This window comes from Lates calcarifer, linkage group LG12 (assembly GCF_001640805.2).
Source record: "Lates calcarifer isolate ASB-BC8 linkage group LG12, TLL_Latcal_v3, whole genome shotgun sequence".
NCBI lineage: Eukaryota > Metazoa > Chordata > Actinopteri > Centropomidae > Lates > Lates calcarifer.
In genome coordinates this window covers 7,245,282-7,364,533 of record NC_066844.1, presented here as the reverse complement: position 1 = coordinate 7,364,533, position 119,252 = coordinate 7,245,282, and the positions used below count along the sequence as shown (strand labels likewise).

The 119,252-nt window shown below is 40.0% G+C and overlaps 6 protein-coding genes, 2 long non-coding RNA genes and 1 pseudogene across 21 annotated transcripts in view; 5 read left to right on the top strand and 4 right to left on the bottom strand.

Moving 5' to 3' along the window:
- Window positions 1-14,821: 14,821 nt before the first annotated feature.
- On the bottom strand, window positions 14,822-22,027 carry LOC108873597 (uncharacterized). Its single transcript, XR_007814283.1, has 4 exons — window positions 18,989-22,027; window positions 18,479-18,608; window positions 16,356-16,401; window positions 14,822-14,966 (listed from the first exon to the last, which is right to left on the bottom strand). It is a non-coding gene; the product is annotated as an uncharacterized LOC108873597 (long non-coding RNA).
- On the top strand, window positions 14,850-31,706 carry tead3b (TEA domain family member 3 b). Of its 12 annotated transcripts, none has more exons than XM_018661873.2 (14): window positions 14,850-14,991; window positions 22,060-22,124; window positions 22,952-23,014; window positions 23,157-23,219; window positions 25,196-25,207; window positions 26,257-26,382; window positions 26,517-26,560; window positions 26,753-26,809; window positions 27,265-27,329; window positions 27,456-27,592; window positions 27,835-28,008; window positions 28,586-28,729; window positions 28,872-29,024; window positions 29,418-31,706. In XM_018661873.2, the coding sequence occupies exons 1-14, from the start codon at window positions 14,868-14,870 to the stop codon at window positions 29,529-29,531; spliced, it is 1,341 nt and encodes a 446-aa protein (XP_018517389.1). In that variant the 5' UTR covers window positions 14,850-14,867; the 3' UTR covers window positions 29,532-31,706. The 12 variants fall into 12 exon arrangements, with proteins under 12 accessions (XP_018517389.1, XP_050930383.1, XP_050930387.1 ...); XM_051074426.1 differs by having other exon boundaries at window positions 27,265-27,330; window positions 27,448-27,592; XM_051074430.1 differs by lacking the exon at window positions 22,952-23,014 and having other exon boundaries at window positions 27,265-27,330; window positions 27,448-27,592.
- A 530-nt stretch (window positions 31,707-32,236) lies between these two features.
- smpd2b (sphingomyelin phosphodiesterase 2b) lies at window positions 32,237-40,150 on the top strand. 2 transcript variants are annotated; one of them, XM_018661888.2, is made up of 11 exons: window positions 32,237-32,380; window positions 34,688-34,806; window positions 34,899-34,996; window positions 35,170-35,246; window positions 35,718-35,811; window positions 36,285-36,374; window positions 36,472-36,554; window positions 36,763-36,895; window positions 37,414-37,518; window positions 37,656-37,830; window positions 38,621-40,150. In XM_018661888.2, the coding sequence occupies exons 2-11, from the start codon at window positions 34,758-34,760 to the stop codon at window positions 39,025-39,027; spliced, it is 1,311 nt and encodes a 436-aa protein (XP_018517404.1). In that variant the 5' UTR covers window positions 32,237-32,380; window positions 34,688-34,757; the 3' UTR covers window positions 39,028-40,150. The 2 variants fall into 2 exon arrangements, with proteins under 2 accessions (XP_018517404.1, XP_018517403.1); XM_018661887.2 differs by having other exon boundaries at window positions 32,315-32,575.
- Window positions 40,151-42,400: 2,250 nt separating this feature from the next.
- pkp1b (plakophilin 1b) lies at window positions 42,401-52,842 on the top strand. Its single transcript, XM_018661885.2, has 13 exons — window positions 42,401-42,705; window positions 43,910-44,004; window positions 44,823-45,271; window positions 45,377-45,527; window positions 46,197-46,404; window positions 46,782-46,941; window positions 48,538-48,655; window positions 49,688-49,864; window positions 50,533-50,703; window positions 50,821-50,974; window positions 51,236-51,422; window positions 51,577-51,661; window positions 52,113-52,842. Exons 1-13 carry the CDS (start codon window positions 42,516-42,518, stop codon window positions 52,185-52,187), a joined length of 2,220 nt encoding a protein of 739 aa, XP_018517401.1. The 5' UTR covers window positions 42,401-42,515; the 3' UTR covers window positions 52,188-52,842.
- A 644-nt stretch (window positions 52,843-53,486) lies between these two features.
- On the bottom strand, window positions 53,487-60,848 carry tnnt2b (troponin T type 2b (cardiac)). 2 transcript variants are annotated; one of them, XM_018661853.2, is made up of 11 exons: window positions 60,752-60,848; window positions 58,080-58,103; window positions 57,929-57,950; window positions 57,762-57,825; window positions 57,555-57,671; window positions 57,357-57,434; window positions 57,004-57,105; window positions 56,787-56,896; window positions 56,615-56,705; window positions 55,831-55,871; window positions 53,487-53,952 (listed from the first exon to the last, which is right to left on the bottom strand). In XM_018661853.2, the coding sequence occupies exons 1-11, from the start codon at window positions 60,831-60,833 to the stop codon at window positions 53,862-53,864; spliced, it is 822 nt and encodes a 273-aa protein (XP_018517369.2). In that variant the 5' UTR covers window positions 60,834-60,848; the 3' UTR covers window positions 53,487-53,861. The 2 variants fall into 2 exon arrangements, with proteins under 2 accessions (XP_018517369.2, XP_050930266.1); XM_051074309.1 differs by having other exon boundaries at window positions 56,787-56,893.
- Window positions 60,849-63,942: 3,094 nt separating this feature from the next.
- On the top strand, window positions 63,943-72,552 carry LOC127143082 (uncharacterized). The gene is made up of 2 exons (XR_007814260.1): window positions 63,943-64,314; window positions 67,087-72,552. It is a non-coding gene; the product is annotated as an uncharacterized LOC127143082 (long non-coding RNA).
- Window positions 64,827-66,582, bottom strand: LOC108873583 (troponin I, slow skeletal muscle-like; annotated as a pseudogene).
- Window positions 71,998-75,840, bottom strand: LOC108873584 (cysteine and glycine-rich protein 1). The gene is made up of 6 exons (XM_018661857.2): window positions 75,684-75,840; window positions 74,479-74,588; window positions 73,837-74,005; window positions 73,566-73,695; window positions 73,372-73,465; window positions 71,998-72,709 (listed from the first exon to the last, which is right to left on the bottom strand). The coding sequence occupies exons 2-6, from the start codon at window positions 74,585-74,587 to the stop codon at window positions 72,633-72,635; spliced, it is 579 nt and encodes a 192-aa protein (XP_018517373.1). The 5' UTR covers window position 74,588; window positions 75,684-75,840; the 3' UTR covers window positions 71,998-72,632.
- Window positions 75,841-92,840: 17,000 nt separating this feature from the next.
- LOC108873581 (neuron navigator 1-like) overlaps window positions 92,841-119,252 on the top strand; it is a 54,547-nt gene continuing 28,135 nt past the window's right edge. Inside the window, 7 exon segments of the mRNA XM_051074308.1 lie at window positions 92,841-93,034; window positions 95,080-95,733; window positions 95,735-95,895; window positions 96,142-96,230; window positions 102,219-102,953; window positions 108,819-108,921; window positions 111,307-111,666. Of these exon segments, the coding sequence (XP_050930265.1) occupies window positions 95,107-95,733; window positions 95,735-95,895; window positions 96,142-96,230; window positions 102,219-102,953; window positions 108,819-108,921; window positions 111,307-111,666 (2,075 nt within the window). The 5' untranslated portion in view covers window positions 92,841-93,034; window positions 95,080-95,106.

Genomic DNA, 119,252 nt, shown 5'->3' with positions numbered 1-119,252 from the left:
ATGTGTGTCTGTGTATGACAACAGTCAACATACTTTGCAGTTAATACTGCACACTGCCTAGATAGGGCAGTTTCGGAGGGCCAGAGAGAGGGATAAACTCAGGATATGTATTGTTTATTTTTTTTTCAAACAAAATCTTTCACAAATCTTTATTTCTCATAGGACTGTAGGAAGTGAGATCCTATCCCAGCTTCTCTCTTATGACAGAGTAAACACAGCTTGGCCTCCCAGGCATCATTATCAAGTAAAGACAAAAGAAGAAAAAAAATGAATGCATAGATTTTGCAGACAGTCAGTAAGTCACCCCAAGTCCCTCTTTAAATTTGTTAGACAGTATGTTTTTGACATCATGGTCTGCTGTGAACAGACAGCTGGCAGATAATCAGAAAGATTTCTACCAGTTGCAAGTTTTGAAAGACACCCACGCTTTTCTCCAGGAGTTGCCTTACATGTCAAGAGAAGCCTCACTTGGGATGAAAAACCTGTTTGAGCCGAGGGCCCTGAGAGCAACTGAGAGGTGTGTATTCTGCCTGAACCTGCTCAGGCAGTTGTCCAAACTCGCAGATTAAATGAAGCCTGAAGCTGGCGGCTCTTCTGGACAGATGCTGTAAGGTGAGTTCCTCTTCCCCCATTGTCTTTTCACTGTTACGTGATTACCAGTTAAACAACTGCCAAGATTACTGTTGTCATTCTTGAATGCTAATACAACTGGTGCTAGTCATTCTGACACACTGTATATACAGAGCCTCTGTTTATGTGTCTCAGCGGTGGATGAATACATATTGTTAAAATGTTGCAACCATGTTGTTGACCAACAGAAGGAGCTGTTGCTGGGTGGAGATGTGTTCAAGGACTAAATTTACTTTACAGAGATGTACACATTTTCAATCGTTGAGAGGTTTTGTTCGTTTCTTTTTTTTAACTGTATCCCCTGAATGGTTTGAAGAGTGTTTGGCTACACTGACGTCAGGCATCAATTTATACAATTTTAAATTCTGCACATGTTGCATTATTACAAATCCACATGACGTGCTAGGTAGAGATGTCTCTTATTCAGTAGTATATTTGATCTCATCTCAGACATTGTGGGGGCCAATTAGGAGTTAATGTATCAAGCATTAAAGATCTTCTTAGGCCAGTCTATAGACATAGATATTTTAAACATTGCCTCACTGTATTTCTGCTGGGGGTGGGGGGGTGGAAAAGTAAGGAGGTACCTAACCTTGGGAAGTGACTTGTAGATCCCTATAGATAATGCAGAAAAAAGGAAAGGCTTGGATTTATATGGTAATCACTGAATATGTGGGTTTGATGTTTTGTTTTAGAGTTAGGACAAGTCTCTAGGTGGGGGATTAGTGGAGAATTAGAGGAGAGGGAGCATGTATATAGATGTTAGTGTTAGATTTGCATCCTATTTATTTCATATGGATTATTTGTCCCATGCCATATTATTAAACTATGTTTTATTTGTGGTGTTTGCTTACTTTTACTAGATACAACATAACTAGATTCTGCATTTCTTAAAGTCTTAAAGTCTGTATGTAATAATTTATGCTGTATGATTTGTGTTGTTCTGTTGAAATACTTCACTTTGTTTACCTGGTGAAAACTCTGGGAGTATACGATACATCATGAAAAGTATCAGTATTGATGCTTTTAAATATTAGTTGTAGCCCCTTTTATTCTTTTTTAAATCTAACAGAAACATATTGGTGTATGTGTATTGTCAGGCACTGATTTTCAGGGCAGGAAGCTGCAGGCGCTGTTGAGGGTTAGGGTGGGGGCGGGGCCTGCGGTAAAGTCACTGCCCCCCAAGCTTGTTGATTGACGCGCACCAGTGGCTCCTCCTTGAAAGTCTTTTTTTTTCTCCCTCCCCCTTCGTTTTCCAGTGTAGTGCGTTGATTTCATACCAAAGTCATACTTAACATTCCACTTATACTGTCAAACCTCTGAGAAATATTACGGAAAACAACAAGGCGCCAAATTATAACAAAGTTACTAAATTGACCAGCTGCTTTCACTGAACAGAGGAAGGTGACTGCCAGAATAAAAAGGTAAGTTCTCCACAAATGTTCCCTCTTTCTGTTTAGAGCCTTTTTTCTGGGGAGTTTTTTTCATGCCGCTTGTCTCGGTGAAGTTTTCAGATCATTGTCATTTTTTACATTTTTCCGCGGAGCTCCCTGCGTTGGGAGGGAAGAAAACATTTGCAGATTGATAGTCCTATTGTGTTTGACTTTCCCAGTGTGCGGGGATATCTTTGACAGGCTCTGTACAATCATATTTCCACCGGTAGCCCGCTCATTGACACACACTATGACAAAAAAGCTTCTCTTTTGACAGCAGAGAAGTGGGCCAATATGTTTGTTTTTTGTCTCGCACAGTTCCTACCTGGATCCCAACACTTCCAGCCTTGTTCCTTAGGAGGAATCCGACAGTTATACATCTACAGGCATAGAGAGAGAGAGAAACAAAAACGATTTGGAGGAATACACAACTTCAGTCTGGTTTTGATCTCGGCATCCCAAAGGTAAGACAAGTTCTTGATTTGTCAGGACAGTTAATGAAGGCGAGATCTTCTGGTCGTCCACTAGCAGATTGAGTTTATCAGAAATACAAAGCAATTTACTTGGTTATAACAAGAAAGAAAAATTTCCCATGGTAAAAACAAACAAACAAACAAACAAACAAAAAAACTTGTGAAATAATCTCAGTTTTAACGGAGACAGACAGTTGCAGCCACTTTCTCTTTTTGTCTGGCAACGATTAGAGATTTAAATTAATAAGTTAAAGGTAAACTATTGTTGTCACCGCACTTTGTTTTCTTTTAAAGGCAGACATTTAAAGGGGGTTTATCAAGATGCATAAAAGAATCCTAATTGTAATATTAAACCTGCATTATTATTGTTGCAGTTTGAGATTGGAAAACAAAATTTTCACACACCACTTTTTTGAAAAACAGACTTTATTTATGAGCACAGAGCAACAATACACTATAAAGAGTTTAGACCATAGGTTAGCAATCAAACAAACAAATGACAAACACAAAGTAAAGCCAGGGTGTATGCTTCACAGGATTTTACCAACCTAGAACTAAACTCCTGCATACTAAATAATATTTCTGTTACTTCAGTAGGTTTTATTTAAAAAAAAAAAAAAAAAAAAAAAAAAGCAGAACGTCCCTCTGTAATAGTACTAGTAGTAGTTTCATGAAAAAAAATCAATCTACCTACTTTGGTCAATGTAGATGCAATTCTGATCCCATATGAAATACGTATAACAGCCTGAAAAGTGCCAGAAAAACACATTTATGTTTAAGTGGGCTTCTGTGGGAGCTCGCCACGAAACTACGGCACAATGGAATAGTGACATCATGTCCCATGTGTTGATAAATTATGTCCTAATTCGTTTTTTCATTTCTAATGACTTTAACTTGGCATTTGATTACTTAATTATATCTTGTCATTGTTTAAATATAAGTGAATATTCACCATTTAATTGACTATAGACAGTATCTGTCTGAAATAGAAATGGACTTTCTTGCATTCTTTCTTTTCTTTCTTTTTTTATTTGTTGTTCTTTCTCTCGTGCCAACAAACAGAGCATGTGTGATGATACTCTGCAAAGTCGCACTAAGCACATAATTCATAGGTGAGGATTTGAGATGCATGGATATGTATGAGAGCTAATTGTATAATTATGTGAGTACCACCCCAGGCTACACCTGCTCTCAGTCTGCGCTGTTAATCCAGACGCTGGTAAACCTTTTTTTTTTCCCCCAACAGAGCCAAATGTTTTAGCTGATCAGAGAATTTAAAAACGACATGTTAGCACCTCCTTCATCCTCATCCTAAATTTGTACAGTCATATGAGCTGCCGAGTTAAATCACTGCCAGTCAACAGGTTTGACTAAACAACAGAATGCAGTCTGTCTGGTTAGTGACAGTAAGCAGAATAACCTGTTAACTTTGCTGTCTGCCTTTTACTGTCTGTTTTTACTGCAGCGACATTCCTTAAAGTTCTAGTGTCTCAATATGTATTTAACATATTTTAAAAATATTTTCACCAAGTGTGTAGGGGAAACAGTTTTTACTGCTCTTTCTTTAATCCATATGGCTGTAAATTTAAATATGACAGGCTTTTGGTAAGGTCTTTGAAGCCTGTTTGAGCTATGGTCTTTTGATGCAACACTGTGATAAAGAGGATGATCAGATATCTTGTGTCAGGTATTTTTTTCACCCCAGTTGGTCATATTAGGTCATGGTTGAGAGGTTAAAATCTACAGTTGGAGCCCTACTTTATATTGACATGTGGAAATAATGTTCTGAAATGAAACGACCAAGCAGTACAACCAAACAATGTGTCCTTGGTAGATGAGACACGCCAAGATGCCTAATAATAGATTTCGATGCTGATGGGTAAATCTGGAAAGGATTAAGCATTCTGCTGCTCCGACAGATTCCCCCTTCATTGTTTTTTATGCAGCATGAATGCATCAGGCCTCCCAGTGTACAATGTGGTCTTTTCTTTTTTTCCTTGAATGTACTTTATGTTTCTCAGCCGTTGTGGATTTAGCATGTACGCTCTGTACTTGTGTGAAAGTTAAATGCGAGGGGAACGTTTTACAACTTTGCCCATGGCACGGAGGTCAATTAGATTACTCGGGGTAATATCCCCTCAAAGTGGCCGTTTTCTCTCTTTTTGCTCCCCAGCTGTGTTCCTTCAGGTCGTTTATCACAAGGAAGAGTTAATGAGCATGTGTTCTCTTCATGAGGGTAAAAAAAAAAGAAAATCTGTAATCCTCTGATGTTTTTGATTTTAAAACATATGCTTAATCAGAAACTGTAGAGAGAGTGTAGGTATTTAAGATAATTTGTGGTGTTCTGCTGACTCCGCAGCTGAGGTGCATCCTTTCTCTGCAGCCGCAGGGTGTTTATTTTGGATGCAGGTCTGTTGACCGTTTGTCACCGGCAGCTTCACCCGTTTGTGTTAAACCCACAGAAGAGTGGCTAATGAGCTTTTGCCCATTTGTGCAGACCCCGGTCGCTTTTTAGCACCATCCCCAGAAGTGCTCGTCCAAATGGTGGACACTTACCCCCTCTGTCAACCCAGATCTGAACAAATACCACTTATGTCTGCATGGTGAGCACACAGAAGGCCTCAGAGAAAAAGCCCGCAGCTCTCAGCAGTAGGGCATTAATGGTAATCTGGAATACAATATGCAGTTTGACCCTAACTAGCAGTGGCTGGGTTAAAGAGTGCAGTTGTGTTGATGAAGAGCATACTGATGCTTTGAGCTATTTATTACAGTGATACAACCAGTGAAGAAAAAAAGATTTCAAGTGTTGCATGCTCAACTGAATTTAATCAAATATATCTTTAAACACAGGACCAGTTATTTCATTCTCAAAGTACCCACACAGCACAATTTATTAACATTGTATTCACCTTAATGCACTGCACATGTTTACATATCCTCCAAACCATGAGGTTTTAACAGATAAGCTTTCTGGCCTCCTGTTCAGACCACTCAGGGGAGGAGCCAGGGAGTGGCCTAGAACAGTGTAGTCTTTGTGTCAGTTGTCCCCAAGTTGCTAAACGTTTTAGTTGTTCTTTCTCTGGCGAGCAACTGTTACGAGTGATGTTCCACATAAATGTATCTCTAAAGAGATTGTCTGTGAAGGTTAGCAGTTATGCGTGCCAGCGTCTATGGCACCCTCAGCCTCCATTATAGATAACAGGAGGCTCACTCTTGCACTGCAGTGGGCCCGTCTGGTGTTTCAGAGACGTGTGTGTGTGGCCTGTGCGTCGCACTGGAGCTCCAGTGACCCAAGGGCACTCATGTGAAACCCCTTTAATCCCTGTGCTCAGAGTGTTTTGGGTTGGGGGATGATCTCCTTCTTCAGCACAGAGTTAGATCGGTAATATAAAACAACACAGGTGTCTGAGTGATTTTGAGCACGATCCGACCTTTATGAGTAAATGTACATACTTTAAACGAGCAAAAGTGCAACAAGCTGTGTCTCTGGCTCAGTTTTTTAAATGTCTAATCATAGTTTTTCCTTGTGAAAAGCTCCTCTATATGGCCCTGATCAAAGCCATGGCTGCTTTTAATGCCTTGTTCCACAATTTATACGGTTAGATGAGTTATTGGCTGGTGCATTCTGCTGCAAAGTTATGCATGTCTTAAAGGTTTCACAGATTATGGCTTCAAACCGCTCCCCTCACCACAAAATGACCAATTCAGGCTAGAATGGCTTCTCTGCTACGTTCCCTGGAAAATTTCCGATTAAAATGCTGATTCAGGATGTAAGAGAAAAAAAAGCACTCTGGCGCATTCGCCCCGCTTTGTGTCAGTCTTTCCCCTCTTCAGCTGGATTAAGGCTTAATTCTCTCAAAGTGTGACAATTTGAAGGTAGACCACATAGCCAGCAGCATGCAGTGTTTAAAATAGAACAATGAATGAATGAATCAGGCCTTATGTTCATGCTCTGGCTTGACGTGTGATACTCATTTATCCGCCTGAGTCTCGCAGTGACTCATTTAGGAAACAGTAACCTCTTCTTACCTCAGAGTGAGTTAGCTTCTTTTCCACTCTGTGTGATTTGTTTACAAGAAAACAACAAGTAAGAGTCACTTGTGGTGATTTTTATGGTGTAACTGTTTAAAAATGTATGTCAGACTCCTCCAGCTCGGTCTGTTTTCACACAGAAAATGCGGCTGTTCATTCTTGTGTGCAAGACATTACCCTGAGCGTTATTATTTTCACTGGGCAGCTGGTATCAAACTGCAAATGTTTGACTTGACAAGGGGTGCATGTGGCATGTGTGTTCGTGTGTGCGTGTTTGTCTCAACTTTTCCCTCTGCCTCTTTTTCTCTGCCTCTTGCCGTGTGAGCTGTTGGCTGTCCAGCCCTCCTCTCACTCTCAGCTCTGATTGTTTCCTGAGCGCCGTGCCAGATAGGAAGTAGGAGGAAGTTATTGGAGGAGCTGGAGAGAATTTATTAGGGCCAAACACAGACACAGGAGGGAGAGGGGAGGGTGGTGACTCTGATTTTTTGGAGATGGGGCTCGTGCTTTCATGAGTTTTGAGGAAGGCAATAGTGTCAGCAGCAAACGTGGAGCTGATGGGCCAACGCTCAAACCCCAAGCTCATCACCACCTCAATTTATCCCCTAAATTAAAGAGCAATAATACTGTGAAACATGTGCATCCGCTGTAGATGCATCTGTGTGCATTTGTGTGTGTCAGGAGGAATAAGGTGGCGTTTCCAGTTCTTGTCAGAGAGCAGCTTTCCTGGCCTGAAACCTAAAATGTTTTCTTTATCTGTAATCTGACCTTAGAGAGCAGCTGCTCCTTCTGCCGCCAAGTCCTGTTGTTTCCCCTGTCAAGTGTGTTTGTGTGGCTGTTGGTGTGTGCGGAGGGGGTCTCACTGTGACAGGGAATGCTCACTCTACATCTGTGAGCGCCCTTCAACCTTAACAAGACGTGTGGGTTTTTGTGTGGAGGAGTTTTAGGCCGCAAATTTGTTACTGTGCATTAATGTTAAGTTCTGTGTGGAGGTGTGTTTAACTCTCAGCTGAGCGGGGGGTGGGGGTGGGGCTGAGGAAGGTGGGGGGCGGGGGGCTTTTGGCTACCAGCAGGGGTCTGTTCTCTGCCAACAAGTGTCCCAACTCTAGCAGCAAGTTAACAAAGGCTGCATTTTTAAAGACAGGAATAAATCTTGTAGTGTACTGGTTAGCAAACAGATGGAGGTATATGCAGTACATTCTGCCAGTGGGTGTTGATGGAGAGACATGCAAACACAACAGGCTTGATGGATCAACAGTGGAAGAGACAGATTTGATGGAAATCTGTTAACAATCTGCTCTGGGACATGAGTCAGTAGAATTGAGTCATGGTGGTGGGGGGTGTGCAGAGTTGTGGATAGAAGAGGGAAGCTGATTTGCACTGTAGTGTCTTTGTGTGGTATGACCAAAAATGAGCATTTATCTGGATAACAAGAGAAAATTCACCTTACTCTACAGTTGCCCTTTTAGCTTCTTTCAGGTCATTGTTTTGGTTTTACAGCCAGCAATTTTCCTGCTTTGGTTCAATGGTTTGGTTGAACGCTCTCATCAGGACTGTTTTCGGCAAAAAGCTCTTGTAAACCAACAGTACACTACCTGTTCAGCAACAAACAGAAGACAGCCTAAGTTAGCAACTAGCTGGTGAACATAGTGTAGCATTTAGCAGCTAAAGACCCAGATATTTCCATCAGGAGTTGGTGGAGACTCAAAACAGAGCTAAAAGGAGAGCAAGTATTGGTCTTACATTCTTTGGTTTGCCAAAAACATGACCCCAAATGAATACTAGCGCTCATCGGATGCATGCTGCTTTGTTTTGATGAGATATAGAGCTAGGAAGAGATACTGGATGGCAACTGAGTGCACTGTTTATATCATGAATATGCCTAATGTTTGTATCTGAGATCAAAGTGTATCTCCTCAATCCTACAGACCAGGTGCATAAAGATGCTGGGCCTCTAGCTGTTGCCAGTTGATGATTCTCTTCCAACAGCACAAAAAGAACTAGTCAGTTTCTGCACCGACCCCTCTGTCTGAACTGGTCTGAGAACGCACACATATCTGTTTGTTGTGTTGCTGTCTGGTATTTACAGCATTTTTAACGAGTAACATCAAAAAGGTTGTGATTTTATGCATCTAGCCCGGGCCGTCTTGACATCATTAAAATAAAAGTTTCTCTGATTGTTGTGTTGCTAACGAGAAGGAGCCAGTTTCTGTTGAAATTCAGCTGCTTCTAGAAACCACAGCTGAAGTTGGGAAACACTTAACCTAAAGGACTTCACAATCACGTAAACAATGTACATGTGTGTAAAATTAACAGCGGAAGCCCAAAAAAAATGGTTGAACTCAGAAGTCACTCACTGTACACACAATGTGCCTAACTGTTGTTTTTGGTACTACTGTCCTAGCTCAATGGGTTCGCATGGCTCTCATGGTGGGATGTTTTGTCTTTGGCTCAGTATAGTTCTCTGATCCACCCTGTTTGTCCTTAAATGTCGGTAGGTTCAACAACTGTATTCTTTCCCACCAGTGGACTGGAGAAGAGATGTTGCCATCGGCCCATAAAAATCAGAGACATGACAGAGTAATTTTGACTCTCAAGGTCTTGCCTCACTGTAGTCTTTGAATTCCACTGCGTAAGTAGAAATCCATCTGGTTGGTCCATCTGAGAGCACCACGATGATCTCATGTTCAGTGGAAGATAGAATTGAGGAATAAAAACTTGAAAAAAAAAGTGATTGAGTAAGGGTTCTTGTGCCAACTGCTGAATGTCAGGCCTTCCATTTGTTGCTGAAACACACAGACTCTTGTTTGTTTTCCTGCCCGTAGGTGTTTGTAAGGGATTTCTGTGGCACACTTAAACAAAAGTTCATGATACAGATGTCTGTGATGGAATCCCCTCCTTGATTTAGGCTGTACCGACAGCTTTCCTCCATGTGACCCAGCAGCTTGAGAGTGACTCAGTAGAATTACTGGAATTCACTGGGACATTTTACCGCACAAAATCCTGTCTAGGAATAGGGGAAACACAGTATGGGTGCCAATAAACTCTGGTTGGTTTTCATAGATGGAGCCGGAGCAGAGATAAGCCGATTGCTGAAAACAGACTGCAATGTGATCGCTCCGTTCAGGGCTGGGAAAATGGGAAGAGGGATTCTGCTGCATGAATGGTGCCGTTTGAATGAACGTGCAAGCCGCATAGCTTCGCGGCGTTATTTACATTCCTGCTGCACATTGGAATTCTGTAGCATGTTGGTCTCAGAGTCCCATGGCCCGAATCCCAGAAAGTGGGAGGGGAGGTGTGTCCTTGATTTTTGTGTTAAATGTGAGAGCAGCATGTCATTCAATCAACATCCGTAATAAAACCCTGCCATCTGGCAAACGCCGGAAGAAGTCACACACGCACACACACACACACACACACACACACACACACACACACACACACAGGTTTGTGCATGGAACCACGGCAGCAGCCAATGATCATTATGATTAGCTATGAGCTATGAATCTGCATATTATTGACTAATCAATTACTTATTTGGTTTATAAAATACTCTAAAATGATTATCATAGTTTCCTAAAGGCCAGGTTGTGTCATCAAATGTCCTTTTTTGTTTGACCATCACCCTTAAACTTAAAAATATTTGATTTATCATCACATAACACAACAAATGCTCACAACTGTAAAGCTGGTATTTGGGATTATTTTGCTTGCAAAACGACAAATGATCAACCAATAATCAAAATAACTGTAGATTACTTTCTTGTTGATTGTCTAGTCAATTAATAGTGACAGTGTACATGGGACTATTTGTATTTTAAGTTATCTGTAAGTGATTTTATGTATTGTATGCATTCATGTGTGCAACCTCATGTAGCTGCAGTTTATTTTGTTGTGTTGAGTCATTACTATGTCGTGGAGTTTCTCACCCAAACTTGGCTCAGAAGGACATTACAGTGTGCTGGTAACAGAAGTTTTAATATAATCAATATGTTAATTACCACAGTTTTTCTTTTCAAATGACGTGCCGGGAGTAAATCATTTTGGAAACCAAATCCTAAAGGTCGTCATCTTGAATCCATTTATCTGAGCTCTCTGCAATTGTCAAACTAGCTGTTGCGTTCAGTTCCATAAAACTGTGACTTTATGTGCATCTCACTTTTTATCATGAAGTCGTGACTATTGTCCTGATTTAAATCCTGTGACTCCACCAGAGGATGTATTGAAAAATGGCTCCACTGACAATGCCCTCCCTCTAGTCTGAGCTCTGAGCGTCACGAAGCGGGAGCGTGTTCACTGCTGATGTTGCATTCCAGCTGGAACAATCCCACTGTTTTCCAGACCCCAAAGTGGACGCCTAAATTGGACAACACCCCCCACCCCCACCGCTGCCCCCAATATCCCCCCCGCCCCCCATGCACACCCCCTCTCCCTCTCTGCTCTCCAACCAACCAACCAACCCACCCACCACCCACTCCTCCCATACACGCATCCCCTGGTCTCCTGTCCTTATTTGGGTAGAGACGTTCTGAGCGCTGGGTGGGGGGAGGCGAAGGGAGGGAGGGAAGGAGGGCGTTGGGTTGACACAAGGGAGGCAGGAGGAGAAACAGTGAGCACTCGCAGCCCTTTCTTAATAAGGACATGTCTGGAATTCAGGCCCCTCTCTCGGTGAAGAGCCTCTCTTTCGTAGCACCTCACTTGAACACACTCTTGTGAGCACTCGGAGCTCCATCGAGGTCGTCAGATCCGCGTGTTACACTGAGCACCCCTTGCCGCTCTTCACAGCTCGTGGTGCGAAAGAGGTTTGCTGTGTTTTCTCTGTTATAATTGGAGATAAACAATAGAGTGGCTGCCCCTCCTTCCCTGCCTGACTGTACCACCAGTCTTTGATTATTGCCCCAGCCTCACTGAAGCTGTTGCCCCACAGCACCTGTGCATTCATTAATGAAATACTTGGGGCTGCCTGAAAGACATTCTCACACCAGACCACACAAACAGCATCTGCCATACTTGGGGCTGAGACAGAAACATGTGTTTAAAGGTTACACAAGTATTGATGTCGATGGCTCTTTTAGCCTACAGTTTTTAATTTGTACCAACAAACAGACAAGACAATGAAATAAGCAAAATCATTACAGCTAATATAATGGCTGTCATAAATGTTGCAATGGCTATTAAGTAGGCTACTTAATTTCTTTTGCATTTTTTAAATTGATTGATTATATTTAAGGTTGCAGCTATGATTATTTTCATTATTGCTTGATAATTTTCTTGATTAATTGTTATGGTAGTAAATGCCATCACTGTTTTCCATAATTGACATATTGGCTGCTATTAGTTGATGTATCAATCAGTTAAACTCAATATCTTTGGATTTTGGACTGTTGGTTGAAGAAAACGAGACATTTGAAAACATAACCTTGGGCTGTTGTTAAGTGTACCGAGCCTTTTTCACAATGTTCTGACATTTTATAGATAAAAGGATTGATGATTAAAATAATTGTTCGTTACGGACCTAATTGAAACAATTTGTTTGTCTGACAGTGCAGTCCAAAACACAAAAGATATTCAGTTTACTATAATACAAGACAAAGAAAATCAAAAAGTCCTCACATTTTAGGAGCTGGAACCAGAAAACACATTTCTGTGTGGTTTTTGTCATTGTCCTTTGGATGCAGATTTTTGTAAAGTATCGTGCATTTATTGACAGATTGGCACGACAGAATATGATTAAACTAACCCAAACTCTGGTCGTATTTAGACAGCAGTCATTGGTGGGGATCCAGCCGTGTGATCTGTGAGGACTGAGACGGATCACTTGAGCTGCTGATGAGCGCTCAGTTTTCAGTGTTGAGCTTTAACACTGTGACCCTCTTCCAAAGTGTCTGCCATAACCAATACCCTCTCAGCTAAAATTAGTAGCTTGACTTGAGGATATTTATCAAACTCTCGTTTGGGTTCTGTCACATCCATAAATTTCATGTTGCATGTTATGTGTGGCAGAATATCACCACAGGAACAGTGGAATTGGCCTGCTCCTCTCTGATGGGGAGAGAAAGGAAACATTACTAATCCTCCACCTCCGCCTTTTCACTAGTTTGTTCTCGGAGGACTTGCTATATCTGCAGCAGTTACAAAACCTGTGCCCTTCTAAATATTGAGACATAAACAGAGACGACAGACAAAGACGAGACTAAAAGAGATTTCTAGGCTCTTATGAATTTCTGTGTTTTATTTAATATAGAATTTGTATATTATATTGTTGACTTTCTTTCCATGGCCACACAGTTTTGGTATCATTGCATTATGAAACATCACAAGAGCAGAAACTGAAACTTAAGACTGAAACTTCTTGGTAGATTTTTATGTTACAAGAACCACAGTGTTAATATTTTCTCTAACTGTGAAAAAAACTTCTGAAGAAGTTCAAATATATATATAGTTTCTAATGGAAAAAAAACTGTTGAAAACAGAAAATCTACAATAGTTCTTAACATTTTATCATGTAAACTCTAAATATTCGTATAATTTGATCATTGTAGTTTTTCCCACAGGAACACTCATTTTTGTACTCTCTGTATTTATCCATTAAACTTTATTTTTGTCGGCATCTGCAAAAATGCTAAAGCAGAAACACAAGCATCCTTGGAGGATCATGGTTACCTCATAGACTTCCATTTCAGAAACAATACAATGCTGAAAAGGCAGCTTGAAAAATACTTAAGATCTTTGCCTGCAGTCAGCCATAAGCCAACCACATTGGGACACAGTTCCCAGACCACAAGAATTCTTTGAGGCCAGTGCTGATTAGTGAGGTCTTTAAACTTCGTTTTATGGAATATCTTGAATTCATTTGGCCATTTCAGAGAAATAAAATTGAGGAAATTATAGTAATAATTACAGTTAACATTGTTTATTCATAGAAATTTAACGACTGCAATAAAGAAGATGTCAAAGGAAGCCAGAACTGTGACCTATAGATGAATAACATTCCTTATTCAAGCTGAGCATTCATTATGCTTTACATGAACTCTCACACAGTATGGGTCTTTCTTTGCAACTACACAAATAATTTAATATATGTAGATTTCTAAAGAAAAAAAGAGCAGACAAACTTGGCAGATTAAGTTCACACTGTATGGGAGCTGTAAATTTAAATTGTAGACATAATTCAGTTGAATTTTATCAAATCCCTGATCCATGTTCTCCTGTATTTTACTGATCCTGCTGGTGACCTGTACGATATTGTAAACCTCGTTCATCGTGCGGACCTCTTTGCCTGTAGGTTAGCACAGTTCAGTGTGTTGTGATGTCTACAGTGCAGCCACGGATGTATTCCGAGAACACTGGTCCAGGATTTGTGAAACTTGCTCAACCAGCACAAATACTGAAAGGCCTTTCAGGCTTCCTCATTCTTTGCCAATTGGCTAATTACCTCCAGACATGAAGGTGACAAAAATAATATGTTGATGAGACAAATAGTGATGTATAATTATAGCACAGACCCAGTCAAAAAGTCAGTTTCACACTGTGCATCATACATTTTCCTCATAGTTAATTACAGCAGTCGGTTGTAATTGATATATCTGCAAGATGGAATCATATGACCTGCAGTGCAAAATTTATACAGTTTATGCTTTTTTTTTTTTTTTTTTTTTTTTGGATAATGTGGAGTAATACTGGAAAAAGAAGTTGCATGGAATTCAGTATATAATGTCTGGTTCCTGCTGAAAACAACCTTTTTATGACTGACTTCTCTAGTACTGCAACACCTATAATATCCGGCAGCTGTACTCATTGTGTAGTTTAAGTGGTAGTAGTAAATTTGTTGGGGACTATTTTCCATGTCAGTTTGCTACTATTTGGTGTTTACGGTTTGGTAGTATTTGGTGTTTACGGCATCAGGACAATGTTTGTAGCAGTTATCGATTCAAGTAACTCCAGTGCCGACATTCCTTACCATGATTTAGCACGTCACCCAGTGCAAGGTTCGTGGCTGGAGAAATAAGGTTTGGTCTTGGTCTTCTCATGGGATTTGTTCTCAAAAGGAAAAAATACAGAATATCCCCAGACTTCCTTTATATTGCTATCTGGGTAAAGAAGTTGAAAAGTCCAACCATTATTGAATAACGATTTATTCATACTAAGTTAATTGTTTTTGTTTTCCACAGATCTCCTACAGATCCTTTGATATTGGGGCTCGGGGTCGGGCCCTGGGGGAGCCGCCACCATTGCGTCCAACGAGTGGAGCGCCAACGGTAGCCCAGAAGATGGGCTGGACGGGGACAACGAGGACAAGACCATGGACGGGGACGCCGAGGGCGTGTGGAGCCCGGATATCGAGCAGAGCTTCCAGGAGGCCCTTGCCATCTACCCTCCCTGTGGCAGGAGGAAAATCATCCTGTCAGATGAGGGAAAGATGTATGGTGAGTACACACTGGATAACAGCCAGGGAAACAAAAGAACAACAATTACATGGAAATCAGTCCCATAATGAATGCACAAAAATGAGAAACCATCCATTCCACAGAGATTTGTGGTTGAAAGAAAACAAACATCAACCATAGTGCCCTAGAAAAAAGAAATGAGAAAAATACTTTTCTTCCTCTTGTACTCATGTCACATCTTCAACAAGGAGGTGAATGTTTTCTTTCCACGTAGAACTCTTTAACAAGTCTGTACCTGTTGTGCTGTGACCCAGGGGCAGGTTCTTCCAGTCGCACCAGCGCTGTTGGAGCTGGTTATTGCTGTCCTGAGAGCATCTTAGCTCCTCTCCCCTTGATTTACACCTGTCTTTTTTTTTTTGAGTGTTTTTCTTTACAGCCTGTTTTTTATGCCTCCTGTTTATGGCTCCTTCTCTTCCTTGCTATGTTTTCACCCACAAAATCTGCTTTTTGTTTTTTATCACTCAACGTCATGCGCTTGTTTCTCCCCACACCGGTATCGCTGGGAGAGTTTTGCCTGTAGGTGACTGGCTGTAGCTGGTTTCTGGAGAAGTGTTGTGTTTGATGCTGGATGGCTCGGTTAAATTAGCGATAATTACCGCAGCGTGAATCGAGACTAAGGAACGAAAACATCCCATTGGCATGCTGTTCTGTCGAAGATTTTAAACATCCATATGGTTTGAGAATAGTTATGCTGTTTCCTGCTGCGTGTTCATTAAATTGCAGGTGTTGAGCCCTTAATGTCCTGAAAAACTCCAGATGGATATGTTGGCAAGTCCTTTGGTAGAATCACTGACATCCAGGTGTAGGAAGTTGAACGCATTTGTCTTTCATTATTTTGATCCCACTTTCCCATTCCTGTTGTTGAGACAGTGCACGCTTTCCTAATTAGATTTACCATTTGATCTTAGAAATTTTGCTGAGCAGCAGTAAACATTGATTGACAGGAATTGTGCTGCTTCTTTTACTGTTTTACTTGGCCTTGTCCTCAACAAACCCCTCTCTGGTTTTGTGAAATTATGTTCTTTTCACCATCGTAATTCAACTCCCTCAAGCCATGCTTTGTAAGACTTTCCTGCCCTTTAATTATTGTCCATCATGTCTCAAGAACTTGAAATTGATTCCGGCTTCAATGAAACCATAAAAACCATAAATCATTGCCACCAAAGTCTCAGACAGACTGTGTATTTTAGAAGCATTAGTGTTTGTTTTCAAAGTACTGGTTTTTTGGGTGGCTTTTTCTGCGCTTGACGTCAGATGGGATTCTTTTGGCGTGATTCACCCAAGATGGAATCTCATCCTCTCATTTGTCAGGCAGATTTTGATATTCAGGGACAAGCACATACCTGAGATAACTCAGCCATGGTTGCAGCTTCTGTTGTTACTCTGAACCTGTCTCAAAGAGAATAGCAGTGAGGAAACAAATAGTGAGTCATCGTTCAATCCATATCTGTTAATCAACAGAATATTAATCATTCATAACTTTTTCTGGTTCATTCAGCACAAGTCATTTGTCAAATAGAAATGCTGGACATTTGTTGGGTGCAACTTCTCAAATGTGAGGTTTCTCTTCTTATCTCTTTTTTATCATTTTAAGTTGAATATTTTTGGGTTTGAACTCCTAGTCAAACAAAACAAGACATTCTTTGGCCCTAGGATCTCATGATGGACATTTTTCACAATTTTTTGGAATTTTGTGGATTAAACAAGTTAATTGATTGTAAAAAGGACTGACAGACAAATAATCACAAACTGTTAGAAAAAGATATTTACAGATGTAAATAAATAAGAAGATGTAAAAAGATCTGAGAAGATGGACTAATTCTAACAAGTTCAGTCTGTCTACAGACTTAGGAATTTCTGATGTTATTAAAGTGCATATGCTTTAACATAACAGCACGTTAGTAAACTTATTCTGTAATGACACAGGTAGTTTACAGCATACTTTTAATTTGAGCTCTATATAAAGACTTTAAGCAGAAACCTCTGCAGCCATCTTTTGATTTAAACCTAAATAACTCTTCAGTCCCGTGTAGCAGAGCAGTGTTGTGTCCCAGGGCTCCATACATTTGTCACGAGAACGTCAACAAAGAGGCAGGCCGTGCACAGACCTGCCCCCTTAGCAGCTAACTCTCGGGACCCCTTTTAGAGGCCTGTTTTTTTCTAGGGCACTAAACACCCTCTCCATTTACAATAAGTCATCTGAGGCTCTGCTGGCAGAGCCAAGGCATGCCCCAGAAGAAGCCTTCTCACAAGGTGATTACCTCAGACATCTAAAAGTTGCCCTGACGTGAGGTTAGGGGAATGTTAACGATTGCACTGTATGTAATACTGTCTACCTTGCAGTCTCAGACTCTCAGTGGCCTCCAAATGCAGGCAAGTCATCCCTCCCGTTGGGAATTCCACTTTTTCTGCCAGGATTTTTTTTTTTTTTTCAGTTGGTGGGAAACCTTTGCAAATTTCCATTAGCAAGTGGACTGTTTTATACATGTGTATTCTTTGCTCTACAAACCTGTCTAGACTTCCCAGCAGCATTGCCAGTCATTTATGCAGCTCAGGGTTGACAAAGAGTTCAAAGGAGAATAACACTCAATTTTAATAACTCCCACATGTTAATAATCACTCCAATTGTTTTCGAACATGAACAACACTTTAAGAAGCTAAACGTTGTCTTATGATGTAATAACAGTTGAAATACATCTGTGACCGTTACGGTTACCTGTTCCAGAAAATGTGCATTAGATTAAACTATTGTATCTTTTATCTGTATCTTGTATCTGTAAGTGTTAACTCTACCAAACTTATAGGAATTTATCTGAGTTAGTAGCATGATCACCTATTCCATCTTTGTTTTTAAACAACTGTGACATCTGTAGGGTAAACATAAGGCTACAGCCAGAAGCCGGTTAGCTTAGCTTAGCATAAAGACCTGAAACAGGAGGAAACAGCTAGCCTAGCTCTGTCCAAAATCCACTTACCAGCACCTCTTCAATTTATGTACAGATTAAAGAAACAAGATCTAACATGATAATTATAGAGCTTTAGTGCTGCTGGTAGGCAGATTTTGCTACTTCTGAACAAGCTAACTAGCTGCATGCTGTAGCCACATATTTGACATGACATGTATGAGTGTGGTATCAATTTTCTCATCTTAGTCTTGGCAAGAAAACAAATTTACTTACTTCAAAATATCAAACCTTTGTTTCCTTAAGAAAGTAATGAACACTCAGTGCCCCAGTTAAAATTTTATAGTACAGCAGGTGACTATCTGCTATCTGTCTTTTTAAGCTTCACAAACTAAAAGCAAAAGAGTAGCTGTGGCTCTGAGTTGTTTGTTCTTTGTAGAATTAAATAGTTGGCACATTTTACACCCCAAGTTCAGAGGAAGTATCTTCAGAAGATGAGCGTGTGTCAAAAAAAATGTGGCCTGTCTTGTTTTGCTGTGGGGCTGTGCTGACATGTTGTTCACCTGCGTTTTCTGGCCTCGACAGGTGTGTCAAACCCCAAGCACACACCTCTCTCTCTCTCTTTCTCTCTCTCTCTCTCTCTCTCTCTCTCTCTCTCTCTCAGCCCTGCAGCTGTCGCTGCTGCAAAGCATTCTGGGTACAAAGAACAGAAAGATTTGTGTTAGAAGTGCTAGACGGAGGCCTCTGCCTGTTCTGACCTTTGAAAGCCACATTAAGAATTAACAGCAGGTTCAGTGCATGTGCAAAGTTGTGACAAAACGTGTACATCAAGGTACGTGAGGGGGGCTGAGAGGCCTGTAATGATGACTGAGCAGGCCCAGTGCTTCCCTGTCAGCCCCCTCACTGAGATGTTAGGAATGTTTTCAGTCATGGCTGAGCAGTATGTTAGCAATTTAGGATTACCTCAATGTTATGAAAAGGGAGGAGGGTAGAGAATAAGGGTGGAGAAAGGGTTCAGGGGAGAAACAGAGCAGGAGGTGGGTGGGGAGGCACCAAGAGTGAAGAGAGATTACCTTTTTGCTCGCTATCTTAGCGTGGAAGTGGAAAATTCCAGCGGTCGTGTAGTAAAAGAAAAAGATAGGCGTGTCCTGTCAGAGAAGAGGTTAAGAGTGGAAGCCTGCAGCGATCTGAGTGGGTGTTGAGCAATCAACAAGGGAATCATAAGCAGCTCAGAAAGAGGGTAGAGAGATGGAAAGACAGCGAGTGTGGGGAAATTAGAGGCAGAGGACAAGTGAGGCCGTGCATGCGATTGTACTAGCGTTTCTGTTTGTATGCACCTGTCATGATCCCCTGCTGTGTTGGCCAGCCTTTTCACTGTCTCTCTGACCGCCCCCACAGACACACACACACACACACACCATTTCAAGTCTGAGCAAATCTTGGCTGCCACGGCTGCAGACAGACGACACAGAGATCATATCCTTGATATTTTATCTGTTGGGTTCTGAGAGAGCAGTGTGTCTAAAATATGATCAACTAAAATAACCAGTTAGACTGGATCACCACTCTAAGAAAAAGCAGAAGTGCTAATTATCCATAAAGTGTGCATGTGCATACCATGCAGCTGCTGCTTTGAAGTCTCAGGACATTTTTTTTAATATTCTATGTCAGGTTGTGATTTTATTTTTTACCCTAAGGGAATGCTGTCCAGCTGCAGGTTTTGTTTTTGTAGGCATCAACTCACCCTCCTGATTTTAGTGATCCAGAGCAGTTTGCGCCTGCAGTTAAACAGGTCTCCTGAGCGATTTTACTGTTTTCCATGAAGTTGTGCTATATATCATTTAGGAATGTAATAGTTGATACAAATCATTTTCCTGTTCAATGTTGCAGTGGTACAGTATCATAATCCAGTTTGTCTTTTTCCACTGAGCAGAAAAAGTAGTGCCTGAGAATGTGAGTTCAGTTTCCAAGTCATTATAACATTCAACTTTATAAATGTTTATTATAGACTTTGAAATCAAACACCAGAGGTTTTTTTTTTTTTTGCCTGTCTCAGCAGCAAACTGTATATCACTTAAAACAAAACCAAGGATTTTAAAATATCACAAAACCAACCAGATGTTGTGGTAAAACTGGAGATACTGTATCTTCTCAGCTCACAACCACAGAACTTCACTGTTCAACAAATGAACAAAACACGTTTTTGATTTACCATGCAATACCAAGTCATTACTGTGCTCCACGCTGTTATAATAAATGTTACAGAAAAAGTATATGGTCTGCTATTTTAAAATCCTTTATATAATCACTTTGATTGTACTTGGTTTTCCCCAGCCTCAGCCTGAAGGTCTGATCATACTTACAGTATGATCAGCTCTGTGCAGTGCTGAGTCCACCTCACCTTTCTAAGAGAAGTCTTTATCTTTCTTAGTCAAACCTGTAGAACCTAGTTCATACTGTATATCAGTGTACAGAACTTTGCAATGGGATATCTGTGAAATTTATAGCAGAACTCTGTGGTTGGGAGGGCGTAATGTTTTTTCCCTCTTTGCCCCTCAGCTGAAGAGATTGAGAGTGACAGTTGGGTGGGGGTTGAACTGGCATTGTTCTTTCTCTGCCATCCTCTGCTGGGATGGTCGGCAGCAGGTGCTGCTGTCCGTTGAATGCAGGGTCACACAGTGGTGTTGTTTTGGGAAAAGGGGCTGCTTTGCTGCCAGGTGGCAGTTGTTGGCAGAGACAGTTATGGCTTTGTGTTTCTTCCAAGAGTTACTGCATCAGCTGCCCCTTTTGCCCCTCTTAACTGACGACCCCACCACCCCCACCCCAAACCTAATAGCCCCCAGCCCGGCTTGAACCCCTGCTTCTCCCAGAGCTGGAAGTGCATATGAGCATGTGTGTGTTGGCCCGAGCTCTGGCTGTGTTCGCAGGCCCAGGCCAATCAGACTGGCTAGCACAGATGTGACAGGCTTAGAGGAATGCTAGGAATGCGGAGGCGCTGGAGCGGGCGTGTCCATCCTTGGCCCAGGGCAGGAGGGGAGGGGCTACCTCAGTATCGGCAGACAGTTCAGCTCTGCTTTGCTGGCCGACCGCCGGGCTGACTGGTTGGAGAGTACGGCGAGTGCTGCAAGCCTGCTGGAGATGGCCTGCAGTACTTTTATGGTAATTGCACTAACCAGGGCCTTCTGGAGGCCAAATGCTAAAGAGTGTGTGAAAAAACAGGACTTGTTTCTCCTGTCATTATGTGTCTGGATATTCTGAAAGCTGTTAAACTCTAGACTTCCTAGACACACAGTCTATTTTGTGTGTCTGCGTGTGTTTAAGAAAGCACATCTTGACCAATTTTTGTTGGTGAAAATTTCTGTCAGCAAGTTTAGAGGAGTTTAGGTCATTATTCATAATGATACAGTGGTTCAACCTCTCCCTTTGGCCCAATTTTCAGCCGCAGAAACTCAGTAAGCATGACTTGGCAACAGAAAGAAGCGAAAAAGACTGATGGACTGATTTTCCCTCAAGACAACATAATAATGCTTTTTGCACTCCTCATACCCTAAAGATGATTTTTGCTTGATCCCAGCTGCACTTTGCTAAAATGGCAGAGCCTGTTAAAGCACATGCTCAGCACTGAAAGAGGTAAAGAGGACCATGAAAGCCCAGAATAGAAGCCTGTTCTCTGCACAACCTGTTTGTGCAGAATGTCGAGAGTAGATGTTATGTCATGAAAAACATGGTTCTGTTTTCTAAGCACTCTCTGTAATTAGGCTACAGGGCCATGTGAGCAGACAGTGAGGAGGTGTGAAACGAGATAATGAAACTTAGGGGTAAAACGAGAAAATCAACCTTCTAATACCCGCTTTATTTTAAATAAGAGCTGAAACTTTAAAAGCACTCCCTCCTATAGGAAATAAAGGTGTTATTGTGGCCTGTGACCCATGACACAAATGTGTTTGCCCTGGGTCTGAGAAGCTCTGGGAAAGGTCACACTGCTGTTCTTCTGACATGAAGCATGTATTCAAGGTACAACTAGAGTGCCACCTTCTGTCCACTTCAGGGTATTATCACTGATCTACAAGGGTTAATTCTCCTTTCATGCATTTGTGTATTCTAGATTTGTCTGTGACCTTGTTTTCTGTTTTTTTGGCTGTAGGTCGCAATGAATTAATAGCAAGGTACATCAAGCTGAGGACAGGCAAAACCCGCACAAGAAAACAGGTAAACAAGTTTTACTGACTTTGATGATTGAAGTAGAATAAGCATGCATGGGTTTGGCTTAAGTCAGGGATCAATGGGTGAACATTATTCATTATACAAACTTATACCACCAACAACAGCAACTTAGAAACAGATTTATAATTCCTGATGGTTATAAAATTAATGAGGATTACAAGTCTTATTCAAAAGATAAGACTGGTCTTATTATATAAATATATATCTCTTATTGTCAACAAATCCCTTTTAAGGCCTAAACCAACAATGTGATTGTCTCTTGGTATTTTCTGATTTACCTACCATGTCTGTGGCAGTCAACCAAAAACCCAGTGGTTCTTACTGAGTACTTAAATCTTTAGAAAAGCATCACTGATATATTGTTTCATTTTTCAAAAGAGCTCTGCAATTTCTTTAGCAAATGTTACATGAACAAGAGTAAATTGGTTGAGGACTATTTTCTCCTGTGGATTAATTCACATTTTGTTCTTTAGTGAGTTGGGAGCGAGGGGGGGTTGGTCTATGGAACAGAGGACTAAAATGTATCAAGCTAAACATCTTAGTAGTATCAAGTCATTGTTGGTTTTGGTCTTTTCATAGGATCTGATACCAAGAGAAATGTAGACTATTACCATCTCGAATGAGCTACTGAATCAGATTTTTTACTTTGCATGTACTATTTTTAATTTATAACTCCTACCTTGTGTGTTATTACTGTGATTGTGCGTGTTTGTGTGTGTGTACATGTTTGCACTTGAAGGCATGTGTATGTGTGTGCATGTACCTGAGTGAGTGCTGTTTTTATGCTCAAAAACTGTTTCACACCCCTTTAGGTGTCTAGTCACATACAGGTGTTAGCACGGAAGAAAGTTCGCGAATACCAGGCGGGTATAAAGGTAGGTGCTGCCAGCCTGCCACCCGGCAACACTGACTGAGCATCTCTTTCCTCTTTGGTTACGGCTTCTCTCTTTCTTCCCTTGTCTTTTCTCTCCCTGTCTCCTTTTCCTCTTCCCTCCTCTTGGCTATTCTTCTGTGCAGGTTTCTAGCCACTTGCAGGTTCTCGCCCGGAGAAAATCTCGCGAGATCCAGTCAAAGCTAAAGGTATGCGCTTCACCGCGGGCTCGGCGGGGCTGGTAAAAAGCTTGGCTTTGCACTAACCAGTTAATCTGTGCATATTATCAATCCTTGCTTTGATGCAAGGCCAGTTCCTGCTAGACAAGTGGATGCAAGCTTGGCAATTGTTTAACGATTAGGAGTTAATGCTCTGGAAAGAAAATAACCACAGTCCTGCTTCCGTATCATGCATGCAGTGCACAAAGAGACAGAGCTTTTTAACTTCTACCATAGGCCCAAGCTGCAATAAGTATGGACCTGATCTCTTTCTTAAAATTAAAGTGTAATAGGTGATTCTAAAGCCCCTGCTTTAAAGGAATGCTACACAAGCTGTTATGATGAGCCCAGTGAGTGAGTTGTTTAGCTGCATGATGCTCCAGCTCTGTATCTCTCCTCTGTGCCAGGCATGCTTCTGCAGCATACTGTACTTCTCTGAGACTTCTCCTTCCCCTAAAACTCTCTCTACTTTACTTTAGTTGCTACCTTAAGTTCCTCTAATGTGTCTGTTTGTAATGTCTTTTGTAAAACTGAACATAAATTAAGATTAATCTGATTGTTATCGGCATTTTGACTTGTCTTATACTTCTTCCAATCCCTCTGGTCTCTTCATGCTTTTTATAGTTTTTGCATATTTAGATACAGTCCATAATGCAGATACAAGTAAATACTAAGAACACTGTGTCATTCTGTAATGCTAACTTCAACTTAAATTAACCCCTTTGTGCAGACTAATGCCCTAGTATACTGTACATCAGCACAGTTGTCAATTGTCAGTTGTCATGCAGTTATAACCATCTTTTCAGTAATGTCGTGTGTAGCTCATCCACCCAGCTATAGCTGGTGTGATATCTGCATCAACCTCCTTTCTTCCTTACATCACATACAAGTAATTCTATTGTATACAGAAGCAAGAATCAGCTCATTCATCCACTGATTCAAGTTTCTGAGCTCTCCATAAATGTCAAGTTAATCTTGAATACAAAGTACAAGACTGTTCATAGTGAGCCATAGCTTTCCTCTCTTCCCCTTCCCTGGGGCTCAGTTGATCAGCACTCTTCATCTTACATATTTTGATGAAAGCAAAGCTCTAAAACATGAAGCAATGCAGTATTATGTTCTAAAATCAGGTCTTAGGTTCTTCAAGTTTCAAGGTTTAAAACAAACTTTTATCCTCTCTGCTTGAAGGGGTTAATTGTGATTTATTCTATTCTTTCTTTTTTTGCACAAACAGCCATCCCTGTTTTGACTCCTTCACACAACTCAAAATATTACATTAGAGACATTTTTGTAGCAAAATGAACATGAAAAAAATCACTTCATACTCATGTACCTCTTGAAGTCACCTTTAATTTAGTCATTTGACTGTAATGGCTCATCAGTTCACCTTAGTCTGATGCTGTAACTGTAACTGCAACATTTTTTTGTAATTATTTAATATCAGCTCATGAATGATCAGCTGAACAGACATATAAAAAGTGTAGTATAATGTGTAACTGCTGAAATGGCTACACATTGTATGTACCAACTGTTTATCTGACGAAGCACACTGAAGGCTTGTGCAGTAATAAGCCTCCAAGGATTTGACTTTTTCTTATTTGCATCATGTTTCCCTTCTGTTGAATTACTCACGCTCACAGATTATATAGAGATTTTTTTTTTAGATTCATTAAAATTATGTCCTTATCCTTTGCTTTATATTTTGCAAAGACTTGAAATGTTCCCTATTGTTTCATTTTCCTGTTGTCCAATATGCCACCTACAGTTGCTACATATAACATAGACACCCCACTGAACTTAATAACTGCTAAACCATGATGAATTGTCATTCGTGGTGTAAATTTTTGAAAACCACATTTATAGTATGGAAAAAAAAGAGAAGCAGTTCAGTTCTTAATCTCAAACAAACTCTTAACACATTATATAGAGCCGTACAGCACTAATGGTTTCTCTCTTTTTTGATTCAGGCGATGAATTTGGTAAGTGAATCTGATTTGTGCAATATGCTTCCCTCCTCCCCTTTGTTTGGCAGCACCAGTGCACTGTCCCCTTGCTATGGCCCTCTGCTGGCATGGCGTCCCACCCCATTGCTATCCCATAATGAAGCAATGCTTAGGAAAACAGCCACGCTATGAACACAGCACTGCTGCACATCCTGCCTGATGTAGCGTAGTCCCCCCCACCCCACCCCCAGCCTCTGCTAAAAGCCCAAAGTCTCGCTTGCTTTGCACAAGGTGTCACTCTTTGATTCGGGGTCTCGCTTCTTAGGCATCTTTCCTTTAATCGCAAAATGATATCTGAATAAGCTGAGATGCATTCTTTTGAAAACATGAAAAAAAGAACAGAGGATGCATTTTTCATTAAGTTTGAAATATTCATATGAAAGTAAACAAGCTTTGAGTTTGTTTTTATGTGCCACGCACAGTGGAAATGAATTGGTTGGCTTTGTTTTTCTTTTGTGCTACATTGAATGGCTTTCATCCGCATAATAAAAAGCTGAATTTGTTAGTGTTTACTCTCAGATGCAACATGAAGACAAAACTGCATTCCAAGCTGATGCACTCTTTTTATTTTCTTTTTCTTGTGGTGATCCTGATAACACACCTTCAGACCTAACAGACCTTCAATTTGTCTTGTGACCCAAGCTTAAATACCTGTTGGGCAATGCTGCTTCATCTTCTCTGTTCTTCTCCTTGCTTCATTCTCTCCAGCTGCTCTTTCAAAAATTGTTGTTCCTTCACATTTTTTAAGATGATTAAAACAATAGTGTTAGCACACAGTTATTGTTTTTATTCCATGTTAAGCTAAACTCCTGTAAAGCTCATTATAACTGTTGGAGGTTATCCACAATATTGTAAAATGTATTGATTTTAGAATTCAGATGTTGTTCAATAGCTACAAATACCTTACACAACCACTGCCACTGTTACTTGTGAGCATTTAGGATCGCATACAGCAGTAGATAGATGTTTACGTTGTGGTGCCACCTTGTGGTTTACTCCCCTCATGTCTGTGTGTCAATCTGTAGGATCAGGCCTCTAAAGACAAAGCCCTGCAGAACATGGCAGCACTATCATCTGCACAGATCGTCTCACCAAGCATGATAAAGAATCATCTTCCACCGTTGCCTCCTGCCCCCTACCAACCTGCCAGAGTGAGACCTCCATTCATTTTCTGTGCATTTACAGCACATAAACACATTCTGTCGTTGTCACTTGTGAAATGTTACATTAGATTTTGCAACATTTAATTTGAAGCAGCAATTGACTGTTTTTATTAATTCTTCAGTTCTGGCCTGCTCCAATCCCAGGACAGCCTGGACCCTCTCAGGAGTAAGTAAACCCCTCTACTGATCCCACAAGACATCTGCTGGGAGGCACCATGGCGTGTATAGTTTGTTAAGAGAGATGTTGTCATTGGAGATCAGTAAATGCAGAAATGAGAGAGTCAGTGAGGGGGTTAGGTTTAAATAATCAGGTGGGTATTGCAAGGCATGATTAACGAATCACATTTTCGCACACCAGGCTGGTTCTAGATCTCAACCCGGGAAGGACTCCTGGGCTTGGCCGCACCAGCCATGCGTAAGTTCCCCATAGCCAAGGTCCAACAGTGAGCACAAAGCAGCACTAACTCTTATTCTGCACTGTATTTTACTGTATGTTTCCTGCACTGATGTAAACCACCGCCGGGCAAATTAACTGCTTCATATTTGATGGAGACTAAAAAATGAATAGGGTGGATAAATCGTCATAGTGTTCAAGAGGACCAAAGTCTATAAATGTTTTATTAAATTTTATTTCATTTGTCAGTAAAATCATAATGAATTGATGCTATTTTTGCATCATTAAGAAGCAATGAAGCAGGTGGACTTACGCCTAGCTGGTGCAGCAACACATGCTAACACCATGACACTAACATAAGGAGTTCTGTCAAAAATACAAATAAGACCCATGTGCCACAAAAATCAGATGTTCTTATTTATGTTGTTATAGGGTTTATATGTCCTTGTCTCATTACATCATTCATTGTCTTTCAGTATCAAACCTTTTGCACAGCCACCATACCCAAGCCTATCAGGTCCTGTACCGCAATCCATACCAAGTGAGTGTGAAGGAAAAAATCTGTGAGAAATTAAAATAGTAAATGATCTGGAAATGGCATCTCACTGTCACTGTGGCTGTTTTTAAAATAAATTTGCGTGTGTGTTTGTGTGTGTGGGCTGTCCAGGTTATGAGCCCTTGGCGCCTCCCCCTGCACCAACTGCAACCGCAGTACCAGTGTGGCAGGACCGGACCATCGCCTCCTCTAAGCTGCGGATGCTGGAGTACTCAGCCTTCATGGAGGTGCAGAGAGACCCAGACAACGTAAGTTAAAGCTTCCTATATATGGGAACCAAACAAATTCTATAAAGCTTATTAGTCACTGGAAATTGTTCAAAAGATGATTTTGGTGATGGACGGCATCTCGGACCCCATCTGGATCATTGTACTCTCTTCACTCTCAAAAGTCAACAGAATGTCACATGATCTTTGCAGCTAATGGTCATGAGGTTTAACCATGCCCCACCCCACCCCACCCTCGTCTCTTTTGTCTCTGTCCACTGCAGTACAGCAAACATCTGTTTGTCCACATTGGACAGACCAACCCCTCCTACAGCGACCCTCTCCTCGAGGCTGTGGACATCCGGCAGATCTACGACAAGTTCCCTGAGAAGAAGGGCGGGCTCAAAGAGCTTTATGAGAAAGGCCCTCAGAACGCTTTCTTCCTAGTTAAATTCTGGGTGGGTCGTCGTCATCATCATCATCATTTGCCAGTTATTAGTTGTGGAGCATTTTTTCTTTGTTCCAGTTTATGTTGGAATCTTCTTTAGTTTATTACTCATAGTGGGAGGCAATAAAAGAATCTGTTCATACACCCATCTTCAAAATCACATAACTTGCCTCACTTTAGGCAACTTGCTCATTAGCAAGTTTGCCACTATAGACTTCAACTATTACTTCACATTTTCATGGTAACACATGGTAGCAAATTACAGCTTATGCAAACTGCTTCCTTTTCCTGTGACACCATGGTGATTGTATCAGTGAAGGACTTCAGATCCTAAGATTATAGACAAGACATTTCACAGAGCATTGCTTCATCATGTACACAGCATTTCTCTTTCTGTTTGTTAACTGTCAGTGCACACATTATGTTTGTCCCCAAACATCTAGTCTCAAGAATTTTGTAAAGTAACTTAAAATGTTCTTGTGACTTGACGATTCGTGTGCTATCAGCTGCCTTTTTATAGGATGTGTCAAAACATGCAATGCCGATGCATTAATATGAATATGATATGAAATCTGTGCCCTCTGCAGGCGGACCTGAACAGCAGTGGCATGCAGGACGGCCCTGGTTCTTTCTACGGCGTCAGCAGCCAGTATGGCAGCATTGAGAACATGACGATCACCGTTTCAACCAAAGTCTGCTCGTTTGGCAAGCAGGTTGTCGAGAAAGTAGAGGTAAAACATGAGCTGATGACTACTCTCCTTTCAAACACAGTTGATATAGGACCTATCAGATTGTAGTAGATGGCCGCCCTCACTCCAACTTCACTTTTAACTCACTATCCTGTGTGTGTGTGTGTGTGTGTGTGTGTTTTAGACAGAGTACGCCCGCCTGGAGGGAGGAAAGTGTGTTTACAGGATCCACCGTTCTCCTATGTGCGAGTACATGATCAACTTTATCCACAAACTCAAACACTTGCCTGAAAAATACATGATGAACAGTGTTCTTGAAAACTTCACTATCCTACAGGTAACATGCAGTCGATTATATGGGATTGTTATTGTTTGACATTTTGGGGCATTTTATTGCCTACAAGTTATATGGGAGGATTGATACCATTCTGAGTCTGCAGAATAAATATGAAGCTATAGCTGGCAGCCAGTTAGCTTAGCTTAGAATAAAGGCTGCAAACAGCAAGCCCCGCACCACTGTAAAACCATAGTGTGTGGTTTTTACATCTTGGTTTTTGTATAGATTGCACTAACCATGATCCATAAGAGGGATATCAATCCTCTCATCTGACTCTCAGCCTCAAAGCCAATAATCATATTTCCCAAATTGTCAAACTTTAACAGGTTTAGAAATTGATTGTCACTGCACTTCTTTGTTTCCTCCATTGACATTTTCCTTTCGCCCCTTCAGGTGGTGACGAACCGCGACACCCAGGAGACCTTGCTCTGTATAGCATTTGTTTTTGAGGTTTCCACAAGTGAACACGGAGCTCAGTATCACGTCTACAGACTTGTCAAAGACTAACAGCTCTTCAGGGAGGTTTTGGAAAAGCCAGACGAAAAGCGTGATACAATCTCTCTTCGACCAGCTCAACCATCCAGGAAAAACTAAAAAGCAAACAAACATTCAAACAATGCTAGACCTTACTAACAAGGACAGATATTTCATGCTTTAACAACAAAAAAAAGTATCATACGCAAGGAAAAAAAAGAATGAATCTCAACTGGCCGACACGCAAAGAAATTTTGAAGAATTACAGATTTTTCGAACAACCAGCTATTTTCCATGTGTTTAAACATGCTTTAGATGAAGTGGGTCACTTTTGCCAAGGTAATTGATGGAACTTGAAATGTTTTATTGAGGGAACGAGAATGTGTTTAGGGTTGAGAAGACTCTCACGGTTTCCAAGGGAACACACTCTAAGCAATAAGAGGCGTGTATATAAGATTGATAAAGAAGAGAGAACAGGACCACGGAAGGGGGAAAACCAGAGCCAAGTGGTGTTGTTGCAGTAGGTTTGTTAGGAAAGTGCCTTTTCTCCAAAGATTATATCATTGCCTGCCACTTTGGATTGCCTTTTTTTTACTACCTCTTGTTTTTAAATGAACAGAATGAACAGAAAATAGTCAGACAGGTGTATTTTGTCAAAAAAAAAAAAAAGAATTGAATGAAACCTCTCAGATTCACGTCTTTTGAGGCAGTTTTTGTATTTGGGCACAAAGAGGAATGGTATGGGATAACTAATTTTCATGTAGCCTGTTACTTTGAAAAAAAAAAATCGTCCCAAGTTTTACAGTCCAAGTGTACAGGGAGAAGGTTTATTGTGTTACCATATTATTAAGGTTCTGCTTTTTTTAATGTTTTATTACACAGTTTTAAAAAAAATCAGGTCTTACAAGCATCTATCTATAACAGACTTTTGACACTAAGGATGCCTTGTATCATTGCTAGCCTGACATAAAGCCAAGGCTTTACCATCCTTACGAGATCCCCCATTATTTCTCGCTGTATGAAGACGTGTGCTTGGTTGCACTTAAAAGATCAAGAAGAGGGGTGAAGCAACAGCAGTGCTTATTTTCTGCCTTGAGTTATGTAGCCTAATTGAAAAAAAAAAAAAGAATTGTTTCTGTACTGTGAGTCAGTGGATGCTAAAGGAATATGTGTTACATAGGAGTATTTTTTTGGAGGGCAGGGTGGGGCAGGGGGGAGCCTTAATGTTCATATTTGTGATCAGTTAACTCAGCACTCAACTCAGACCGTGGCTAAAGTGGAGAGAAGTTAATCACTGTTTCTTTTGTTTAAAAAAGAGATTGTATGCTGTGAAGTCGGCTCATTTGCTTCACCCTTCTCTGTGTAATGTGTGGAGAAGCTGCATTCATTGATAAAAGTTCAGTTTTGATATTTAAGACTTTTTTTTTTACTGACATTACAAATGAAATCATTTTGAAATCAAACTAAATAATTGTCTTGAATGAGAGCTATTGTCTCTGTGCTGTGGAGTATGACCATTGATTGTTATTTATAGGGTTGGTAAGCAAATAGTGGGAGGGCAGGGTGGGGTACTTGGAGATGTATTGATCATTTTCCATTGTGATGGAGATGTTAAAAGTATTGCAGGACTCAAAGTAGAGACAGGATTAACTGTCGAGCCGTGGGTCCTGCTGGACGAGTGTCTACTCTGTGTGGTTCACTGGACAATTTTGCTATAAAGTTCAAATTTAAGATATTGTATGGTGGAATAATTGCACCTGGCTTTGAATGTCATATTTCACAAGCTAGATACAATAACACTCCTCCTCTAGGTTTCTCAATTTATCTTTTATACAGACTTTTTTTTGTTTTTTTGCCATTATCAAGATTAATGTTTTGTTTTGATTCTGTTGTCTTTTGACTTTCAGTGTCTGCCATATGCTTCACTGAAAATAATGTGTGACTGTGCTGATATTGATAATTAATAATGAGATATCTAATGTATCATATTCTGAATGGTGTGGGCAGGTTTTTTTGTTTTGTTTTGTTTTGTTTTTTTGGTTTAAGGTGGTTTACTATTGTCTTTGTTACCATTGTGCATTGCAATTTTATACTTCAAAGTAGAGGTTGGACTATATAATCAAACAAATGTATCTAACAATAAAAGACGCATGGTGCCTTTGGGGCCATTTTTCCCCAGAAAACTTATTAAACATGTTTGTAAATTTGTTTTGTCCTCAGTCGTTATTTTTGTGCTGATAGTATGAAGGCATATGACAATGTTGTGTTAGGGTGATCCTTCACAAGTTTGTTGTAGGATCTTGTTTGTACTTGAAGTGCAACTTAACAGCACCTGTAGCCACTGGCAAAAAAAAGTAACTAAGTACATGAGTAATTGTAAATACAACTTTGAAATATCAGGACCTTTTTTGGCTTGTGACCATTTACGAATTTAAAAGAAAAAGTACAAAAATTGCACTTAATAACAGTACTTGAGTAAATGTACTTAATTAAATTCCATCACCTATTTTGATATGGGTTCTTCTGACTGCAGCAAACATTTTGTTCATAGAACTTCAGCTCCCAGAATCAATCGCGGCTGAAGCGGAATTAAGCCGGAAACGGAGCCTTCAAAATAAAAATTGTTTCCATATATTTATTTGATTGTTGAGGCTATTTGAAATCGACTTTTTGCAAAAGTATTCACAGTTACTATAACCAGATTAAATGTGATCCACACATGTACTTAAGGTTCTCTATCCTTTAAATAAAGACGCAGCTCAGATTGCTGTTTTATTTTGAGGGGAAAACACAACCGGAGGTCATAACAATTATTTTTATCCCAGCTGACTGTACGCCGGCAGGAAAAGCACGAAGCAATGGAAGTGGCTCAACACCGCTAAGTAAGTGTTCGTTGTCTGAGATGCCAACCAACCCACTCTGTATATTCTTGATAATAATTAACTAGGACTACGGTAATCGTCGACCGGCCACCTCGCTAAGAGGAAGTGTTTTGGGTGCAGAGCCAAAACTAACGTTACGACACTGTATATCAAACGGTCCAGTTAAACTACAGCCGACGTCAACAGGTTCAAGAGGTGAGTTGAATTAGCTAATAAATAAACAATTTGAGTCGCAAGACGAGAGTAACCAGAGCCAGCTTCACTGTCACTGAGACTAGCCAAACGGCTAGCTGGAGTTGTGTAGCAGCTGGTAACGAGATACCTAATGACATGTCAGTGATTAATGGTTTGATATTATAGCTGACTGTAGAGTAAGAGTAACTGTAGGAGCTGACTGTTTTCCAACTGTTTCATCGAAATTTCCTCTAAGCAACGAAAGTGTTCAGAGGGCTACAGTGACGGCTGTCCACACATTTACTGAAGCTAAAACTTAATGTACTTTATCTCCAAGCTAACGTTACTCTGTTTCTGCATTTGATGCCCCACACCAACAGGATGCTTTCAAAAGTAATGCAATTATTAGTTGTTATGACTTAACTTGTGCAGTGAACAGAAAACCCCCCAGATCAAATTAGTATTGGTGTGATCAAAGTTTGCCTTGAAAACAGCACCAGTTCTTCCATGTACACTGGTGCACAGTTTTGCAAAGTACTCGCAGGTAGCTTGTTTATCATACTGCAGAATTAATTTCTGAACAATCAGATGCCTCCCTGATGGTATTATGGTGGATAAGAATCTAAACATCTAGAGCGCACAAGTTTTTTTGTGCAGTATTGTACATCCTCTGATTACAAATAAAAAAAAACTCTCTACATCAATATCACACATTTGGGCTACTCCATTTCCATTATTTGTGTAAATATATACAATCTTCACATTTTGGTAATGCATGTTTTACTGCTTTCCACAGTCAAAAATCCTGGTAATGAATTCCATGCCGCCATTGAGCGGTAGTTTACTGTTCTTTATATGGAACCAGTTCTGCATGGGCGCAATAAAAAATACTCTGACATGACTGTTTTGTGAGGTAATGATGTCGGTGTGATAAGGACAGGTTTTTTTTTTTGGAGTTTTAGTGTGTTATTTTATATATGATTGTGCAAGATCCAGGCACATGCAGTCTCTTGATGCAACTTAATTTCACCACTTTTTAAAAAGAGAAGTCAATGAGTTCATCTTGGTTTCAGTCCAGTGTCTGGGCTACCCACTGTTACCTGGCTACCACATTTATTGTCTGTACACTCCTGTGTGATTAATGCAGTGCCCCTCAGTAATTTGGAGACACACACAGATGAACTGTACAACTTTAGGTTCATCCCAGAATTGCAAGGGAATTATACTCTACATTTATGCTGTTTGCTTTCTCTGTATTGACCCACAACGGGGCTGGCAGTGTCAACCATTAAAAACAACAACTGTTACCTCTGACACCAAAGCCCCTTGATTCTTTTCAGTACATTGCTCCCCCCCCCTTTCTCTCTCCAGACAGAGCAGAGCTATGTCAGCACTCTGTTTGGGATCGGTGTATTGTTGCACTCCCAGGAGAAAGGAGAGAATGCACTGCAACCGCCTTTGACTTTGTCTCCTTTTTAAAAAAAATTAACAACATTTTCCCCACTGTGTGATACAATGAGGCCTGCCTGGATCAGCTCAGTTATAACACCTCATTTTACACCTTTATTCTAATTTGTCTTTTTCTTTAAAGATGTCATATTTTTATTTTACAATACAGAAAGCATGTGCTACATTTAAACAAAACTTAAACTCACTTGCAGTCTTTTAATATCTAATAGATATTCTGCATGAATGGGTTCAGATGTGTTCACAGTTTATCAGTTCAAAACAGACGATTTGCTGAATCCTTAGTATAGTTTAAGTCCAAGAACTGGAAGTGTCACTGGAAGTCAGGCTGCTGTCTGCTTTGTTTGCACTTTTGGTGCTTACAGTGCAGTTTTTAATGTGCATTTCTGTGTCTTTTCCCCCTTAGACCCATGACTGTGTGCCTTTTCATATTCTAAAGTTTTTATTTTATTAATTCATATGTGGGCATTCACCCTTTGCCTACTATTTCCAGTTGACCAACTTTCAAATTGCTTTCCCTTGCTGAATCACTTCCCTTTTATTACAGTGCTTATGTGTTTATGCTGGATGTTTTTTGTTCACATAGACATGCCACCCAATAGGTCTGTTTGGGATTGGATAACAAAAATCAACGATCTAACAGTAACCTCTAATGTGTCTCATCAGGTGTTGTCCCAGTCATCTCACCTGATCTGAAACTCCATCATCACATCTACTGACCCAGTGATCTGCCAGCATGTCAAACGCAGACTCTGTGAGGGTCCGGGTCTTCTCTCTGAACTGCTTGGTCAGTGTAGTGTAGTGGCTGTTAGTGTATTGTTTTCTGTCTCAACGTAAGCAAAAACACACTGTACTTACTCTCTGCTTCTGTTTTTCAGGGGGATCCACTACCTTAGCAAACACTGTGGTCAGCGCTATGACATGATTGGAGATATGTTGAGCAAGGGAGAGCATGATATTGTCTTACTGCAAGAGGTTGGTGGGAGCTGTCCTAAAGTTATAAAGTTGCAAAGTCACTAAACTGTTTTTTCAGCTCATGTGCTCAGTTATATGTGATGTATTCTGCAGTAAAGCTCAAGCCATAAAGTCACAAATCCACCTGTATATGCATATGAACAATATTAATATGTTTGTTTTGTTTTATTAAGGTGTGGAGTGAGAAAGACCACCTGTCCTTGAAAAAGAAACTTGCCTGTAGTCATCCTCACTCCCATTACTTCAAAAGGTAATGTTTTCATTCTCACCCTAAGGTTGATGTGCAGTCATTTCTCAGCTTGTTACCTTTGAAAGGCTCTCGGTCTCTGATTAAAATTCATGAATAAGTTGTCACATCTTCAAAAGAGTCCTCGGGCGCTGTCAGAAAAATTACTTGACATACTTGCGTGGCATTGATCCATCTGCAGAATTTTAGTGAAGCATAGGCGCTACCTGAAGGATTAACTTTTGCAGCTTAATTCTTTCTTGACCTCCATACCAAGGCACAAGACTGAGATTAATCAAAGGCCCAACCCTCCTAATCCTTTATGCAGCTCACAAAAATTTGGACAACACCTACTTATAATAGAATAATGTAGGTCTACACTGATCCTGAATGTGACTTTTATTTGTTCTTTAAAGAACATGCTGCTGAAGTTTGGCTTTAGTGTAGAACAAACAACCTCTGCTCACGTGTTGTTTTTTTCCTTTCATCCTGCAGTGGAGTTATAGGAAGTGGACTGGCCATTTTCTCCAAACACAGAATCCTTGACACATTTCTTTATCGCTACTCACTGAATGGTTATCCATACATGGTAAGTCTGAAGAGGCTGAGAGCAGGGTTTTGTACACAGGTGGAAGAAATATTCTAATCCTTTACTTCAGTAAAAATGGTAATACTACAATGAAAAGCACTGCTTTACAAGTAAAAGCCCTGCATTCATAATCTTCCTTAAGTACAAAATGTACTTATGTTATGCAAAATATTATTATTATTTCTGATTCATTAATGTTGTAGTTGACTACTTTTAATTAACTAGAATCAGATAATAAGGGCGATTTTTTTTTTCACTTAAAAATGCATCAAAGTGTGTGAAAGAACTTGTAACTGCATGTGTCAAACAAATGTAGAGGAGTGAAAAGTAGAAATTTCTATAAAGTAGCATGAAATGGAAAAAACAAATCTACAAATACCTCAAAAAAATTATCCCATTTTCCTTTGTACAAATTTGGACATTATCACAATACATCATTTAACATCACTTTTTGTATTTTTCCTGATATTTAGGCACACCATGGAGACTGGTTTGGGGGTAAAGCTGTTGGGATGGCTGTCTTAAGCATTGGCAGCCTGACTGCAAATGTCTATGTGACTCATGTAAGTTTTCATAACAGCAGCTTTTTGCCCTACCTGTATATTACATACTGTTACTGATCAATGGCCAGTTGATTCTGTCCCCGTGTATTGATTTTAGCTGCATGCAGAGTACTGCAGAGAGAAGGACTCTTATCTACCTCACAGAGTGGTTCAGGCCTGGGAGCTGCAGCAGTTTGTTCGGTAGTGTGTCTTTGCCTTTTATTTCTGCACATATATTATGAGCCACTATTTGTTTACTGTGGTGTATATTTGCATATTTTTCTCAAAGCAACACTGTTTAAAGCAACCCTACAGTGCCTAGCAGTATTCCTAATCAGTCATTTCTTTTGAATGAGGTTTTATTGTGTGTTGTTTCATTGGTAGTCATGTGTTTTCCTGTGTCTGACAGGCACACCTCTGCTGGAGCAGATGTGGTGATTTTAGGCGGTGACCTCAACATGCACCCTCAGGACCTCGGCAACAGACTGCTGAGGTCTTACACTGGACTCCGAGACTCTTATTTAGAGACTGCTAAATTTGATGTAGGTAGTGACGAGAATGCTACAAAATATAATGATTAGTATGACTGCTAATAATTTGTTTTTAACCTGGATATTTTGCTTGTAGTGATGACCACAATACACATGGGTTATGATGATATTTTACTGCACTTTACTTGTTTTTACAATTCATCAGCTTAATGGTGAAATATGGGACATAGTGACGGGGTAGACAGCTCTACAATAGCTCAGACTGGGCAACTATGCAAGCAATCACACAGGTTTTTAAACAAGACCCTGGTTTAACTATATTCTTTAAACCATTTTTTAAATATAAAAGTAAGGTTGATCAGAAACTTCTTGCATGCACAGTTTGAATGAGTACACTTGATCAGAGAGTATTTTTGCATGAGTAGCTGTATGCAGCAGTGTCATTGTGACACCATGCCTTGTCATAACTGTCAGAAGCAGTCAGAACTATGAAACTAGGGGCTAGGTTGCAAAGATAGAAGTTAGTTTTCCTTGTGTTTATAAATGTTAAAAGTTATTTTCTGTTGCAGGGATGTGAGGATGGTATGACTCTTATAGCTGACAACCCTTTTACTTGTAAAAAGGAGCTTGTTCCCTTTGAAAAGGGAATCCGAATTGACTACATCCTGTTCAAGGTGAGCAAGTGAAATCTTTGTGTCATCACTCCTGCTGTGGTTTTATCGCTTCCTGTTTATACCAAGATGTTAGAGGCATCAGATGATTTTGTAATGCCTTTTAACCCCTACCTCACATCCCCCCGTGTTATTTGCAGGGATCTTCCAAAACGGATATTTTTTGTGATTCCATGTCCACCACCAAAGGCTGCGTCCCTGACCATCCTTTTCCATACTCCGACCACGAGGCTCTGACTTCTGAACTCAGGCTGGAGTCACACACTCCACCTGAGGTTGGAAAAGACGAGCAATCAAAAGATCAGGACTCTGCTGGTATGTTTGCTAGCCATGCTAGCAGGGTGGCTCAAGGATTGCCAGTATCTCTCAAAAGTTTGGCCCACCACTTCAGTCAAGTATGTCAACAATTATTTGATGGATGTCCAATAAAATCTAGTGCAGATATTCAGCCCCACCCCACCCCCACCTCCAGGAGGAATCCTAAAGATTTTTGTGATCCCTTGCCTTTCAACTGGCATCAGAAAAATGTATTCTGCTCAGTATTTTAGTTTATGACCATATTCCTCCAAAATAAATTACATCAACCTCTGCTGTACTCAGTGTTTGGTGCTAACAAGCAAATGTTGACATGCTAATACACTTAACTAAAATGGTGCACATGGTAATCCATCCATTATCAATACTGCTTATCCTTGAGGGTCACAGTGGGGCTGGAGCCATGGTAAATATTACACTAGATAAACATCAGTATATTTACATTGTTATTTTGAGCATGTTAGCATTCTGATGTTAGCATTTAGCATAGCACTGCTATGGGCACTCATTGACTGGACTGATTTATTAGTGATTTTAATTCTGTCCTGAGTGTGTATGTGGGTACGTTTGTAATAATTACAACCATTACACCTACTGTTTACCTACTGTTTGTTGGTGAACTCACTGGTTCTGCTGTAGTTTAAAACCTTTCTGAATCATCACCCGTGTATTTTTAAGTAGATCTAGCCTAAGTATGTTTGTTTGGTACAACTGTATTAAACACACCTATGCTGCTTGTATCTAAGTGAGCCATCAATTCTCCTCTCCCTGCTGTTTTTCATTTCCTCAGGGAAGGTGGCTGAGTTGGTCGACATTGTGACAGAGGCCCGTACTGAAGTCAAAGTGGGCTTGCACTGCGCAGAGAGGAAGCGCTGCACAGCAGCACGCACTGGAGTAATGGGGTTGGCCCTGCTGTTCCTGGAGCTGGCCATCGCCACCGTGTCCTGGTTGGCTCTGGGAGCCGAACAACCCTTCCCCCGTACCTCCTTCTACTTGCTGGCTGCGCTGTGCTTCGCCATCCTGCTCACCACCTCTCTGCTGTACATCTTCTACACCATGGAGCTGAAATCTCTTCAGGGGGCTGAAGACCAGATGAGACTGGCTGTAGGAAGTCTGCAGGAGAAGCTCAGGGGTTTTCCTCTGGCTCAGCCTCACAACGTCCAGCGGAAGCCACCAGTGGGTGACCCAGAGGAATAATGTCAGAGCCAACTGGGTCAAAGCGGGCTCAGTGAAAGGAAGCCTTTGAAGTGAGCTTTAAGAGGGATGTTTGAGGGAGTCATTGCTCCTCTGAATGTGTTTTATGCTCTAGAGATTTAGATTTGTACTGCAGAATGAAGGAAGTTTCTGATAATAGTGCAGGACACAATCATGCTTTGACATTTTTATACTTTTTATATACTTGTCGCTTTTATTACCTCTAGATTTCCCTCTATGCACCTCCACAGATATGCTTCCTATTTGCCAGTAAGATACTTCTGTGCTACTGCTGTGCTTAAGGGTCATAAAAAGTGATCATTTGTGTTTTTAAAGCATCAGGTCTGACTTGCATTCCACCTGCCAGTAGTTTCACCGGGACCAGTTGTTTCTGTTTTTAATTTCATGCTTCCTATTTTGTCCACCACACAGTCATTGTGGGTCCAGAATGTGTTTGCATATTTACTTGATGTGCTTAAATATTTACAGAAATGGTTTCCGCTGCACACAAGACACAGGTTTACATTTAGGTCAGTAACATTTTTTTCTCTGCAGGACAGATCACCGAGAACTTCCTGTAGCACTTAAAGACAAGGATCCTAAGGCATTGGTTTACACTTCTCAGCTTAGTATACTGTAGGAAAAGGGACAAAGTTTATCTGCATGTCTCAGTTCTCATCTTGCACTAGAAAGTATCTTTATGTCAGAGACAATCTACACTCCTCTTTCCCAAACTATAGCTGTGGGAATGTGCTTAAGCTATTCTGTCATATATACTCTTAACTTCTGCCTAATTTGATCACATGAATTACCTCTGCAAAGCCTTTTGTGCGGTAGAAAATTAAAATCACTTAATATATCTTTAGTGTGCAGTGCACTTAGTTGACTAACCAGATAAACCACTTCTTTTTATGTATGCTGGGAAATTACTTAATGTTCCATATCACTGTACAACAGTGTTATGATTTAGCTAGAGCCTAACAATGTCACCTCAGTGTATGAAAAGTACTCTGTAGTTTTTTATCTTTTTAAGGTTCACAGAATTTCAGATGACCCCTGATGTTCATTCCAATTGAAAATTGTGATGAGCATGATCATGAAAGCAATAATAAAGACATTACACTCATGCTTCTTGACTGATGTGGCTCTGCATAAAGGTGACTGCAGACAGTGTTTTAGACCTTCACAATGATTTGTGAAGGTTCACACATTCACCACTAGAGGGCATCTTAAGGACATCCCACAGGTGATCTTTCCAAATCAAAACAGTCTCTGCTCATAATGAATCACCAAACTGGCTCATTAGCAGATATTACAAGACGGAAAAAAAAAAAAAAAAAAACAAGCACAGGAGGGAGGAGATGACAGATTCGCCTGGACCCATTTACCAGCTGGCACATGTACACCCTCAGGGTAAGAGCATGGGTGTGGTACATTTAAATTCTCAATTTTTTCCCAGTGCAAATAAAAATAATTCTTGTACTTAGCACCAAGTAAACATTACAGGAACCACTGCATTCAGTGCTACTCTCTTTTATAAGAAAAGGTGACTTTGTCAAAGAACAGGATTGAATTTTCTTCCAGAGCTCATTAAGAGAAGGAAAAAAAGAAATTTGAAGAATACAGACTCTGAAGAGAAAAACTATGCTATCACCAGTTTTGAGAATGATTGTTTGGCAGGGCGATTTGACATATTTGCAGTGGATGTGGAAGCCCAGCCAAGTTACCATAAGTCAAAAGGAGCTCACCCACAATGAGCTGATGAGTATAGTTAATTTCCAATATTATTAGCCAGGTCCTCTCATTCTATTCTACTTTCCTGTTTTAGCATCATTACAAAATAAAAACAAAACATGAATGAAACTGATTTCCTATGCTAAAACATATTTTTTCTGTCTTGCAGTTCAATTTTCCCATGCTTACAGTGGCGGCAGATGGATGAATAATATGCATGGTAAACAGGTCTGGACTCAGCTGTAGTGGAGGGTAAACTTACTTTAATCTAGTCTGTACTATGTGTTGTTTATATTATGTGTTGTTTGTGCACCATTGTGTTTGATTGAGTGGCGTGACATGAATGGTTGTAGCCTACAGTATATTTAACTGTCTTTGCCCAGACCTTGTGAACCACAGCTGTATCAGATGTTTCCCCAGACCAGTATAGTATACTCAGATCCTTAGCTTGAAAATCACCGGTAAAATATCATCACTCAATTACAAGTAAAAGTCCTGCATTTAAAATTACAGGAGTATTATTAACAAAAAAAGTAGAAGTACTCATGCAACCCAGCCCTCTTCTAAGTGTTCATTTGTGTGTACATTTACTCAAATACAATTATGAAGGACTCATACTTGAGTATCTCCATGCTACTTTATTCTACTCTTCCACAACTGTATTCACTTTTACTGCAATCTGTAGATTTTACAGCTGCAGGTGTGAGTTCCTTTTCGGATTAAAATTACATAAAATTTACACACAAACCACTCAGGGCCCATGTTTCAGTTAGCTGTTTGACCAAAGAAACATTTACCTTCTAAACCTCTCCAGTTGTTTCATCTGAATAATTTGAGGCCCAGAGTGGTAAAATGACACAATAACAAAAACAAAAAATTTCTGTAGCAGAACTCCTGTTTCTTACACCATTAATCAACTCATGACCCCTCAGATTTATCTTGTGACCTTAGGGTTGGGAGCCACTTGACCTTAAGTTTCTAAAGTAGTTCAAAGTAGCCAGCTACAGCACTAAAATGATATATGGCACTGATGCATCAGGATCAAGTGTCACCTATAATAATATGTCAATCACAGGGTCACAACTACCTCTACCTTTCATACTTTAAGTGCACTTTAAGTACTTTTAATTATGTGGGATTTACATTGATGTAGTTTCACTCAGGTATAGGATTTGATTCTTTCTTCTTATCATTACTGACAGTGTTTAGGCATTTATGTTGTAGCTGGTGAAGGTGGAGCTAACTTGTTTACATCAGTAATGTTATTTTTTAATAGCTCATCATAGGTTTTAGATGAATTTCTTCATATACAGTGTAACAGTCATGTATTTGCAGTGGAGCAAGGACAATATTTACCTCTGTAAATACAGTGGAAGCAGCAATGTATTGTATCATAAAATAGAAATACTAAAGTAGCCTAATCCCTAAATCGTACTTGATTGAATAGTTGCTCAGTTTCTCAGTTTGTCTGTGGGGAGTACTTTACTCAGCGGGACGTCCACCACGCAGCCGAGAGGTATTTGTCAAGACAAGCATGAGAAAGTGCAAAGAGTGAGAGTTAATGGCACAATACGGTTGAGTCTTGCAGGTCTTTTGTGCTTTAGTGGGTGCGGTCTCACGGTGCAGGGCAGGGCAGGGCAGGGCAAGGTGCACTTTTATTACCGCAGACAACACAGACACTCCGCAGCTGACGGGATTGCCGAACGATCCTCGCTTTGGACGTCGTCGGGCCACACACGGACAGGTCGGGGGGAAAAATGGCGAGTTTGGATCCGCTGAAGTCAGTCATCGCCATCGGCAATGTGGACGACACCTCGCTGGCCGTGCCGTCCGTTAACCAGTACCGATCAGGACAACAGCGCGTCCTGGAACAAGTGCAGACTATCAGGAGGACGAAGTCGAGGCAGTCTAGCACCAGGAGTGGATCTACTTCTTTATCTCCAACAAGTAAGAGCAGCCTGTTCACCTGGGCCGTAGATACAACTCAGGACACTGAGAAACCTCATTTAGGGACCTTGAGCAACTTTAAGAGAGTTTTTATCATTAAAATCTTTTAAGGCTTATTCCAGTATTTTAGCTCCAGGAATCAGAATACCTCCAGACCGAATCCCTGGCAGCTGAGAAAAGTATTGGAACGCCATTAAGACCTTTATGTTGAGATGTAAACCTGTATTGCTTTGTATAACTGATCAAGAATTTCATATTTTCACAGACGAGCTTCTGTTAGGCTGTAGAGAAAGTGGACGGACTTGTGGTTGTTTTAGTTGGAGTTTATAGTTGTGTTGAGTCACAAGCAGTGATTGTTGAAAACTGCAGAATATATCATTAAAAACAGGCCTAAAGAACACTGAGGGCACGTCCTTGGGATTTTCAGGATATTGTTTATGTCATTTTTATGTTTTGGTGAATTTATGTTTATTTTTTACTTTTTTTTTTAATCAAACCTAAATCTATACATGGTGGGTACATTGTAAGCTGATTCCATTATATTTTTTTAGACTAATTTTAGTAATTTTAAGCCATCAAAATAATAAATTCATTGATTAAAGGCCTCTGCACTTGTGCATGAAGAAAGCTTTCAAACACTATTTAGACTCATGTTGGGGAATACATTTTTAAAAAGTTAAGAGATATTTTTGGTTTGTGGTTAGTAATTTCTTTTTTTTCTAAGAGTGGTGTATTGGGTCATTTGGGGCACATGTGACCTCAGTATTTCTAAAATCCCAGCCACAACATTAAAGCTGGTAAATGGTTTTAATGTTGTTTAATGGCTGATAGGTGTATATGTTTCCAATGCTCAGAATTATGATTGAAAAAAAATCAACTAGAATTATATTTAAACATAGGATACAAGTGATTATTGATTTAACATGATCAATAGAATATGCCTACTATCAAAATAAGGCTGGTACAGGTATATTGAACAAGAGTCCACACAGACTTCTACTATTTCATGTTGCCCTTCTGTCTTAAGTGTCGGCCGGCTTTCCCAATACACTGTCGTAGATTTAGATCAGACTTGCCGCCAGGTAACTGAATACATAACCGCCTTTCCTTTCTCCTTAGACAGAGGTGATAAATTAGTGGCAGTGATCTCAGGTATGTATTGTACATATGATAACAGCTGATAACCCTGCACATTTTTCCTCAGGCCCTTCATACGACTCTGTGTTCGTGGATGGTTTGAAGTCACAGTCGAGTACATCTAATGGGATGGTTTTCTTTGGAAATGGCATCTCTAAAACTGTAAGTTATAGATCTTATCTGTCTTTTTTTATTGCACCTTTGACTGCAAGAACAACTCTTCTCACTGTTTTATCATCACAGTGTTATTATAGAGAAAATCACGTGACTCTGAGGCTGTAGCCATAACTGAGGTTTGCTCCTGCAGTTTTGTTGTTTTAAAAAACCTCAGGAGGAGTTTATATTTTACAGCTTTGCACAAATTACACATGCTGGTTTGTGAAGCTTTGGTCTTATTAAGAATGAAATAATTGGAAAATTTATACATTTCTTTGATAGCCGCTCAAAACATTCAGAGGGGTGGGTTGTGTATTTATAAAATCCTTCCTACAGCCCTGATCTGTGGGGAATGCAGAGAACTGACTTCTAATTCCCAGTGAATCAAAGTCACAGTGTTGCAGTTCACTACTATTGACGTGTCATTTTTGCAAAAATAACCATGATTACATTCATTTTCTTTTGCAGTCTAGAGCTGTATGCCAAGCTGTATACCGGGCGTCCAAAATAAAAAGAAATAAAATAAAAAGAAACGGGTCAAAAATTAGTTATACTAATTCTTTCCCAAAAACCTGTTTCCAGATACTTCCATAGTCTCTCTGTCTCCTTGCACAAAAATGTGTTTAGCAGCCTTTCCTGTAGAAGCAGCCAGGCATTCATATAACCACCCGCAGTGTCACACACCAGAGAGATCTTTCACAATTTGATTTGCCTTTGCCAGCTCCAGTGTCAGTCTGTCTCCTTGCTTCGTTGCTGGTGAAATAAACCCTCATGAGCCAATATTATTTTTTCATTACAAACACATGTATTCTTTGGCTCGGCAGCTCAGTTTTGAGAAAAACATGAACCGGCAAGTAATCAGCAATTCCAAGAGATCCACTGTGAAGAGGAACACAGCAGCTTCCACTTACCAGTATGATAAAAGTCACACACCCGTCGGCTCGGCGGCCAGGGGTCAAAACAACACCAGCCACAGCGAGCCTGATCTGGCCCGGCAGCTCTCCATGCCAAAGCGCTCTGTTCCTCCGCAGAGATTCCTCTCCAACAGGGGCACCTACAAGGCAGAGAGGGCCATCAGTCAGTATATAACCAACACCACAGCAGCCCAGCATCAGTTCATGAGCACCACCACTGGCCAGCCTCAGTACACTATGAATGGCACAAGTCAGATCAAGACAAACAACCAGTTCATATGCTCTCAAATTGATACACCCAAACAACTTTCAAAGCTTCAGGTCACAGAAGATACGACCAAGAACAAAGCAGATTCTGGGTGAGTGGGAACAAAATTAGCTTCATTATCTTAATTTTACATGATATGAATAAAGTATTTTGAATGAAAAAACGGAGCTTTTTTTTTTTTTTTTTTACTTTACAGGTGTATGGGAACAAATGGGAACAGTGGAGTTGCAGATATCACCATGAAGGAGGCAGTGGAGTGTCTTTCCAGCAACGACGAGACATATCAGCACTGTGGCGCGTCCTACATTCAGCACCACACTTTCGTTGACGACAAGGCTAAAGAGGAGGTGGTTTATCTTCTTATCTTATAATGCAGTCAGGCTGCAGATAATTTCCATCAGATATAATCTGAGATTCAGTGTGGAAATTTTGAGAAATAGCTGAGGTGGCAAAGGTGGCAGAAATACATGCAATGCATTTTTCCAAAATGAAATCTACTCACCCCATGTCAGTCCGAACCTCACTGAAAAAAATCCTAAATTTCCGACACAGGGCCACAAGATTACATGTTAATGCAAGAAGATATGGTTTTGTTGATGTGGTACTGTACTGGTTATAGATAAACCTACAATTAGTAAATTACCAATTTAAATCACAATCCTTACGACTTTTGTCCTGGTTGATATGGCAAAACACACCCCATGTTTTGCAAGATAAAAGCTTTTAATATGAACCAGCAGCAGGAGTGTCTGGTTTGCATCCGCAGTAACTTGATACAGGTCTGATATGGTGTTAAGAAAGTGAACAGTAAACAATGAGGGTTATATCACTGAGATAACCATTTCCTCAGAGCCCCTTGTCTGTGATAGGTTATTTGAATCAAGGCATTGTGGACTCTGCCACTAACATTGAAAACTTAGTGTGGAACAAGTAATATTAAATTATTGTTTAAAATAAGTAAATAAATTACTGTGTTCCCCGGTTGTGCAAACTTCTGAAACCTTCGTGTCTTGCAGGTGTTAAAGTTCAATGGAATCCCTCCTCTGGTGGCTCTGCTGCACAGCCCCAGTTCACAAGTCAGCCAGACGGCCTCAGCTGCCCTTCGTAACCTGTCCTTTAAAAGCGACAATAACAAGGAGGTGATTCATCGCAGCGGGGGCATCACAGAGGCTGTGGCTCTGCTCAGAGATACAGACTCTGGAGAGATACAGAAACAGCTGACAGGTACACGTTAGCTCTGAAATATGCAAACCTGTGGAGTATAACATAATCCTGTTTATATTCTGCTGTCAGTCACAAAGCTGTTCGAGTGCTGCCGTGCTATAAAGTGTTATCATCACTTGGAGCATGTTGCCAAAATCCACTTGATGTTTATCTAGTGATAAAGCTAAATGTTCATGAAAATTTGTAAAATGTTTAAATGTTATAACAATACAGGAGCACTTAAGGAGCACTTAACACTCTGATTTCAAATGTTTGATTACTGTTATCAAGAGTATTAATCAGGTTTACCATATATCATCATGAATTCATTTTATTTCTTTATTTTTACCACAGGCAGTATAAGTAAATACTGATTGACATTTTAATTTTCTTTCCAGGTCTCCTGTGGAATTTATCCTCTGCAGACGACCTCAAGCCAGACCTGCTGAAGAGTGCGTTGCCTGTCTTAATGGAGCGTGTGATCTTGCCTTACACAACAGGTCCTGACCGGACCACCCAAGACCCTGAGGCCTTCTATCACGCTACTGGATGTCTAAGGTAAGCAGAAAATACAACTGAGCACTAAATATAATTTCATTGCCTTTGCTTTCGTTCACATAAGGTTTAGGATGTCGCTGCCTGTGTGTTGCCCAACTGTAGATCAAGCCGTGAATGCATTACTTTATATTTATACAACACATCCATGCAGCACATCAACTATATATATCAAACATACATCAGGGAATTGAGCATTACCTGGCTTTCCTTTAGGAACAACTTCCTCCAGAGATTTATTTTGTTTGAATATGATGTTGTGCGTGAGAAATGATTTGTGATAAGCCAAGGTACCAATACAAAACTGCCTGCAAGTCGGTTTGCTCCATTAACATGTGTAAACAGTCTGCCCTAGTCATAAAGGAAATGAATGAGTGGAAGGAATGATGTAAGTGTGCCTCAAACGCTGTAAGACCCACCAATTCCTTATTCCTTATTACTACTAGTAGTAGTTTTCCTATTTCTACTCTTGGTCACGCACAATTAATCTCTGGATGTCTGAACACTTCCAGCAGTTGATTTCTGTTTTTATAAGTCTGTGTTTGGGTTTGGTTTATAAGGCATTATTATGAGTTCTTCCCTGGAAAAATACAGATAACTACCACTGGACCAAAATTTATGAAAAGTAGAATATTGTGACAGTGCATATAGGCTAATTTACTTACTCAAATATGTGCATCTATTTGATCCAACCCTTTACTCATAAAATGTTATTTTGCAACCTGTGTAAGACATGTACAAAAAATTCTAAGTAGATTAAGTATCATTGGAGGTAAAACATATACTCAGTTGCCAGGTAATTACCTAAATAAAACTAATGGAGTCTGATACATGGTAATACATAGCAGCCCTGCAATAAAGCCTGTCTTCATAGAGGTTATAATGTTAGAGAGGTGTTTGTCCAGTTTTGTCATTTGGAGGCTGTATTTTTAGGTGAGTTGTTTCTAATATTTTGTTAACTTCACTGATCAATTATTTATTTTTTTTCTTTTTTAATAGGCTTGCTGCACAATATAGAAGTTTTCTGTCAATGTTACAACTTTTGAGCAGTCTCCTCAGGAGTCTGTGGGCGTTGGGAGCTCTTATGCTGTCATTATGAGTGTTAATGTACAGCGTCAACATAAATCAAACTGCAGTGACAGGCAGTAAAAGGTATCTTATCTGCTATATCAGCAAACACACGGCTGCCGTGTAAACCTCCTCTGACTTCCTGTGTCATTCAAAGAAAGCTGTTATTGTTTGAATTGACTGTGGTTTTATTCATTTCTATACTGTGCAATATTACTATTATTTACTTTTAAGGCAAGATGTTATCAATCTCAGACATGATCAGAATTTTCTATTATACTGGTTCTTGAAACCTTTGCTGCAAGGCTTGACCGTAACTGTTACTTATTTAAAAACGAATAAATCCAATACAGTGCCTGAAGGGATCAGCTACAACTACTGAGGTTAATGATAATGATCATTATAGTAATAGAACTTCAATTTTACACTGTCAAAAATGCATTTTTTTGTATTCGCTAATAGTATCACTGTTGACGATGTAATATGTCAAAACATTGTTTAACAAATATCTTGGATTTTTATTTTCAACAGAAACCTCAGCAGCTCAAAGCAAAACAACAGACAGGTGATGAGAAAATGTCGAGGTCTGGTCGACTCCTTGGTCAGTTATGTGAAAGACTGTGTGGAGGCAGGGAAACCAGATGATAAGGTAAAACAAACTAAATGTCTATGTGTTCCTCTTTCACTCTTATTTTCTCTGTGTCACTCGCCTATCACACCTTCATGTGGAACGTGGGAAAAAAACAGACGCACTTGTCATTATAGACAGCAGCTGTAGTTTGAATCAGCCATTGCTACTATGTAGGTGACTTTTGCAGTTTTTATCACAATGTATTGTTTTGTTTGTTTTTTTTTAATTATGGCATTAGATTGTACAGATTTTGCTCTCTCTCTCACTCTTTACCACCAAAATAGCTGTGGTTCTTGGACTAGCTTCATTCAGGATTCTTGGAACCTTGGTGCCATCCAGCAAACCAGCCCATGTTTCCACCAATTTAATCAATCAAGGATGCATCCTTAATGGACAGACCGTGCACAACAGAAGTAAATGGCAGTAGCAAGATGGATCACATTGATTACTTTTTGTTCTGTCATCACTGAGATATGTTGTTATCCAAAAAGTATTTATTAAGTATTTCTCACTTGACTACTCCACAGTTGCCCTCTCCTTTTCTTCTGTAATTGCAAGACAGTGAAAACATTGACAGGGCAACATGGAGAAAACAAAACAATGAATACAAGACAGGACAAATAATAATAGTCTGACCAGGAAACAAGCGAGCAAAGTGACATTTGTTGTTGGATTTTGTGTCGATATGGTGTGTGTTTTTGTGTGTGCTTGTTTAGGCTTGTTTTACTGTATCATGAGGTCCAAAAAAACAGGAGCACTCTATACCTGGGGAGGTTCACCAAAATGCTGGACACACCCACTAGGGGTGGCACACCCACTGATGTTGTCACCGTTTGCGCTTCGGGTCAAGGAAAACCTGATATTTTTTGGTTCCACCTGGGAACCAACTTCTCAGATTCAGATTTTCCGGTTCTGAATCAATTCATTTTTCGTCAAAATTCTCACAACGATTCCAAATTAGGTGCGCAAATCTGTTCTATGTCGGTAGCAAAGGGGTGTGAGTGTTGCATATGCCCTAATGTTCTATCATTGTTCTTCCTGTTAAAACAGTCTATAGAAAACTGTGTGTGCATCCTGCACAACCTGACGTTCCAGCTGGAGGCAGAGGCTCCGACTTTGTTCAGCAGGATCACAGCTTTGGCCAAGACTGTCAACAGAAGCCAAAGCCAGAGTGACGCTGGCCCCATCGGCTGCTTCAACCCACAGAACAAATCTCCAGAACAAGAGGTAAGACGAGGAAGTTGTTCACCACAGACAAATGTACTGATGTAGACCACGGCGTAAGTGATAATTTTGATTATGACAGCTCGTTGTACCTGTCAGTTTGTCTAGACTGCACTTGGCAGTGTGTCTCTAGTCGTTAATTCCTCAGTTAAACTCATTTATTGATTGTTCCAACACTCTGACAGTTATAATAATACTCCAGCATTTCAAAGGCTGGGACTGAGTGTGAGACTTTGTGTTTTGATTCCAGACTCTGTCGCAGTTTTCAGCTTTTACTTTATTAAGGATCTTTTACCACCTGGTTTCTTAACATTAAACAAGCAAATTCAGTAATAAAATGGGAAGATGAAATACACAAGATAGGCTTCAAATTGCAGCATGTTTTCATTTGGCGCAATCAATGTTTTATAAATCATTCAGATTCATTTTACAAAAAATGTTACAAAAAATTGCGAGAAAATCGCAGAGTGTAATTCCGCATTTCTTGAAGAGAATCGGCTACATTCAAAAAATTAAAATGTTTTATTGCTCATACAATACGTGCTGTGAAATGGAGGGTGGCGTAGTATTGAATTATGCTATGAAACCTAAAATCCTAAAAAAAATAATCATTAGTGTGCTGGTCAAGGACAGCTACATATTGATGATGATCTGTTGCTTTTGTCATCCAGCGTCACTTTGACTTTCCAGTAGTCGAGGATCCACAGCCTACCGGAGCAGGCTGGCTGTTCCACTCCAAAACTCTGCAGAGTTACCTGAATTTGCTTAGCACTAGCCAGCGAGAAGAAACACAGGAGGCCTGTTGTGGAGCGCTGCAGAACCTCACCGCACATGAAGGCATTGTAAGAAAAGATATGTTGTGCTGTTACACACTTACTAGGGACTACTTTGGGCGTGCTTGTCCATTAAACATGTTGTTTCTTGAGTTTAGGATCTGATCTGTTTTTCTATACTCACAGGTCTCCAGTGTAATGAGCCAAACCATTGTGCAGAAACTGAATGGCCTGAGGGTTATCAGTCCCCTTTTGAGGTCAAACAAAGTTAACATACAGAGGAACACAGTGGCTTTGGTCGGAAATTTGACCAAGAACCCAAACCTGCACAATGCCATGGGTAAGTACTAGGTGCAAGACAAAACTATATAAGGATTTTGCTTTATCAAACTGTTTTGACTCAATCTTAGATGTCTTCCCCCTCAACCATGTGCAAAAGTTAAAAAAAAAAAATAAAAAATCCAGTAATGTTTGTCAAAATCTACAATCATTTTTGCTTTGCAGTAGATCAGATTAGGTCATTATCTAAAACTGTTTGCAGTTGTACATGTGCTTGCTTGTGTGAAACAGCCAGTGTGTTTTGTTTACCTTGTCACTGAAGCTCGTAAAGCCCTCCCGGAGCTGCTGGGCATCATCACTGAAAGCACCAAGGAAGGGAATGAGTCTGATGACACTCTGGCCATGGCCTGTCAGGTTGCCAACAGCCTGCTAATGAAGGAGCCTGAGATGGGCAAACACCTGTTGAACAAGAACCTGATTAAGTCGCTAATGAGTCTCAGCCAAAACGAGTAAGGTTGCATGTGTGCCCAAACAGAATGCGCCTGCATATGTACTTATAAGAACAAACAAGATTATTCAAGATAAGGGGAATACCTATGACTCAGCTATGCCCTGATTTCCACCTGTTCAAACTGATCTATGACAACTGTTTTCCCTCCTTAGCTATTTGCCCAAATCCAGCAAAGCTGCATCCCTGTTTCTCTACAACCTGTGGTCCGAAAAAGATTTACAAAGCTTCCTGAAGAAGGTGAGTTAAGACTTGTGCCAAGATCTGTCAGGGTTTGGGTGTGTCCTTTCTTGTTCCTTACCTTCAGCATAAAGTCCACACCTTTCTCAGGTATTTGTGAGAAACCGAGGAAGAAAGGTTGAAAGGATTATTTAGTGTACTCAGAAAATGCCCAGCGAATGGGAATCAGACACTTAAAATGATATGGCTGAGGAATCCAGTAGCTCAGGTTTGGGGGAAACGCTGGCAGGACTTTGTTTGCACATTCACAGAGGCACATTACCATTATGCATTATAACCCTTCTGCGGGCACACACGCAGATTTCAGCTCTAGATTGAGGTGTGTTTTTTGAGAATTTGCCATGAGCACAGCACAGTTCAATGCATGGGTTGGTCAACATGTCATTTACTTTAACTTTGGTGTAATTGCTGAGGTGGCACACTGATTTACATCCAACTATTTGTCCCACAGCAAGGGATGACTAAGTCTTCGTTTGTAAATGACGTCACCACGACAGCACTCAAGTCGGTTCAAGTTATTGATTAACACGACAGCTTTTACGGATCTCTGATTGTCTCTCATGACTCACCTGCACATTCTCTGCACATCTGCAGGAGGTAAACACGCTGAGGCTGAGCAGCATCCTTTCTCATTTCATTTCAGACTTCTTTTTTGATCTACATAATTGGTATAATGAATCCATCAATAAATGATTACACAGGCCTGTATACTATGCTATAAGGTAACTTTTTTGTAGGAAAAAGGTGAAGGTTGAGATATAACATGTGAGCAGCCTTTTATTGTAAATTGTGTGTCTGTGCCTGCAATCTGCAATATGGTGCCTTTGCTTTGTTAGATAATAACATTAGGATTAAGACTTTGTTTGCACTGAAATTGCTGTTTTAATATCATGATGCAAAATTGTAAAGTGAATTTGACTATGTAAAATTAACATAGATACCAGCTTATTTTCTGTTAAAATTCATGAGGTTGCTGTAAGAGCTATCACATTATCTTAAGCAGTGATATGTGTTTACATTTTGTAAAGACAACTCTTGTTGATGGTGAATTCTTCTTTTTTCATATGTATATGTACAATCTTAAAACAATCTGCTTGTATTGTTCCAAAAAGTGGCAATAAAGCTGGCAACAATCTACTTTGAGCTGCAGAGGTGACATGAATAAACACTACATCTGGGAATTTGGGTTCATTATTATTAATCACTGGTGTTGCATAATGACTTTTGTCACCTCTTCCACATCTTGTCACACCCCTCTAGGTTTCGCCTGCCGAGTTTGAAACGCTTCTGGGCAGATTAGCAACACATATTTCAATTTCTGTTTACTCCACCCTTATAATTTATTTTCTGCAGTTTAAGAAGGAGCTATCTGAGTCAAACACTGCAGCCGTTGTTGTACTCGGTGCACTATGGCTGAACGGATTTGAACTTTCATCTTCCACGGTTCAAACCACATAATCCACCCAACAGCCATGAGGGAATTCTGGGGTCACGGGTGACATTTCAATTTATGAGGCCTCTGGCATTTCATAATCATTTAATTTTATACTGATAGATTTATGCGGTCGTATGTCATCATTTATAGAAGACTAGTAATACCATGTGTACGTCTCCAGCCTGTCTAAATGGCTGCATAGAGAGAAAACTGACACAAAACTGCCAGTCATAACTGATTTGCCAAAGTAAACTACACATGAACAGTTTTGGCAAACACAATCTGACTTTATTAAAGAAGGTGCGGCTTTTATAATTAGCATTGAAATAGTACTCGTTGTAAGGTTCCCACAAGTGGAAGAACAAAAGACTTAGAGAGAACACATTGTCATTGGTTTGCTAAATAAAGTATTTTTTATTTGCTGTAGTCACAAAATCACAAAATACACACAAGATTCAATTAATTAGTGTCTCCATCACTTTGAGTATTTTAAGTGGCACATTCAGTGGTTATTATCCTTTCAGTCACTGAAACCATTATACTAGGTTACACGCCTCAAATCCCTTAAATAAACAGAAGCTGCAACACATCGCCTGATCAGTCTACAATCAGAAACTTTGTTATACTACTGCATTTCTGCAGGTGAACTCAGCATGCACATCATTTCACAGGTAGCTTGTTTAAGAGCATCTTAGGTTATATTCATAATTGTAACTTTGTTCTTGCATGTTCAAGTATTTCGAAAACAATGTAATTCAGTTTCTGTCACTCTGTTATTTCATTGTCAGACGTTTTCCCCCAGTTGATGTCAGATGTTACTTCCTCAGACCATCGCTTGCTCCTGCTTCCCTTCGAACTGAGAATAAAGTGAAAGAAAGCTCAGACACATCAGCCAGCCAGCACACAACCTGACTAACCTGTAATGCATACTGAACCTTGTATATTACCTTCCACTGTGTTGAAACCTGTATTCGGAGCTACTGTATGTGGCTACAATCCTTGTGCTCTTTTGCTCTCTGCATTTGCACTTCAGAAATTCAATTTATTCTACTGATGCAAATAAGTCACCCTCTGTTGCAGCATTTGAAATTTAGATTATTTTAGGGAAATACCTGTCCCAGGAAGGAAATTGTAGAGACTTCAATTTGTCATTGTATGAGAGCGCGAATTAGCCTTCACTTATCATTCTTAACATTTGGATTTAAATTTAATTTATTTGAAACAGTTCATACTTATAGTTATTTAAGTATATAATTTGTTTTCTTACAGACCAGCATCTGATTGATCAGGAATCCTGAAACTCTTTTTATTTTACAAGCTCATCAGGTCAATGTGAAGTCTGGTCCTAATGCACTTCCTCTCCCTACAGCAGTGGGCCCAAATCTTTTTCTTTTTTTTTTTGCCTTAAAGTGAATTTTAATCATTGAATTTCATTTGAATAATTTTAGAGGTACACATAAAATTATACAGATGTTCACAAAGAGTAAAAAAAGTAAATATTAAGAGAAAAAGCATCATAATTTCATCTTGTGACTTCTTCCAGGGGGCCCAACCCCCACGTTGGGAACCGCTGCTGCCCTCAGATACTGGAGCTACTGAAAGCTTTTCATAGCTGTCTGCTGCTGCAGAGGGGATTTGCTACCAAATAGTTGAACGCTATCTTTATCTGCTGTTGCTACCGAGGTACCTGACACCTGCAGTTTGTCTATGAATGCATGAATTTATCAATTAGCGGTGACAAATTATGGTTTTATGATGTCTGAAGATTTAGTCAGCTTGTACATTTTCATAAAAATAATAGATGTTTGACTTAAAAAAAAAAAAAAAAAAAACCCTAATATAAACCAAGGCTTTATTTCAAAGGGATACTTTGAGACAGATCTTTGGTTGAAATGATGAATCACTCAGTATTTATATATTCATATTCATGATTAATGAAGCTAATGCCATATTCTGAAGGAAAACAAATGTCTTGTTAAAGTTTTACTCAGAGCCCAAGCCCTTGTTGTAATACAGCCTACATGAGACCAGGAGAGGGGATTCACATGATTTGGATGGTGGCAGGGGCCAGTCACTGCTTCATTGTGAGCCGCATTAACACAGATGATATCACATAGAAGTTATGAGATCTCTCAGCTGTTGTATCTCCATTACAACCCATCTCTTTCAAGACTGAGTGCATAGGCTTTATGTTTTTCAGATACCCTGGCCTTTCCTTTGTTAAAGCACCTCTCATGTGTTCGCTCTTTTTTTTTTTTTTTTTTTTTTTTTTTTTTTTTTTTTTTTTTTTGTTTCCCCAGTCCTGCTCGACTGGGTGTACTCAGGAAACCTTAGTCCTGCTGGCACAAATAGCTGGTACCGATGCCTCTTTGAACAAATGGACACCAGAGTATTAAGAGAAGCTGAGAGGAGGTTGAAATGGGAGGAGGTGGAAACTTGATGAGGTCACTAGTTGAATATTTACATCAGGGCAGAATTACAGGGTCTATGGGTCTCAACAGGGCGCTGTTGATTATTGTTTACCTGAATGTTAGCCTGCCTTTTTCTGCTTTGTTATGAGTTTGTATGTCTACTCTTCTTGATGAAAGTTATGATGTTATGCTTAAAACAAAAAATACATCGATTGATTATAGTTGCAAGTACTTGCTGTCATGTTGTACATGTGTTAGAGAGCACAAAATAACATCATAACATGTGCACCATGATATGAGAATCGATAACACAACAGACTTACATTTTCTGATGATCACTGACCCGGTTTCTCAGCACAGTGACCTGAGTGAAGAAAAAATTGTGCATATTGATATTTGTAATGTCCTACAAGGCCAAGATACACTACAGTTTTGGTCAGATCTGACATTTTTAAAATGTATAATTTTATTATGCCTTAACAACATGCAATTTCTGAAGAAAGTAGCATGTCAGTATGGATCAAAGTGCTTCATGGATAATTCATAGACTGATAATGACACAGTTCTGGTGTAAACAGTAAATTGGAGATGAATACACAGGACTAATAAAAATGGTGAAAAAGTAATGATAAGACCAATAAAAAGATTTTAAAGCTTTACAACTTTCCAGTTAAAGCTAACTGGTGAGATAGCCACAGCTAGCCGAAGGTGAAGCTAAATTTATCTAATGTTTCCAACCTGTTCCCTGTATTGCAAAATGTATTTGTAAGTGATTTAACATGCCAATAATTCAGTTTGGCATCCCAAACTGCTAGAATAAATAGCCAGAAATTTTAGGAAATGCACTTTTTCTATTGAACAGTTTGGCTGACTACCTTCAAAACTTCCTATTCCTTTATTTACCTGCCCTGTTTAGTTTCTGCTCCACTGACAATAAACTGGTGGAAACTAATAGTCAGATCTAGTGTAAATGTAAGGAAATATTTGTGTGCAGTTAGTCATAAATCTAATCGTCAGTCGTGGTCTATTTCTTTTGGCCTGTGTCCTAGAATCTGTCCACTCAAAAGATGTTGCTGATATGACTGTCAGTTACATGTGATGTCTTACCTCATACTTCTGCTTTGTGTACTTGTACTGGAGTTCAAATTTCTCTGCCTCCAGCTGGCGCATCCAGTCCCACAGCTCCTTCGCTTTTTCCCTGTATTAGTATGAACAAGAACGTTAAAGTCTTTCATAGAGTTCAGATGGTGAATAACACCAATGGCCCTCAGTCTTTTACTTGAGTTTGTCATCTCTCATGTTGTCAATGTCTAACTCCTTGCGTCGATCACTCAGGATTTTCTTCTTCTTTTCTCTCTCCGTTTGTCTTTTTGTGCCAGTCTGTGTCTGCTGGAGAAAAAGAGGGCACATGTGGTAAAATGCTACTCAGTATGCTGTAGGTTCTCCATCAGTTTATGAGTCTACCTCTGTATTTTCATAATTAACAAAATCATCACCTTGTATCCAGTGAAACTCAAGTTGGACAGAATCATCTTCTTCCTTGCATCTTCGTCTGCTTTCTTCTTGGCCTCTTCCTCTTCTTTCCTCGCTTTCTCTTCCTGGTGGAAAAAATATAGTTTACAATTGATCATCACTGACATTGTCTGAACTGGTTAAACTGAATGTTAAATTGAATGTAAGTATAATTCATAAGTGCACTGGCCAAAGGCAGGGGAGCCAATGACAAGTATCACCAAGTATTTGAAAACCAGTTGTGCCTGTGGTTGAGGTTTGCAAGAACTTGCAAAATCGAGGAAACATCAGTCTTTTTTGACATGTAAAAATTCATCTGACTGACAGCTTTACTCACAGCTAGTTTGTTCTGCCGTTCTCTTTCTCTCTCTGCTCTGATCTTCATCTGCTCTGCTCTCTCCGACCTGCGTTTCTCCTGCCATAGGAGATAAAGGAAACTCGAAATGTGACTTTAAGACTTCACTTTATGATATTGGGTAATAATGGAGACTGAGTGTGTGTGATTCTGCAACAGAAAAGTGAGATATGAGCATACAATTCGATCCGTGAGGCTAAGAAGCTCTTCTTCCTCCTTCTTACGCTTCTCAAAGTGAGCTTCAATCAGAGTCTGGAGCTCAGTCAGGTCCTTTTCCATTCGTTTTCGATGAATGTCCTGAAATTACAGCAAGAGATCAAAATTGTGTGCTGAAAAGAAACACCTTGCAGATGTAAAAGATGATGATCCGTCCTGAGATGAACTCACATCAAAGTCTACTTTTTCTCCATCTGGGATTTTTGGAGCTGCCAGGCCAGGCACGAAACCAGGCCTGAGGAGGATGGAAAAATGAAAGTCTTTTCATGTGAGTATGTCTCTCATGGCGAATTGCGTTTCAATTTGTATTGAATTAATATTTTTAATCATATTCTTACTTTAACTTTGGCTTCGCTTCATCTGTGTATCCATAAAAAGAAAAGGCAAAGTAACATCCTTAGTTTATGAGATGACTTATGATGAAAAAAACTCACAAAGCAACATTCCTCTGCCACAGACATAACCTCTGTACTTATAACCTGTCCATACCTCCTTCATTTTCCTCTCCAGCATCTGCTGAAAGATGAGAGGGTCAGTGCAAAGTCAACATTTAGCGAAGTAGAAAATGTGCAGAGAGCTCACTCTGACATCTCTTGACAGCCCTGAGGCATAAGACTTAAAAACTAGATTGACAAAGGCTGTGACCCTGCTAATCCTCCTGCAGACAGTCCTGCAAATGTAGCCTAAGCTTCATCTGAAAAGTATGTTTCAAAACAGGTAACAGGTTTGTGAAGCAATTCTCAGTAAGATTAAGGTTTTAAAAAGACACATGTAGTTGTAAAAATGTATTTTAAAATTAGATTTAAGTGATTAATTTTGGCAAATAGTTTATATATTATTGTTGGCAGAATGATTTTCTTTTTAAACAAAACCTTTCTGGTTCTCAAAGTTGTCATGCAAATAAACAAAGTGTCATTGTTGACTGACACACATCACCCTCATGTTTGTTTCTAATTTAAAGGAAGGAATAGCTGACATGGAAGAATGACCTCAGTCAGTTGACCATCTCCTGTCAGTGCAGATGGACAGCCTGAAAGGTATGTGGGTGTGTTTCTCTCTGAGAGTCAGAGAAAGCTGCTTAAGATTATCACAGATAACTCATTTGTTTTTCTACACCTGAGTCCCTGCCCAGTAATAAAGAAAAACAAAGAATGACCTTGTTCATCAGCCTGTCATAGCAAACGTTTTGTTCATCCTAATTACATTTTTTGTCACCAGTTATTAATCTTGTATCCATTAGAAGATGCCACAGTAATATACCATACATGTCTAATTTTGGCTTTATAATAACATGTACTTTTATATGCCACACTGTACTACTTGAAATGGAAATTCGAACAGTAACAACAGCACTGTCAGCAGGTATGCAGGTACGATGATGGATTTTAAGATGGTATCATGTTATCTTCTCAGGCTCATATGCTGTCACAGTGCCAGTAAAAAACATGTCTTTCAGATCTGGTAATAATCAAATTTTTCATATGAACTGACACATTAAGTGCACCTGCCCCATGCAGGTATCCCATATACCTCTTAAGGTCAGTAAATCATTTAAAAAAAAAACCCACTGGATTATCTCAAAAATGCATCATCATGAAAAGCTGATGTTTTGGACAAACTGTACATGGTTTTCACAGGACAGTGGCAATATGATCCTGTTCTACATGCACTAATAATGACTGTCATTACACTACAAGGCTGCAGACAGTGTGTTAAGAATACATCATATCTATTTATAGCTTGCATGCAAAAATACATATATTAGCATAAGCAGTACTACCTTCTACCTCTTCCTCCTCTCTACCTCCCTCCTCCACCTCCTCCTCCTCCTCTGCTACCTCTTCCACCTCCTCCTCCTCTTCTGTGCAAAGCAAGTTGGCAGAGTTAGAAAGCAAACAATATGACATTATTTCTGCCATTTTCATGTATTTTTGACAATGCTTTCAAAAAGGAGATAAAGAAAATATATTTGCATGATATTTTTATTTATTCTGACTTGTACTGTTAAAATGTTCCTAGATTCTACTCAGTGTTGTCTTGCTCAGCATCCTCCTATTGAATTTTATTCTTTTATCAGTTAATGTGTTATCTACGTATCCCTGTATGCAAGTTGTAACTAGCAACAGTGGATATGTAGATCCTTTTACATGGCACAATTACATTTGGATACTTTTTAAATGATTTTGTGCATCTTAAGTCTTTCCAGTTCTCATTTTTAAAGTAAGAGGCTTACCAAAACTAAAAGCAAAGTAATAGTAATACTACAGTAATTCTAAAAAAAAAAAGTACAGTAATACCTAATATAGATCACAATAGATGCCACCTCACTGTGCTATGGAGGTGATTTTTGCCATTTTGCCACCAGCTTTCTCACAGTTGCATTTAGCCTTTTCACTATTTGCAGTAGTTTTCAGTGGTGTGCTTTTTTGTCCCTAACATTGCTTTCCTCAATGGGCCTCTGTGGGAAAAAAGTGACACCAGGCCTTTAGTCCCTTTGGCCCCAGAGGGAAACCCAATCTCTTTCCACTGCAAAGAAGGTAAGCCAACCTGCATTTAGAAGACCTCTAACAGGCATAAAAATGAAAGTGGGCATTGTGCTTGTGCTGCTATCTGCCCCAAGGTCCACTTTTGAGAACATAAGCTGACCTACATTACTCTCTAACAGTGCCTGTACTCCACACAGAGGGAAGACAGGTGCTGCTTAGTTTCAGGGACAGCATGGCTGTATAGAGGCCGACATGGACAACCTCACAAAGGAGACCGAAATAGAGCTACGGCCCTTTCTCTCCTCGATGGCAACCCATTGCAGCATTTGAAACCAAAGCACAGATCCACTGGGATGTTTATTCAAGGTGAACTATCTCCAGCCTCAGACAGAGAGAGCTGACTGAGAGGACAAGGGTCAATCTGGCAGAAAAGCTGAAGGACAGAAGCTGCCTCTACAGTGGCACCAGCATGCCAAAAATACAGTATGCGGTGTGGTGAAGCCAGAAGCTTAGCAGATGCAGCGTGTTAAGTAACCAGCGATGTTTAAATGCAAGGCTCAAGTGTGTAAAGCAGGTAACAGAGTGGCAGAAAAGATACAATCAGCCTCTTAAGCTCGATGCATTCAGAAGTTTTACACTGTTTTCAGAGATATTGTTTGTATTCAAAGTACATACCAACAGTATCTTCCTCTCCTTCACACCGTACACACAGAGGCAAAGAGCAGAGGTCGGCAATCAAACATGGGCATAAATACATTTCTGAAATACATTCATGCAACATAATCACAATATTCATGCATTTTTTCATGTTTTTCTATGGTCTAGAAATAGCAGTTGTTCCTGACAACATGCAGCTGCATGAGTCTGAAGCCTATATACTACACTATGAGTACAAACTGTGGAGACTCATCCTGCCCATGTGTGTATGTGGGTTCAGCGAACAGATAAACTGACTTACGTTGCCCCCTGAAAGAAGAAAAACACAGCAAAAATATTCCTGTTACAACTGATTCCATCTATGTTGGTATCACTTTGACATTCTCAATCTCTGCTTTACAGAAATGTTGCAGTTACTCACTCATATGTGGCATCTTCTGTGTCTGACATGTTTAGGATGCAGCCCCTGTACATAGAAGTACAATTCACTGCATCATGATGATATTACAATAATTCTCCATTCACCCTTTATCAAAATATAAGAGAAATACACACACTTACCAAGACAGTGTGATCTGCACTTCAGAAGTGACTCAATGGGGAATTGTATACTGCACCCTTCTCTGTTGGCCATAAGCTTTTAAACCCAGTAGTAGATCACATGGAGGCAAGCTGCCCAAGTCTACAATGGGTGGGCACATACCTGCAAACAGATGGCAGATGGCATTAACTAGAATGGGAAAACATGCATTCTCCATGGACTTGCATTGTCTATTTTTACACGGCAAAACCTAGACCCAGCAGCACAGGATTACTGCTCTCAAAAGGTTTCAGTATATCAGGTCTGGCAGACATGGGGAAGGTTAGAAATAATCCTTGTAAACCTGCTCCTGTTTGCACAAAAATATGCAACTTGAGCCCCTCTGGTTTCCAAGAAAAAATAAATAAATAAAACAACATTATTCACTTTAACTTATTGTGATTCTGCTGATCAGTAACAAAATTATCACACAAGCTTTACACTTTATGACATTATGTAACAGTGCCAGTTCACACCCAAGACTGGAAGTGCACAATCAAATAAATGAGCATAATTTGCTAAAGGAAAGGGGACAATAAAACTCACTCTTTTTACTGGCTCTGTCTCCTCACATTAATTGTGCATCCTTGCCCTCTGTCCTCACATGGCAATAACGTGTTATCAAAAACACCTTTTATGACCTGCCAAGTCTTTTGATACTCCCAGTGTTTGTTGTTAATATTGCATCTGACCACACAGACAGGATTGTGACTCAACAGATGTCTCTTGTGAGCTGAAGCCAGAATGGTGGTGGTGGTGGTGGTGGTGGGGGGGGGTGTTAACATTCTGGCTTCAGCTCACAGGCACAAACAAGGGGCAAGCACAAGCAAAGTCTCAAGTTGGTCAAGACAAGTTCATGTCAAGTCTCTAGCAAGTCCTGAGCTTAGTCTCAAGTCACATGAGTCAAGACTTCAGAAGCAAAATGCAAATAAATGTTTGAAAATGGCAAAGTATCGCAACATTTTAGATTCAAAGCTATTTTATTTTTCATTTCTCCAGGATTTAATGAGGTCAAATCTTGAAACTTAATCTTGTTTTCATTTTCAAGTCTTTAGGAATTTATCTCCTCAGAAATATGTTGTCGATATTTTATCCACGTCCTTCAGTTTTTTAAAATTAAATACAACTATACAAGACACATAATAAAATATGTATTGATCTATAGCACAATTGACAACTAGAAAATACATTCATTCACTTGAAATCTAATACAGTGCAAGCTCCCTCACTTTGATGTTTGACGAGGCCAATTATAACATCAAAAGGAAGCCTCAGGATTTTTATATCAGTGATGGTATCTGTGGATAGCCTGTTAGTTTATGGGTTATTCACTCATTTATTCTCTTTGTCAGACCTGTGCAATGTAGTCCACCTTGTGTGTTTTGTTGGCAGGGTTGTGGCAGGTTAATGTGGATGTAATTGACATAAGTCTACAGCTCTGATTTCAGATGTTGACACCAAACATTAGTTTTGTACATTGATATGCAATGAAAGTAATGTGTTTTACACTGAAAAAACTATACTATATAGCTACACAATGTACTACTAACACTCCTGTGTATAACTCAGGAAAAAAAACATCTGTGTATCATGTGTCAAATATTTGGGCTGTCTTTTGTCCTGTGGTTATGAGAGGAGAGTGAAATGTTTGTTTGCTCCATGACGACTGGGTGTTTGAACACAAATAGTCAGTAGACCTGTTTTCTGTGTTTTAACATGTTTACATGTAAGAATAGAAGGGAAGATCACACACTCATAACCAAGAAAAAATCAATTTCTTTTAGCATTTTGGCACATATTACCTCTTACAGAGTAGAAGCTAGTAACCATCTGACTGACAGATGTATGCACTGTAGTGTATGGAACAGATGATTCTCACAAAGAAATCACATTAGAAATACTCCCTAAAATCGGTATGTAATGCCGATAGTCTTACTTGTAGGTTTTCAGTTGCTGGATAAAACACTAATAAAATAATTTTGTGTTTGAATGTGAGTTAGCTTTACTAATATCCCCTGATTGGGATGCAACAAAGCTGCAATGCAACATTGGAAAGTCAGACTATCACAGGATTGAGTTCCATGTGTTTTACTTTGATTGAATAGCATTTAGCCTTTTGATTGTATTGTTGCAAACCCCACCTGTCTGGCGACTGTGTCAACTAAAACAAACAACAGAGAACACTTGTGACCTCCTACTACTGCCATGACATGGCACTAGGCCTGACAAGAATTCTCAGCCTAAACAAGTATCAGAACTTTTATTCTCATGTTAACTGTTATCATGTAATTGATATGCCCTACACATTTTTTTAAACAGGGTGTCTAGTTAGACAAAACACGTTTGCTCATGGTGCCAGGCTGAAACCTGTTAGTGGGAAAATCTTAGTCATCTTGGCAGTAAACTGACTGACGAACTGATACTGCCACCTTGTGACAGAAATAAAAACTGCAGGGAATGCACCAAAACATCTGCCTGTACTGTTACACTCACTATATGCATGGATCTTCCATATATTGTTTTATTTTTTTAAACAATATTTTTTGTTTTATTTGTTCGTTTATCGTTCATTTAATGCAGTGGTTAATTATACAAACTGTGGAACTTGGGATTTGGTTGAGGCCGACGACCAGTTTCCCTGCTGCACTCACACATGTGACATACTCAACTGGGTGCAACGCATATCAAACGTGACCCTCGTGGTGAGGCGGGTTATTTAAAGTGTGGATACCTTCCCCTGACCACCTGTAGCGCATTTAGCACGTCACGAAGAAGCAGAATTAAAAACAGCCCACTCATGTTTTTTCGGGACATATTAGGATTTTTTGGCGGTCGGGTCGGTATCTGTTTGGCTCCCCGCTGCTGTCATTCGAAGACTAAAAGTGGACTTCAATCTGGCGTATCCTGTTTTGTGTCCTTGGCTGCAGACCACGGCAGACAGGATTTATTCCCTGCTGAGATGCCAGGTATCGCGCTGCTTCGCTTCACCAGGCTACAGCAGGTATGTGCTGCTTATGCTAGCTTGCATATTTTGAGGTGCTCCTCTGCTGCTAATGTCTTGGCATCTGATAGCTGCAAATTTCTGCTCTCTCTGCTGCTGGTCATATTTTCATGGATAATAATTTTTAATTAAGTGCTTGTAGAAGTTCAGCTTAGTTTTTGTGTTCGTTGTTTGGTGCATGCATCTTTAGCTTTCATGCTGTTTTTTTATATAGAGGTGAGCTGTCTCTTCAGTTCTTTCTCTGGTACTTTGTGAAAATTGGGTCCAAACTATGCGTGTAGGTGCAGCTGGTTGTTATTCCACTGACTGCATTCTTTGCAGTGTTTGAGTAATGTCACTTGGAGAAAATTAAGACGTTTGCACTTAAAATGTTTGTGCATGGCAAGCAGTGTATATAACTTAACATAAGCATGTAAATAATGTTAGAAATCCATCAGAACAGCTGACTGAAGGGTGTGAATGCAAAGCTGTCCTTCATGTAACATTCAAAAAAGAGAGACTCTTCATTTGCTGTGTTGATTATTTAATGAAACAAAGCACAGACAATTTGAGTGTTCTAGGTAAAAGATACCAAGAAATTCTCAGTGCGACCTTGTGATGCATCAGAATGTTTACGTTGTGTGCTGTGTTTGAATGGTGATGGTATTTGACGTGATATGAAAGGTAGCGGTTTCATTTACTGGTTGGGGCCTTTTGCTGCATCAAACATCTTCTTGCGGCCCTCCATTCCTGACATCGCCTCCACATTCTTCCTCCAGTCGCTCACCTCCACAGTTTTCTCCTGCAGCATGGAGAATAAATATTAGAGGTTTTTTTTTTTTTTTTTTTTTTTTTTTTTTTTTTCAAAGTCTTAAGAGTGTTGTGTCTCTTGCTCACTTAGAGGGTCTGTTAAAGTTTTCAGGGAAAAGGATCTTTTGTACACTTGAAAATGTGTAATTAACTTATCAATCCATGTATTGCATCTGCATTAATTCCATCAGATTTAACTGTCCATTTTAAACATAATCTGATATTTTGACTTTTGTGCCAGCGATTTCATAATTTTGTAATCTGTTTCACACCTTGTCAGCCACCCTCAGCAGGAACATTAGCAAGAGGCCCAATGTGAAAAGGAGCTACATAAATTGTCACCATGCAAAATATCTTAGCCACAGCTGCAGCTTATGTGCTGTGGAAATACATCTTTTCCTTTTGGTTTCTGTTTTTTTTTTTTTTTTTTTTTCTCCAAACCCACCTTCTCTGTGTCCTCCTTCTTGACTGATTTGAGGTTAGCTCGCAGATCCAAAGAGACCTTGTGTTTTGAGCCCAGGAGGGAGCGCAGGATGGCGTCAGCAGAAACCCTCACTCTTCTTAGGTTGGGTCTCTTAAACTTCCCTCGCAGGTCCAGTACCTTAATGTTTAGGTCTTTGATCTTTGAGAGAGTAGAAAGTAAAATTAATGCGGCTTTATCTGCTGCAGAAGGTGACAGCCTTTCCAGTTTGAGGCTGAGTGTGACAGTCTAAAGCTGAACTTTCTGGATGTTACAACATACAGTACTTGCTGGATGACAACAGCCTCTGCTGCAGCTTCAAGATATATTTATATGTTGTGCTTTTTTGTTACAGTCTTTCTTAACTAGTGTTCTGTTACCTCTCTGGTGTTGTGCAAGACTTTGGCTTCAATATCATACCGCTCCTCATCCACCACATCTATATTGGCATGCAGCTCTTCACATAATGTCTGTGTAGAACAAGAAGGATTAGTGGTTAATTTGCACCAATATCCCCTCCTGAATTTTAGATTGAATATACAAAGAAAATATCAGTGAATGTAAAATTATACCCTCAGCTCTGCTAAGGACATGCTGCTGGTCTGTATGGAGGAGCTTTCTTCAGTACTTTGCCTCTTCTACCATCTCTGCTCCAGCTCCTCCTTAGCCTTGGCTACCATCAGGCTCTGAAACAATACCACACAAGGTCAATTTAACTATTTGATTTCTTCATGTTCCACCTCTGGATACTGTCGGTGCAAATGCAGCTGAGCACTCACCTTCAGCATGAGCTTGCGAGAGGCTGAGATTTTAGATTTCCTCTGTAAAAGGAATAATTTTACTTTTAGTGTAACATTTTGTGAGCGTGGTGATAATCGTGAGATTAATGCCTGTATTAAAGTATAAAATTTCTTAAGTCAGCAGTGTCTTTGATATCTTACCTCCAGTCTGTGGGTGGAATATAAAGACAGCACATAATCGACACAGAAATGAAGTGTTAGCATTCAGAATGTAGATGACAAAGCACTTAATGAATTGTATCTGATAATGACCACGTTAACTTTAATTATGCGTTTCTATAGATAAATCCCATTTGCTGTGTGAAACTGATACTCTCATTTGGAAATAGAAACAATAACAGAAATACAATACACTTACGCTTTCTCAGGCATCTTGACTATTTCAATTCCCCCTGGAAGACAAAAATAAAACCTTTTGCCTCTGAAGTGTTAGACAGTGGGGACCACTTGGGTCGAGCGCCCTGATGGGTCTTTAGTATGGTTTCCATTTTAGCTCTATACATATGTTCCACTATAGTCAACCATATAGTGTTACAAGAATGGAAATATACAGTATATATAGAGATATATTGATCTTTTAAGGACCTTTATCTGAGGTTAATTGTTACTTAGTTACTTTTATTATTCTTCAGCATTAGTGATGATTTGTCAGTGATTTATTAAATTAATGGACGTGACTTTTCACATGTTTTGTTTATTGTCATTGTTACTTCTTACTCATAGAGCCTGCTGGACAGGATCAACCAGACACCTCCCAGTGCTGATAGCACTCTCCTCTGCCAGAAAGCAAAGTGATGGCAGACAGGGAGACGCATGCAAGCCTCCAAACATGGCAGCTATTCCAGATAGATAACATTTCCCACTTTTCCACCGGATAATGACACAAATATAGGCAGTGTCCCTGATTCTCAGAACAGAGCTGACCTGATATTTGTTTTTAAGGAATGCCCTCGCTGATTTTACTAACTTTTTAATTTTCTACATAGCTTTGGGTGATTATTATCATTACTGATTGATCTTCTGTCTGACCAAGATTTTTCTAACCTTAAGATTCTCAGTTTTATGCTTGGAAAAATGTAACAATTAATCAATTAGCACACTAGTTGCCAATCACAATATTGCCATAGAAAACTGCATATGCTGTGATAGAAGATTTTATGGTGCCTTTTCATTGTTCTGCAGTTGAATGACTTATGATAGGTGATATTAAATCCAGTTAACAATGATTTAGAGAGTCTGAGAGAGTCATTAGAGAGTCATGGTCTGTAGACCATGTGGTGGACCATCGATTAATCTAGAAAATAATTTGTAGATTAATAAATAATGAAAGCAATTGATTTTAGTTGCAGCCCTCAATGTAATATTTGTCAGATTACATTTTTCTTTGATCCCAAACACCAATATTTAAGTTTAAAATCTAAACCCTTTCATCAAAGTTAAATCTAATTTTCAGATCAAACACTAAAGCATACAGGTAACATATATCTGAAGTAATAAGTAGAGTTTGATAGTTTTAATGCAGCAGAGATTCATGACCTTACCTTTCTGTGATGATGCTGTGGATGCAGACAGAGACAGTGATGGAGAGAAGAACACAGCAGAATATTTATCTCCTGCTCCCCTTTATCCCTCCTCTCTATCACAAGGAGACTTAAATAGAAACACACACACACACACACACACACACACACACACAAATACACACACCACGAGAGGGGGTGGTCTCAGCATAGCAGTGACTGTGATGCTCATGTTGTGTTGACAGATCACCACGCTCTGCTTCTTTTATAATAATGTGTGTGAACCTTCATGTGTGCCAGGACAGGATAAACACCATCCTCATCAACTTTCACTTCACCAGTTTTCAGTCAGTTGTTAATCTGTTTTTCTTCCTTTTACATGGGAGAACTATTTAAAGCTCTAGGTAGGATCATCTCTACTCCTAGATCATGCTAACAGGCTGCCGCTGTGTATACAGAAAGTTCAAGTTTTTAAGTTTCAAGTTTTTTTTTCTTCAAGTTGAAGCAAACTTCAAGCAGCCATAACCAAACAGTTTGTCTCGTCACTGTTGATGTTTTTCTGAGATTTTCTTTGGCTACTGAGAGTGATGTTGGAGACGTGCCTCATCCCCCCTGAGACTGCAGGGCCCCCTTGGTCTGATTAGGATAATAGCTGCAGACAATGCTAAGCTGAGGTTTTAAGGCAGGAATGCAGTTTCCAGTTTGCATTTGGCTTAGATCTCACAACTAAACATAGACAAATAGCAGCAGCATGTGATGCTGCCAGTCTTTGATAGTGGCCTGAATATGTGTGCACGCTTTGTATTGGGGTTCGTTTGAGTTTGTGTGTGCACAGTAAAATGTAAACACATGCGTGTGGACACACGTCTAAGTGCTCAGTCCACTTATACAAGGACAATAAATCCTTTAAGTTAATCCATGAAATTACTTGTGTCTGGCTTGTGTTTGTGTTACAGATTTAGTTGTCTTCAGTTTGTGCAGCAGTGGCATAAACTTAGAAGTCAAGTTTGAAAGTCAGTGATATACATAGTAATACTTCTTAATGACACAACAACTTTGATCTCAAGCAACCAAAGCAGTTGCTCGACTGAATGACTGACAGGCACTGACATCCATAGAACTGTGGATTTTTGCTACTTTCACCACCTATTATTATTATTATTATTATTATTATTATTATTGTTCTTAACAAGGATTTCACCATTTACAATTCTCTACAATTGAGAATACCTAATATTTTACCAGAAACTCACTAGATTTGTTATTTGGCTTCCTTAATAAAAAAAATAAAGTAAAAAAACAGGATCTTTAAAAATGGGCAAATTCAGTGACACACTTCAGACTGGCAAACGTCTGTGTCTATAATGTGTATTGGTGTACTCATTGAGTGCTCATCCTCATGTGCACTCTACTTTTGCAAGTGGCAAGGTGCTTTGTTGCTGAATTCTCAACACTCCAGTGTGGTTTAAACCCTTGAGGTTGTAGTGTAGCTGTTTTGTGTTACTAATTTTCAGTGTCATTTGAGATGTTGAATTTGTTTCTCTGTGACCTGTTTAGTGCTAAAGCTAGCCATTTTGCTAGCTGTCTGACAGAGCATTCACACCAAAGCAAGGTTGCTTCACACCAAAGCAAGGTTGTTGCACACTATGCAATATTTTTTTTCAGGTTGTGCATTAAACAACCCTGTCTGCTAGAAGTTAAGTTCACACACCACTGAACTGTTTCCCCGATTAGGTTGTGGTGACACTGTAATCACTGGCAGGATTATGTTCAGAGACAACATTTTTTTTTTACATCTTCAAAGGCCAACTTCACTGTCCTGAACCTTTGCTTGGAAGTGTCCTTTGCTCTTCAGCTATTTGCGTAATGAGAGTAGAGCAGCTTAAATGCTATTTGATTATACAAGTCTGTGAAAGATATTCCCTCACTTGGTTTTTGATAATGGTGTGGGATGCTATCTGACAGGTGCATCATTCTGAAATCTCCCATAGATGTTTGACTGGGTGGAAACCTGGTGGCAGAGAAGATGATTCACATCATGTCTATACTCATCAAAACATCTAATTTACATCTACTCATCTACATCTGTTTTGTGGTTTTACTCTAAACCCATGTGTATATTACTAGAATATTATTAAAGCAGTATCTCAATTCTATTCTTCTATCTAATAAACACATTAATTATATCATGAGACTGTAATAAATAGCAGGGCTTGTGTCTGCCAGTGGACGCTGTAGCATCTCCTGCTGACAGTGGACACAATGAGCAGCGGGTAGTTCAGTGGGATAACTAACAAGCTGTCAGCCTCATGAGACCACAGCGACTGTGAGGTGTGCTGGCGCTATGACCTGCTGGGCCACCAACCCTGCTATTTATTACAGTCTCATATTTATAGAGTCACTGTGCATTGTTAAAGCTCACATCAAGAGTGGGACACTACCTGGGAAATACTGCTGGTGAAGAATCAGTCTCTGTAGTGAAATGAATCTGTGGATGTCGAAGATAATTGCATTTGCACTCTCTGTAGTCCATATAATCTTATTCTTTTTTTTATTACTAGTAGAGTTAGATTGTTAAAATTTGCAGGACTGTTCTTCTGCTCTCGCTGAGTCAGGACTTTAAACTCCCTGATGCTGATTTGCTTTACAACCCTGAGATCCAGGCTGTTGGCTCATGGCAGCTGATTATAATTCCACGGTATATATGGCAGCAGGATTAACAAAGTGCTCTGAGTGTTTGCTGGACTGTCTCTAGGAAACGGAGCACTGACTCATATATACAGATGCCAGGGGATTATATAGCAGTTTGCAGTACAGTAGTGTTTATAGTGTTATATGTAAGTGTGTTTCCCAGCAGAAGATTTTTAAATGTGTACTTCAGTTGTGTCATGCAAGTATTACTCACATGTGTAACACACAATGTATATATGTCCAATACCAGAAAGATTTCATTTAATTTTGCATTTAAAAAGTTTGATCAAATGGAACTGACTATTGCCTAAACCCGCTCCCTGTCGCTACTGTAGTTACACGTGTCAAGGTTCCCATCCTAAATTCACCACTTGAAATTCGTAGCAGTTTTTGACGCATTGTGTCCTTGATTTCAGACAGGTACACAACAGCAGGCTTCTCATAGAGATACTGTAGGATACCTGGTATGCAGGGCAGTATGTCATCATGCTGGTCTCTGACTCTGTAGACACACTGACTCTGCAGACACCACAGGTACCCCATATGGATTAGATTGTCTGATTAAATTTTGGAGCTTCTGTCTGCATACATTTGCATATTAACAAGGGAAAATTGATTTTCAGGAAATTGCAGTAACTTCTTAACACTGTGAGGTAACAAGTTCAAAATGATGATACAGGCATGTTTTCTTGGTCTTTGAGGTTGCTGTAGTGAAAAACATCCCTAAATTCAATAATGGCAAGTCAGAGCTGCTAAAGTTAGCATCATCTCTGACATAGAAGCATCCAGGACATGTTTTCACATAGTGGAGAAATATAAGAAAATATAATAAAATCAGTCTGATGCCCCCTGGTGGTTAAAGGACTTAAAGGTCTTACAGTCATCTGTCCATAGTGTTTTCAAATAAATAGCAGGACATTTAGTGCAAACATTATATCCACTTGAATGTCTACAAGGTCAGGAGATGAAACATGATTTTGTTCACCTTATTTATCGTCAGTCTAAGCACTTGGAATCTCTGGAACAGATCCCACGTCTTTAGTGTAATACTTTTCATCTTCGCTTGGATTTCATATCTAGTTGCTGTTGATGTGACTCACATGTTACAATCAGCACCAAAGCAAACAGCTTCCCCCTCCACCTCCTCCACCACCACCACCACAGCTGCCTGGCACTCTGGTCAGCGTGCCAACTCCTAGGCTCAGGCAGAGATGGGGCTGAACACTGCGCCTCCGTTGTTCACCACAACATCTGGCATTTTGCTCTGTGTGATGTTGATTGGAAAGAATAACAAACACACCCACGAACACATAAACGCACACAAAACTGATTTCATCACATCAGAAGAGAAAAAAAAACAATGGCAGTTGTGTAAAGCATGCCACATTTTGCATCACAGGGAAGGAGAGAAAAATTCCATAGCTTTTGTTGCCTGATATTTATTTTGTGTCTCAGCAATAATGCATATTGTAATATATATGTAAGGCAGTTAGGATGGAGTTATCTTGACTGGAAGTGAAGCAGGGTATAAGGCTATTTTCTCAAAGCAGTCTTGAAACAAGTTGATCTTATTTTGTCCCCACTCATAGACATGGACTGTGTCCAATGTTATTCAAACTCAACATTTGCTTAATTCTGTTGTCACAGTGTGAGTGTCTCTTTGTATTGCAACCATAGAGTTTATTTTGTTTTGTCTTTTATTCTTTTCTTCTAAAATGGAGCAGACTTGAGTTGCTGTTAACTGCTCTGTTTAAAGATGCACAATATGCACATTCAAACAGTTAGATTTGGATAGCATTAAATTTCAGTGTTTTAAATGTTAAGCATTAAATCTTTTTTAACCTTGAAACTTAAGCACTAGATTCAAATGCAACATAGAGCAGAATCTACTTGTTGAACACGTACAAAAAGCTGTGTGTTGTGTGCTTCTGTTGTTCCTTGTTGCCTGTAGCTGGAGTGAAAGGGCAGAGTAAAATAAGATAGTGACTGAAGGATGCTGGAAAGAGTGATATTAGAGCACACCGGATATCAGTCCCAGGTCAGCTGTGGCTTCAGGCTTTACTGGGAATGAGCCAGAGCTCCTGCACCCTGACCGAAGCCGAAACCCTTGGGACCGAAGTTCTTCGCGTAGCAACCTGTGAATGAAATCACAGCAAATGGGAAACTGTGGATAATAACACACTGCCAGTCTAGAAGTTAACCTCAATTTGCAAAACAGAAACAGAAGAATGAATTTTTGTTTTTGCCAGTCGGTTGATTGAAACTAGGTAAACTGACAAACATGAACTGTAAATATAGAAGACTTTTGTATTTATTTTGATGCGTACCTCTTCTCAGTGTTATTCAAATACAGATACAATATTCTAAATGGCAAAAGGTCAAAGGAGCTGCTGACCTATTGGTCCTCTGTCTAAGTAATTTAGAACAACTGTTTCTGCTCTGCAAACTGAGATTAAACTCAACCAGCGAGTTCTGAAATGCCAAGTAAATAATGTCTCAAAAACCACTGCGAGTACTGCAGATCAGATTTTCCCAGTTTGCATATGTTTTATAAGGAAGCTGTTTTGTTATAAGGGTTGCAACTAATGACTGAATGTGAAACTTGTTCATTAGTTTCCTAAAGCCGAATACAACATCTCCAAATTGCTGTTTTTGGAAGTCTGATTTGGGTAAGGTTTAGTATTTTTGCAGGAAAAATTAATAACCGATCATCAAAATAGTTGCCAGTTTCTTATTTTGTCTATCATGTAATTGAATAAGCCATTAATCGTTTCAGCTCTGGTTGATCCACACTGACCTTTGCAGTAGATCTCTCCGTCTCTGTCAGCAACGGTCGTGGACTCCAGCCCCTTGCCGCACTTGGCACAACGAAAGCATCCCTTGTGCCAGGACTGAGGAGGGAGCAAAGAATTGGATTATGTAAAAAAAATATCCAGAGAACTGGCATCACTTTAACCCAATTTAGAGGAAAATTTCTTAGATCTTTCTTACATTGCCTCCTCCGATAACCTTCTCTGCTGCATATACCGTTTTGCCACATCGGGGACACTCATCTGAGCCTGCTGCTTTCTGGGCAAACTTGGAGGCATTGGGGTTATTTGTAGGGCGATGAGGAGCTTGTCTGTGCAGAAAAAGCAAATATATTAATATGACAGTAAAGGAAAGTCAACTGAAGGAGGAAATGGAACAGCTGTACAAAATCTCTCACACACTGCATCATTACATTTATCAAGAGCTACTAATATAGTGATATTATGCTCACACTTCAGGCTTGATTCCAAGTCCCTCTCCTGTGTCCATGCTCAGAGTGCCGGCTCCTCCTCCGAAGCCGTAGCCTTTTGGCCCATATTTCTTGCCATAGCATGATTTGCAGTAGATCTCATCCACATGAACAGCCACTGTTGTGCTGTCTAAGTTCTTCTTACAGACCACTTACAACAGAGAACAAGACAAAAACAAATTATATGTACAAATCTGTGGTTAACCCATTTCCTATTTTAGTACAGAAGCATCTACAGTGCAACAAAGAAAACAAACTCCGCTCTCACAAACAATTCTTGACATTTCTTCACAGTTGTTTCAGCTGTGACTTTACCACAAACTATGCATGACATTTTAAAGAGGAAAAACACATACCCACTATGTGCTTAGCTGGCTCAGATAAATGCTTGTGTGTGGTGGAGCATGTCTACCGTCCTCTGCCATATAAGGAAGCCTTTGTCACATGTCTCCAGTGGATCCAAATAAGGGCTGAGATGTCTGAGTGAAAACCTGTGGATGCTCACTTTCCTACCCTGATGCCAAATACTCTGCATTCCTCCCTGGTACTACTTGTGATTTTAGAGTTTGTTAAAGGAGTCAGTGGACGAATAAAGCAGATTACCTGAGAACTTAAAATACTCACTGCACAGAAAACAGGATTTATGCCAGCTCTTCCCCTCACACTGCACTTCCTCAGCGAAGTAGACAGGTTTCTGGCAGCTGCCACACTTGTTCCCTCCTCCGAAAGGCATTCTGTGAGCATACAGGAGAGCGGCTCATGTACATTTCTCATTCACTGTATATATAATGTTTGGTGTTGCTCAGCAGACAGAGACCAGCTGCAACACTTGAGGCTACATACAACAATACCTATAAAAGGAGAAGCACCAGTTTGATGTGACACTGCTCTTTCTTTCCCTCTTCTTATTCCAGCATGCTGACGTTGGAGGATATCTGAATGACTGTTGATACCGTATTGTAAAATGCAAAGTACCTGTTAACGTGACGTTAGATATCACTAAACTACCTCACATAGAAAATGACATCAGAATATACAGTGTGGACACCACACACAGCAACTCAGTCCTGAGTTTCAACAGTTAAATGTCTTTATGGCGACGTAATGTGATGTTTGTGTGGGTGACAGGCAGCCTCTGACGTATCTCAGATAGTCAGTAATCTACTACATCGCTCTGGATAAACAGGAAATTCCCTGCTATTTATTTTGTAATTGCACATGTTAACAATCCTGACCTCAGACAAACCAACAGGCTGTGAGACATATTTGATAAGTTTTATGAATATGGTTAATTTAGCAATCCTATATAAGCAACTTTTTCAGGACTGAGTATGGTGATAAAACGTTTCAAAGTTTTAAGGTGTTTTGTATATAAAACTCTTCCTGGCAGAACAGTGGCGCCTTTTTGGGGTTATTTCATATCTGATTCCTTGCCTGCAAATTCTCAGGAAAACAGTTTGCAGCATAAACTTGTGTGATCCTAAACAACAGGATATTCTAAATTTAACTTCAGGCCTCTTAACTGCATGTTAGCACCACTGTACAGGTATCTGATCAAAATTAAGTTTGTTTCTGACTTTCAAATGCAGAACTTTAGCACAAATGATTGTTTTCACTGCATTTTATTCTTAAAAGTGTCAATTTGATTTCTTCAGGAATTTAACAAAAATAAAAAGTTCAGTTTAGTCTTTTAAAATAGCCTGCACTACACATTAACTTTCATCTTGTTACTCTACCATCAAATCGAATGATGAAGTGTGGAGTTATTTGTTGTTCTAGGATATGTCTCTCTGTATCCTTACAAATTAAAATTTAAACTCGACTCTTACCTGAACTGAGTCGAAAGGCTGCTCCTCTCTGTGGCTGCTCAGTGATGACAACAGACGAGTGAGTGGAGAAGAGACACTTGTCTGATGAAGAGAAGTGAGGGAGACTGAGTGGACACCAGGCTGAACTGAGGGAGGAGTCAGGACACAGAGACAGAAAGAGGGAGAGAGATGGAGAGAGGAAAAGGAGGAGAGAGATAGTGAGTTAGTTATTGATGGGAAGGAGGGCAACTCCTTCACTAATCACAAAACCACCTGCCAGAAAACACTCAGAATTAAACGTAGGCAGCAGAGTTAAGGTTACAGTGTTGGCCACACTGTTAAAGTTCAAGGTAATCCTGCATGTGGTGACCCTGAATGGTAACAAGAGGAAGAGGTTTGAGTTCTGAGGACTTTAGTACCACGAGCAATGTAGCACAACATTGGTAAATCTAAGGCTGATTAATCCACTTTTCTCTCTGTTGAAGACGGAGTCTTCCATCATGTTTCAAAGTTTAAGATTTTGTTCTGAAAGTTCAAACTGTCACTCTTGTATCGCCACAGTCAGTTTGATAGATATAATGCAGTAGTCATGATCTTTATAAAACTTAAGAGACTTACTAGAAAATCAAGACTTTATTGCCACATGCAGATACAAAATTGAGTGCAGTGAGAGAGTATTATGACAACTGTACCTTTTCTTGTTCTTTTGGCTCTGTTATCCAGTATAATACACAGGACTGGAAATGTAACAATGACTGTGCAGTTTGAGTGTTGACTTTCAGCCTTAATTGAAGAGGGCTACAGCCATATTACATGAACACCATAGGAATTATACCACTTTTTTAGAAGTAGTCGTCTGATTACAGGGGACACAAATTAATTCAGCAAGTTTACTTATCATTCTAGAAGAAACGTTATGAGTCCAGCATCAAATGTGAATACTTTACTCAACAAAAGCTGTAGTAACAGCCATGTTTTGCTACTGAAGTGATGATGTTCAGAAGATGAATTCTTACCTCTTGATATTATAAATGCAACCATGGCTTAAGCTCTGGGCAAGCGGCCATCAGCACCACCCGTACTCAGCAAGAAACCACATTCAATGGCAGAGAAAACTTACAAATAGCCTCTTTTAAGAGGCTGGTTGGAGGGATGAACCCAGAGAGAATTACCACCTAACTCTGCAGTTATACCCCAGCTCTCCAGAGTTTTAACATCTTTCAGCTGATTGTTTTGGGTTTATGGACTGCAACTTTAGTGTTTTGGTTTGGTTCTGTTTTGGTACTGCTCTCACCAGGATTGTTTCCAGCCGCAGTAGGGAGCAAAAAGCTCTAAAACCCCACATTATGCTACCTGCTTGGCACTGAGCAGCAGACAGACACAGTTAGCAATTAGCTAGTGAACACAGTGGAACATTTAGCAGCGAAAGAGCTAGATATTTCGGTCATGGGTTGGTGGAGACCAAATCAAAGCAAAAAGGAGAGTAAACGTTGGACTTGGACATTCGTCAAGTGGCCAGAAAAACAACTCCAGATGAATGCTAATGTTGCTCCATGCCTGCTTGATGTATAAATAAGCAATTATTGCTATCAAGCTAGTCATATCTACTTAAAAGGTAAAAAAATGTCAAAGTTGCATTTAAAGTTTGTTTGTGCTGCACCCACATGGCTAAAAAAAATCAGTTAATGCATGTTTGAATTTGTAAATCCTGTGCAGTCTGTGTCCCACAGCTATTAACAGGCACCCTGGTGATTCTCTGCCAGACTTGTACTGCAGCCATTTTTCCTTTTTGCTTGTTTCAGGGAATTTTCTTTTTTCCATCTGTCTGGTCTTTAGCAAGTGAAACACATGATCTGTTGGATTGAGGTCAGATGACTGATTTGGCAAGTCAAGAGCATTCCATGGTTTGGCATTAACCCCCCCCCCCCAAGTAATTTTGTTTGTATATTCAAAAAGTGACAACAGATCCTACACTGTTCACCAAATATGGATGTAAACAACCTTAAACACTCTTAAAGCTGAAATGAGGCACTTGAAACTCATAGTTATTGCTTCATTTCAAATCAAGGGTGGTGGAGTAGTCCTAACATTTATGGCTGTAACTGAATGTGAAATTATACAAACATAAAGCACCATGTTAAACTAGAGGCCAATCAGCTTGATAATGTTTGTACTTGATTTCTGCTCTCAACCACATATGACATTTTCTCATGATATTTCCTGCAGCGTATTTGCTATTTGTCTGCGGGGTAATATGTATGTCCACATGAAATTGCTCTGTGACTTTGCGTGTTGGATGCATGCTCTCCTTGCTGATGCTCTTCCATCTCCATCAACCGTAAATAAAGAAGAGAGTATGAGCTGCAGTGATATCTAGAGTTCACTGCCTATAAATCTGTCCAGTTTAAGAAGAAACTCAGTGGCTGCTGCCTTACAAGGTGACTCTACTGTAAGAATGGTATGTCCTTTCCTTACTCAGTGAGTTACGGTCTCCAGAGACCTTCTTGGTGGGTTTATTTGGGAGTTCATAAGGGCAAAAGGTCAATCAGACATTTAACACATAATTTGCATGTAGCTGTCATCAGCTAGCAGAGTGTAGCAACACGAAAGCCAACATTTGAACGGGTGAGGGATAATAGGTTTTCATTTCATATTTTTTAACCTGGCATTTATGCCCTAACTGTAAAATCTTTAAAATAAAGTTTAAAATAACAGGTTCAACCATTATGATGGTACATTGACTTGTAATGGGGAGAATGGCATCCCCTTTCCCACTCCACACCACTAATGCCTGTTTTTGCACCATGTGACATGGATTGAGTGGGTACAGTCTCCTGCAAGAAGTGCATAAGGCTTGCATAAATTGTGTAGTGACCACACTATGTCACACACAGAAGAGGGTAGCCCACTGATTCTGTCTTTCATTGATCAAACCCTATGATGATTTTTATAGAAGTAAGTTGTATTTTAGGACATGAGAGCTTGAGAGTGTGCACAAGGTTACCTGAATATAAATATGTGTGTATGTTTGTATTTAAGTGTACACAGTCTATGTAGGTATGTATGTAATAGTTTTTTATTGGTCCCTATTCCCCATTTTGTTCTTGCTATTTAACATAAATTTAACACTGTTCACTTTTTAAAATCTTTATAGCACTTTGTAATCATTTCGCTATATAAATAAATTATATTATTGTTTGGAATATGATATTATCTCCTTTTTTGGAAAAACATTCTTAACCACTTCAGATTTTTGGTGTCTTATGCATGCATGTGGACTGGACTTTTTGTTCATGACACAGTACAGTAAGGGCATTTTTCTGGTGGTCTTGTGCCCTGTGACATTCAACAATTGTGCAAGTACAGGCTTCTTGTCTTTCAGACTTAATTGGAGCACATCACACATGCGACCTTTCCAGTATTGTAGATGGATGGATGGTCAGTGTAACTATAATATCATCCTGCTGTTCACCCAAATAAGGCACAATCTCATGTATTCTGCAGCATTTATTCCTTATTGTGTTTCGCCATTCAGTCAAAAAAAAACAAAAAAACACAGACGTTAGCACTTGCATTACGGCTCAGATATCTCCCTACAAAAAAGGAGGATCAGTAAAGGTGAAACTGATAGGGAGACTGTAGTCGATACAAGGAGGGAAGTAAAATCCAGCAGAGATTGATGCTGCTTGGTCTTCCTTCCTCCCTCTCCCCAAGCCCTCTAGGCTCTTCACTATCATAGGAAGAGACAATCGTGAACTCAAGAAGCCTATTTATAGCCCACGATTGGCCAACACTAGCCCTCTGTTTCTGCACTGTGGACATCCGCCTTGGCTAGTTGTGTAGTATGTGTACATGTGATTATTCTCATGACAGAGACGGAAGAGAGGAGTGGAGTGACAGAGACTCAATGGATTTAATCCAGAGGAAGAGGAGAGGATAAGAGGCAAAGCAAGATAAGAGGCAGGGACGGGGCTGGGCTGTAGTCCATCCATCAGTGTACGGAGGAGTGGTGATCGTTCATTGGAGTCTCATGGAGGAATTCAGCACAGTCTTTTTTTGCATTTGACCTGACTTGAAGCCAGGACTCCTCCCATGGTAATGGTCTCCTTTTGGCAGCGTTTTCCATAGAAGCTTTGCCAAGTTGTCAGGTGAGGAAAAAGGGCTGGAAGAGGTGAGATTCACACCGAGAATGTGTTTGCATAGCAACTAGCCGTGTGTTTAGTATATTTGGTTTGCCGGTGCATGCCAGTGTTTAGTGTTGAAACCACTGTGGCTGATGTCCATGCCTTGGTTGATGTTGTTGTTGCTGTGTGCTATTTCAGCAAGAATTATCTCATGTAGCCTCATTTTGTAGTTTCTAAGTGCATGTGTTTTAACTTAACTGTGGAGCTGAAATGATCAATCCATTAATTGAGTTATTTCGATTTGCAGCTTCTAGTTTCTCTAATATGAATAATAGTTGGTTTTCCTGGTCTGCTCTGATATTAAATCACATATTTGGGTTTTACACTCACGGTCAGACAAAAGAAGATATTTTAACTGAGATGGGTACTTTTCACTTATTTCCAACATTTTATGGACCAAATGATTAGTTACAGATTCACTGACAATGAAAATAATTGTTGGTATGCCCTCCTAATTAAACTTAATAAAAAAACTGATGATAAACTAATAATAAAACTGAATTAAACTAAATCCCTTTTACTCCACATTTTTCAGTGACTAATCTGTCTAAAATTAACTTTTTAGCAATAAAGCATTTGTTCTGTCTAGAGTCCTTTCCAAGCCTGTATGGGAAATCAAAATCAAGCTGTTCCAACACAAGTAGGCAAAAGTGTTTGTAATATTTCACATAATGTCATTAGTATGGTTTAGGGTATGAAAATAAAACCCTCATTCATTCAGCAAACATTTCAGGGGGGAAATGAAATAATTGTGTTTAGGGTAGAGGGAGTTTGGCTGGATGTCTGAGCTGGACGACCCTCTCTGACTGAGTCAACAAGCAGTGGGTGGATTGGGGTTTTATGTGCTCTCTGCTGACTCCTGCTCTGCAGCACGCAGTATGGCCATAATGAGAGGTGAAGAGATGCAGTTTCATAAATTAGTCAGTAGAGGTCACATATAGGCAAAGATTACATTTGAGTGAGGTTGAGACACACCCTGATTTCTCCCTCTCTCCTGCTGTCTTTTGGTGTGTACTACTTGCTGTAATTCGTGCTGATGCAAAAGGTGACAAGGTTTATTAACTGAAGCAGAGCCTGCAGGCATTGGAGTGTGAAGTGCACAATTAATAAGCCATGAGAGTAGGGTGAGGGATGAAGGACTTTTGTTATCAATTCATTTCACACAGGCTGTTTTGTACCTGCCTGTGAACCCACTGATTCCTTATCTTGGCACCTTTAATTAAGCTGTGATTATGTTCAGCCCTATGCAAGGGATCTAATAATGTAGATAGCAATTTGTATCTTTCAAGGTCAGACAGTGCATGTGTATAGTGTCTCTGTGTGTGTATATGCAGATTAATTACACATTTCTGAGTATTTCTGTGTCCAGCTAGTCCTCATCTCTGACTGTAATCCTCACTTATCTCCAGTCAGTGACTCAACACAGTGGATGTAGGGCTCTAATTTCCAAACTGCCTTGGTTCTATAATCTCTCCTCATGAACTTAAGTCATCCTGCAGAGAGCTTTAACTTCAAGGAGAAGCAATTTGCTCAAAATGTGCAAGAGGGAATGTAACATAACCCACCATCACACCACCCGTTGCCTCGTATCTTCACACCAGTATGTGTGTTGTTTCATTGCTCTCAGCACACGCTAAATTTGGTCATGATCCGCCACACGTCCTTGGCCAGCACATATTCTGCCTTGTAAGTTGATTGTGTGAGTCATTTTGCGATATTTGGCCCCACATCGCAAAGGGGGGTTGACTTAGTCACAGTTTGTAATTCCCAACTGCAAAGATTATATGAGAAAGTGTGTGAGAGCCCATGCTGTCACCAAATCATCGCTCCTGTCATTCTTTTTTCCTGATCCGACACATCTTAGTCGGCTTCCTTGGGCCCAGATTTCCCACTGAGGGTCATGCTGAGGGAGCCCGTGCCCTGTAGGCAGCCAACTACAAACATGCAGTGACAATTCAAATCAGTCCAGTCCACTGGCTCTGGCTGTGACTCAGTACATTGAGCGCCAGGCGGAAAAGATGCATACGCAACCTGCCAAGCTGGGCTGTGATAGAAAAAGAGAGAGACACACACAAGAAAGTGCAGAGTGTAAGGCAGTTTATGAGTATTTCACCAGGTATATGGCCCAGTTTTAGCTCAGCACTTTTGTTCAGAGAGGCTTGGACTGGAACGGTGCCAGGTCCATTTGCAAGTCAGAGAGAGCGCCTGCCGGCTAAGTAGTCTGATCCACAGGCACCAACTGCAGCAGAGGATCTATCTAGAGTATTGTTATGCAAGCAGGAAGGGAGCAGTCCCACTTTGATCCAGACATTGGACAGAGGCAGGGATGCTTCGGTCCTCACTGCTGTTTGAGCCGGAGGCTGCTGCTGTTGCTGTCCCATCTGGGTATTTGCATAGCGGAGAGTGGAATAGCACAGGGCAGAGTTAGTTCATAAGCGGGATGGACTGATGGACACAGCTTGGCACTCATCACTAAATGGTCTCAGCTTCCATTGCACTTGTAACCATCTTCCTAAGTTTGTTCAGCCCAATTCTAGGTAAGTTTGAATTCCTTACTGATTACTGTGCACAAATAATGTACATGTAAGAGAATATCATTCTGAAATTTGAGTAGTAAGAGGCATGCCAGCTGCAGTTTGTTTTTTAACTGAACTGGATTTTAAATCATTTTATTGATTGAACTTTCCATTCTCCTACAATGACCTTGTTTTTCAAAACTGCCCTGATAACAATTATACCACTACAAGTGCATTACCCTGTAGTATTTGTTGAGCATGTGAGCAGTTGGCAGACACAGCCCTGCACAACAACAACAGTGTCTTGTGGTTGACTGAGATATTTCTATCATGTGAATGACTGCAGGCTGAGAGGAAGGGCCTAAGGGGAACAGGACACAGTTGGGCTGCTGAACTAATTCCTGCAAAGACTTTGTGGTCCCGTGCTGGACTTTTATTGTCCTGCCTAGGATGGAGAGTCATGTGCCCACTAATTGTCTGAGATGTGCTGCTGACTCATACCAGCGTGTATGCTACAGGCTACCACTGCATCAGGCTTACACTCACCCGACTCATGTACATTAGGTTGAGATATAGTAGACTGTGATCATTCATGCACTGGTGTTTGATGTCCTCTTCAAAGACTGAATCAACATGAGTTGTTCTTTCAGTGCTGGAAGCTATGAATTCCTTTGAAATATGAAACTTCAATGATGTTTGTTCTAAGAAAATGTTTGGAGAAACGTATATTACACAGTGTTTCCGTTCATCAAACTCATGCAGTGCAATAGAGGAGGGCATCATTTCAAATGTTTTAATATGCAAACACTTGAGTTTCCATACAGATAAAATAAAATTGGGGATTTAAATCAGTTTTTCTTTATCTCCTTATTTATTTATTTATTTTAAGATTAAAACCTATGATAAACTGACTGTATGCTACCTGCCCTACATAGCGACTATCTGATGAACATAATGGAGCATTTAGCAGTTAGAGCCAAACGTTTCTGTGCGGAGTTGGTGGAGAGTTAAAAGGAGAGAGATGTAGCAGACAAACATTAATGGCTATAAACATGACTCCATTTCAGTGAACGTATGAATAAATAAATGTTTGCTAACATTTGCAATTACTAACATAAAGATTGTTGCGCTTCATCCAAGAGGCCAAGATATCGATGACTACAGCTTTAACAAAAAGAAGACACACATTTTCAAATGTTTAATTTGTTTGTTCATTTATTTTACATGTACTTGGTTATAAACCCAAGTTATGCATAAAGCATTTTTTATCGTCTTGGAGCCATGCATGTCCGCCAATGTTGGGACATTCCACAAGGCGGTGCTTCCCTATTGACACGTTCTGGTCGGTACCAAAAAATACTGTAGCTCCATACCCAACCCTAGCATGTGCTAATGCACACAACACAGACCATAAAGTAATTCAATTCTACATAGGGAGTCCATGCATGGCCCTGGGAATACCACTAATGGTGGGTGATGTCACTGCCAATAAAATGGATCTGTCGTGTGTGTGCAACTTGCTGCACTTTTGAACTTAACTAATTTCAGTGTCACTCTGTATTATGGTATAACAACACAGAAATAGTGTCCTGTGGTAAGACAATATCTATTACGGTGGTGAAAAATGCTGCCGAGGGCATAATTTTGTCTCTTCCCAACAGCCTGCATCATGTCCAAGACACTTTCAGAGCCCTGCTGCATTTGTACAGCAGATTTCTTTGTTGCCTCCTTTTCGTCAATGTGCTGCAAGCATTGTGGTCACATTGAGCTACTGCACAGTAAACCCACTGCTGATTTCAAATTACACATATCATTAAGATAATTACCATGATTATAATATTATAGCGCATACATGTACAGTGATGTTATGATAGGATGTTTCAAATACTGGAGAGCATTACGTTCAAAGGGTGATTTTTTGTTCCCTCGTAAATGCCACGTCTCAGTTGTGTCCTGAATCCAACTGTCCGTGTGTGTGTGTGTGTGTGTGTGTGTGTGTATGTGTGTGGTTTGTCTGGTTTGGAAAGTCTTGTCCACAGACACGCTCCAATGGCAGACATGTTCCACCTTGGCTAACCCAAAATGACATGTGTGCCGGCCTTTGGAAAACCTGATACATATTTTATATGTTCCGTATAAAGCTGTTGTACAATATTGAGCGTTGAGAGTAAAAACTTTGTCAGAGATCAGATACAAGATGCGGCATAAGGTGAAGAGGAGTCCTCCCATTTTGTGCAAGGTCTGACTATCTTTGATGCAGAGTCAGTGATGGCTGCCAGAGGCAGGGATGTCAGACATGAACAGGTTTGGGTGAAAATGTCAGCAGTAATCTTTACACCATAGTACACACACATCGCTTCTACAACTTGCATGATGCACATGAAATGTGGTGTAAAGTGTTGTGTGTGTGTGTGTGTGTGTTTTTTTTTTTTAATGAATATATGATTAGTATTTGCTTTTTCTTGGAATGTAGTCACAAAAAAAATATTTAAATAATTTGACTTTAAACTGCAGAAACACAGTGAAGTGTAGATCTTTAGTCTCAAGTCTTCAGGTTACAATTTATGTCACTGTTAACAACTTGTCATTTGTTGAGTGACATGTTGCACCAACTGCTTCTCCCCAGATAACTGACTTTTCAGTGCAGTTTGCCCCCCAGTGAAGAGAAGCTGAGTTGAACCAGATACTGATGGAAGAACACAGAGGCTGTTGGTGATTAGATCACATAGATGAATGAGGAGACAGTGGCTTTATTTGAATCCTTTTTATTTATCATATAGATGGTATTGGGGCTTCTGATTGACAATATATTGTGCCAGAGGTTTAGGAATCTGTGAACTTTAGTTCAACTTCTGGCAGCCATCGCGGAGTTCCTCTGCTGTGGCTGAAACACCCGGCTGTGTTTTAAGTTAAACAGGCTCATCAGTTTTCTGGAGATGGAACATACACTCTGAAACCCAGATGTGGACAGTAGTGCTTAGATGACAGCCTGCATGAAAGCTCCACCATGAAAGTATAAATCTGACAATAACACAACTGTTTCATTTTGTTGTGTTTGATGTGAACGGTTTAGTTGCTGATGAAAAAGTCCAGTTTGTTTACAACAGTAGTCTTGTTTTTGTTGTTGAGCCATGATGCTGATGAATAACTCACTTAAATGGCTTTCTTCACTATGTTCCAAGTTCCTAGGCCACTTACTCTGAAATGTATCTTAGTTTTGACTTGTGTCCTATATTTAATCAAATCCAACTTTTTTGTCATAGTCCAAGAAGCAGGAAATATGGAGAATAAGTAATACACTTTACAGCATATTCCACAGTATAACAGCAAATATAAATATAACCTTAACATAGCCCACCTGTATTCAAAACCCACCTGTATTCAAAACATACATAAACTGTTTTTTTTTAACTTAACTTTGAACTGTATGAGACAAGCATATTGTGATACCAGCATGAACAACTTACTAGATCCAAATGTACTTAAGGAGCTCCTATATTTAGTGTGACAACTCTACTAATTGGAAACCAATTAACCAAATATTAGTAAGTAAAAAAATAAGATTAACAAAATAGCAGTTACCCAAATGGTACAGTAAAATGGCTAAGGAAAAGAAAAAAATTAAGGAAAAAAAAAAAATCAAAATCATTATGAAAACTAGAATCTATTCCTGTTTTAACATAATAAAACATAAAACATTTTTAAAGGGAAAATGTGTTTATTCAACACCCTTCATACACTGAGGTAGTTCAAAGGGATGGTAGTTTGATTTAAACATGCTCAGGTTTGTTCTGAAGATGACAGATTGTCAGGGAGGTTGTTCCAATTGTCTGCACCTTAAAGAAATGCTGATTTTAACATGATTTCAAGTTTAATATGCTTCCTGAAAGGATAGCTCAGCTGTGTCTGTATTTAGTCTGATGTGGATAATACTGACAGATGGAAAGGGTCAGTATTTCAGTTGGTCAGTTTTGGTTCTGCCGTGTTAAAGACCGAGCTCAGTGGTGCCACTGTGAGCCATATGTATGCAGGTTTTCGCTCCAACCATTTAAACTGTTATCACTAATTAGTTTCTCCCCTTCTGGCTAAAGGTGAGTGTGTGTAAATATCACAATCAACTGCTGTAGATTTTTCTATGAATGAAAATCTTACATACATGTCAGAGCACATTGTTGCAAATCTCTTAAAATACTGCAGCACCCTGGCATACAACACTATTTTCCATTTTTGTTCAAAGGGGAAAAAAGGAAAAACCCTGTGTTTATTCTGTCACCCACCTCACTGCTGGCTCTGGAGACAAGCTGAAAGTGGTGACAGCTTGCAGGAATAAGAAGAGCAGATGCTCAATAGGTCATAGAAATTGTGACTTTGACTGTGACAACTGAAGGAGGGACTTCTGTCATTCTGGATCTGTCACCGTAAGAAATGTTTGCTCGTCTGTTTTTGTGTGTTTATACAGAGATGTGTCAATGTGTGAGGACATTGAGGTTCTCAAGTACCTACCTCCAGTTTTAGACTTTTTCCAAAAGATACTGAAAAAAATAGAGGTGAGAAATTGTAGAAACCCTGTTTCATGATGCTCCTTTAGAATTTAAAAAAAAAAAAAAAAAAGTGTTTCTGCTAGGAATAGCAATCTTCCTGAAAACAAAACACCAGTATGTACATCTCCTTTCTAATATGCCATCCAAAAGCGTGGTCTAATGGTCAATAATACACTTTACAGCAGTTTAAAATACATTAACCTTGAGGCTACGTGAAGTATTGTGCCCTCTATGTGGCACAATTCATATTGACAACACAATATAAAACTCTGCTGCAGTTGATTATGATTAATTATGAAGTAATTATGATTCACCTAATAATAAGTTTTAGTTATTTTAATTTCTCCCATTTGAATAAGGTCTAGACAAAGAACGGAAAGCTAAACACATTTTTTCTCACTGCAGTCTTTTCTTGTAAGCCTCTAGGATGAAAGTGAAAAAGCATGTTTTATTTGCTTATGCATGAACTGAATCACTTGAACTATTTTAGGTGTTGTTGCTGCAGTTTGGAGGGTTTTCAAGTGTATTTCTGATGCTCTTTTCTTCCCTTACCTGTTCTAATGACCCAGTTTGCAGTTCACATGAAGACTGATGGTCCACCACAGACAACTGCCCACACTTTGACTCATCACAGCGCTGCAGTATGATGTAAAAAATGCCTTCCTTTTCCTACAGGAGCTTGAGTTCACCTCAGAGAACTGTGTCAGTTGCATAACAGCAGCATAACTGCAGCGGCAGGTTGTTTCAGTGTACATATGGGATTTTTCAATACAACATCCTGTTGTTCTGATCCTTACTCTTATCCTTCAGGGGCAATGTCTACTTTTGTGTCAGGTTAAAAGAAATAATTTATGTCAAAGCAGCAAAATAACCTGGGATGTTATATATAAAATGGCCTCATTGACCCCATTTGGCTGTAAGCCTGCAGACACTGCAAGTTCAAATGGTTCAGTTTAATTGCACTGTGAACAGAGCAAAATGTTTTCCTTTGAAAGGACTTTTCAGAAATAAGCAATCCAGCACTTCTAGGCTTATGTTTGTTCAAAAAGAAAATCAGGTCACTGCATGATTGAAATATTTCAGTGTATTAGCTTGAGGCAGACTGACAAACGTTTTCAAAAACGATCATACCTGACTGACTTAAAATAGCCATGTACAGTTGCTTGTTTATTAATTTAATGTTGAAAGGATGTTGTGATCACACTTAAAAGCACAGAGGGCTTATTGTATGGGCCTTAAACCTGTAGCTCACTGTGTGCTTGTTTGTATAGGCTGTGGTTCTTAAACCTGGTCCCCGGGATACAGCTGCTTCATTGCACTTTATTTTGTCTCTGGTGATCAGGTGTAAAATGGTCCCTAAAAGCATATTGGAATGAAAACCAGCAGGAGTCCAAGTACAAAGGCTGGAAAATAGCTTCTAAAATGTTGAATCCTCACTGAATTACAAACAGGATGAAATTATTGTGGTGCTATTCTCTTCTGATTCAGAATTTTAAAGCATGTTGCATGTTTTTTGTACGTCACTTAACTAATCCAGTATTATCATAATCCATTTTAAGACCAAGAGAAGTCTTAACTCTCACAATGTTGCTTCTCATCCAGATAACCCACTTCCATCATTAGTGGAGAACTGATTTGCTAATCTTTGTTGAATTATCTTAGATTAATTAAGATAATTTTTTGGGGAAAAGGCAAATAAAGACAGTGGGGTACTGACAGCATGGCTACATGCTTTTCAGAGATTGTACCTTTTTAGTGCAGCCAGCTGGGGCATTTCTGTTTGCATGTTCTCCCTTTGTCTGCATGATTTTTCTCTGGATACTCCAGTTTACTCCCTCAACTCTGAACTGCCTGTATTGGTGTGAATATGAGCATATATAGTTGTCTGTCTCTTTATATTAGCTCTTTGATTGACTGGTGACCTTTCCAGGGTGTGCCCTGTCTCTTGCCCAGTGTCAGTTGGAATAGTGGGTAAAACTAATGGAATTTGAAATAACAAATTCAGGGTTTCAACCTTTTTATTAGCACATTTATTAACAACTCCACTCTTTTTCTCAATGTTAGGCTTTATTTCATTATAGTGCAGTAATTTTTTATGATTCTAGGGGAGGTGGCCCAACCCCACTACGGAACAATGCAGGGAAAAGGTATAATAAAATTAAATGTATAAGCCCAATTAGAACTGCATCCAGTCAGGTTGAACCATGATTACCTGCACTGTCACTTGCAACCTTGTCACCTAGGTATTGCTATGGTGGATGGATGAGGTGTACACAATGAAGGACTGTGACAACAGAGCTGGGAGTTTGTATGCCAACACCTGACTGTGATTACATTCAGGCAACAAAAGCAAGGTTAGGGAAAGACTGTGGTTTGAGTTAAATATTAAAAAACACTTTGTGTCTCAAGTCACTGTGGACCTCTTTTGTATTAAACCAGACCACAGTCTGTCCCTAACCTTAACCATGTGCTGTAAGTGACTAAACATAACCATAAAATATTTAATAATGCTGTAGTCACCACGAATTAGACAGATATTGTACTGCAAGACTGGATATTTTGGTTAGAGACAAACATGTTAATAAAAACAAATTTTCATAATGTAATAGAAAATATAATATGGTTGCAATTACGTTGCCCACAATACGTATTTGCTAAAAGGACAGTGGCCTTGAAGAACTGGAGAATTTAGGGTCTTATCAAAAAGTCAACCCTAACCCTGATATGCCTTTTTAAGGAAACATTTTGGCATGTCATTGTAGGAAAATAATGAAATTAATGATGGCTGAATTCTGTTTAGCTGCTTAAGTTTCAGACCTGGTACCAGACCTGGTATTGTGCATGTTGGGTCATTGTCATGACTTACTTGGACACGTGTTATTAGTAAAACCTGTGCTGTTCCTTCCATGAGAAGTCAGAATATTTACTGTAAAAATATCAATATGTATGAATATGCATGAGAACAGACCACAGGTGTTTCACGTAAGAGGTAAATTACCTGCTGTGGCATCACTAACTGGGATGTGGCCAGATATGCAGATTTGAATGTATCAGAGCTCTAAGCAATGATCCATAACCTGATCAAATGTAGAATTCACGTCACCTTTTAGGATGATGTCAGTTTGGTTGAATCATTTTGTAACCCACAGTGTTTTTTGAACAGTACAGCACACAGCTGCCTGAGGCTGAAGCATTGTTCAGGGTGTCTCCTGTCACAGCATTACTGACCATGGTTAATCACTTAAAGTGACTTATATGGGATAAATCCCTGTAATGGGCAAACAGATTAACTCACCCTACTAAATTCCCACTCTAATCTTGGGTGCTGCAAAAAAATACAGTAGGCTTTAATGTAAAACACAATATGTCAGTATTTAATGGTTTTATGGTTAATCTCTCACTTATTGTTATTCAGCAAACATGACACAGGGACATATTTGTAGATGATGACAAGACAGATAAACATGGTTTACTTAAAGAATGCCCAAGTAAACACACACACACACACACACCCTGCAGAGTGCTGGTGCAGAGTGCTGTAATTTTATTAGAAAGTCTGATGGATTGAGCAGGGACAGCTTGACAATTATCGATGTTGGAGAGACAATGCGATTAGGAGAAATTTATTCCATACCAGGAAACGCACCCTTAAAACATTCTGCTATACAAATGATGCTCATCTGAGATATTACAACTCTAGAATTTCTCATTATAACAGCTTTCGGGGTTTGTGTCTCAGGAAAACACATGCAGGCAGCTCTGTTTGGATCACACAGGCCCTGTTCACATCTAACATTAACATGCATCTTGTGGATGATTTGATCTCAAGTGGACAGTTTAGATAATATTACTGGGCTCAATATATTTGTATATATTATTTAATATATGTATGGTATTCAAATTTAACCAGCAAAAAATAAAATGTGTTTATATAGTAGCCATCTAACCAGTAAATCAGAGATGCTAAATGTAAGTTACCTAACACCATTTCAATGACAATTTGAGTCTGGTTTTGCTCGAGGTTTCTGCCTCTTAAAAGAAAGTTTTCCCTTGCCACTGTCACATAAAGCTGCTCAAGTTGGCAACTGTTGGGTCTCATTTTGTAAGTATTATAAAGAGTACAGTCTAGACCTGCTCTATATGAAAAGTGCCTTGAGATAACTTCTGTTGTGATTTGGCACTATATGACCAGCTAGTGCTAGCTAGCTCAGCTGTGATGCTGTTTCTTCTGCCTTCTGGCAGTTCTCTGTTATCATACAAGAATGTTAGTTATAGTTTGATTTAGCAGCTGATTGAGGAGTGATCATCTGTTCATCTAACCTGTTTCTATTCATTTATCCAGCATCAATCCTAAAATATTTTACAAGCTCCCCTGCTTTGGATATTTACTCCACAGCATAACTTCCCATGGAAAGTTTCCAGAAGGTTTCCAGAAATTTTCTGCTGCTTTGCAACCCCAAATCTATTAAACAGGTGTTTGAGATTTCAGTCTGGACTGAAGTGGACTGAGCCACACTGCTAGCATACTAAACTGTATTATGTCTCACTTTTAAAAACAATGATTTTCTGTGTTTTACTGAGCAAACAAATAACCAGATTAATGTAATACTGTTCTGGTTCCAGTTTGTTAATTTGCAGCTTTGTCTATAAATCCTCATGGTAGCTAACTGGATTAATCGAAATAACAAATTTCGTGCATTCTTATAAAACAACAGATGGATAAAACAAAACTGAGTCAGATATACCAAAGAAACAGTAGCTTTGATTTTCCAACTGTTCTGTCATCCAAGTATCCTAAATAGCTGAAAAACAGAGATGCTGAGGGAAAAAACTGTAGCTTTTAGCTGTCACAAACAATGGCAACACAAAGTCTGGACTGGTGTCACCTAACAGTTGTGTGCCTTCAGCCAAATGTAAAAAGAGCTGTGCTTTACTGATGTCCTTTTGCATGTTAATCCGTACTCATGAAGGTGTGCTTTGTGTGCACGTGTGTATCATGTGTGACAGAGTGTAAGGTGACCTCAGACAACATTTGCCCTCAACTGAAATCCTCTCTGATAAAGCGAGGACACAGGAGGAAATGTGGTGGAAATCAGGAATCTGGGACTAGGTGCTATATATAAAAATTAGATCAGGCCTCTTGTAAAACTAGATAGAATGACAGTCTTGAGAAAATTGAATTATGTAGATAATGATGCACTCGTTCAACTCTATTATCTATTGGTGCTCAACTAGAATGGAGAGAAAGTGGAGCACAAAGAGACTGAGTCTATCTGTACTACAGCAGGAGCCAAAATTTAAGCTTTGTAAAGTATCTGCAAGAAAATAAAAACTTTTTACCATTTTTCATAAGATCACACCTCATAAGACGACATTTAGCACAAAACAAAACAATTACAGAGGGTATCATAAGCCTTTGAAATATTGATTTAATGATAATGATGATTTCCAGATTTAGACAGTCATGTTTTGTCTTCCAAAATGGTCTTATAGCATTTATGAAATTGACTCACCTTGGTGTCTTACGAGTGCATTATCAGACCCTGTTGGCTCTGCAGTTTGGAGACTTCAGCAGAGTAAAGTGATCCTTGTGTTGACATGCTGTTGGTCTGTGCGAGTATCTTTAGTCAGGCCCTCAGGCTGATTACAGGTTTGGAAGACTGGGGCAGTTTTAGCTCCATGCATTGCTGACTGGATACTTTGATGATGGCATGTTGAAAGGCTGGCATGTTAAAAAGGAGCTCAAAGTCACATTCAAACTGTGACAGAAACATGAGCCCCAGGGGGAAAACAAAGCATGATGTCACCAGAGAAAGATCGAAACATGAGTCACTAATAAGTCTCTTCATAATAGGTGAATTGTGTGTGTTTCTGTGTGTGAGAGAGAGTGACCTCAGGGTGGAAAATAAAAATAAGAGAATGTGAAGCTGCAGGAGGCTTCCTCATTCCTCTTTGGCTCGTTGTCGTCCAGCATTGATTTGCCCCGACTCGCTTTAAAGCAGCACGTGGGTCTAAATTGTATTACTGTAAACTGCATCATGCGGTTAAGTGTAGCTCATCTCTGGAGAGCCGGTTAGTCTACACCACACTGTGCCGAAGATTGACAAATGTTGGACATTGATTTTATTCAGGTAAGACAAAGGAAAACATCCTAACTCATTTCACCCTGTCAGTTTAGATTTACAACATGTGGGTTTGATTTTATTTGAGGTTGTCACAAATGTAGAATGTGCTAGTCAGTGATTTTTTTTTTCAGTGAAAGCATTTCAGGGCATGGTGATTATAGGAATTTTTCAGATGTTATTTCTGAGATCCCTATTGCAAAATACTTGCAGGAGAAAGTGGATTTGTTCTCATTAAGTGCTATACATTGTACAGTTTCATGTTGTGGTGTGGTTTCAGTTGGTGGTAACCTGGTGTCTCCTAATCTAAGTGTGTTGCCCTAAACTACCTCTGTAAACATGAGTAGATATGTTCGATCATCTTCAGCTTGTACTCATTGTATTTATTAGTCACCCATATAGGATGGGATGAAGGGATGGAGGTGGTGGAGTTGTGGGTCTGTTGTAGCCCCCACCACCATTATGTCTTTGGAGGAGAGGTGCTGTGTGCCGGGCTATGGTGGGGACAGCCGGTGTTGGCATGGCCTGAAAGGAGTCATTCTCCTGCTGCACGTGCCAAGTGGTGTCAGTCTGCCACTGCCTTTCACAGCACGCTTCACACTGGGAGGTTGCGGGTAAAGGACCACGAATACATTAGGCAAAGCTGTTGAAACATATGCTGTGTTTTTAGATGCTACCAATGCTTTGATTGATTTTGTGAAATGCTGTTTGATTAATCTCATTTTAAACACAAGATTTAAATTCCATGCTCATGTGAAACATTTTGGTTTCTTTTAATCCTATTTAACCGGTGGGAAGGTTTCTTTTTTTCTTACTGCCTTAGATCAGCTCCTTCATTGCCTCCCCCATAAGAGTGCAACTAAAGGTCACTTAAACAACATTTGACAGTCAAGTTTCACTCACTTTCTTGATCTCAATGTTTCTACCAGTTGAGGAATTTGAACTGGTGACTAGTCTGGTTCTCAGACTTTAAGGCTACTTTGATGTTGTAATTGATACATAATGGTATAATGGTCCTTCCCCTAAAACCATCTTCTCTTCTTTCTTCTTTCCCACTCAGTCATGCTCACATTTAGTCAGCAGGTCATGTGGTTAGAAACCTCTCTGTGAGGCAGACACCCTGGGGTGCACAGCTGTTTTACAGTATTTTTTACAGTATAAATCTTAAATGAAAGCTGGTTATCCGTCATACAGCGTACAGCACGGATAGATGTCCACAGCCTGCCAGTAACAAGTGCTTTATATGGGGACCTGCTACCACAACCCTCATTGAAACACACATACTTGCATTTTTGTTTCAAAACCTTTTTTGGTCAGTGGTTGTACTTACGGGGTAAAGCAGGACATTTTTACCAAAAAGTCTGGCTAAAAATTAAATGAGAAGATTGATGCCACTCTAGTCTCTGTGCACTAAATCTGAAACTACCACCAGGAAGCCTGTTAGTGTAGCTTCATACAAACTAGACTAGAGTACAGGAAGTTCCTGGTTGCGACTGGAGAAATCATCCAGTATAACTTCTTCAGTAGCAGTTTGAAAGCTTCTAAAGAACTATAGTTGTTTGTATAATGCTAAGAATGTTACGGTAAGTGCACATGTGTCAGTCTGTCTGTCTTACAAATGTGTGACAGCATGACTTTAAATTATTAACCAACCAGAGTGCACCTGTGGAGTACAGTATATTTGCAGCTCTTAACGCTAACAGAGCAGTATTGTTTTACATGTACTCTCCTTAAATATATGTTTACCTCTTTATTTTTTATTTCTCTGAAAGCTGTTCTGGCAATCATTTATTTCCTTGCTATTTTTCTTGATTGCTTTGCCTTTAAGTCACCACTTGCCTACAGTATTGTACCTTGCAAATTGTCACATCAGCCATTTTGCCTGATGAGGAGGTTAAAGAGGATATTGCCTGATTTTGTTTGCTAAATTTGCTTCTATGCTTTTTATGCTTTTCTCTGAAGCTACCTGCTGTTATAGTTACACTTTATATTTGGAGCATGAGAAATGTGTATTTTAAACCGTTGCATCGTGATTCTCCTGCTTTCTCTTTCAGATCTCACTCCAGTGACACTCACCAACAATGAGCAGTGGAGTGAATGTCAAAGTCATATCTCAGAGCCAGAGTGACGCAGGTGTCAGCTCTAGTCTTCCTTTACCTCGAAGCATGCTGCCACTCTCCAAGATGGATCCCAAACAGCAGTACAGCGGTCTCCCCAACCCTACAGTGCGCTATCAGCATGCTGCCAAAAGACGGCCTTCCTACTCTTCATCTTCGGTGTCCTCAGGTCCTGCAGAGCTGCTGAGAGGTGCAGCTTTAAAGAACCACCTGCTGCAGCAAAAGAGCAGTGTGTATTCTCACAGAAGCCCAGCAGCTACAGAGCGAAGCGATGGAACGTGCTCAGCATACAGTAGCCCTCAGGTACCAAAAAGAGAAGTCCCACGGTCTAAAGATACACTGGACCTCCGCAACAGCATGCTGACCCAGAAGGCTTTGCGGGACCTCCAGTTAAGACGAAACGTCAACAAGAACTGGACCTTTGGGAAATATCGCCTCAGGAGTGTGGACAATGCAGATGATGATGATGCCTTGTGCCGGCTCCCGGCTAACGTCCAGCAAGTCCAGGGAAGAGGGCGTCATCTTTTTACTAAAGGTGCAACAAATGGTAATGAGATATCAGCGGTGTCCACGGGTGGAACTGCGGAACTCCCAGAAAGAGCTTAGCAACATTTCCAACCAGGAACGGGGAGCTTCTGAGGGACAGGTGTCCAGCGACAAATCAAAGTCTTCTTATCAGACATGCAACATGCCACGGAGAGGGAGTGAGCCGGGGAAAGTCAACATGGCTGCTGTTGCTCCCTTCAGGTTCAGGTGAGGGCAGTGTTTCACCTTTTTAAGATGGAAAGATAAGCTCTGCTGCACAGAATGCAGTTTATTTTTAGGACACATTGGATGTGATGAAGCCTCATGTCATCTCTTGCTTTCCCCTTTAAGTCCATCGGTTTTATTTTCCAGTTAAGGTTGCACTTGATCAACATTTAATCTGTTTTGGTTTTTTTGTTTGTTTGTTTGTTTTTTTGTCCATTAAAAAGTTTGTTTTTATCTCTTTTCCTGTAGGTTTCAAATTCATGAGGACACAGATGCCACCCTGGATGATCTGAGTGACTGCTCCTCTGACTCCATGGAGGTCTGCTGTGATGATTTGGGTGAGTCTGTTTAAATTTCCTATCGCTTATCTTTTCATCAGACACGCCTGATTCTGTAAACCACTGTTTCCCAAACAACAAAGGCATTACAAGATGATTGATATAGGAAAGAAAAAGACATCTTTCTAGACTTTTATAGTTGAGACTTTTCTGTAGTCTTTGCCCATTCCTTGTGAAATACTGCAAATTTGACTCCTTTTCAGCCACTTTAAATCATACTTTAATCATACTACATACTTTCTCAGACAACTTCTCTCTATTAGTGATGATGTCCTACATTAGCACACTATAAATTTCTTTAATAATACCTAAATATTTTTTAACTGATGTTAGTTAGTTATTGAGAAAAACTGAGGATTTTTGTTTTCAGATGTTAATCATGAACTTCAGTGTCCCTCAAAAAGTTCAACAGAAGTGCTCACAGCTCAGACATATGCAACCTGTGATGAAGGGTCACATACACATAGCTTAATTCTAAAGGGTCACAAGCCAAGTTTAGAACCACTGTTGTAAATCTAGCAGTAATGAGCAGTAAGTCTGACACTCAGTAATCAAACAGGGTGATATCTGAAGGTGATCGTCCAGTATCTTAAAATTAAAGAGCAGGCCAGTCCATAAACTTTAATCACTTTGTTGACTTACAGTTGAATCAAGACCTTTAAAGGTTCTTGTCCTCTCTCTGTGGTGTCATTATGCCAGAACAAGCTTGGGGAAAAAACACATTTTTTTCATACAGTTCAGAGAGTTCAACCAGTTATGCAAAACTCTGTTTTTCCAATTGTATTATATTGCATCCTGTAACACCCAAGCTGTAATATGGCTGAATGTTGACGCTGGAGTCTGTTCAGCGTGGCAGTTGTTCTCACCAGAGCTGCTGCCAGCTCACAACGAGAGCTTCATACTGTACGTACCACCTGTTATGTGCATCAGGATTTCCTGAAGTGCTCCACTTCTTTCTTTATGTGTGTGTGGGAAAACACAGATTCAGATTCTTGGCACAAAGCACTTCTCTCAAATCACACGGCACTGTAACTTCTTAAATGTTCTTGTGTCTCGGGTGTGCCATCGTGATTAGATTTATGTCAGTGCTGTGTAAAACATTAAAAGTTGAGAGTTGTGTTTGTTCTGATGCCTGCAACAATCCTGTACCTAATACATCCTGTTGCTTAGAGACTGTAATACAAACATGACGTGTATACACAAACACACACACGCACACTGAATTTAACTGGTCAGTATTTCATTATTTTAAATAATTCGGAATATCTTGCTAAACGAAGGTAAGTCACCATTAGCAGAGACAACCACAGCATTAAGTCCAATTAGAGAGAGATTACATAATTAAAGATCCGCTGTAAATGAGTGATATTGATTTAAATAAGTAAGCAGACACTATTGACTCAATGGTAATAGCTGTGACCACAAAACCAAATTGATACTCAGACATGTTTGTTTTGCGAGTTCACGTCTAGAGCTTGGTAGATATTTATGCAGAAGCTTCATAATTTTTAGAATTATTTGATGATAACTTGTTACTCACTGTTGGAGAAAGAACAAGTTATTTCCAGACCTCATAATCCCTGAAACTCAACCAGTCAAATCTCAAACACCCTAATGTTCATCTTTTCATTATTGTTGCTGATGAGATATTTCAAATGGACATCCCTAGAGTTGCTAGCATATAAGGAATGTATTAAAACACATTAAAGTGTGGTGTTTACAATGAAACAGTCAGCAGCACTAAAATACTACCTCTTAAAAATTAGCCTTTGTCTGTTTAAACTGATAAATTAGCTGTCGCTTAATTTGTTGGTCTTTTTGGTTGCTGTTAGAACTAATTAAACAGCAGCATTGTCTAAATTAGCAGCATTATGTTCCAAGTCTAAATCTGTAGCCTGAATTACTTTAAGTAACATAAATTATTTTGACTAACATGCCTGATGTATTTATTGTTCCTAATCACCCAACATGCACTGTAGAGAATTTAGAAAATGACCTCATATAATTGCACTGGACTATTATAAAACCCTGTAACTGGCTTCTTAATTATCTTAATGACTTTGAGGGGTGAGAGCCTCCAGCCAGCCTCCTCAGGGAGAGACGAGGCCAGAGACTGAGAGGTCCTCAGCCGAAGGTGGACAGATGTAGGGCTGAGAGATTGAGTGGTTTGATGGGAAGATCGGCTTTCACCTCCTGTCTGGGAGTTCCTCTCGTCCCTGCTGGACGGACCTTAGGGGCGCTTAAATTCTGTTTTTGACCATAGAGCAGAGAGATGTGTCTTTGTAAGCTGTCATCCTGCCTCAATGAGAAGTTAGCTGGAAAATGAAATATGGGTTGTTTTAATGTTGGTTCCATCCAGTAGAAACATCTGCAGAAACAACAGCTCAGTTAGGATCTCTGGTGAAAAATCTTACTTTAAAGTGACTCAAGTTTCGGAAATAGGAAAAATCTTTGCTCCAGGATTAATACAAGTCAGCAAATTAATCATCCTGGGAAGTGTTTAAACTCAGAGGCTGGTTTTACCTTTGCTGTAGTTCCCTGCAGCTTAAGTTCATCAAGAACAGACTATTGCTGAGCACATTAGGGGAATTTGTGTGACAAAACCCTCATAACTGCTCAGTCTTCATCCCTCAGGCTGCTCACATTCCAGCCCACACAATGATCCCATTAGATCTCGATTCAGAGGCCTTTGTATAGCATAAATTACCACATGACTTGAACAGCATACACTAATACCATCTTTACGTGTGCACTTAACTCTAGACGTTGCCCCTCTGTACGTGTGGCCATGTGCACATTTACATTGTTGTTCTCTGCGGTTTTTGGCTTTAAGCACATGTGGAGGTCTCCCTGGTGTTCTTGAACCCATTGCATCATAGCAGCTGAGCAGCCCCAAAATGATTACATGTGCTGTCTGGGGAAAATGCATAACAGGCAGCTGTGTCTATCATGTCATACCATACACACACAAACACACACAAATACGTTGGTCTTTTATAGCTGTGAGGACTCATTAACATACCGCATTTCCTAGCCCCTGACCCCTAACCTTAACCATCAACTAAATGCCTAACCCCCGACCTTTGCCCTATCCCTAACCTAAACCTAATTTTAATCTGAGCCCTAAAACCAAGTCTTGAACCTCAAGCAGCCCCTTTAACTTGTTAGGACCAGCTAAATTGTGCTCACAATGATGGTTTCGAACAAAAGATTTGTCCGCACAACCACAAAAAGACACATGTACACACATACATACAATTACTCTGATGACCAGTTCAAGAAGAAGAATCAGACCCAGATGTGAAGAAAACCAAATGAAAGACGCAGTTCCACCCTTGTCTCTCCTGAGAACTAGTGGTGATTGAGTGTTTTCACATTTACAGAAGGAAGACTACATTTTAGAAAAAGTTTAAAATGACACATTTTAGCATCATAGGGACATTACTGATGAAGGGAGGCACAAAAGACACAAAAACTTGGGAACATTAGTGTTTTGAGCTCAGTGTTAGCATGAGCAAGCTAACAGGCTAGCAGTAGAAACACTGATCTTTAGTAGGTATGTTTACCATGTTCACCATAGTTTGAGGTGTTAGCATGCAAACACTTGCTAATGTGCAAAGTACAGCTCATTCTGATTAGAATTAGTTTTTCAGATATTTGGTCATAAAATAAAGTAAAACATCATTACAAGATGATGATGCCAGATGAAAACTCATGGGAACACAAAGGCCATTCATCTTGAGGGAGACATGAGTGTTTGAACCAAAGACAGTAAATAAAAAACAAAAGTACCAACTTGCTGGTGGTGTTAGAGGAAAAGTCAGGGGAATCACAAAAACAAAAGGCTTCATCCTCTAGTAATTATGAATGTCTGTACAAAATTTCAGTCCATTCAGTAGGTATTAGATATTTCAGTCTGGTTCAAAGTGGTTGATCAGTCAACTAACAGATAAACCACATGCATAGTAAAGTCCAGATATTATAACATGAACTTATATATGACCTCATAATAGGAAGTGTTCCTTTGTGTATGATGCAAACTTATATATATTATACATATATGTCCTCATGAAAACATCTAAGGCTTGCAGGAAATTTGGCATGTCAGAATTTGTTACCCTCTGACTCATTAAGAAATTCCCACTCTCCAAAACAAATAAGCTATTCACTGCATCATAGGAGTAAGGTCAGTGATCTGGAGTCAGCAGGGGAACCTTAGACCTCGTGATGAGGAGGAACAAAACATGACATTGTTACCAGAAACTAATTACAACAACCTCACTGGTCCATGAGCCACCCCAGGTGCCTTGAAACCCAAATAAAAAATGCAGTGGAGTGTGTTGCAAGCCCATTGTGGGAGTTAGAGTGGTACCCTCTGGGCATTGTGGCTAACAGGTCAATCATATCCTTTGGATTTGCACCATCTAGCATACTCCCATTCAGTCATGCTGTGTAGTGAAAAAGAGCAACTTAGTCACTTAATAAGAAGAGGCAAAAACTATATTCAGAGGCACTGGATTTGGGTTATTTAAAAAAAGGATTTCTTTTTGATGAATACATGATAACATATGGGCTGTTTCACAGCAGTTTATGGAAAAGGTAAATGTTTCTTTGGCAGCTGTGTTTGTGCAGAGTGGTGAGGTCTGGTGCAGATGACATGCAGGCGATGAGAGAGGGTGGTTTCCATGGAGCAGCGCTGCATGAGAGCGCTGCAGAACCCTCCTCAATCCTCCTGAGAGATGCTTGTGTGGAATATCTTAAAAAGATGATTACACTCATATGTCAGCAAAGGACCCTGCAGAGAACAGTGTGACTGGATTGTCCATTTAACACAGTCACGTGCGTGTCTCTGTGTGTATGTACATGTGTCTTACACTGACTTGAAGATATTTCCAAAGTGTGGTTTTGGGTGTGTTACTTGCTTACACTGGCACATCTTGTCGCTCGCTCAGTCTGCTGGAGTGAAGTCACCCATTTGGCCCATGCTCTTTTTTGAATCTTGAGCCAATTTTTCTCTTTTTTTTTTTTCCTTTTTTTTTTTCAAGCAGTGGACAAAAACTCCCAAGTCATTTTCATTATTTCTTCAGTTTTCAGTGACATCACATTACATATATATCCCTTTATGTCATCATTGTTGATATTATATCCAGTTATACCAGCACAACACACTTCTGATGTTTCAGCTTATGATTAATCTAGCTGTAAATCTGGAATTGATATCGTAAGGAAGCTCAGACAGGATCAAGAGATAATCTGGATGCTCCAGTAGTTGCAGTGACAGTGACAATAATTCATAGAATGGTCTGTAATTACATATCTAAATGTATATCCATTCACACATTCACTAACATCACAAATCATGCATCATGTTGGGCGTATTGAACAGGGAACACTGGAGGTGAAGGAGGGGGAGGGGAAGAACAAAGGAATCGGGGGAGATGGTGGGAAAACATAGGTGTGTTAGAGGAGACCGGTGCCACAAAAAGCCATAACTGATCGTTTCTCATCACTCCTGCATTTTCGCATATTCTGCTGAGACACAGCAAAGCATCTCTAAAAGAAGGGGGGAAAAATGAGGGAAGGAGGAGGTAGGATGGGAGGGAAGTCGGAGGCGAGGGAGAGGCAGCAGAAAGCAAGGGGGAGGAGGGAGCGTTGTTGCGTCTGCTGCCGCTGTCATTCTGCTGCTGCGCGCTTCAGCGGCAGGAGGGTGTGCTGAAGGGAGGAGTGTGGAAAAAACGGAGTAAAGGAGGACGGGAGGGAAGGAGAGAAAGGGAGCGCCTGGGCAGCACTGCAACAGCTGCAGCTGCAGCAGCCTGTCAGGAGGAAAAGAGGGAAAGGAGACAGAGGGAAGAAAGAGAAGGCTGCGGGACTGCCTTAAAGGAAGCATTTTGTGTGTGCTTTTTTTTTTTTTTTTTGAACAGGGAGAAGGGTTTGAGTAAGGAAGCCTGATTTCTCCCTGCTGATGCTTTTCTATATGGTCTCATGCAGGAGGCATGCTTGGAAATAGTGTGAAAGGCAGAGGAGATTTGAAAATGGAAAGGACGGATAGCACAAAGGCATACGGCCAAACAGATGGCAAAGGAGTTGGTATGGCAGCTAAGAGGGCAAAGTCTGGAGTGCCCCAGAGCACGCAGCGGGGTGAACTGAAGGTTTACCGGGCAGGTAGCTCTGAGGGCAGGCTACCTGTGCCCTCCAATCTCCGCAAGCAGAGGTCTATGACAAACCTGGCTGTACTCACTGATGCTGAGAAGAAGTTGCATCTTTATGAGCCAAAGTGGTGTGATGACATGGCCAAGCCCGGAGCAGGGCAGACCAAGATGGGCAAGCCAAAGACAGCGGGAGGCGGCACCGGTACCGGAGGGGGCGCCCCTCTCTCTCGAAACCTATCCAAATCTGAGCATTCGCTGTTCCAGGGCAAACCTAAGCCCTTCAGCCCGCTGGCAGCTCCCTCTGCCCTGAGCAAGCAGAGCCGCATACCTCGTGGCCCTTACGCTGAGGTGAAGCCCCTGAGCAAAGCACCTGAGGATGGAAAGTCAGATGACGAGATCCTCTCCAGCAAGGCAAAGGCCAACGCTAAGAAACAGGGAGCCGGGGCCGGAGGGGAGTCCGGTTCCAAAGGCCAGGTGGAGGAAGGGGGAGACAAGCCCTTCCTGAAGGTGGACCCAGAGCTGGTGGTGACAGTGCTGGGTGACCTGGAGCAGCTGCTCTTCAGTCAGATGTTAGGTAAGTGCAGCACAGCAGTCTTGATATCTGTACCACCCCAAGGCCCACTACAGTACTTGTGGTCGCCATGTGCTACAAACCAAATGCCCCGCTTGTGCGATTTCTCAGTGCTTCTCAGAGACGGCATCACGCCCCTTTTGATACAGCCACTACATGGCACCTGCTTGCTGCTGCAGACCCACATTTCCCTGGAATGGATTTTATGCAGCTCACCGACTAAGGGGGGGAAAAAACAGGAAGACATCCTCATTGTGCTTGCAAAGCATGCTTTTCCTCCTATTATTTCATTGAATGCTGCCCCAGCTTGGCATTTTCACAGACAGCGTAATGGTTAGTTGAATACCAAAGCTATAATGATGCTCTATTGTTCGTATTCCTCCAGCATGTCACTCAGGTGTCTGAGGCTTGGTGGCATTGATTACCTTTAATGTGCTTGCTTCGTATCATAACATTGCCGTCTGATTGCATGGAAAAAAGCCTGAGGGGTTGGGGATTATTACCAGCAGACTGATCTCCTTTCTCAACCTCTTGTTTGCTGCAACATGTGCAGATGCACTCGAGGGTCCATCCGCTGCTCCATGCATGCTTCTAAAAACCAGAGAGGGGAAAGACGGCATGCCATATTGAATTCATTTCAGGCACACAGACACATATTTAGCCTCCTCCCAGCTCCATTCATCTGTAGAGCTCTGACAGATGGTTAACACCCCGTGTACTACAATGGGGCAAATGGCAGAGAAAATAGCTTTCTCTCTGGAGGTGTAGGTCAGATTTATCAATAGAATAGACTTCATGAATAATCAGGCTATTGACCATAATGATATAATTATGATTCTGATGACAGCATCATTTTTTACTTTCTTTGTATATCAAAGCGTGCTTCTGCTTTTAATTGCAGGTGCACTGTGTATCTAATTATGATCTGTATTTTGATTTGGCAACTTTTAAATTCAGTACTACCCAAATGATACAATAATCTTCAAACCTTCATGCAAAGGTTACTTTACGTCTTAGATCCTGATACTATATTCATATTCTGATACTAATTTTAACAAAATGTTTTATAACTCAAAGAACTGGAATATAATAGTGGCATATAAAAGCTCAGTCACTGACACATTGCATTATTATTCATATTCCCAAAATCCATGTCATGTATCAACAAGCATTTCATGTACCATCCAGCGATTCGTTATTCCATTGCTTTAGTATCATCAGGAGTGGATGTTCCCTGTTGCATCTTAATGAACACATCTGTGGTGATTTAATCTGTTATCCATGCCTCATTAGCCTATATGGATGTCTGTCACTCATGTTAATCACACTAAATGCCAAGTAAGAAGTGTAAACAATACAGGACACCTTGGATAGCAGCATGGCATCACTCTACTGAGTATGAAACCATAACCAAAATTTCCAACAGTCCTGCAGATCTCTGCACCACACCCATGTCTGCTTTATTAACCTAATTGCATAAAATTTGTAACAGAATGCCCTGGGCTGATACATCTTTTCTGCTCAGAGTATTGTATTGTCCTCCATGATGTTTCTAGATCAATTGAAAGTCATTATTTCCCAAAAAGGGAGTTTATCATCTCAATGAATAATTTATCATCATTTAAGATGATAATCCCATGCGGGCCTTTGACACCAGTCAAGTGCTTTGAGCCCATGAAAGGGAAAACAGCCACCAAAATGGAAACAGAACATGTTGATGGAAAGCCGGGAAGCAATCGCAGCATTGATTATTAGCTTGCATTAATCAATAAGATATGGAGAAAAAGTATCCTCCTTATAGTAATATTTATATTGATGTATTCGGGACAGCATTATCTGAACCCTTCTGCATATTAGACTAGATCTTTTTACCCCATGTCCTTACTGTACATGTACAGTGCAAATGTCTGTTACTTTAAATAGATCATTTTATTCATGGCCCCCAGTATATCTAAGGCCCGTTTAATGCTTAATGCTGTGGTCTGCTTCTGCAGTATATCTTATTATGAGCTCCCTGAAAGGATTCTTTTATTTCTGAACATAGAGGGTCTCTTTGTTTACCAATATGACATCAAGAATGGTCAACTTTGTTAACAGGCTCATTTATTAAACCCACCATGTAAGTTTGTGCACCATGACTGTCTTACAACACTGGAACATTGCATACCACTGCTCCATCACGAGACTACACTGCAGATATACAACAAAATATAAAAAACACTTCCTTTTAAGATGTAAATCAGATAGATTTCATGCTTTATTATGCGGTTTGTTGGAGTCTAGATATCAAATGAATCTTGGCGACTTCTGTTTAACTCCAGTCTTCTTCCTCTTCACATAGAACAGTTGAGTTTGCTCTGAGTTTCTTTTTTTTAATGATTTGAATGTACTATGACAAATACATTCTAGGTCATTTGGACGATAGATTCAAGTCCATAAAGAAAGCAGAAGATGCGAGTAGTGCAGACAAGCTCTTTTCTAGACAACAACGAAATGAGCAAACCTCATTTCATCGTAATTGTATGTGATCTGTCATGCAAGATGTCCACAAGCGTAGCAATGGCCTACAGCTAAGTAGAATCACAGTGGAAAAGGTATATGAGCGAAGCAATTGTCACAGAGCTATGTAGGCACGCAAGGGTCACAGTATGTTGACTCTTAAAGGTACAGGTGACATTTTTCAAGAGCAAAACCTCTTTGTCAAGTAATTTTTGGTTATGTATAATTTGACTACCACAGACAAAATGGCAGGCAGCCACAGTTTGGAACGGTCTGCCTCCTACATAATTTTTACAAGTGAAAGAGGAGTTGGGGTCAAGATTGGATGGGAGCACGTATCTCTGTCGACAACTCCCATTTCTCCATCTAGGGGTGGTGACAGTTTTCTAATAACAAAGTGTTTTTGATGCAACAAACAAAACTAAAGCCAAAGCTGCAACATGACAGTGATTCTCGGGCCAGAGACCCATTTGTTCTCTGTTCATTAAGAGCTGAAACATTGAAATTTATTTGAAAGCTTTAAATAGTGAGTGGTAGCTATTCAGAGTGAGGATTGTATGAGAAGTGGGTTAAAAAAAAGTGTGATCACCCACTTCTCCCTTTTCCTGACCACTCTGTGTTGTGTGTGTGTGTGTGTGTTCTTCTGTGTGTTTTTTTTTTTTTCATTGAAACCCACAAGTTATTTTCCCATTGGCATTCACTCACTGTATCACCTGTCACTGTGAGAAACTCTGAAAAGCTCTCTGTCCATTTGAAACACAAGAGAAGTGTCCTCCTCTTGTTTCATGCCATAAAACAAGTCAAGTCTGTCAGGTCTTGTGAAATCTAACTCAGTGAAACAAGCTTTGAAATGAACTGCTGATAAACACGAACAGTCTTTCACCGACCATCTTGTTTATTCAAAATTGTGCTAATGTCTCGATTTAATTAGTGCAACATCAAGTACTTTTTAATGTAGATTTAGTAGTGTTTCTAGGGTTAATAACTCAGGGCCTCTAACAATATTTTAGAATTAATTTTGCTGTGCTTCAGTCTGCCTCTGCACTTATTATAGGGCACTTCCTGTGGTGTTGCATCATTCATAGGACTTTCCCGATTGAGATCTGCTTCAGTATTCTGTCCGAGTTTTCCTTCTCTGTGTTGTAAGCATCACTGCAATGCAGGGTGCCAGAGGACCATAAGTCACCACACAGGAACACAGTGCATATGGAATACAGTATATACTCAAAACAGATGTGATTCACCTGTGTCCAGGAGTCTTGGTTGAGTACATTTCCAGGGATACACCACAGAGTAAATTAGCAGCATCACAGAATAAGCATTCGTTTTTGTGGATTTAATATGACTAAGAGATTTATTCCCTCAACCTTACTCTCGACATCAAGGACCACAATGGAAATAAGTGTTTGCCAAATATCCAGTCTTGGAATACAAATAATGGTCGTAGCAACTATAGCACTGTTAAACTTTATTAAACCCCTCACAGCAATTGGCTAAGGTTAGGCAAAGATCATAGTTTTGGTTTCACACAAAAAAAAGTCAGTGGTGACTTGTAGCATGAGACAGAATGTGTGTACTTGATTAACATTTAACTGAAACCACAACCCTTTACTTATCTTTGAGTGTAACACAGACAGTGAAGAAAGACAAGAAATATTTACTGTACAAACATTTCTAGGAGACTGGGTTGCCTGGGGAGGTCAGTAGTCTATAAATTAACAGTGCAGATTCAGAATTCAAGAATTGCAAGTGTCCAATGATAGAACCAGATTCATCAACTTTGACTATCAAAATCTAACATTTATTGTATGTGATATATTTATTTTGGATCAGACCATGTTTTGAAAGAAAAGTAAGCTAAATGTTTCTATTAGAAGTTGCTTCAAATACTGTGGATGACAATCTTCATGGAAGAAATTTTGTTAGCTGTGTTTGCTCCCTGTTTACTAAATAATGCACAATGTTTGCCACCTGCCTTTTTATTTGAGTTCAGGTAATAACTACTTTCTGCTATTAATCCCACAATGCAGATCAAAAATTAAGAGTTGCATGACAATTACAGTTGATTTGACAATTATGACATAGAATGATGACATCTTAGTGAGCCACTGACTTCCACTAATAATTAAATTAGTGGGGTTTTTGTTAGTGCTTACTTTGCTCCTGGTTTCAACTGTGTAGGTCAAAAAGGCTAATTATACCTGAGCCCAGACAATTTTCCATCAAGATAATGTTTAAGATGAACTAAAAAAATTTCCACCTTACACAGACTCATAAATCATAACTTATATTGCTTGTCAATATTGTACATGTACAATATCCACCTATGTTGTAATACACTGAGGTACACAAGCTTTCAGAAGACTTGATTAATAGTTTTCTCTGAACCATCAATTTAATGCCTTTTGGGTCTATGCTATTGAAACCAGTTCATGTATCAAAAGTCCTATAATAAACTAGACTTTGACCCTACATCTCCTGTACTGGTTTGCAAAAAGGGGCAGGCATGTATTTTGAATCTGTAAATTGTGTTCATATGTTGTTTGTGATGCCTACGGCTGAGTTAGTTCAGCGTCCACTTATGATAGCACCACATTATTTGACATATGCTCCTCTGACATGCTTGCCTCTTCTCCAGCCTTTTCAGTTAATACATTGAATGTTCATCTCCCCAAGGAGTTTTGCCTCCATAAACTACTTGTGTTTTTGAAACAGGGGTGTTTTTCTCACTTGCCACAGCTAACACAACAACACTCCTAATTGTTGTGTGATATTGATTTGACATGGTCATGACCCACTGACTAGACACTTTACATTGTACGCAGCTTGATCTAAATAAGCTGATCGTTCTGGCTGCTATTCAGCTTATTGTAGCTTTACAGTCTCAGCTTGAATGACTAACATAATACTCCACAGATCAGAAAACAGAAGCTCTGTTCTCTGTACTTTGAAAGAGATCCTAGTGTGGCACAAATGTCCGAATACATCCCCCTGGTGGGCGTTCTAAGTTACAGGCAACCTTTCAGTATTTCATTTTCAGGATGTACCATGTCAGTGCAGAGGGGGGTAGAGCTCGAGTTGCCATGGTGAGTCTGCCCATGGAGTGAAATATATCTGCCTAATGATGTGAACATGCTTTGGCTGCGTGTTTACTAGGAAGACACCTGTCACATCAGTCCAGACACAAATAACATGAGCAATAATACATGCAGGTGGAGGCAATAAATGTGTGCTTGTGTGAGTGTATGTGTGTGCACATGACCTCTCTTAAAAGACACATACAACAGTAAAACAGCTGCTTGTATCTGGGTTGTATTTTGACACTCTCGAATGTTTTATACATTTTTGCTCTGCATGACTGACCCACAGACCCTGAGTCTCAGAGGAAACGGACCGTGCAGAATGTCCTTGACCTCCGCCAGAATTTGGAGGATACCATGTCAAGTTTGCGGGGCTCCCAGCTTAGCCATAGGTGAGTCCACTGTATCTGTGTTTTAGAATTTTGTAAAAATTAATAATGGTGTCTTCTACACCAGTGGCTAATAACACATCTAAACTGAGGACAGTACATGTTCTGTTGATAAAATCATAAGGTAAAACTGTAAGCCAAATTCTACCTATGGTTTAAACTGAATGGAAAGACATTCTTACGTGAACCAGCTTGTTGGATCGATACATAACACAATCATGTGTAAACAGTTGTGCTGCGGCTGCTTGGAGAGATGCCACCTGGTGAACATCTGGCTTCCATCCTTCTTAAATAGCCCGTCTCTTTTTCTTGGTCGTGACTTCATTCTAGGAATCTCTGTGTTTGGCTCTCACAGGCAAAAGGCCCAGGCATTAATTTGCTCTAACAACCACAACATAACAAGACACTGGTGGAGAACAGGTCTTTATTTCATTTGGACCTTAAACTTAGGATGTGAAATCCTTTGTAACAAAACCCCAAACATAAGAAACAACATTATGTCTTATGTCTTTTTAAACTTTCATTAATGAGTGTTTCTGTGTTAACACCAAATTGATTGTCTAATTTGCAGTAGTCACTCACAGTGCCAATATCATAGGACATTATAACCCATTTCTGAAGCTCTCTGTGAAGCTTTTCAACCTCTTGTAACTCACTTGAAGTGTGGTTGATTCAAAGCTGTTCTCATGCACCACTTTAGGAAGCTGTTACTAGTGAAAAAAACGCTTATTTAAACAATTATAAGCTCCCATCCAGCAGCATCAAATAGCTGACACACTGGTGAAAACGTCACCACCAAAAAACATCAGCATGTTTTTGTTTTTTTTTTCATGGCTAAAACTCCAATAAAATACTAACATTTGTCAGGTGCCCAGAAACACAACCTCGAGTAAATGCCTAATGTTGTTCTTAGTCTACTTGATGTATAATTAGTCAGTTGTTTTTTAATCGTAAAACCTTTATAACCTTTACTCATATGGTGGTGGTTCTGTATCTGTCAGCTTATTTTGTTGTCTTTTTGCCACCTCATGGCCAGAAATTAATTAAACCAGCTTTGGATTCTTATGTTTTAATATAAATGTTGTTTCTACAGATATATTGGTATCAGCATATGTATATTGAAAAATGGTCAACAAGGAAATACAGTACAGAAATGCCAAATATATTTGTGTTCATTTAGAAAGAGTCTTACTATTATGTATTTTGCCCACCAGAGAGCACTGTCAGTTTTATCAGACTTTTAAACTTTTAAATATTGATATTGGCAGCAGCATAAAAAAAGTCAGTGCTTCACAGTCTTGATTAAACAAGATATACGTGTTTCGATTCTTTCATCACCTGATCGTGTCTTATGATATAAAGCCATTTATTTGACTGAACAGTTTTCTCTGGCTGCTGCCAAATGAACTTCAAGCCATTTCATTTCAAATGATACATTAAATAACTTATAGATCAAATTAATGGATGTTATCAGTTACTGTTTGCTTGCCATCCCTCAGTCAACTCTGTCCATGATGTCATCTGGGAAATCTTGCAACTGTACATATCTAACATGGGCCAGACCACGTTAATGGATGACAAGACTTGTCACTCTCAGTAGTATAGTAGTTATCTCGATAGATTATTTGATCATTTTTGTCAATGATTCAGATGTCTTTTAAATAAGCTACTACATCACTCATCCACAACGGTAAAAATTCTCACTCTGTAGCTTTCAGTATTGGAGTTGCACCACTTCGCCTCCATAATGATGAATTATCCATCAACAATGGATAAAAATACTCCCATGGTCGTAGCTATTGCAATATTTATTTGGGTGAGTTTGTACATCTAGTTATGTAATCGGCAGACACAGAAGATGCTCCCAGCCATTTGGAGGACATTTCTAACCCTGACCCACTTACAAGGGCGAATAGACTCTGACACACACTATCGAGTAACGAGTAATGGTAGGAAGTTTATTACGATTTGCAGCAGCTTTTTTTTGGGTGTGGTCATATAAAGCAAAGCTCCTCAGTAGGAGAATGATATTGTCTGATGAGCGTGAATATACTGCTCAGAGAGACAGATGCCATGTTAAGATAGAGATATAAGGATCATTCTTCTCTTTGTTTTTGTGTTCTGAGATGCCACATTTCTAGCTTTAGTCCCTGAAGACAATACAGCATAACTGCTGTATCTAGGTCAACAGCAACTCAGTGCCACTGTGGGTTTCTTTGAAGGACTTCTGACAGAGAAAGAAAAATGTTTTTCCTTGGTTCTCTGGTGTCATCCTTTACACTATTGTAGATATAATGATTTTGTGTGTCATTCTGGTCAAGACTGTCAAATAAATGCCTTGAATATATAAAGGTAATACACTGACCCCTCCCCCATGTGTCTTTCCAGCTGTCTGGAAAGCAGTAATGTGGGCTATGACAGTGATGAGACCAACGCTCGCAGCATATCTAGCCTGTCCAACCGCTCTTCACCTCTCTCCTGGCGCCATGGCCAGTCCAGCCCCCGTCTCCAGGCAGGTGACGCCCCATCCGCCACGGGTGGGGGATACCAGGGGAGTAAGACTGGCTCCCAGTATACCGCCCATACCATGCCCGCTCGCTGCTCTAGCCGACTCAGCAGCACGTCTCGCATCGAGCTCATCGAAGGGCTGGATGTGGACGACACCGATCTCAAGTCTGGTTACCTGAGTGACAGTGACCTTCTAGGAAAGATCCTGCCTGATGACGATGATGACAACCTGGCAAACGGGTAAGAGTATCTGAAGATAAGCACAGGTTTGAACCTCTCATTGCCATGGCAACATGAACCAATTAGTGACTGCTGACTGCTAGACACTGGTTTGTCCTTTTGGGTTCTACCTTGTGGCTATGAAAAGGTCAGCTAGGAGTTGTTGTCAAATCACATTTAACTCACAGGAGTCAATAATCTCATAGGCCTCCTGCTGTAACTGCTGGACATTGCTCCATGCCACATCTCACGATCTAAATAGGACACATAGATCTATGCATTTTAACATTCAGCAGCACTGCCAAAAACATTCGGGAAACTTTTCGTGCAGACATGGTGTTTTTTCTATTTTTTGTCGATATCTGACGATTTGCACTTGGTAGTCCTATCAAAGACCTTTCATCAGCAGTCTCTGCAGACACACTTTTCTTTCTTGCACTTTAAGGATTTCTCAAAGTGTTCATGACATTGTCTGAGGCTGTTTTTGCTGACACAGAGAGCTCTTTCAAGAGGTTTTTTTTTTTTTTTTTTACTGAACAGGTGGTTACACAATAAATGCTCCCTCACCTCTGACTGGTATAATCTGAATCAACAGCATCTGAATCTTTACGTTGTCAACAGAAGCGACAAAAAGTTTAGGTAGCACATGCAACAATTATTTTGGAATGCAACATCTTACAGTTGCTCTCTTTTGCTCTTTGTCTTCCTTCTCTTTGCCGTCACCCTTGCTACCCTCCTCTCACATCCTCTGTGTGCCTTTATCTAATTCCTTTTCCCAAGTTGACAACTGACCGTGAGAGTCAGAGAGAGGGAGAGAGAAAGAATCCAGGACAGTTCTCCAGTGTGGTTTAGCAGCTTTATCACTGTTGCACATGCAGAGGGATTTAAGCTCAGCCTCTGGAGCGCTCACTAGGCCCTGCAAGCCAGGTCACGTTCTTACTACAGAGTGCATTAAGGAGAAAAAAAAGAGGACACATTTGAGATAAGTAGAAATTAGAGCAAAGAAGAAAAAAGTGTTAAATTTAAGTGGGTCAGTTTAAAAGGAGGACTGCAAAATTTGGAACTGAGGTAAATCAGGATGACACGATAAGATTGACACTAGAATGATTTAAATTAAAAAGCTGAGACATTCTATTAAATTAGAATTGACGACTAGCTCCATGTGTAAAGGTTTAGCATTTTGTGAGGAGTGAGGTAAAAGAGATCAGACAGCAGAACCCTGATAAGGTTTGGATTAAACAGGGATTATGTCATATGGGTCCATTCCTCACAGTAACATCCATGCACTCAAAATCCACTTAAATCTGTCGTGTATTTTGTCCTGTCCCTTGCTGCATCAGCTCTGCTGTGGTGATTCAGATTTATGCGAGAGGTGAACTTGGGGACTCGCCTCTGCTTTATAACACCACAGGCACCAAAGATGCTAATCATTTTACGTAACTGCTTTTTAGAAATGCTTCATCATGCTCAGTGGTTGGCCAATGATGTCAGCAGTCCCCAGACACACTGTCAAGGTGACTGTGAGACACCCTGATGGGTACAACTGTTCCCTATACTAGATTATTACCATTAACACCAAGAGGATAATGGGTGTGTTTGGATGCATACATGCTATGGAAATGTCTTTTTTCTGTGTGTTATCATGGGAGTAATAATAGGCTAGTGTGGCTGCCAAAATGCACCAAGATATGGAAATACTGTACTGCTATTTTCTCTCTGACCTTGAGTGGGTTGCATGCTGGGAAGATAGAACTGATTTCCAAGCATTACTGGTCTGTATTTGCATCAGTTTCAATGGAAAGTATCCCTGATTCTCCTGCAGGAATACTGGAATTCTCTATGTCATGAGTTAATCCTGCCTCATAAATATACCAACAACCTTCTGTGTAGATGACTAGCTAATCTGTTTTTTGAAGCAGGCACAACAGCACATGCTCTGATCTGCTTCTTATAGTATCCTCTTGCAAATTCTGTGATACATTTCTACTGTACAACCCCTGTCACACACTCACAGCTCAGCTCATTGAGAACCATTAGCTACCAGCTCTTGAAAATAGATCAGGCTCCTCCTACGTAACCATGGAAACCAGCTGGAAATCGACTGTAAGGAGAGGTGCAATTTGTGCTGCCTTTTACTAAAGCCCCAGTTTTGCATTTTCATACATTTCATTGATTTGAAATTTGCTCTATTATAATGAACTATTTCTGAATAGTAGAGTGGGGCTTAGATCATGTATAACCACTGTACTGTATAGTGTTTCAAACAATTTGGGAAGAGTCTGTGAAATAATAAACAAAAGACATGTTGTTGATCAACCCTTTTTATATGAGACAATGGAGCAAAATGGAACTGCAGCACTGGATGTCTAATGGATATTGATTAAGCCACACCAGGCATCACTGGCTAGCTAGGGCTAAATGTATACTCGCTGACAGTAATCACTGCTACTGTGTGTCTGCCTCATCAATAATCTGACACCACATACATCCCAATCTCCTCATGGGCTCCAACTTTCCATCAGAGAGGAATAGTTACATCTTTACAGCAATGCACATCTTAGGAAAGATGAACACATAGCTCTGACATACTGTATTATGGCCTTCTAAAGTTGTTATTACCGCTGTGTTTTGCCCCAAATTTGCCCATTTACACACAACAGAAATAGAACAATATTTATTGTTTTTTGGGCACTAGTGGACAGACATACAACAAAATGGGCTAAGAAATACACTACCACTATCATATCACTAGCTCATGAAGTTGTTGGCAAACAATTGGCTACTTTCATATCCAGCAGACATGTACGCCTGTAAAATCTTAACTCAATCAAATACAACAGCTCAACCATAAATTTTACCCTTGCATTATGTACAGCGGTTGCTATTTTTATGGTCAGTCAGTGTGTCCAAGTGTCAGCAGTTTCTGATGTGGAAATATAAAGCAGTGTTTACTTTTAGTCACAACTGAAATTGCCATACTTACGTAAAGTTGAATATTACAATTATTCATAATTTCCCATCTCCCTCAGTAGACTTTGTGTCTGCGTGAAATATTGGCCGTCATTTAATGAAACAAGAGTTTTTGCTCATTTCACTAAATTTTATGAGACTGAGTACCACTGCTCAGTGAGTAAATGACTGTGTTTCATGTCTGAGTGTTGATATGGCTTCCTATTTAGCCCTGACTACGTCTGACCACGTCAAGAATCATAACTGTTTCCTGTGGTTACATTCTTCACACTATATTGGCAAAGTTCAACCATCACTCATATGATATCATCCTACTGCAAGCCGTATTTAAAATGCTGGTTTATGAGTAGAGCAGTAATCACATTATATTATTGGTGTATGGTTGGTTTTTCCATATCTGGCATATAAATTATGACTACTATTCAGCATTCAGTGTCATTTCAGTGGTGTTTGGTCAATTACGGTTGATGTTTTACAGGCACTCAGCTGTAGTATATGTAAGCAGTTTGGTCCAGGTTAACTTTTCATGTCTAATACAGATGTTCACTGGGAAAATTACTTGTTTTTTCCATAATGTCATTTAGTTTGATGGGATGAATGCAAGCTCTAATGTTTGTAACAGAACACAACAATTTCACCGGAGGCCACTCTGCCTGAACATGATTATTGTACCTGACAGATTTACGTATTATCTTGGCAGATTAACAGTTTGAAAACCTTAAATTGGAAGATTTCAGTGAAAAAAGGAAAATATCTTTCAGCATTTGGTTTGGCTCCAAACTCTTTGGCTAGCTGAAGAGGGAAGCAGTGAAAGGCGCATAGATGCAATGCAGTGGTATTGATGAGTACAATGCCTCATAGAAAGCTGAGGTCCTGCCCTACTTTCAGGCTGGCTTTTGACTTAGTTTTATACTATACTCGAATACCAAGGTAATCCATATAATGTGTCGGCTTTTGATAAATCCAAATTGGCTGGCAATTAAGTTTGACTAATATTATTTTTGAAGCTCACTTGTAATTTAAATCACTAGATTTATAAAGTTGCTCAGTTGACTTAATGCACCTTGTTATACAGTAGCTTCATTGCCGTTCATGGCCTCTGCTGCAGCCAAGCTTAGACCTACTGCTGCTGTTCCACCAACAGTTATACCTCAACTTAAATCTGCATTAATTGATTTGTTGACCACTTGGAGCAGCACAACATTCTGTAATCAAATTGACATACAGTCTTATCACTTAATAGAGTTGATATGGCGAACGTTAGTAAACAGTTTAAGATTTACACATTAATCAAACACAGAGGAACATCAGAATTCATTTGGACTTGTGTTTCAGGTGACTTTATTAATAGAAGTCTAATATCCACTCTCCTTTTAGCTCAGTAAAAGAAAGTTGTAAGGGAATATCTTGCCCGTTCGGCTGGCAAATACTCTGCTAATCACTAACTTTGTCTAATGGTTGGCGCTGGACAGGTAGCATAGAGCAGCTTTTTTTTCACTGAAAACAGCTGCTGAGCTGCAAAGTTCTGGCCCGTTGAACCAAAACAATTCTCTGTTTGTCACTGCAAGCAACCCCTTTGCTATATTACATATGATCTGATCCATCCCTAGAACAGCTGTAGATGACAAGAACGCACTAGGAAGTTTATATTTATCTAATTTGCCAATGCCAGGCCACTGTGTCTTCTTTCCAGCATGTATGTTGCTATTGTAACATGATGTTGATTATAATTGATGCTTTGAATATACAATATACCATAGATATGATATAGAATATATTTTACGAGGCATAAATCTGTTTTGCATAAATATCTTATATGAATTAGATAGTTTTATTGTTCATGTGTTACTCATCTGGCAAATTTACTAGATCTCATAAAGATACCATATGGCGTTCATAGCTTCACACATGACACAGAACAAAGCACAGTTTCATCATAGCTGATGCATATAGATTAGATATTGTGGAGAAAGACATGATGCAGGTCAGACAAAATGACTTGTTTATTGTCCTGTGCTCTACAAGGTAAGAGATTTTTTTTGGCAGGGGAGCGTGTGTGTGGACATCTGAGGGATCTGGACTGTAATGGCTTGTGTTTCTATATGGCAGCATACAGGCAGCAATGCAGAGCAGAGAAAGGAGACTGGTTCAGCAGCATCACACCTCTGATCATGCGGCAACATAGCTCGGGATGTGCTGCCATGGCAACCGTCTTCCACTGACCCAGTGATGGGCTGCCTTGTGTGTCAGTGTGATAGCTTCTGAACGGATGTATGTGTGTAGGATGTGTGTGTGTGTGTGTGTGTGTGAGTGTGCGTGTGCGTGCGTGCATTTGCTTGCTGCTGGTTTGTGTAAGATGTAGAGAATGAAAGAGAGAGAGAGAAACCGAGAAAATGAGAGCAAGACAGTGGCAAAGATGGATAGACGGACAGAGAGGGACTGCTGTGAAGACAGCATGCTAACCACTTAATGAGATTGTTTTGTAATTGACATTGTGGGGGAGAGCTGTCTGCCTATACAGCTATTGTTTCATTCTATTTGCATCTTGGCATTTCCAAGATTTACAGTAGTACTGGTTGTGGAAAACTATTTAATTCAAGCATTTCTTCCTGAAATCTAGTATGGAGCACTGTATGATTGACCCAAAAAGAACAAATATATTTAATTTCTTTTATAGTGAAAGCATACAGTTGCTACATGGGCTTAGTTTGCTCCTCTGGTAATGTAATTTCCATGGTAACCATAATAAAGCTTTGCCCATGCTAGTGACTGGATCTGTTAAAGGCTTGGCATGTACCGTATGAAAGTGAGTGTAAATTTCTAAATATTGGAATACTTTACAGCCTCACTCATGGAAACTATGTGTATCGACAAACACATTCTGTAATGCACAGAGGCTTTGCTGCAGTCATCCGATCCTGGATCTGTGCCCCCGGCAGTCTGCATTCAATTTCCCTTTCCTGTCCGGGTTAGACCTTTTCTATATTCACTGAGTGCTTCCCTGACTATTGAAGCCTCACACGTTTTCTGACCCACTTAAGCCCATCTGCACAAAAATTGGGCTTTGGCCGCTCTGGTCTGGTCTTCCGCAGGCGCTGCTGGGATTACTGTTCAGTGAGGCCACCAGTCGGGGTCAGTCCTTTATGGGATACGGCTCAGTAAGAAGGGATGTGGTTTTCTTGCCTCTGAATACTAACATACACCCACAGGAAGGGACACACAAATCATTCTGAAATGTTTCTTTCAAGCTGAGTTAATTTGTAATTTGCATATGTTTCAAAGTGGTTGAGGGGAGAACAACAATAAAAAACCTCTCCACTAGGCCCAGTCATGAGTTACTGTTACCCAGAAACACAGCACGCACAGACACCCAAAGTCAGCAAATCAAACACATCTGGGCTCAATATGGAGCTCTCGCTCCCCAACGATGGTCAGTAACATACTGGATCTCGAGGGCCCTTGCCACCACCCAACCCCCTCAACACCAAACCTGCCTCCACCTTCACTAGCATCCTCAGCCACGTGAATAATGGACCATTACAGCAGCACCCCAGGGTGTATGAATCATCCCTGTATCATGTCTGCGTGTGGCCGTCTGGGTGCGCAGTTTGGATTCCACCAATGTATAATACTCGGCCCCAGGTGGAAAATATGATACATCTACTGTTTTTCACAATATTATGTTTAAAAATGTAAACCACATGGCGCCCTGTTAGTCCAACATTCCCCATTCATCACTATGTTAACTGGAGATGGCACAGAAATGTCAGATTATCTGCTTGGAGTATGGCTAATGACGTCTGTTTTTTTTTCTTCCCCAGATTAGTTCATAATATATTTCTTCATGGTAGATTTGGCTCTGCTTCAATCCTGTGTTGCTGCTGAAGCTGCATTAGTCAGACAGCAAGTTCGATATTTAAGTGCCACATCAAGCACTTTGCCTTAGTGGAGGTGAGATAAAAACAGAGCACCGGACAGCATCATGAAACAATACAACAGCACTATATTCCAGACTATGAGGCTTCAAATGTGGCACCACATGAGCCTGCTGGTCTCAGGATGAAGTGTGTGTGTGCATCAGCTGTATTGTGGGATACATCTGTAGGGGGTGGAGTTTCCTGTCTGAGGTCGATGGAGACGGTACATTCATTTTCCAGTCCAATAATCAGCCAACGAGTCCATTTTCCGGGGCTTTGCAGAGATGGGTCGGCCGGCTACTGTCCCAGACGTAGCCACTGATGCATCTCAGAGATATTTACTACACTGATTTGACACTGCTCTGTGATGAAGGCAGCCCAATCCTATTTGCCTAGCTATGGACAGGCTCAGTACAGCAAAATTAGGCACTGGGAAGATCAGAGAAGTGCTGACGCAAAGCTCCGCTGGATTTGTCATCTGCAGTCTTGAATGAATGATACTTAAACAGACATAAATCACTGAACACAGTGTTTTCCTGTGATGCTGGCTTTCTGAAATAATTTCCACCCGTACCACTGAATTGAATGCACTGAGTAGGGAAATGTCTGTTCTTCCTGAGCATCCAAGGGTTGAAAACCCAGTGAAATACTGTTTTGTTTTGTTTTTTTTGGTTCTAAATGCCAAGTGGTGCCTCCCTTAATACAGTTACAGACCATGTA

Coding starts and splice junctions, on each gene's coding strand:
- tead3b (XM_051074426.1), top strand. CDS start 14,868: ATGGACGGGGACGCCGAGGGCGTGTGGAGCCCGGATATCGAGCAGAGC. Junction 28,009..28,585: donor TCTTCCTAGTTAAATTCTGG/GTGGGTCGTCGT, acceptor TGCCCTCTGCAG/GCGGACCTGAACAGCAGTGG. Junction 28,730..28,871: donor AGGTTGTCGAGAAAGTAGAG/GTAAAACATGAG, acceptor TGTGTGTTTTAG/ACAGAGTACGCCCGCCTGGA.
- smpd2b (XM_018661888.2), top strand. CDS start 34,758: ATGTCAAACGCAGACTCTGTGAGGGTCCGGGTCTTCTCTCTGAACTGC. Junction 35,812..36,284: donor TGAATGGTTATCCATACATG/GTAAGTCTGAAG, acceptor CCTGATATTTAG/GCACACCATGGAGACTGGTT. Junction 37,831..38,620: donor AAAAGATCAGGACTCTGCTG/GTATGTTTGCTA, acceptor TCATTTCCTCAG/GGAAGGTGGCTGAGTTGGTC.
- pkp1b (XM_018661885.2), top strand. CDS start 42,516: ATGGCGAGTTTGGATCCGCTGAAGTCAGTCATCGCCATCGGCAATGTG. Junction 44,005..44,822: donor GAAATGGCATCTCTAAAACT/GTAAGTTATAGA, acceptor TTGGCTCGGCAG/CTCAGTTTTGAGAAAAACAT. Junction 45,528..46,196: donor ACGACAAGGCTAAAGAGGAG/GTGGTTTATCTT, acceptor CGTGTCTTGCAG/GTGTTAAAGTTCAATGGAAT.
- tnnt2b (XM_018661853.2), bottom strand. CDS start 60,833: ATGTATTTATGCCCATGTTTGATTGCCGACCTCTGCTCTTTGCCTCTG. Junction 57,672..57,761: donor GAGAAAAAGTAGACTTTGAT/GTGAGTTCATCT, acceptor CTGTAATTTCAG/GACATTCATCGAAAACGAAT. Junction 57,106..57,356: donor AACGGCAGAACAAACTAGCT/GTGAGTAAAGCT, acceptor TTTTTCCACCAG/GAAGAGAAAGCGAGGAAAGA.
- LOC108873584 (XM_018661857.2), bottom strand. CDS start 74,587: ATGCCTTTCGGAGGAGGGAACAAGTGTGGCAGCTGCCAGAAACCTGTC. Junction 74,006..74,478: donor TAAATCCTGTTTTCTGTGCA/GTGAGTATTTTA, acceptor CTCTGTTGTAAG/TGGTCTGTAAGAAGAACTTA. Junction 73,466..73,565: donor AGGTTATCGGAGGAGGCAAT/GTAAGAAAGATC, acceptor CTCCCTCCTCAG/TCCTGGCACAAGGGATGCTT.